At 44.0% G+C, this 107260-nt stretch overlaps 1 protein-coding gene across 1 annotated transcript; it reads right to left on the reverse strand.

Moving 5' to 3' along the window:
- Positions 1–14461: 14461 nt before the first annotated feature.
- LOC137412662 (syntaxin-binding protein 6-like) lies at positions 14462–86821 on the reverse strand. The gene is made up of 6 exons (XM_068097950.2): positions 86485–86821; positions 62634–62797; positions 62370–62500; positions 57800–57962; positions 23366–23517; positions 14462–16092 (listed from the first exon to the last, which is right to left on the reverse strand). The coding sequence occupies exons 2-6, from the start codon at positions 62782–62784 to the stop codon at positions 16069–16071; spliced, it is 621 nt and encodes a 206-aa protein (XP_067954051.2). The 5' UTR covers positions 62785–62797; positions 86485–86821; the 3' UTR covers positions 14462–16068.
- Between the last annotated feature and the right edge of the window lie 20439 nt (positions 86822–107260).

Below are 107260 nucleotides of genomic sequence, written 5' to 3' on the forward strand. Positions count from 1 at the left end.
TATACTCGTCGCAAGCGCGTCCCGCGAAGAGCACCTACACCATCTCCGCACGCTCTTCGAACGTCTGGGCCAGCACGGCCTGATCGTGAACCCCGCCAAGTGCCGGTTCGGTGTCGCCGAAATCGACTTTTTGGGGCACCGCGTCACCAGGCACGGGGCCGTCCCCCTACCGGCCAAGGTGGAGGCGATGAAAGGGTTTCCGCGCCCCCGCACGATCAGGGGGCTCCAGGAGTTCCTGGGCATGGTAAACTTTTACCACCGTTTCCTGCCCCGCATCGCCCAGCTCCTGCGCCCCGTGCACGAGGCCCTCCGGGGGAAGCCGGGCAAAGGTGACGTCACCTGGACCGAGCAGATGGACGCGGCGTTCGTGGGCGCGAAGCTCACCTTGGCTAACGCCACCATGCTCGCGCACCTGGCGCTCGATGCACCGATCGCCCTCACCACCGATGCCTCGGACTACGCGGTGGGTGCGGTGCACGAGCAATGGGTGCATGGAGCTTGGCAACCGCTGGCGTTCTTCAGCCGGCAGCTTCGCCCGCCCGAACGCCGGTACAGTACCTTCGACCGCGAGTTGCTCGGGCTCCACCGGGCGGTCAGGCACTTCCGCCATCTGCTCGAGGGCCGTGCGTTCACGGCCTTCGTCGACCACAAGCCACTGGTGTTCGCGATGGGCAAGGTCGCCGAGCCGTGGTCGGCCCGGCAGCAGCATCACCTCTCGGCCGTGTCCGAATACACGACGGACATCTGGCACGTCGTGGGGAAGGACAACCCGGTGGCGGATTGCCTTTCCCGGTCCGTTGCCCACGCGGTCCACCTCGGCATCGACTATGCCCGGATGGCGGCGGACCAGGCCGCCGACCCCGACGTCCAGGCTTTGCGGACCGCTGTTACGGGCCTCCGCGTCACCGAGGTGCCGTTCAATGGCGCGGGCACGGCCCTCTCGTGCGACGTCTCCCTCGGGCGGCCTCGCCCCATCGTGCCCGCGGGCTGGCAGCGCCGGATTTTCGACTCCATCCACGGCCTGTCCCACCCGGGCATGAGGGCCTCCCAGAGGTTGATCGCCGACAAGTTTGTCTGGCATGGCCTCCGGAAGGCCGTCCGCGGCTGGGCCAGGACGTGCCTCGCGTGCCAGCGCGTGAAGGTGCACCGACACACCCAGGCCCCATTGGCCCCGTTTGCGGTGCCGGAATGTCAGTTTGACCACGTTCACGTGGACCTGGTGGGACCTCTGCCCCCCTCGCGGCGTTTCACCCACGTCCTGACCATGATGGACCGCACCACCCGGTGGCCGGAGGCCGTGCCTTTGGCGTTAACGACGGCGGCGGACGTCGCGCAGGCGTTCATCGCCACCTGGGTCGCCCGGTTCGGCGCCCCCTCGGACATCTCGTCCGACCGTGGCCCCCAGTTCACCTCGGAGCTCTGGGGGGTGGTCGCGCGGGGGCTCGGGGTCCAGCTGCACCGCACCACGGCCTACCACCCCCAGGCTAACGGCCTGTGCGAGTGGTTCCACCGCTCGTTGAAGGCCGTGCTCCGGGCCACCCTCCGTGACGGCGGCTGGGTCGACAGGCTCCCCTGGGTCCTGCTGGGCCTCCAGATGGCGCCCAAGGAGGACCTGCGCGCATCCGCGGCGGAGTTGGTCTTTAGACAACCGCTGCGGGTGCAGGGCGAATTCCTCCCCGACCCCACGGCACCTTGGTCCGCGGCGCAGGAGTGCTCCGCGCTGCAGGAGACCGCCCGGAGGTTCGCCCCGGTGCCGATGGCGCACCACGGGCACCCACCCACGCACGTCGCCCCGGAGCTTCGCACCGCGGAGTATGTCTTCGTCCGGCACGACGCCCACCGGACACCACTGCGGCCCCCGTACGACGGGCCTTTCCGCGTGCTGGAGACCGGGGTGAAATACTTCACCTTGGACATCGGCGGTACTCCCAACCGTGTCTCGGTGGATCGACTCAAGCCGGCCCACCTCGACGTGGACCACCCACCGCCGGTGGCTCGGCCCCCGCGTCGGGGCCGCCCCCCGGTGGGCGGACCCCCGGCACCACCCAGCACCGCCGGCACGCCGCCCCCCGGTCCGGCACCCATCCCGCGTACAGCCGGCGGCATCCCAGCTGGCATCCCTGCACCCCGCACGCCGCCAGAGGGCGCTTCGGCCGGGTCATCCGTTTGCCCCGCAAAATGGCCCTCCAGGTGCGCGGGAATTCTGGAGGGGCGCGTGTGGCGGACACGAAAGCCCACTGGCGTGGTGACATAATTCCACGCACCAAGTGGGCGGCGGCCACGCCCGAGGGGTAGGCGTGGCCTCAGGATATACACTGGGCGCGCAGCCCGGAGCGCGCCAGTGCTACAGTGACCTCTTGTCAATAAAGACACTTTTGTTTAACCGCGTTGTCCGCTTCCTCCTTGGTAGCAAGTCGCGCGCGTAGCACCGCGCTTCAATACTTAGTATTGATTATCAGGGGTAACATGGCACCTTTGTCTGTTCAGCAATCAGATTGATCATCAGCAAGGAGATTTGCAGGATGTTTTTGGAGAGAACGGTGAAGAGGTAGTTCTGTACAGGTATCCTCCTGGCCAAATTCTAAATGAATACCCTGATGTGTGCAGGCAAGACCAGCAGGCGCACAGCAGGCCGGAATGGTAATGAATTCCTGGCCTAGCAAACACTCACTAAATACGCCGCAGGATAACGCCTGCGTTTTGAGCCGGTCCCCAAACTGAGCAGTACATTGAACTGGAAGGAATGAGATAGCTCATTCACAGCACCAAAGAGAGCACAGGCACTGAATCTCAACAATGACTATGCAATGGTGGCCTGGTGCTGTGTGTAGCATCACGATGCTGCCCTAAACTAGATGGCATTCATAGAATACTTACCCTGTGCAGTCAACTTGGTGTGAGCCAACTCTTCTGTTTTTGAACATTTTTTTTTGATTCAATATGGCTGCCAGACCACGTGAGCGATGACATCATACATTTATATTCTCTAATATAATTGTTGCATAGATCATGCTCAATAAATTTCGAACTGATCAGACTAAGCGTTGTCCCTGTCGAATTATGACGTCATAATTATGGCACCAATGACGTCATTGTTAACACCTATTCCCCATATGGAGTTATTTACAATGAGCCATGTTTCAATTTTTTCCCATAGAGCGGTTTTGGAGATATAGAAGTGCAACGTTTTTCGGTTTTTCCAAGATGGCGCCTGTAACACATGGTCTATGACGTCATGATTATCATTAAAATATTCTAAAGGAGGAGGAGCTCCTATGGTGAAAATTTCGTGTCCATCAGACCAACAGTTGTTGAAATTTTAAAAATAATGATTGGATGGATAAGTGTTGTATTTGTCGAATTATGACGCCATAACGAAGGCACTGATGACATCATCATTAACATATCTTATTCCCCATGGGGAGTAGTTGACAATGAGCCTGGTCTCAATTTTTTTGCATGGAGTGGTTTCAGAGATATAGAGGTGTGAAGTTTTTCCAAGATGGCACCTGTACCACGTGACCTATGACCTCATAATAATCATTAAAATATTATACAGGAGGAGGCCCTCCTATGGTGAAAATTTCGTGTCAATCGGACCAAGAATTGCAGAGAAAAAAATTCATACTGATCAAATCAAGCGTTGTACTTGTCGAATTATGACGTCATAATTAAGGTGCTGATGACATCAGCATTAACATATCTTATTCCCCAAGCGGAGTACTTGACAATGAGCCATGTTTCGATTTTCTTTTTTCCATGGAGCGATTTTGGCGATAGAGGTGCAACTTTTTCCGATTTTTCCAAGCTGGCGCCTGTACCACGTGACCCATGACATCATAATTATGATTTTAAAGATTCCACAGGCGGAACCGCTCATATTCTGAAAATTTCGTGCCAATCGGACTAGCAGTTGCAGAGGAAATTTGTTTTTGCATACTGATCAGATCAAGCTTGTACTTGTCGAATTATGACGTCATAATTAAGGCACAGATGACATCATCAACATATCTATTCCCCATGGGGAGTACTTGACAATGAGCCATGTTTCCATTTTTTCCATTGAGCGGTTTGGGAGATATAGAGGTGTAACGTTTTTCCACGATGGCGCCCGTACCACGTGACCTATGACGTCATAATTATGAACACAAAATTTCTACAGGCGGAGGCGCTCCTATGGTAAAATTTCGTGTCAATCGGACCAACGTTTGCCGAGAAAATGAATTTTAAAACTGCAGACACGGCACGCATACGGCACACGTACACAACGGATTGCTTAACCCCGCTTTTCGCTTCGCGAGCGCAGGGTAATAACATTGCTCAACACAGATTTCAAGGGACATGTAGGAAGTAATTGATACAAAAAAGGGTTGCCACCTACATAAACATCACTGTTCGTTGAAAGCATTGAGAAGAAAGCAAATGGTAAAGAAGTGTGAAAATGTCCTCCTGTTTGTATTCCTAGCGGAAGGAAGTTCCTGCTGAGAAACATTTACCATAGATATAACAATTTCAAAACGGATTTTGTGCGCTGTCCTCCAGAGAGCTGAGCTGCAGGTACAAACTACTTGCCTCTGAGTTGTTATAGCTTGGGTTCGTATGTTGACCGAGCTCTCGACTGTTTCCCTGGTGTTCCGCAGGCAGTGATAAACTGGGGGTCTCTTCTGCTGACATTGGCTGGTAGAGTTTAAAGATCACATGATGTCTTTAGTGAAGAGACCCTGGCCAAATTCCAAATTTGAATCAGCTTAAGTTTAAAGTGGGGCCTGCCCTTCTGCCGAAAAAAAAAATTCTTCCTGGCTGACCCCACAAGGTGCGGATAATTGGCACCTTTAAAGAAGCTTCGTCTGTAAATTGTCACCTGTATCATACTGCAAGCTCATTTGGCTTCCTCTATTCATCACCCCTCACAAAGCCCCATGACTAAGAGGGTTGCCACTTCCCTGCCAGTGGACTGCAGAGATCTTTTAAAAGGAGATAGAAGGAAATTAGATGAAGACTCATCTCCATTGCTCTGCATCTTTTCTCAACCGAAAAGCTCAAGATTGGGCAAAAGCTCCCTTCGGGGATGGCTGCCTGCAATCACCCGCTGTCCAAATCATTTTCAAGCTGACGGATCTTTCTTTTGTCCTTATTCTGCACTGCCAAAGCTATTCCTAGTCACCCTGTGGGGTACTTGGAAGGATTGCGATGGTGTTTTATAATCAAGCATCTGACCAACTCAGCAGTAGCCGTTCAAAATCATGGGCAGTTGACAAAGGAGCAGGGAATGGCATATTCGATTACAATACAAAGGAGTGTCTGTCTCGGACTGGTTACCAGCACATCATGTCGAAATTCATGTCCGTGTCTCTCCTTCAATCTTCAAAAACACAATCGCACTCTCCTGCTTGCCATGCCTCTTGGGATAGACGTCCCTCTAGAATCTAGATAATGGGGCGCCAAAGCAAACCCATTGTGTATTTTGTGATCAAAGTTCAACATTTGGCACAGAGATACGCTAATATTGTTGCGCTTCTGCGGACCAGAACCCTCCCAAACAATGGCAACCAACATACAGGTCCCGAGTAAGTTAAGTCTGAAATAAACGTTGAGATCCCCTTCTGTGCAGTGGGTTTCATGGGTTAATATGTGTTGTGTGGGATTAGCTAGGTTTTTCCTCTTTTCTCCTCATTTCCTTCTAAGTAAGTCACAAATAAGTGCGGGCACCAAAACCTAACCTGCACCACTCGAATGCCCCCTTAACAAATTTGCATAAGTGCGCCTGAATAGCAGAACACCACCCTGCATGCCAAACCATAGTTGAAATCACATACCATAACCAAAGTGTTATTCCACTTTAACCATTACCACACTCTCACCACAATATCCAAACTAATGAGGAATGCATACAGGAACATTTATTACAAATTCAATTCATTAAACCATTATACAAGCTCGCCACTCACATCAACCACAGCTCAACCACCATACCACCTCAATCACAATCACAACAGAACCACAGCAGACCCCACCACCACCTTTGGAGTGAAAACAAAGAAAGCGCCTCACTCTGCTCTATATTCTTTTTCCTTATATATGCTTCCGTGTGATAAGTCTGATGGGCGCCCTTGTGATGTTTATATGAGTAAGAAGTATAAGCTAGGTAGATGGGGATAACTCTGCTCTTTGTCCCTGTGTTTTGTTGAATCCCTTGTCCATTATTGATTGCTTTAACATCATTGATTGTTTGTACATTGAAATGCTTTTGTTGCTTTGAGATTTACCATATGCTCTCCCTCACCTCCATCCTTGTAAATAAACCCCATTGTTGTTGTATTGTTCTTCTGATCTGTCTGTACCTGTCCTTTCTTCCATTGGCCTAGTACAGTCCGCATGTAGTGTTATCCTGGGAATTTTTCTACCCAAACTAATTGGCTCCAGTCCATAACCGGTCTGTACTGGCAGTTCGCTCTGCTGCATCCAATTAAGACTTAAAGATCAGTACATACTGACGGCACGAAACCCGGCTGGAAGACCACGTGACCTCCGGGTAACGGTAATTTGATGGAGGATGCTGGTTAACTAATTGGCTTTCGCAGTTTATTACCAAACCACTGGGACGGGGAGTTATCCATGCTTGGTAGCCTCATGCCACCCCGTTGTAGTCGACCCTGAAACCCAAGTTCGTAACAATTGGTGTCAGGAGTGGGATTTTCGGACGTGACCCCGTAGCAATATATATGGAACAGATCTGGATATTGGGGCATTGCAGATTTTGCCCATGATGACCGTGGCAGCGATCTTACAAAATGCCTGCCAATGATATGTTAACTATGAGAAACTGCTTAGATCAGAACAAGTACATGGTTTTGGGGGAGAGGGCTTGGTGGGGGCATAACGAGACAATCATAGGTCCTAGATTGTTATTAATCATTGCTATTCAACCATTGTACTAGATGGGGTTATAAAATGGTTATTTTGGTGACGGTGCAGAAATGTCATTTTCTGTGATAAAAGAACCTCGTTTTATAAATTACATGCTAAAACCACCAAGGCAGTCAGCTGACCTGTCTTGATTACCATGGAGTATAATCAGATGAGGTGGATGAAAATTATCAAAGCAAAGAAAAATGAACCTATTTTGTGCTTACGTTTCTATTAACCCACGTCTAAGTGCAGGCAGTGTGGTGCAGTGCAGCTCAAACAGACCGTCACTGGTCTTGGTCCACCCCCAGCTGGTCTGTGAAGTCACTGCAACCACTGGTGGCCATGTCATAAGATGGTTGGTCAAGATGGTCAAAAGAGACCAAAAAAAAAGAGACCAATGCCAGAGACCAGATCTGTGATGCCCCAATATCCAGATTTGTTCATAATATATTTGTATTCGGACAGGATGTTAGGCTCCATAGCGACTTGGTTGCTGGTGGACTTTAAAGGTCCCACAGTCTCTTTCACCAAGACAAGATGATAGTCACAATCCTGAACAAATTCCAAAATACTGCTCCAACTACTACCGCTAACAAGGCAATGGCAAAACAACTAATGTATTGACTTGCCCAGAAAGTTGCTTTGGCAGTCCTCGGCGCTCGAGAGAAGGGATCCAAATAAATAAATAAACCTCAACATCCACTGAGTTTTCCGCTTGAAATCAATTTCAAATCTCCTCTTTATTGGCAGCAGAAGCATAATAGACTAACTGATGGAAATAATCTTCAATAATAGTACAATGGTTGGGAGGGGAGTAGTCAGGGTAGAGTGAATAATTGCATAGAATTAATTATTCAGAAAGGTTACCAGTACTTCTCTTCATGCATAAAATAATATTTACCAATAAAAGCAGATGTAAGTGTTGCTTCAATATACAAGGTGGTTGTGAAGCTTCCTGCAAATGGTAGTACTACACTCATTCCTTTTCCTATTTAACATTTTCACATGTCTTGCACCAGACTCTATTGACTCACCATTAGCCTATTTTAACAATTAGTTTTGTTGGTTATTTATTCACATTGATGATTTGTGAAGAGGGAAGTTGCAATAGCTTTTTGTGTGCATGTCATCACCCTGCCTACGCATTTACTTTTATTAGTCTTGTATTTTGAACCAAAGTGAGCTCCACTCAGGGCAGTGTAAATATAAGTGGAAGGAGGTAAGGTTGTGTTGTCGTCTTCCCACACCACATGCTGCCCCTTTGAATGGTGGGTCATGACTGTAACCGTTCCAGCTCATTCTTTGTGCAACATGGCTTCGCGACACAAAGGCGAGCTGCAGCCCAATTGCATGCAGGTTCGGTTAAAAGGTAATTGAAAGCAAGACCTTCAACAGGATTCAAGTCATTTACACAGCAAACCAGGTGAGAAAAGGGACTCCAAAGATATGGAAATGGAATTTTGATGACAAAAACATTACCTGCACATTCACAGCAGGTAAATACAATGGCTACGTAAAGTCCATCCAATAATAATACTAGAAAGCATCCACAAATCCACAAAACCCATCAGTGTCTGACTGTCCGCTTTGAACTCAAACTAAACTTGACAAAAAAAGAGCTTAAAAAAAAAAAAAAAGGCAAATTTATTTATTCATTGGCGTTCTCCTTATTCTCACAATAAAAGTTTGTTGAGAATTTGATGACAAAAGCTCAAATGGTGAAAAAATTATGGCCTGGACAGACAGACAGAGAAGCGGTCATAGACAGGTACTTGTGAAATCAGTAGCTGCAACCTTCACCTTTGGACCTCAAAACTATAGGCTTCTAGCTTTTGATTGGTCAATTCAGTGATCCAGCATGCAAATTATGTTCAAATTCCAAGTCAAACGAATGAAAATTAATGATTTTGTGACCTTGACCTTTCACCCAATTATTAATTGCTCTCCATATTCTCATAAAGATTGTTGAAAATGTGATGATAAAATCTCAAACTGTACGAGATATCTGTGATCACAAGGCGATCGATCGCCGAGGGCAAACCTCCCCCGGACAGGGGAATCTTAGCCTTGTGATTGCATGTGACTTACCCTTGGCCCACGATACAATGATGGCCATATATCTTGGGCCACCATAATCACCTACTTAACATTTATGGATAGAGTGTAAATTAAGAAAACTAACAACGGTATGATTTTTTTTTTTTTTTTTTTCTATACTGAATCGAGGCTCGTGAAAGAGCTGACAACCGCGAGGGAAAGACAAAGACAGCACATGTGGACCACGAGGGAAAGACAGCACATGGGGACCATGAGGGAAAGACAGCACATGGGGACCACGAGGGAAAGACAGCACATGTGGACCGCGAGGGAAAGACAGCACATGGGGACCACGAGGGAAAGACAGTACAGGGGGACCACGAGGGAAAGACAGCACATGGGGACCGCGAGGGAAAGACAGCACATGGGGACCGCGAGGGAAAGACAGCACATGGGGACCGCGAGGGAAAGACAGCACATGGAGACCGCGAGGGAAAGACAGTACAGGGGGACCGTGAGGGAAAGACAGCACATGGGGACCGCGAGGGAAAGACAGCACATGGGGACCACGAGGGGAAGACAGCACATGGGGACCGCGAGGGAAAGACAGCACATGGGGACCATGAGGGAAAGACAGCACATGGGGACCGCGAGGGAAAGACAGCACATGGGGACCGCGAGGGGACCGCAGCACACAGCACATGGGGACAGCACATGGGGACCGTGAGGGAAAGACAGCACATGGGGACCACGAGGGAAAGACAGCACAGGGGGACCACGAGGGAAAGACAGCACATGGGGACCGCGAGGGAAAGACAGTACAGGGGGACCACGAGGGAAAGACAGCACATGGGCACCGCGAGGGAAAGACAGTACAGGGGGACCACGAGGGAAAGACAGCACATGAGGACCGCGAGGGAAAGACAGTTACTTATCCAATCTCAACCAAACTTGACAGGATGATGAAGGGTTACATAATGAAGGTTGTAGTACATTCATTTGCCCCCCTCCCCAAGGAGGGCTTTCTTCCCCGAGCGGGTTTTCCCCGCCATTGCCATCAATGGGGTTGCATGTTGAGGTGTGCAGATTATTTGGATGCCCAAATGAAAAGGCAAAATATCAGAAATTGAAGACTTTTTTTTAAATTCTAAACGATTTGCATAAACATCTGTTAAATCATATCACACGCAAATCATCAAAATATAAACAGTATTTGTAGATTTTCAATAAAAGCCACATCACTGTTCATATCGGTAAATATTATTCCATCGTGTTTGGAAAAACCGGAAAATTGGGTGAAAATGAAAAACAATATAGCCTATTTTACTCCTGGAGGTCCCAGGATAACCCACCCAAAATTTCGTTGCGATCGGTTCAGCCGCTTTTGCGGTACCTGGGAACAGATGGACATTTGGTGAATTATAGTAAGATGTCTCCCCATCTACAATCTATCCATACAACTGAACATCATGAAAATGTTATTATTCAAGTAATAATTATTCAAGTTATTCGGAGGAACATTATGCAAGTTATGATCAAAAATATGTTTTTGTTAATTAGGTCACAATCTGAAAAGGCACGTCAAGGTCACAAATCAAATATCAGGTGCACATCAGTGCAGGTACGCTATTATGATGCAAAAACATCTAGGTAGGCAAAGTAATCTGAAATTCCGCATTGGCAAAATTTAGCGATGACATGAAAATGAAAAACGCGTTTTTTTTTTGTTTTTTTTAAATATCTCCAGTTGACCTTGACCTTTAACTGAGGGGTAAGCTGTAAATTACCGGTAAATGCGACTTGATGTGGGCTATCTGGAGGGCAGTTTCATTTCAATCGGACAAACGTTAGTCAAGTTATGGTGAACTAGAACGGCACTCTTCGATTGATATGCCTCCGCCCACATTATTACATCATTACAATAAATACTTGTATCAAGTTTGATTTAAATCCATTGAGCTGTTCTTAAGTCATCACATTTCTACCTGACATGACCTCTGACCTTGGGACCCCAAAATCTAATCAGTTGATCTTTAAATCATTATACATACTCGTACCAAGTTTGAATAAAATCACTTCAGCCGTTCTCAAGTTAGACATATTACAGATTTTGACCTTTGACCTCTTGACCCCAAAATCGAATGAGTTAATCTTTACATCATTCTACATAAGTGTACCAAATTTGGTCAGAATCCCATCACTGGTTCACAAGTTATCGCGTTAACAGTATTTTTACCCAATATGACCTCTGACCCTTGACCTCGTGACCCCAAAATGTAATCAGTTCATCTTTACCTCATTATACATACCTGCACCAAATTTGACCAAGATCCCTCCAGCCGTTCTCAAGTTATCATGGTAACGAAAACCTATCACGGACGGACGGACGGAGAGCCGGATGGGCAACCTGAAAACAATGCCTCTGGCGACTTCGTCGGCGGAGGCATAAACATGTTAAAATGTCTACAATTGGGTCATCAGTTAAAAAAATTAGGTCAAGGTCAAAATAATTCGCAACCTCAGATACTTTTGAATTCCCATTACTGATGCAAATTGTCATTCCGAAAGTCCTGGCTGGATCCGTGATGTAGCTCGGAATTTGGCAGAAAAAAAAGTGAAAAACCTAAATGGTGGTTTAATACTCCAGGGGTGCAAGACTTTGACCTTTAACCCAGAGAGGTATGATGTAAATTATGCTTGTATGCGGCTTGCTGCTTTCTGGAGGACAATTTCTTTCTGATCAGACAAACTTTAGTCAAGTTATGGTGAAAAATGTTAGTCTATAATTAGGTCATGACTGTAAAAATTAAGTCAACCCTGCATAATTTGTATTCGTGTTATTGATGCAAAATTTCATTCCGTATGTCCCAGCCGGCTCCAAGATGCACCTCGGAAATTTGATCGTTTGGACGTTATGAGTGTTGAGAGTGCAAGGAGGAGAAGAAGAAATAAAAAAATCTAAATGGTGGTTTGGTACTCCTAGGGGTCTAAGAATCTCTGTGGTACCATTAGAAATCGGGGGCGCTAATTGTAGAAACAAACCCGAGAACAGCAATAAGCCTTCCCCTTTGCTATAGGGAGAGGCCTAAAAAATTTATGAGACAGACAGACACAGAGTAGGGGAAGGCCACCAAATATGTCACAAACAAATGTGCAAAACAATTACCAAAGAAAAACTACAAAGAAAACATATCTCACCCCGAGAAACAAAATCAAAGCCATAAACCAACTTACAATATTAGTGTTCCAGTACAGCTGCAGAATAATAAACTCACCACAATCAGAAATCAACCAACTAGATCTCAAAACAAGGAAACTCCTCACTATCCACTGAATGTTCAACAAAAATCAATGCATCCCGAGAATGTGCATGCCGAGACGAGGCGGTGGTGGCGGCCTGATGGAACTCAATCAAGTGCACAGAATGACAACTGTACGACTGGCTGTGTATTGAAAAGTTCAGACTACCGAACCCAATTTGTATGCCAACACAAAGATCAACCAGAAAAAGTATCCCAAACTCACCTGGCAAATAATTTGCAGGAATAGGTGTGAATACAGGGTTAAAAAAAAGAAGAAGTGGACTATTTCAACATTTTGTTGTAGATAAATTACAAAAGGGAGCAAGTTCATTGATGCATTGATGGAAAGCATACACCATGCCATTATAAAATCACTCATACTGCTTGTAGTTGACATTTTCAATGTGTGCTCCGCCTCTGTTCAAACAGGCTTTGATCCTCACTCCGAAATTCTCCACAACTCGTCTGCACGTGGCTGGAGTGGAAGCCTGACGGTAGTGCTCCACCTCCTGATTCAGGACAGCCAGGGTTCGAGGTTTGTTGGCATAAACTTGACCTTTGGCAGCACCCCAAAAAAAAAAAAAAATCCAATGGATTCAAATCCAGGGAGTGGGAAGCCCACTCATGTACTGTGATGGACCCTACCTAAATTAACCATCTCAGATGGTGTATGTAGTTGCTTAGCAACCGTGTGCCGCTGAGTTATCTGTGGCTCGTCCGCTTCAGGGTCATCGGCGAAAAAGTGGGTTCGAGAAACTCCCCTCGCGAACTACACCCCTCTGAACCCGCAACAATATATTCACAGCTTGGAGGTGGATGAATCGCCATCCTTCACCAAAATGGAGGTGGATACTTCGAGAGTCTTGGGAGGACTTGGTTTCACCTTCTGAAACCCGAATTACAAAGTGCTTGTATTTATCATTCGTGGCTCATGGAAGAGTAAGGACATAGGATAAAAAGGCAATGTAGTGACAGAGGGACAACAGGTAGAAACAAGCTGTGGAATGATTCCAGGAAGAGAGGAGCGCTGTCCCATTTGAACATGAACAAAATATTTAATGGCATATGTGAGAAGAGGCCTTTTTGTGGTAGCATAGTCATGAAGAATCAAAAGATCAATCATGCATAAAAGAATGGTCCTGTACCAACAAGTACAGATGTCATTATACGTACTTTTCCATGTAGTTTCCAGCTCATGTCACTCCCTTTCCATTGTGCGTGAGCATCCTGTCGCCTTTAGAAGAGAAGGTTGAAATATTTTGTTCACGTTGCAACCGTGTGCCACTGAGTTACATCTTGAAAACAAGGATATACAAGGACCTTTGGTGCAGGAGGAAGCCATTCAGGCCATCACGCCTGCGCTACACCAACACAAGATACCATCACGCATCCCAAACTACCAACAAGTGCTCCTACCAATATCCCTACACCTCATACCCTTATATCTCCAATGTATCCAAGTACCTATCCAATTCCAATTTAAATCTATTTACTCCATGCCACTACCTTGGGAGACCATTCCATGCATTAACAACTGACTGAAAGACCACTGCCTTATTACTGTCCGACCTCTTCCTGTTCACTTTCAGTCTAAGACCCCTGCTCCGATCACCGTCTATTCTGCTGAACAACTATTCTCTTGACATCTTTCATTATCTTAAACATCTGAATCAAATATTCCTCGAACCGCCTCCTTTCTGATGTACTGTATAAAGTTCTGCATCCTTCAGCTGCTTCTCATAGCTTCGTCTCGCTATTCCTGGAATCTACGTATTATCCCTATGCTATACCCTATGGCAGCCATGTTCCTGGCCTTACACTTTTTAACTCCCCTATTAGACCCTGTGAATGCAGTAATGTAGGAAGACTGGATATTTAAATCAAGTATAATAAGATGTGGATGTGATGGGCAAATTAAACTTGATGTAGATAAATTGATATAAAACACCTAAAGCGATGGAGATACAACACAGACATGACTGCTAACATGTCCTACATTTGTACATTCCCATTGAATAAATTTGCAAAGTTTCAGTAGAAATGGGTTCCGCTGATGGGTTTCCCCATCTTAAGCCTTGGCTCGTGATCTCACATTTAAATCCCAAGCAGCATTAGTGCACCGACTGCTCCCAACATCTCTGTTCCACGTGCGATTCACGTCCAAGTCCCACCATGAGGGCGAGATCAATGAAAAAGGAGGAGCCACAGTACAATATTAATCACGCCGGTTTTATTTCACAGCAGGTTCAAAGAAGAAGAAAATTACAACGCGGGCCTCCAAAGACACAGGGGGGTACACAGTTTTCCACAACACAGGAAAAAAATAATTAAAAAAAAAAGTAAAAAGACAACAATTAAATAAACTGACATCGCCCCACATGAAAGACAGCAGAATGGGATCAGGTGACACAGGGCAACACCACACTTGAGTGTTCTTAGAAGGCCACCTGTCCGAGCTCTTTCCAAAAGCACCTACAAATTGCCAGTGTTCCAAATTAGTTATTTAAGTGTTTCCATTTAGCAGAGGTCAGGAAAGCTTTGGCGAAAGCCACGCAGAGCCATCTGGCAGCTGATGTGTGCTGGTTTATAGTTCAACAGCTTTAAGCTCAATGAAGCAGGAAGGAAGAGATGGATCCCACCGAGCTTTTCTTCACCAGGGAATATTACAGGGGAATATTTACTGATGAGGAGCACACCACCCTAGCCGTACCTTCATCATAATTTGAACACAAAAGACAGAGATATAATACAGCATCAAAGAGAACGAGATGCAAGTTGAGAGGGCCATGCAGGAGAACCTGACGGAAAGTGGAATTGGAAAACTCCACAAAGGACAACAAAGGTAAAGGTCTACGAAATTTCTGGATTTATAGCTGGAAGAAAAAGAGCGAGCACCAGATGAAAATAACGAGGGAAGGTGGTGGTGGGGGACCCACCAACCATGGTTTATATGGAATTCCATTGCACACATAAATGGAGCTCTTTCGCTTGTGAAAACTACAAAATGCAAACAAACAAAACATCAAATAAGGTGCAAATTAGGTGTTTGTCCCTCTCATCATACCCAGCTCTATTTCTGCACATGCTGGCGACTGCACTGAAAATACCAACTTGCCTCAAGCCATCCCAAGTACAGGTGGTAACGAGTTTTCAAAGGCAGAGAGAATCTTGAGAAATCCCCTGCAGGGCACCCGGGGAAGTGATAAGGCCTTTCATCCTGATGCTTCATCATTAATGAGTTTCGATAAGCTTGGGAAAAGGCCAGGAGCTGGATAGAGGAAGAAAACTTCTCGTTGTACAACAACAGACATCATCAACTACATAGGCGATCAGGTGTCTTGTCCATTTTAGGAACCCGAACAGCATATCCAAATTTTGAGCCGAATGCAAATGACGTCGTTCTTAAAAAACAAAATGGATATCTCAAGATTGCTTTTTTTATTATGACAATGGCAAACTGTAGAAGGGTTACAAAAACCCATGTCTTTTCGGATTGCCAAAAACAAACCCCGGCACAGAGTTTTGATTAAAAACTGGTACGGTCGTTGGTGAGACCGTTCCCTGCAAATCCCAGGTAGGAATTTAGGAATAAACTCCTTAGTGTTTCCTATTACCGTTTGAAAGTGATGGAGTGTCATTGGCTTTCAACCCTCAGGTTTATGCCGGTGGAGGTTACCAAATTGAAGAATCGCAATGCAAAAGAAAGCACTTGCACACATGAACATATACCACTACTGTATTAACAATTAGGCATCCCACCCAAAACAACACAAGCCAGGTCGACGAGGGTCTCCGGGGACTTCAGAGCTTGAGGAATCCTTCAATTCCGGTGCATTTCGGCAAGCTGTTCAGGGAGGGGAGATCCAAGGTTGGGTAAAGGAAACAGGAAAAGATATGTCAGAGTGAAAAGACTTTCCGTTTTTGTTGAAAAGTAAATGTTTGTATCGAAGTGCATGGAAATATAATAAAAAAGACAAGCACAATAAGAGGAAACAGGTTTTTTTGTTTGTTTGTTTAATTTTTTTTGTATACAGGATCGAGCCTGGTGAAAGAGCTAACATTTATCACACAAAAAAAATCAGACACACAAAACATATAATAAAGGTAGCGGGTGACAAGATGGGGAGAGAAGGGGAAGCACAAAAACACATTTGAGAGCATGGACATCGGGAGATCTGTGGGAGGGCTAAGGGGAGGAGGCGTGTGAAGGGGGGTAGGGGTGGGAGAAGTAAAAGGTAAAAGTAGAAGTAAAAAAAAGAAAAGAAAAAAAAAAGAGGTAAAAGTATAAGTATAAGTATAAGTAAAAGTAAAAAAAGTAAAAGTAAAAGTAAAAGTAAAGTAAAGTAGTAAAGTAAAGTAGTAAAGTAGGAAAGTATTAAAGTAAAGTAAAAAAGTAAAAGCAAAAGTATAAGCAAAAAAGTAAAAGTAAGTAAAGAAAAAAAGAAAAAGTAAAAAGTAAAAGTAAGTAAAAGTAAAAAAGTAAAAGTAAGTAAAGTAAAAAATAAAAAAGTAATAAAGTAAAAGTAAGTAAAGCAAAGAGTAAAAAGTAAAAGTAAAAGTAAAAGTAAGTAAAAAAAGAAGGTGGGTTTTGCATATTATTGTAAACATCAACAAATGGCAAGCAGCTCCCCATCGTATATGGCATTAAAATGGATTATAATGGCACCACGTCCCATCAAGGACAGCAGTCCTGCAACCCCTTCAGGATTCAGGATTTGTCAGCCCGGTCCATCATCCTTTAACTAACGAGGTTGTCTGGCACCATGCTTTTGAAGCAGCAAACGTGCTTGATGATTTTAATGATCGCCGACTAAAATGTTATCCACTGACATTTTTGAGAATACATGCTCTTCAAAAGAAAGTTTATTAAATTATTTATTTCAGACATACAGGGTGGGCCACTTTAATATTCCCGTTTTTTTTTCTTCTTATATACACATAGTCGAGGCTCATGGATGAGCGAGGACGCAGACAGATCAGGACACAACATAACAAAGGGGACAGCAGAAGAAAGGGGAAACGATAATAGCAGGTGCGGAGGGTGAAGGTAGGCAGAGACGGACAAACAAGGGATGCAGGAAACGATGAGGGCTAAGTGAGAATGTGAGGGGTGAACAAGATGGATACAAAACCAGCAACCCTACCTTATTATTCAGAAAACAAACTGATGTACATGGATAATGTGCAACATGTATGGGTGGGTACTTTAACACATTACATGATATTAAAATAACTAGAAGGGCACTCGGTAGAGCACAAACCTCCGCCAGGCTGAACAGTTTATGTTTTGTATCCACAGATAGGCCGGATCTGGATTCGGACCTGAACCAAAATCTAATCGGCTTGTTGTTGCCACCTAACCAACTCGTCCATCAGGTTTAGTCATAACTCGTCTATAACTGTTTAAAATATCATGTTATATATTGCTTTTCACCCGATCTCTCAATGGTGAAGAATCACTTAAAAATTAAATAATTGTCGTATCCGAATCCATATCCAGATATTCACCAAAATCGAATCAATTCGTCCTCGTCACACACCCAATCTATCCACCAAGTTTCGTCCAAATCCGTCCACAACTTTGAGATTACTTGTTCACAGACAAACAAACAAACAGACAGGGGTGAAAACATAACCTCCATCCCCCTTCAGTGGCGGAGGTAATCATCGACATTACTCCATTTGTTGAAATTCCTGAACTTTAATTGCAGGAACTAGTGATCCAAATGTAGTAATCCACAGGTCTGGTTACACTAACGTCCTAGAATAACAATACCCCAGGAGAACATATATAAAAATGAAAGTATCAAAAAAAACCTCATGCCAATGCTGCTGAGAGGGAGAAATAGAGTTTGGTACACAGTGGCACAAATAATGGACCATTCAATATATTACTGGCCTGTAATAACTTCTTCCCTCCATATGTGACAAATTGCTACTTTGTCTTCGTTATTTGAACAGTTGTAACCATTGCCTCGAGTTTGACAATGAATCCCATAACATGGGTCAAGAAACCTCTGCCCCCAATCCTCACGCCTTTCCTTCCACGAACAGTACAAACTGATCCAGAATCAAATTTATTTTCACTTCAACCTATTTCTTATCCATTCCTTGCTATCTATCCAACAAAGTCGAAATTGTTGCTGGGATGAAGGCTGCACCGTTTACTAGAAAAAGAGCGTCGCATGCACGCCATTTTCAACAAGAGTTAGAATTGCGTTGCAATACAGTGCGTCAGAAAGTATTCACACCCCTTGACTTTTTCAAATTTTGTTGTGTTACAGCCTGAACTTAAAATGGATCAAATTGAGATTTTTCTTTCACGGATCTACACATAATACCTCATAATGTCAAAGTGAAAACATGTTTTTAGAGTTTTTTTTCAAAATTATTGAAAATTAAATACAGAAATATCCAATTTACATATGTATTCAGTCCCCTGAGTCAATACTTCAATACTTCAAATCTTTCCACAGATTATCAATGGAATTAAAGTCTGGGCGTTGGCTGGGCCATTCAAGGACTTTCACGTTCTTGTTCTGAAGCCATTCTCGTGTTGCTTTGGCTGTATACTTGGGGTCATTGTCCTGTTGGAACCTAAATCTTCACCGCAGTCCAAGGTATTTTGCACTCTGAAGCAGGTTCTCCTTCAGGATTTTCCTGTATTTGGCTTCATTCCTTCTTCCCTCCATAATTGCACATCTCTGTCAATGCTGCTGAAAAGCATCCCCATGGCATGATGCTACCACCACCATGTTTCATGGTAGAGATGTTGTTAGATGGGTGATGAGCTGTGCTCGGTTTCCGTCAGATGTAGCAGTTTGCATTCAGGCCAGAGTTCCATTTTCCTCTCACCAGACCACATAATCTTTTGCTTCACGCTCTCAGTCTTTCACATGCATTTTTGAAAACTCCAGATGTGCTGTCATCTGCCTTTTTCTCAGGAGTGGCTCCGATCTGGCCACTATCCCATTAAGCCTAGATTTGTGAAGTGCTGCAGAGATTGTTGTCCTTCCGGAAGGTTCTCCAATCTCAGTTAAGCACTCCTGCAGCTCTGTCAGAGTGATCATTGGGTTCTTGTTCAAGGTCCAAGTTAAAGGTCTTGACCAAGGTCCTTCTTGCCCGGTTGCTCAGTTTGGTCGGACGGAGTCTGGGTAGTTCCATATTCCTTCCATTTCCTAAGGATGGAGCTCACTGTGCTTTTGGGAACTTTCAACACTCTAGAAATTGTTTTATACCCTTCCCCAGATCTATGCATCCTCACAATTCCATCTCGGAGTTCTACGGACAGTTCCTTGGACTTCATGGTAGAGTTTCTGCTCCGACATTCACTGTCAACTGTGGGACCTTAAATAGAAAGGTGTGTTTCTTTATAAATCATGTCCGATCAATTGAATTGGCCTCAGGTTGTCTCCAATCAAGTTGTAGAGACATCTCAAGGATGATCAAAGGAAATTGGATGTATCTGAGCTCAATTTATAAAGTCATAGCAAAAGGGTTGAATACTTATTGACTCAAGATATTTCTGCTTTTCATATCCAATTATTTCATAAATATTTCAAAAAACAAATTCTACTTTGACATTGTGGGGGATTGTGTGTCGATCAGTGACAAAAAAAATCTCAATTTAATCCATTTAAAATTCAGGCTGTAATACAACAAAGTGTGAAAAAGTCAAGGGGTTTGAATACTTTCCGAAGGCACTGTATTTGAAAGCCAAAGTGAAATACATTGCTCAAAATTAATAAGGTGAAAAATGTGTGTTCTCCTGCTTTGAGAAAAACACAGCTATACAATGACACCAAGAGTCATTTTGAGTGGTTTCATGTGCAAAAAAGGTGTTGAGGGGTTTTGTCATGTGATCCAATTTGTTGGAAGCAAATATATCAATGACTGCTGGTGTCAAAATCTCACCCTTCTAAGTAATGAGTGAAGGTGAATATTTTATGACAAAGCACCATCTCACCACCAACAACACCCTCAGATCATCCCCAATCGAACCAAAACGATGATCTTTTCTACCCTAGTTAAACCACCCCTTCCCCACTCCCCAATCACTCCTTCCAAATTTCCAGTCTCCTTCTGCATCCATCTTGTCCCTCCCTTGCATCCACTCCTGCCCTCATTCATCGTCCAAGTCTCCCTCGATCTTGGCCTTCAACTCGGCTGTTGGTTGTTCCCCCCCTCTCAGCTGTTCCTTTTGGCCTGTTGTATCCTGATAAACCTTTTGCTGTTCGGCTCAATCAACTTCATTCAGAAAATTGTGAACCAGTATAAAATGTGTCCCTACTGAATGCTATGACTGGAAAAGACAGTCATCAACCGTACCATCATCCTAAACCACAAATAGTGATAAAAGCGCATTTTGAATTGATCAAAAAAGACAAAAACAAATAGGAATAATTGCAAACCCTGTTAATTATGCAAGCGCCTTGCCAAGAGTTCACGCACAAAACGAAATGTTTAAATTCCCAATGACCAGGACAACAATCCTTTCAGAAATCTCGAGTTGAATGGCAAGATAATGCAAGGTTTTGATAAATCATTCAAGTTTAAAAGGTCCAAGAATGTTATCAAAAGTTAAAGAATTATAGCAATTTGCGATTGAAAAATAACATTCAAGAGGGCTTTCAACATTTACAACAACCTATTCAGGACCAGGTAACAGTTGAAAGGCGAGAGAAAGCAGAGGATGAATAATAGGACTGCAGTAGGGATACAAGATCTCTTGCCCACAGGTGACTTGATATGTTGTGCGATGGAGAAAATAATACAACTCAACCTTTTTGGGGTATTTCTGCAAGGATGCAACTTTTTGAAGGTTGTCTCCTCCAAAACCACCGATTCGTAGCCAGAGGCAGATGGTTTCAGAAATGGAAGAATTCCGTCTCGAGGGATTTTGTAAACCCCACTCAAGAATACAAACGACGTGATTAAACAGAGACCAATTTCAGTCAAGTCGTTTTTTCCTTTTTTAGTGAGATATCGCCCACCACAAACAAAGCCTTTCAGGCAACTCGAGGTGGGGGCCACACAAAGGAAAGTATAGATATTAGACAGAAAGGAGGAATCTATTGACATTCCTCGTGAATTGAGGAAGGTTGGGATAGAGGGGAAAGCAGGGTGCAGGTAAACTGTTCCAGAGTGATGCCGTGCAGGGAAAAACAAACTCGAAGAATACCTCATAGTCTTACTCCTTGAGGCAGATGCAGTGTATGGATGGGAAGAAACTGCCAAACGTGTAGAGCGACAAAGTATGCTCAGGTGGAACAACCTGTGATATACCCACAGGGCACATTTCGTGGTAATATCTGCAGAAAAGGCTCAAGGAAGCAACAGAGCGGTGGACTGAGAGAGGTTCCACAGATGATGCCAACTCCTGTCCCACTAGAATGGCAGCACGTCACTGGATTCTGTCAAGAGTAGATACAGTAGGTGGCAGGCCGGAGCACCAGTCCAAATATGGCAATGATACTCCATGACAGGATGTATAGTGGCCTTGTATAGATAGATGGAGCATAGCAACTTGAGAAAGGTATCGCCGAGCTCGAAATAAGCAGACTAGGTGCTGGGAGGGTCTTTTAGCTATACCAGAGGTGTACTTTGCCCAGCTGAGGTTTGAGCTGATATCCAATATCCAAGCAGACGGATAACAGGGAGTACCTGCAAAGGTGAATAATCCATCGACAGGGTCGGAAAACAAGGTGATGTTGAACTAGACAGACAATAAGTGAGTCTTTTTTGGTTCAAAGTAACAAACCACTCTTTTCCTCAGTTCATCACACTCTCTCGGTCCTGATTGAGAGTGGTACTCACATGGTCATGGGTAAGAGGAGACAAGGTTCTTGGGTAGGTAGTATATGTGGGGGCAGCGATCAGCCCCCGGTCCCCCTTGACCCCAAGAAGAACCCCTGGAGGCATTTGGAGATTTATTATAGAAATTATTAATTAACGTGCACGGAATATTTTCAGGTCCATGCGCCAAGACGACAGCTCCCGGCGCACGGCAGCATGACCCACATTAGCAAGAAGCAGGTCGTGATGCGTACAATGCATAAGGAAGCGCCTCGAGGCCATCCACCGAAAATCTTAGAGTTCTCACCGTCAAGCCGGTTATTGTACATGGTTCCCCCCACGTCCCCCTACCCTCATCCCATACTGGGGGATCAAAGAGGTGGTCCAGACAGTGAGGACCCTGAGTGGGGGGCAAGGCCACAGGGAGGACATAATATTTCATTTTTAGGGTGCAAGGAATCCAATGTGCCGACCTTGGCGGCGATAGATCTCCTAGGGAGGTCTTCTGGCGGGAAGTGGAATTATCATGTATGGTCTTAGACTGCCCACAGGGCACATTAAGAGGTTTGGGAAGGTATGGCGGGGGGGCCAATACTCAGTATTCTAATGTAGAAGGTGGGGATATTTGGGTGCCCTTAATCATTGCCACGACATATACAGTGATGAGTCATCTGCATAAATGCTTCATGAAGAAATAATACAATCAGGCAGATCATTGATATATATATATATATATATATATATATATATATATATATATATATATATATATATATATATATATACATATACATATATATATATATATATATATATATATATATATATATATATATATATATATATACATATATACATATATATATATATATATATATATATATATATATATATATATATATATATATATATAATAACAATATAAGACCCAACACAGACCCCTGAGGAACACCAGCATTCGTATTATGGACAGGAGGTGACTGTCCCTCATGTACCACGGAGATTTGATTATTTGCAAGGAAGTCAGAGATTGTATTGAGCATTTTTCCAGAAATGCCACACAATGTTTTTTTGGTTTTTTTTCTGGCCATAACCTGCAGCAAGTTTTTAACCTGTACCCTTCAGAGTGATCAGGCTCAAGTTGTCGAGGCAAAAGTACTAAGCCATGGTACGAGGGCAAAGAGCTACCCTCATGATATAATTCTATGTATACAAATGTCATAACAGGCAGGACAGCCTGCTTAATATTCATCCGAAGACCAGTGTGATCCATGATATTTGGAGGATCGACTGCTGTAGAACATGGAAATGATTATTCCAACCTTGTGCGCTGTACGGCTGAAGTTATGAGCACTCAGTTCCATCTCCTGGGTATTGCGCTCCACCGTACCCAGCATCGCCCCACGCTCATCCAGGGCTCTCCGTGCATCGCTGATCGAATTGCCCACCCCAACAGTTGCAGGCAAGACTGTTCCTGCAGTGAGAAAAGTATTGAGCATAAATACAATAATCAATTGTTCAACAATATTCACATTGCGAAACACAAAAAAAAAGAAAAAGAAATGCAGTAATTATTTTTCTTGTTCTTGCCTATAGCTATTATGAAAGGTCCGAACTCACAAATTATACGTTGTTTCAATTATAAAATGTCTTTTGCCGTTTGAATAAATAAATAAATCAAGACTCGGCTCATTTGCAAATTCAGGGAGAACAGTGGCAAGAGATATTCACAGGCAGAAAGATAATTGCTGATTTAAAAAAAATGTTTTAAAGTTTCACATAAAAGTCAACCTGATGTAGAATATAGAATGATCGTTTTAAGGCCATTTTTCCCTGCTGGAGCAGGGGTTAGCCTTGCGGGTCCCATGACAATCATGGTTCCCTGTTTGAGGCAATGTTTTTATGGCCGGATGCCTTTCCTGACACCAACCCTTGGTCGCCTCTTACGATGCGCAGGGATACGGTGTACCTATTCTAAACCGGGGTACACATCAGGATCATTCATCCCAGCAAGCTGGTACTCACTTTGCCGACCTCGGAAGGATGACAGGCTGAGTCAACCCCCCTGGCGTTAATTCAGCGATCGACTGGGATTCGAACCCAGGATCCTAGGATGCCAAGCCGGCACCCTAACCGCTAAGCCAACACCAGGCTCTAAAAATCAACCTGATGAAAATGGCAAACATGTTTGAGCCAAATAAAGGCTACCACCTGCCATGTACAATTAACTCACATAGTAAAAATAAACACATAAATAATTCTCTCAGATTTCAGGTCAAGTCGATTACTGTTATACATTTTTTTGGACCACAAAATATAAACAAACAAATAAAAACTTCCCATAAAAGAAATGAAAGGATTGAAACCAAAACAAATACAGCTGACATGGAGAAGGGGGATGTGGTTGGGGATCACCATGATAGAACCATCATACAGCCAAAACTGGGTAATTATGTTATATTTGATGTCCGCTCTCCCATTGGTGTGTTTGAGGTGTCAGCGGGTCACAAGCCGGAAGCAAGTTCAGTCTTTCATTAATGGTATAACTTTCAAGTTCATTGAATTTGTTAATTCTATTCCATATGCTGAGGCTACAAGTCTGGCTGGCTTTTCCTGTTTGGAAAAAATGAAAAGTCCAGGAAGGCCCTTGGAGAAGTATCCTGGAGGTTGCGAATTAATCGCATTCAGATTGCCAGTTACCTCTGCCAACAAAGGCGGACGGAGGTTATGTCTTAACCCCGTCTGTTTATGAACAGCATATCTCAAAGTTATGTGCGGATTCCAACGAAACTTTGTGGGCAGGTTGGGTGTGTAACAAAGATGAATAGATTCGATTTTGGTGAAGATCTGAAACCGGATAGTACAATTCTTTAATCTTATAGTAATTCTTCACCATTGAGAGATGGGGCCAAAAACGATATATAGCATGATATTTCAAAAAGTTCTGGATGGATGACAAAACTTGGTGGATAAGTTGGTTCGGAAACAAGAACAAGCCGATTCGCTCTTGGTTCAAGTTATCAGATCCGGCCTATGAGTGGGGTACAAAACGTAAACTGTTCAGCCTGGCAGAGGTATGCACTCGATGGGACTTGTCATTCAGTCTTGGTGGGGCAGGCCATGGCGACAATACGGAACTTTCAAAATGACATACGAATGCCAATGAGACCTTTCGCGGTTGCGCTGTGTGTGCCTTTACAGCGACTCGCTACTGTGGGCATGGGCACTTTTAACCTGCCACAAAATCTGAAAGTGAAATAATCTTGCAATAATTTTCAACAACTGAATGAAAGTGGCAATTTCAAAATACGAGTAGTTAACCATAATTGTTGTGTTCCTGAATGCAAATTGGACTCACGGAAAATATAGGAAATATGAGAAATATCCGTGGATGCGAGGTGTCAAGTTCCTACCATTTCCTGTTGAAGTAAGTGACACGCACACATGCACACCTCCTTTTAGCAATAGATGCAAAAATCTCAAAATTTGTGACCCCGGAACCGAGTAATAGATTTATAACAGCTCTCATAGCCCAGGTATGCCCTTCCTATCAGTGTTGAGAAGAACCCAAATCATATACGGTGTCTCCTGCAAGGACGTCTACCTGGTACAGCTCATTCCTACATAAATAATAGCTGGCACAAGCTGTGTGTATTTACATGTCATGAAGATGTCCTTTGTGAAAGAGTTGGTTACCATTATTTTGTTGGTAATGACGCACAGAATAGTCTTTCCAATTGCAGACATCCATTCAATAAATCACCAAGCTCAGCATGTTCACATGAGCTCACACTTGTGCAGAGGGTTTGGGTAGAACATGCTCGTCCATGGTATAGGCCTTGCACCGGCCCACACGATTGGGAATTTTTGCAGCAAGTACAGCTGCAAGATGTCAGCCCTTTGGGTGAGCTGAGAAAGTCCACCAACTTGTTCATTGTGCAGAGGCACACCCCTTTCTCACAAGTACTTTTCAAAGAATTTTGGGCCTTTTCGAAGCTCTGTGAGCCATTATGGCGACGAATCCTTACCTCGCACACACGATATACGTCAGCATGCCACAATCAACATGCCTGCAATGGGGTTCTGTACATGCAATGCCAAGCATTCCAGGGTGGATTCCGTCATTTTGAAAGTCCTGTATAGCCGGAGGGCCATTCACACCAAAATGTGTGTGGTTAATGGTGGAATATTACATACAGCCCAACAACCATTGTTGCCAGACGTACAATAATTATATTGTAAGAAGAACCACCTTTAGAGGCCATTTTTCCCCGCATGGCAGGGGTTGCCTTTTTTGGGCACCGTGGTCCCCTTTTTTTGGAGCAATGTTTTATGGCTGGATGCCCTTCCTGCCGCCAACCCTGTTAGCGGCCTCTTGCGACACACAGGGAATTACCAGTGAACTGGTACTCAATTTGCCGCCCTCGGAAGGATGACAGGCTGAGTCAACCACCCTGGTGTTAATTCAGCGATCGACCGGTATTCGAACCCAGGATCCTAGGATCCCAAGCCGGCACCCTAACCGCTATGCCAACACCAGGCTCCAATAATTATAATGTATAAATATGCTAATTATCGCAGGCGTGACAACACATGCACAGAATTCAGGAACTTTGCCCTATCCGTAAAGCTTGCAGGCACGCACTGTTTGTCGTCATCGAAGCGTGGCAGACATTAAAGGTCACTGTGGACAGGTTCACACTTTACGACGGAGGATTCTGCTGTTCAAAGCCACGGTCGTAGTTGGCGGTCTGCACAACATGGGTCTTGTGCACAGGTATAGTATCATGCAGGAGGATCACACCTTCGGTCAACGTCCCAAGTGGCATTTATCCTTGATGACCCGCCAAAATTTTGCCTAATGCCTGTGGAAGAGTCTCCTGTGATTGTTGCTTTGTGAGGCATTTAGTCAATCAACTGGATTTCCTTAACAACACAGAGAAGAGGCCACAATCTTGCCAGCTGAGGGTTAGGTGCAAGATATTTTGGGTGACGGCGATCTCTTGGGCATCAAAATTTTCTATATTCCATAGACTCAGATTTGGTTTCAGGATCCGTAGTGAAGCCAGTTAATCAACAGTTATGAACCAAATGATAATGTTGTGCCAGCCAGGATCTGTGTTGAATAGCTTGAGAAACTTGCAACATAATGCCAGCCATTGCTGTTGATCGTGAGTGCTGACGTTTTGGAGAACCCATGTTTCTGACACACAAGACAAGTCAGTGTTGATGGATAATGGTGAGGATGCTGCCTTGAGAAATTCCAAGTGATATGGATATTTATTTCAGCTACTTTAATGCGGAGATCCTCGATGATTAATGCCTCGATCTGGCCCACAACTTGTGGGTGGGTAACACGTGCCAGCTATCCTGACCTGGTGTTTACCTTTAAAGGGACTAGTGTCTAAGTTGAAAGTCAGCTAGCCATTTTGGCTACCTGTACAATATAGGTTGGACCTTTTAAATAAATTATGCTCACCTTCACTCTTTCATTCCTCTTTTTTCCTGCCTCTGGAACAAACTCCCACACTCTCTTCAATCCCAATCCTCCATCCAGGTCTTCAAAACAGCTGTTCCACCACCATTTCTTTTCTACCCCCATCAAAAATCTTGATCTTTTCTACCCCCGTTAGTACACCCCAAATCCACCTCTTTCAATCTCCGACTTCATTCCTGAAATTCCTAGTAGTGTTCATTTGTTTTATACTGTGAACCCCCCCCCCCCACCCCCCCCAAGCCTTCTCTATTCCACAAATCCCCCAATGTCCCTGTTCTCTACTGTTGTTGTGTTTCTCTCTCTCTCCCTCTTGTCTCCCGCTCTCTTTATCATACGTTTTATGTGTCCGTTTATGTTTTTTGTGTTTAATGTGTCAGTTCTTACAGGAGCCTCGATTGTGTATTCAAAAATAATATGTAAAAAATTGCCACCATGCATTCTGTTTTTTTGTGCAGTTGGCACCTCTTTGCATACAGATTTGATGATGCCTCAATAACCACCTTTAGAGGCCATTTTTCCCCGCAAGCGGGGGTTGGCCTTTTTCGGGAACCGTGGTTGTTGTTGTTTTTTGGTCCCCTTTTTGAAGCAACGTTTTACGGCCGGATGCCCTTCCTGACGCCAACCCTTTTTGCCGCCTTTAGCGACAAACAGGGAATTACCAGTGAACTGGTACTCAATTAGCCGACCTCGGAAGGATGACAGGCTGAGTCAACCCCCCTGGCGTTAATTCAGCGATCGACCGGGATTCGAACCCAGGATCCTGGGATCCTAAGCCGGCACCCTAGCCGCTAGCCCAACACCAGGGTGATGATGCCTCAATGCCCAATAGTAACAAGTTCCCTTACTGTAAGACAGAGCAAACTTGTGGATTAAAATTCAAAAGAATCATCAGATTAATAGATCAAAGGACATGTGGAGCAAAAGTACAAGAAATTTTAGAATTATCAAAAAGAACCAAAACATTTTTTGGGAGGAAATTTTTTTGATCACAAGGTCTGAAAATTTTTCACCTTGAGCAACTGGAACCAAACCCACATCAGTGAGGGCAACAAAACAAAAGACTTCGCCAACTCTTTTGAAAACCCAGGGCGAAATGAAAATAGTACAAATCCATCTCCGCAAGAACTATTCTCTGGAAGGCAAAAATAGCAGCCCCCCAGTTTATAGAAGGATCAGTTCAATGCATCCACTATTTTACTGTCAAAGGAGCAAACGTATCCATTAACTTTATAATTATTTGGCTCAAGATGGAAATTTTAAACATGAGATTATGCAAAGTAAATTATTTTACAGAAGTTTATGCGCGAACGTCCCATGGGTGTGCATGTCGGTGCGAGGCGGAGAGAAGAACAGATTTACTTTTTCAATGCATGAGGAATTTCAGCTGCTGTACAACCAATGATTGATTCACATTTTATTTATTCATGCATCACGAGCGAACAGCTGAACCCTCGCCAACTCGGGGGATCCATGATGGATAAGACAACCTAGCTATAAAAAGAACAAAAGAAAACGAGGCAAAAGGCAGCCAAATGTCAACTTAAGGATCAGGAAATGACAAACATAAGCAAAAATAAATAAAATAACTAAAATATTTCAAGAGTCGTCAAATAAGGAACGAAAAGAATGGAAACCAGGGCATTGTAGTAAAGGCACACGAAAAAAGAGCTTCAAGTAACGACATCGCACCAAGGGAAAGATTGTCAGTTCAAAAGGAAAAAAATAATAATTTGGTGACGAAGAGAATGGCAGGTGCCTCGAGAAATTTGGGACCAAGCAAAAGAGACTATATAAGGCTTCGTCTTCTCAAGTCGGCTCTACGGCAGAACTCAGATGACTGATCCTTAGCTTGCATTCTGGAGATGAAAGAACACTTTTCTTCTTCTCCTCCTCCTCCTCCTCCTCCTCCTCCTCTTCCCTTTTTAAGGGGTGAGGTCTGAACTCTGAAGGTACCAAAATTCTGCCCTTCCTTGACCACAATATTCCTCCACTCCCCTCTGTCCTTAGCCAACTCGCTCCACTCTCCGACCACCCCCACCTTTCTGATATCCCTCTTCACACAATCCTCCCATCTCAACTGCAGTCTACCTCTTTTCCTCCTGCATTGTTCCCTGAACATATCCGCTTTCTTTGTCATTCTTTCTTCCTCCATCCACACCAAATGTCCAGCCCATCTCAGCCGGAATTTCACCAATCTCCCCGTCAAGCTCATCTGCACACCAATCTCGTCCCTCAGTTCATCTATTCTCCTTATATCCATCCTCTTCACTTCCACAATCCTCCTGACCCACTTGTTCTCACAAACCTGCAGCCTCTGTGGTTGTCTCTCGTCAGTGCTACAGTCTCCAAACTATAAAGATAGGCCAGTGTTACACAAGACATCAGAACCTTTCCTTTCAATCTCCTTCAACTCTTTGCTCTGCTAATGATAAAATAAAAACGTGTGTATACACATTATATTATAATTTTTTTAAAGATAGAAAGGTGCTTCCAAACAAAGTAAAACTAGATCTACTCTGGAAATTTGAGCAAATAATCAATAGCAGACACGGTCTCAGGCTGGATTTTGGGAAAACCATATAGTCCAGGTGCTGAACCATTGCTGCAGTGAAGGCAAATGTAGTTTTGGTTGCCCAGCCTGCCTGCTCATTTTATCATGGACAACCTTGCGTTCAAGGACCGTTGTTGCTTTGGAGTTGGGTCATCAGGTAGTTTTTGATGTTTTACCACATCCTCCTTATTCATTACTGCCCAACCCTTGTCTGCTGGTGCAAAGATCAATTTTTCCTGTTTTTCAGACTTTTCATAGCCTTCGGCTTTGTTACCGAAAGATTAGGTTTGGGTTTGTTCATGTGCAAATAAAATATAAATACACACACCACACACACGGTGTTGCTGGGTAATGCCAAGTCACATGAAGATGGAGGGAGAGGATAGAGAGGGTGGGGGGGGGGGGTAGGTGAGAGAGAGGAGAGGAGAGAGAGAGAGAGGAGAGGGGGGTGAGAGAGAGAGGAGAGGGGGGTGAGAGAAGAGAGAGGAGAGAGGAGAGAGGAGAGAGAGAGGAGAGAGAGAGAGGAGAGAGAGAGAGGAGAGAGAGTGAGGAGAGAGAGTGAGGAGAGAGAGTGAGGAGAGAGAGTGAGGAGAGAGGGAGGAGAGAGAGAGGAGAGAGAGAGGAGAGAGAGAGGAGAGAGAGAGGAGAGAGAGAGGAGAGAGAGAGGAGAGAGAGAGAGGAGAGAGAGAGAGGAGAGAGAGAGGAGAGAGAGAGGAGAGAGAGAGAGGAGAGAGAGAGGAGAGAGAGAGAGAGAAGAGAGAGAGGAGAGAGAGAGAGAGAGGAGAGAGGAGAGGAGAGAGGAGAGAGGAGAGGGGGGTGAGAGAAGAGAGAGGAGAGAGGAGAGGGGGGTGAGAGAAGAGAGAGGAGAGAGGAGAGAGAGAGGAGAGAGAGAGAGGAGAGAGAGTGAGGAGAGAGAGTGAGGAGAGAGAGTGAGGAGAGAGGGAGGAGAGAGAGAGGAGAGAGAGAGGAGAGAGAGAGGAGAGAGAGAGGAGAGAGAGAGGAGAGAGAGAGAGAGAGAGAGAGAGGAGAGAGAGAGAGGAGAGAGAGAGGAGAGAGAGAGAGAGAGGAGAGAGGAGAGGAGAGAGGAGAGGAGAGAGGAGAGGAGAGAGGAGAGGAGAGAGGAGAGGAGAGAGGAGAGGAGAGAGGAGAGGATAGAGGAGAGAGAGAGAGAGAGAGAGAGAAGGGGGGAGGTGAAGGCGACGGGATGGGAAGGGAAGGAGAAGGGAGGGAGAGGGGCAGTGGGGAAGGGGGGTTGGAAAGGAAGGGAGGGGGATGGAAAGGGCAAGAGAGTGAAGGGGAGGGGAAGGGGAGGAAAGGGAGGTGAAGAGATAGAAGAGGGAAAGGAGGAGGGTGAGGGGGGAGGGGAGGGGAATGGAAGGCAGCATGAGCAAAAGAGAAAGGAAGGCAAGGGAAGTGGAAGGGAAGGCAGTGCGAGGAGAGTGGAATGGAAAGCAGTTTTAAGTGATGGGAAAGTGAAGGCAGCGCTCGGAGAGGGGAAGTAAAGGCTGCACGAGACGTGCCCTTTTTGCTAATCCTTTATAAACCACTTTCCACGCTGCCTGATCATAAGCGATGGAACGGTTCCGGTGGCTGAGGGTATCACTGAAACTACACTACTCTCAACGCCTCTGAGGAAGAGAACTAATTTGCTCTCAAAATGTTAGGCTTGTAATAAATTTGGATTAATGAACAGGATTAAATAATAAAATTTATATATGTGGGAAAATTATATGCCCAGACCAGGAATCGAACCCAGGTCCTCTGGAAAACCATACCATTTCCCACACCCACACATATATCAATTTAATTATTTAATCCTGTTCATTAATATAATTGCTTCACTACACCCCCAGTGATGTTCAAAATAGAGGACATGGATTTGTCCCCTCATTGGAGGAAGACCCTCTCATTTTCAGGCCGTTGGTGCTCCTATGGTTGGCAGAGATTGCCCCGGAAGCATTGACGGAAAGAGAGTGGCAATCATATGTGTGGGTTCGATTCCCGGTCTGGGGATGTAATTCTCCCACATATATCAATTTAAATTTAAATTATTTTACTGCTCAGTGTGCTATTTCTTTATTTTACCAATATATATACAATATATAGATATAAATACACACACATATGTATACATTTACATATACTAGCAAGGTATGCATGCTAGACACAAGAGGAAAGTCGAAAGCAAACAAACAATGCAGAAACGGCGAACGCTAAACGATGAACCGATAAATTCCACGTTCTTGTGCCACCTTCAGTCGAACGTCAGACATTGACAGCAGGTTTGTGAAGGACCCGGACAAAAAACGTACCCAGTCTGAATGTTGCTATATCCGGTCAATGGTGAAACTGCAAATGGGAAATTCGTGAATGTCACGGATTGAAACCCTTACGTCATTTCCTCATTCTGCTTTAAACTCAATACCTCTACTTTTATTGCATCAATATAACAAAATACAATGTTAAATAACAATTGTATTGAGATATTATCAAATCAGCGAATCGTCGTCATCTTGTTCACTTCCGGATCGGCAGCAGTTCCACAACGATAATATTTCAAAATAATAATTTAATTGAGGAATTTATGAAACCTCCCAACGACCTTACAATCCCGGCTGGGACCACAAAACGTTTCACATAAGATTTGGAGGGGCTCACCCCAAAACTGATTGAGTAGTTTGGGGATGGACTGATGGACAAACACTCATGTTTTATAATACAAATACAGAATGAACACCCTAACTTGACGAGGCAGCAAGGCACAGATCGAGTCTCACCAGAGCAGTTGCTGCAAGCCCTGTTAGCAATAAGTGTCGCCTGCCACGTGGACACATCGTCTCTGCCCTACTCATCACAAGTCACGAGGTTTGCAGTCAGGAATAGTTAAACTAACCAAAACAAGTACATTATCCTCCAGCAGATACATTCAAAGTGCACTGCCCTCATGCCAAATAAATAGATATCCTCCAGCGCGGCATTGCCGGGGCGCCTCAAGCGCCCCGGCGATGCCGCCGTGCAGCTCAGACTGTATTTGGAGGGAGAGATGTACAGTAATTGATTGATTAATTGCATAATTAAAATCAATAAATAGTGATCATAAAATATTTTCTTAATCAATTGGCTAATAGCATGCCTAAACCACCAGTGCTTCATCCAAAGCTGTAACTTTTGAAAATTAATGAAACAAGTCATGAATCTAAAAAATTAAAAAATTGATTAATCAATAAATAATTAATCAATAAATTAATAAATCAAAAATATCCTTTATAGCCACATCACTTGGTCACTGCCGTGTCCAAATATCAGCTTCCTAGGTCAAAAGGTGCCTGAGATATTGCCCAGATGAGAATGAAAATAAATAAATAGTAATCATAAAATAATTAAATAATTAATCAATCAGCTAATATAATACCTAAACCACCACCGTTTCATCCGAATATAATTTAAAAAAAATTAAGTTAGTGATCGAATAATTAAATGATTAATCGATCAATTGATTAATCAATAAATCAAATAGCCTTTACAGCCAAATCACGGTCATTGTCATGTCCAAATTATCAGCTTCCTCGCTCAAAAGGTACCAGAGATAATGCCCAGAAAAGAAAGGAAATAAATAAGTACTTAATTAATCGATTATAATTAAGTAACGAATCAATTAATTGACGAATCAAAACACAAAAAATACGGTTTTGCCAAAGCACTTGCTCACTCTTGTGCTGGAATTTCAGCTTCCTAGTGCAATGGATGGCTGAGATATCGCCTGTGCAATCAAACAAACAAACAAGAAAATGAAAAATAAAAATAAAAAAATCACTCAGAGCGTGATTGACGAGGCAGCAAGGCACAGATTGAGTCTCACCAGAGCAGTTGCTGCACGACCTGTTAGCAATAAGTGTCGCCTGCCACGTGGACACATCGTCTCTGCCCTACTCATCACAAGTCAGGAGGTTTGCAGTCAGGAATATTTAAATTAACCAAACCAAGTACATTATCCTCCAGCAGATACATTCAAAGTACACCGCCCTCATGCCAAATAAATAAATAGCCTGCTCGGTGTGCTATCATAGAGCTCAATCACTCATAGAGCTCAATCACTCATAGAGCTTGGCAGAAAAAAAAAACAAAGTAGAATGACACTCGGTATAGCATCCTTTTGACCTCACAAATAATTGGTGGTTGAATTATGTGACCTGATATGCAAATAGTCTTCAAATTAAGTTAATCGGATGAAAAGTGTAAATTTTATAAATTTGGCCTATGTTGTCCTTTTGGCCTATGTTAACCTCAAAAATAGTTGGTGGTTGAATTCAGTTAGCTGATATGCAAATCCTATTCAGATTTCAAGTCAAATGGATGAAGATTGAGGATTTTAGAAATTTGAAATGGTTGTTGACCTTTGGCCTATGTTGATCTTTCGGCCTATTTTGATCTCAAAAATAGTTGGTGATTGAATTCAGTTTGCTGATATGAAAATCCGATTCAAATTTTAAGTCAATCGAATGAAAATTGAGGATTTTAGAAATCTGGACTATGTCGACCGTTTGGCCTATGTTGACCTCAAAAATAGTTGCGGGTTGAATTCAGTGAATAGATATGCAAATAGTCTTCAAATTTTAAGTTAATCGGATGAAAATTGAGGATTTTAGAAATTTGAAAAGGTTGTTGACCTTTTAGCCTATGTAGACCTTTTGGCCTACGTTGATATCCAAACGAGTTGGTGGTTGAATTCATTTCGCTGATATGTGAATCATATTCAAATTTCAAATCAATCGAATGAAAATTGAGGATTTTAGAAATTTGAAAAAGAGTGGTTGACCTTTCCCCTATGTTGACCTTGTGATCTGTTGACATAAAAACAGTTGTTGGTTGAATTCAGTTAACTGATATGAAAATCCTATTCAAATTTCAAGTCAATCGGATGAAAATTGAGGATTTTAGAAGTTTGAAAAAAATTGGTTGACCTTTGGCCTATGTTGACCTTTAGACGTCAAAAATTAATAGGAGTTTGTCGAACTACGACTGTACCATTTGGTGAAGTTTCGTGAAGATCGGTTTAAAATTGTGACCTGCAGACAAGTACAAGTGAGTGGAGAGACAAAGAAACACACAAACAAACCGGAGTGATCAACATACTTTTTTTGGTTTGCATAACAAATTTTTTTTCCCCATTTTTTGCATTTGGTCTTTGCATTTTTTTTGCATTTTTTCTGGTTTGCACTTTTGTTTTTTTGAAAAAGCGATCAACATACATATGTGATCAACATACATAAATAATTTTTTTTTGCCAAGTAACAAGAAAAATAAACAAGAAACCTGAGTGAAAACTGAGTACTCCCTTTCAACGCGCGTCATTTCCGGGCCCCCTTCGGTGCCCGGCAATAACCTCATGCAGTGCCTGGAAATGCCATAGGAAATGAGCGGTGTACAAAAAAACATGCTGACCCTATGACATGACAGACATAATGTTCATAAATTATACCAAAACATCACCTCCAAACTAGGAGGCATCATTTTTTTTTCGATTAATATAATAAAAATTCCTCCACCACATCTGGGTTTGCTTGGAATGCATTGTGTCACCCAAGTCATTAGCGCATATACAAATAAGGGGATTCAAAAATATCAGTCATCAGTTGAGAGATTCATTTTCAGTTGACACAATAGCAACCTTTCATGTGTTCGCAAAGAAAGAAATAAAAACCCCACGGCAACATACTTTAGTTGTTTATGCTCTCGGCGTCAGAAAGGCCACATGGTTAAACGTGGATGTCAACCACCTCATTTCTAGGCAATCTTCAGATGTCACACAGCATTGGCTGACAGGCTGACCCAGGATGTAGCCAGCTTGCTTTGCAAGAGGGAGCTTCCCCATTGTCAACAAGCCGAGCAAAATGCGAGAAGATAATTGATCATGATGGTGTTCAAAGCAGTCCCTTATCAAGGCATACGAAATAAATCAAGACATTTTACTGCTGATCACAGCAAGTCAACTACAACTTATTTTACAAGATTATGTGCAGATATAAAAAGTACTCCCCCCATGCTCTTCTAGCCAAAGAAAGCTGTATAAAGCAACCATGAAAAGTTACACAAGGTGAGCCCTTCGCTGTTTCAAACTCTACCAAAGTTCCTCTACAGCTGCAAACCATTCACAAGTACATAAATGAAAACATACAGTGCATTCAGAAAGTATTCAGACCCCTTCACTTTTTTCACATTTTGTTATGTTGCAGCCTTATGCTGAAATCGTTTAAATTCATTTTTCCCCTCATCAATCTCCGCTCAATACCCCATAATGACAAAGAGAAAACAGGATTTTAGAAAGTTTTGCAAGTTTATTAAAAAGAAAAAAACTGAAATATCACATTGCCATAAGTATTCAGACCCTTTGCTATGAGCCTATGACACTTGAAATTTAGCTCAGGTGCCTCCCATTTCTCTTGATCATCTTTGAGATGTTTCTACACCTTGATTGGAGTCCATCTGTGGTAAATTCAATTGATTGGACATGATTTGGAAAGGCACACACCTGTCTATACAAGGTCTCAGCTGACAATGCATATCAGAGCAAAAACCAAGCCACGAGGACGAAGGAACTGCCTGCAGAGCTCAGAGACGGGATTGTGTCGAGGAACAGATCTGGGGAAGCCTACAAAAAAAATTCTGCTGCATTGAAGGTTCCCAAGGGCACAGTGGCCTCCATAATTCTAAATGGAAGAAGTTTGGAACAACCAGGACTCTTCCTAGAGCTGGCCGCCCGGCCAAATTGAGCAATCGGGGGAGAAGGGCTTTCGTAAGATGGTGACCAAGAACCCGATGATCACTGACTGAGCTCCAGAGATCCTGTGTGGAGATGGGAGAAACTTCCAGAAGGACAACCATCACTGCACCACTCCTCCGATCTGGGCTTTATGGCAGATTGGCCAGACGTAAGCCTCTCCTCAGTGAAAGACACATGAAAGCCCACTTGGAGTTTGCAAAAAAGCACCTAAAGGACTCAGACTGTGAGAAACAAGATTCTGTGGTCTGATGAAACAAACATTGAACTGTTTGGCTTCCGTCTGTCCACTCTGCCATAAAGCCCAGATCGGTGGAGTGTTGCAGTAATGGTTGTCCTTCTGGACAGCTCAGCCAGAGTGACCATCGGGTTCTTGGTCACCTCTCTTACCAAGGCCCTTCTCCCCCGATTGCTCAGTTTGGCCAGGTGGCCAGCTCTAGGAAGAGTCCTGGTTGTTCCAAACTTCTTCCATTTAAGAATTATGGAAGCCACTGTGCTCTTGGGAACCTTCAATGCAGCAGAATTGTTTTGTAGGCTTCCCCAGATCTGTGTCTCAACACAATCCTGTCTCTGAGCTCTGCAGGCAGTTCCTTCGACCTCATGGCTTGGTTTTTGCTCTGATATGCATTGTCAGCTGTGAGACCTTATATAGACAGGTGTGTGCCTTTCCAAATCATGTCCAATCAATTGAATTTACCACAGGTGGACTCAAATCAAGGTGTAGACACATCTCAAAGATGATCAAGAGAAATGGGAGGCACCTGAGCTAAATTTCAAGTGTCATAGTAAAGGGTATGAATACTTACGTCAATGTGATATTTCACTTTTTTCTTTTTAATAAATTTGTAAAACTTTCTAAAATCCTGTTTTCTCTTCTTTTTTTTATATACAGCATCGAGGCTCGTGAAAGAGCTAACATTTATCAAATAAAAATATCAAACAGACACACAAAACATATAATAAGGAGAGTGGTAGACAATATGGGGAGAGAAGGGGAAGCACACAATCACAACATTTGAGAGCAGGGACATCAGGAGATCTGTGGGAGGGAGAGGGCTTGGGGGAGTAGGTGGTAGGAAAGGGGGGAGGGGGTGGTGGGAGAAGTATAAAACACAAGGACACTGCAAGGACTTCCAGGAAAGAAGTTGGTATTTCAAAAAAAAAGTGGATCTGCGGTGAAATTAGCGGGGGTAGAAAAGGTTAAGGTTTTGGATGGGGGAAGATAAGAGATGGTGGTGAACAGCTGTTTTAAGGACCTGGAGGGAGGAGTGGGATTGGAGAGTGAGGGAGTTTGTTCTAGAGATGGGAGTAAAGAGGAATGAAGGAGTGAAGGTGAGCAGAGTGTCTTGATTTTGGCAGTTTAACCATAAGAGGGTTGCTGGCAGATCTTGTGCGACCTGTAGGAATATTTGGGGGACAGAGCCCAGAGAGAGCTGGGGGAGCAAGGCCGGCGAGGAGTCGGTAGAAGACAGAAAGACCACCAACCTGCCTGCGGTGAGTGAGTGAAAGGCCCTCGGAGTTAACTTCAGCGTGGGAGACTTCATTGGAGGAGCTCTTTCTCATTTTGCGGTATTGAGTGTAGATTGATGAGGGAAAAAATGAATTTAAACGATTACAGCATAAGGCTGCAACATAACAAAATGTGAAAAAAGTGAAGGGGCCTGAATACTTTCTGAATGCACTGTACATAAGAATTCCAATGCTACATGCTACCCCCACCTCCCCTCACCCCTTCTAGCCCCCCCCCCCCACCCTCTGCCACGGGACCCATTTAATCACTTATGATCAGACAGTTTGGAAAATGGTTCATAAAGGATTATAAACGTATGTAATACAAGATTGTCACAAAAGTAAGTAACAAAAGAAAAAGTAAGTCACAAAAGTAAATAACAAAAGAAAAAGTTACGTCTAGCACGCAAAAGCAAATAGTCAGTCAACTTGTCACAATACATGCACGCACGCACACGCACACCTCAGTCATTCCGGGAAAAGGAGATAAGATTAATATACAGATAAGTGAAGCAGGTGGGGTGTGGTGTCTACCCCGGCCTCACACATACGTGGTAGTCAACAAGGTGTGTGGTGTAGGTGAGTGAGAGGTGCATGCGGGTGAGTGTGCATCCGGAAGAGGACTGTTGTTGACTGTTGATACCCTGCAAAACCAAGGCGAGTCAATGATGTGCATGCGATGGTAGGTGCAAGGATGCAAGGTGTGTAAGACGTGCAGGGAGAGAAGTTAGCTCTGTGGAGACTCACTGTTGAATCTCTTGATGCTCGAGGGTTTGTGGTTGCATTTTACAGTCAGCAAAGGAGGTAATGTCAGCGATGAGGTGGTAACCTGCCGGGAAGCCTGCATGTCATTCTGCTGTGTTCCCCAGGCATTGGCGTGGTTCACCTCAAACTCTCCACTTGATCACTACACCACTTGATTTTGAACTCTCAAATTCAAGCACCACTTCAGTCACCAACTCTACTCCCAGAGCAACTCCACTCAACTCATTTAGACTCTGCCAGGTATTTTATGGACACGGCTTCTGTCTTCTTTCACGTCCATCTTTTGCAATCCAGCCACTCTGATCCAGTTATTTTGATTGGCTGATGCCTTGGAGGCAATGGAAGGACCGGGCAGTGCATCTGACGTTAGTAGTGTAATAATGTTGCTTCTGGGACACCTCCGTTTAACATGGGAAATCCCTATCTAATGTCATTTACCCCCTTGTCTTTTTCAAAAATCATAAACACCTCTATTTCTCCCACCCTCATCTTTATGAACCTTTTGTCTGTAGTACCTATCCTTAATGTTGTTCATTAGACCACTCAAACACTACAAATATTTGTTTTCTCTTATAGACCTATCATCCTTCTTCTACATATAATCTGGCAGATTAATCTTTGACCCACTCAAACATTGACCCATTCACTTCCATATTAATTCTTTCCCTCCCTCATTGCCCCTAAAGACCTCTATTTCTCTCACCCTGTTCTTTACGAACCTTCTAACCTTTTGACATGCTATCCTTATTCATTAGACCACTTAAACACCTGTGATCCTTCTGACCTTATGAACCTTTTAACCTTTTACTCTTAATATCATCTGGTGAATATAACCCACTCAAACAACGACCCTACAAATATTTGTTTATGCGTGGGAAATAATTTAATTCTCTTGCCACTCTCTTCACCATCTAATATATTAACAAAAAATATGTTTGAGTTTGGTTCTTTATTAAGATATTTTAACTGAGCTAAGATAAAATGGTAAACCTCCCTCAATGTTCTTGTTTGAGCACCTCCAGTGCCACATACCATTTTAAAATTAAAGTATATATTTTCCTGACAACCATCAAAGTTTTCCGTCCACTCAAAAATATTTCCATCTTTTTTACCCAATTCACCGGTATTTAAATTAATTCTCTTATTTGTTTTGTGAATTTTTTTACCAGTTGCCTTTTCAATTATACCTATTTGATATTTTTCACATTCATTATGTTTTCCATTTATATACCAAGGTTGATTACACCTCCACTCTTTAGTCTGGTTGATACTTGGTTCTATCATTTATATAATAGTAAAAAAGGCGGCGGTAGCCCGTTAAAATCCCCAACCCCCCCCCCCCCCCTTTTTAACTTATCACTTATATATATCTTATCACTTATATATATCTTATCACTTATGTATATCTTATCACTTATATATATCTTATCACTTATATATATATCTTATCACTTATATACTTATATAACCATAAGGGAGACTATCAATTCCATTTTCTAAAATAAACCTCTTATCATCAAAAGCCCCCAATGCTTTCTTATTTATCTCTTCTGAATATAATTGATGTTTATAACTTCTTATTCCATTAATCTTTCTAAACTCTTCTTTCTTTGTTGTTAAACAGTTATAATAATCCTTAAAGTTTATTGTTTCTTTAATAACATTTTTCTTTACACCTTTTAACTTCTTATCAGTCTTTTCAACGTTATTCACAATGTATTTATAAGCATAAGCCTTTGACCTCAATCCCACAAATTCACTCATAACATTTCCTCCTAATTCATCCTTGAACTTTCCAATCACCTTTTTATTTTTAGAAGAGAACAACTCACTCTCTGGACTGTAATTACTCGTGTCATAGATATTAATGTCTCTTTTCATGTCTGAATAAACATCGTTGGTATTAATTTTCAAAATAAAACTATCTGTATCCATATAAAGTAGATTAACATCATTTTGATATTTCTTCCTCAAGTTATTATAAAAGTAATCATACATTAATGACTTTGATAAATCAAGAATTGTTGTTCCAATATAAATAGGTTTGTTCATTTCAATACTCTCTTTAATCAAATGGATCGCACAAAAGTTCTCAGTAAAGACCTCAGCTCGAGTAAAACTCGGTCTATTAATTAATTTTGATGCTTGTTCCCAAGATGTTGATAGTCTGATATTTTGTCTTTTCCTCACATTCTCCATAGTCTTACCAAAGACCGCATTATTCATCAATTTATAAAAGTCTTTCTCAAAATCTGTTTTTGACTCTGTTCTTCTTTGTGTATTAAAATCAATGTACCCCTTTAACCAATGACTTTGATTGAACTTTAGAACCCTATGGATCTTCTCTACTCTTAGACCTTTTGATAAATATTGTCGCAAATTTCTTTGGTGTAGAACATAATTTTTCTTGTTATATAATGTAGTAAGTAATTTTTCTGTTGATTCACCTATATCAAACGATCGTTGATAATCACTCAACCATTCTTTCTTTGGACTTTCTTTCTCACAAGCAAATGGGAGATCTTTGTGTAGGTTATGGAGTTCCTCTGGATATTTTAAATCAATTTCAAAATAATAACCAACTTTTTCTTCATCCAATTCTTTTTGTGTAGAGATACATACATCTTGTAAAACGTTTTTGTAGTCTTTTTCCTTTACCCATCTAAGTTTTCCATAAGGAAGAGCCTGAGACATTGCCCAGCCATACAGGTTGTTCGCGTCATAGTACATCAAGTAAGAACTCTCTTTCGTTGGATCATAATTTGGAAGATATTTGTTATTTGCTTTTGCGTATCTACTCGAGCAGACTTGTGAAATTCCACCTCTTTTTGCCTTTTCAATCATCAAAAGCATATCAACATCGGTTATCAAATCCAAATCTTGTTTTGTCATTTTCAACATCGCACTCCAGGCCAATCCAGGTGCTGTGTAGTAGTGAGCAGGATCCAATCCATATCCAGTGCGACAAACAGATCTAAAGGCTTCAAATACATCGGCCAATAAAAGCACATCAGTTTTGAGATACAAATCGTGATACTCGCCAAGATTCTTGATGTTATATTTTTCCCAAACATTTTGTGCGTGTACATAATCTTTATCAGATATATGACTATTATTTAATTTGTTATAGAAATTTTCTTTTGAAGGAAGTTGTGTTTCATTGAATCTCTCAAATGAGTCCATATAGTCATAGGGGTAAATTCCCTTTTGTGTTAGAAAATCTTTATCTAAAAAATACTCTGAAAGACATGGAAACTCTTTTAGATTTTGAACCAAGTTAACCAATGGACTTGCCATGAATTTAAATGTATCAAGAAATCTGATATGAGTAATAGGAGATGTGTGAATTGTTTTTGTGAATGAAATGTATTTCTGATCCGTGTTTGGAATTGCTGAGATACTTCCAGAAGTCTTTGAGAGTTCCTTGATAAATAGATGTGTATCATAATGAGCGTTGTTATGAAGAAAGACAGGAATGAAAGAGGGGAGTTGATAATTAATATTACAACTTTGATGAGCCGGACCTCTATATTTACCAGTGAGATGACAATGGTCTCTAACCTTTAGACCTTTACCAATTTTCTCCTCACAAATATGACAGACATTGTTTTTTATAAATTCCCTTTTTTCTTTACTTGTTAAGGACATTGGTTTATTGGTTTCTCTCATTATCTTGGTTAATCGAACACAGTCTTTTTCTAGTCGTTTCACAAACTCCTCTGGGGTATTTGAGCCTCTATACATCTCTAACTTGTTATATTTATCACCAACGGATGATTTGATATAATAACAAAAACCACAAGGAGTATGTTTTTGATATTTATTTGTGTATGATTCTTTTGGATCTTGAGAAGCAGTATCAATTTTTTCTAAAATACTTTCAAAATCAGCATATATAACAAATGGATGTTTGATCTTTTTATTTTCATCTTTGAATGTGATCTTTGAGCCTTCTTTAGGCATATTGATTACCGTTGATTTATGTTCGCCACAATAATTTGAATGTTTATCTAATCTTTCTTGTGAATTGAAGAAGTTAAGACAACGCAAACAAATATATATTTTATTTGTTCTCTTACAGACTTGTGGTTTTATTAATTTAGCAATATCTTTGATGTATGTATAATGTGAATTTTCGTCTGAATTAAAATATAGAAGATTAATATGAGTTTGTTTACAATTGTCAGAAAGCTTTAAAACCTGAATGTTGTTTGTTTCTGTTAGACCATAAACATTAACTGATAAATTATTCATCTTTTCAAATTTAGGAATATCATTTAAAGTCATCGGAAACTTTAGATCTTTCGTATTTAATGTATTCTCATATTTTTTATAATGAGATACTCTTTCATCATGAAAATGTGGAGGATGTAAGTGTGCTAAAATAGACCAGAGAAAACATTTATTGTCTTTATTTTTGATATTGATAACTGCTTTTCTATTTTTGATAACACTGGGTAAATCAATGTAAGAAGAAGCTTTTAGAGGATCTGATTTAAGAATATGAATGTCTATGTAAATAATTTTTCCTATATTGAATCCACTTCCTACGATTGAATTATCCACATCTTGCTCTTGTTTAATAAGTTCATCATAGACTCCTGATGTTTTAAAATCTTGATATGAAGATATAAAGTGTGGCTCAGTTCTCATGTATGGTGCATCTATAACTCCTTCATCCTTTGTCATTTCTAATTTTACTCCCATATAAAATTTAAGTGGTTTCATTTCCTTTAGTGTTTTTTCAATCAACGTTTGAACAGCAGGTTTAACTATTTCTACAGCATCAACTATAGACTCTGGTTCAGGAGGTTTGAAGTTAAAGACTCTTATTTTAATATGTCCTTTGAATGCTCCATCAGAGTTTTTAGTTGTGATAAAATTTGATAAATGTAGATTTGTTTTAAGATGTATTTTGAAGCCTTTCTTGAGGATATTTTTATTACATGTAGAACAGTGTTTTGTTTCAGGTGGAAGAGGGGAAAGTTTGTTTAAAATGTTGTATGTATGTTTTGCGGTGAGAATATGTTGTTTATAATATTTTACTTCCTTCTCGCAAGTATCACAATAAACCATATTTATAGCGTGAGAAAACGTGGTGTTTTATATATATCACTGTGCTTAAAATAAAACACTTTTGAGCTTTACAGCTCCGTTTTATATATATCACTGTGCTTAAACTAAAACACTTTTTCACTCAGAATCATCTAAGTCATAACTATCACATGAATACTCAGAATCATACTCAGAGTCATCAATAAAGCTACTCTCATAACTATCATTTGAGCACAAACTATTAGTATCATAACTATCATCTGTGTTCAATGAAATACTATCATCACCATCAGCCAAGTTCAATGAAATACTATCATCACTATCGTCCGAGTTCAATGAAATAGTAAAATCTTCACTGCTGTATTGACTCATATTTAATTAGCAAGAAAAATATTCCCATCAATATCTATATACTTTCTTTCATTAACAGATTCAATCTCTACAATTTTTATATCAAAAGTTATCTTTAAATAATCTCTAACTATCATAGAACGAAATGACATTTCACCAGAAATATTAACATCATTCATTTTACTTAGATCTACACCCTTTGGATTATTAAAGAAAATACAAATGTCTCCTCTAGAATTATTAATGGTCTTATCATTCTTTTTCAAAGTATCGTGGTCAATCACTTTTTCAAGCTTTGAATAAATTGCCAGGAGTAGAGGAGAAACTTTTGTTAGATTTACTTTAATGGATGTCTTTCCAGGTATAGTTAGAGCTCTTCCTTTAAATGAAATAGAGGGGCTCATGTTATTTTCCATAACTGGTTTTACCCAAAAATTTCCATATTTATCTTTGTTCAATTTAACATCTTTGACATATTTTTCTATATCTTCCACCGAAGTAGAGATTGATTGAAATTTGTCTTTTGTGCTTTGAAACATTGTATTTATTAATGAATAAACTTGCGTTTAGTTTAAGTAAAAATTTACCACATAAATATGATAAGTTCTGAAGGATATTTAGAATTTCCAGACTCTCCATATGATAAATTAGAGAATTGTCCGGCTTGTGATAGAGTGGGGCTTAATGATGAGGATTCATATAAACAATGTTTATTCTGTGATTATATTCTAATTAATGATAATAAGAAATATAAAAAAACATATAACTCTTTTAAATTAGAACCAAAAATGAATTACTTTACAAGATTAATAAGAGAGATGAATGTTAAGCATTATGGTGATAATACACCATTTCTTACAAGGAAAGAGACTCTTTGTATTGAGGAAATGTATAAGGGTTTAATTATATTTATTATTCAAAATAATTTTAATGGAAATGTTAATACAAGATACTACATAAATAAAATAATGAATTATTTTGAAATTAAACCAGAACTCAGGATAAAATATAGAGTTTCTAAAATAGCTCAAAAAAAGTTGGATGACTTGTTTTCCAAATATATAAATGAATGATTTTTTACCCGTTTGGGAAAATAAGATAAAATTTAATAACCATAAAAACATTCCAAATTCATTGAGATGTCTAATAGTTGGTTCAAGCGGATGTGGGAAAACCTGTTTACTTTTAAAGATGCTCCTTGGTCCTAATTTTTTAGATTATGATAATTTAATAATTTTTACAAAGTCAAGTTTTCAACCCGAGTATCAACTACTCTCACAGGGTTTTAATGCAGGTCTTAAAAAGGAAGACATTATCGGTTTATTTAAACTTCAAAACAAACTGAATGATTATAATATTGAAGATATAATACAATTATTTTGTGATACACAGAAATCAAAATCGAAACCCATAACTTGTATTCTCAGTGATAATACGGATGATATACCTTCACCTCAAGATTTAGATAAATCAAAAAAGAACCTCGTCATCTTTGATGATTGTGTTAATGAGAGAAACCAAACAGTAATGGATAGCTACTATACAAGAGGGAGACATTCTTCTTGTAATTGTATATATCTTAGTCAATCATATTTTCAACTCCCTCGACGCTCAATAAGAAACAATGCCAATACTTTTATTTTATTTAAGTTAAATTCAATAGATGTAAATAATTTTTGGAGAGATAATTGCTCTACGTTATGTAGTAAAAAAGAATTTGAAAATTATATGAAACACACGATTGGAAAATATAAATATATTGTTGTGAAACAAGATGAGATACTAAATGATATTTTTCAATAAATAAATACAGAAAATGAATACTGAAGAAAGAGAAAGAAAGTTTAAGGAACATCAACAATTAGTTTCAAAAGTTGTTAAACAACAGGAAGAGATAAAGAAGAAACGGAGACAGAAACTAACTGGTGAAGAAGCCTTTGAAAGAAAACAAGAGAAATTCTTTAAACCACTTTTGAAAACTCAACACTCACCTACAGTACCCACGGTAGAATTTACTCCGAAAAAACTTCAAATGCTCAAAGATTTTAGTCAGATAACAAAACAAGAACTTGGTGAATTAGAATATGATGACGAGGGATTATTTCGGAAACTTGAGGAGGTAAATCAACCCCCTAATTATGTTGTGGAAGCTCTTCAAAACAATGAATATTCGGCGGGTTCAAAAACCAGAGCAGGTCTCATTCCAACAGAAGAACCAGCAGTGTTTCATCTTGTGGAAGAAAAGGTATTGATATTTAATGATGAATTGATGTTCTTGAGTTCTACTCAACCAAATGTTAAATTAACTCCAAGATTAATGTTTCTTCTAACAAACCCCGGATTCAGCGGTTCAAAATATTTTGAGGAACCACTTGATATGGAAAGAGAGGAAGATAGGGTATATATTGAGTTGCTAAATGCACTTGATTATGGAGTTTCTGTTGCTGGTAAAAGTAAGAAGAATGAGAAGGAGAAACATATTATTGATGCTTTAAGTAAGCTTGGTTCGGGTGTTAGTTTTCTTCCAAATGACCCATCACAATTAGTTAATAGGCTATTATTGTTGTTAGGTAGTAAGAAGGCTGGAAACAACAATTGTTTTAATGAATCCTCAGCCATTTTAGATCAGTTGATGAACATGAAAATAATTAATAAATGTCAATACAAAGATATTTTATTAGATATTAAATAAGATGAGAAGCACAATTCTTAGTTTTAATTTCACAACGAGCGATTACACAGCTTCATTCCCTTACCCACTACAACTTGACCCCCTTACCTCATATGAGGCATCTTTGTTGTCAATGGAAACTTACAATACCCTTTTTAATATCACAGAGAAAAACAACAAGTTTAGTTATAATCCAGGAAGTGGATATAAAACTATAACCGTTTCACCTGGAGCTTACGAGATTTCTCAAATATCTTCAGAAGTCTCTCGCCTTATGAAAGAAAAAGGTGATGAACCAAAAAATATTGTAATAGATATTCAAAAACACACTTCAAAATCAACTATTAAACTTAAAAATAATTATAAAGTTGATTTCACGATTGAAAATTCGTTTAGAGAGCTATTGGGTTTCTCTTCAAAAAAGATTGAAAATAACGGGACGTTTTACAGTGATAATGTTATCCAAATATCCTCCGGTATAAATTCAGTATTAATTCATTGTGATTTGATTGATGGTGCTTATAACGATGGAATAAGAACAAATACAATATTTTCATTCAGTGCATACTCAACCCCGATTGGTTATAAATTTAATATGGAACCAAAAAATCTTGTCTATTTACCTGTGTCAGGAAAAACCATATACAGAGTAAATTTTAGGATAACCGACCAAGATAATCGTATGATATCCTTTAATGATGAAATTATATCCATCAGAATTCACCTACGTGAAGTTTTTCAATAAATAAATAATGGTTATTGTGAGAAAACACGAGTTGGGAAAATATAAAATAATTACAGGGGAGGGCATGTTCCTTTCACCAGACTATACAAGGTATGTGGGTAGAGGATACTATAAACCTAAGAGACAACGAGGTGTAGGTCATCAATTTCGAAATAAAGGAGATGGGATAATTGATACTCTAATGGGTATTGGTTCAACCATCCTTAAACATAAAGACCTAATTGGTTCAACTGCTTCTGCCGTGGGCTCCGTTGCGGGTGCTATAAAGAGTATAAAAGATGCTCAAAAGGAGTCTCATAAATTACAAGCAATCAAAGAAATAAAAAAAGGTAAAACTCAACTATCTTCACAAGAACGACAAAAAATCATTAAAATACTTGGGTCAGGGTTTCAACAATTTTAATGCTATATAAATACAAGTATGGAAGCGATTGATAGTATCTATGATTTGGATGATACGATTATCATTTCAAACTCCACTAAAAAGGAAGACTATTTTAAGGTAAATGCTATAACAGGAACAGACTGGAATTCAAACGGAACAAAAAGTTTTGAAATAAATAATCAACAAACTTACTTGAATATAGCTGATAGTTTCTTGCTGTGTAAATTTAAATTCACTAAGGCTGCGAATAATACTAATGCTACACTCGTAAATGATTTCTTCTGGAAAATGTTTGACAGTGTCCGCCTGTATATTGGAACACAAGAGGTTGAAGCGGTTGATTATGTCTCTGCTACATCTGAAATGATGAAATTTACACTATATTCGTTTAGTGATAGAATGGGTAAGGGAGCTGTTGAGGGTTTTATTCCCGATATGTCAACGGGTACAAACGCAGACCCTGGTTATAGTCAAAGGAAGTCAATGTATAATGATGACGCAAAAGCTGAGAATAGTTTTACCGTAGCAGTACCTCTGAAAGGTATATTTGGATTTTGTGATTATGATAAAGTTTTGTATGGGCTTAAAATTAGATTTCAACTACAAAGGAATGATAATGTAAATAGATTGCTTTTTGGGGATGAAAATGCTTTTGGAGAAAATAATAAATTTGTTATTAATGATTTGTGTTGGTATATCAGTGAATATACTCCTAATCTTAAAACGGAAGAGATGTTAAATAGAAGACTTAACTCAAAGAAACCGCTAAATGTATCATACCTTAAAAGAAGATGTCAACACGTTAAACTGGAACACACTACCTACACTTGGAATTTAGGTGTTCTTCAAGGAAAGCCACGATACCTCTGGCTCATTTTTAAAAAACCAGATGGAGAGGACGGTACTAATAAGAATAATGCCCTGAGTGATAATGCAAAGGTGAAACAACTTCGGGTTTCTCTTGATGGCACATTTTATCCGCGAGATAGATTGGAAATTGATTGGGAAAAAAATGATTATGCGGAAGCCTACAAGTCCTACCAAAAGGTGTGTGAAAGTAATGGTAATAATGATCCTATTTTGGATATGGTTGCGTTTCAAAAACTTTATACAATCTACGCAATTGACCTGAGTTCTCAAAAGGAAACTATAAAGTCTAATCGAGTGGATACTTCTCTATACATTGAAAGAGGGGAGAGTGAAGAGGTTAATGCATATTGTTTGCTTTTGGAGGAAACAGAATTACAGATTAATACAGATAATGGTGTTATGATTAATATCACATAGGTTTTTTCTCATAAATAAATGGTTGGGGTATATGTTAATCAAATCAATCTTAATAAATTAACATCTTGTATTCAAAATCAAAAGCCTTGTATTATTAATGTTAATACAATTCAAAGAAAAGGAGCTGTAAGAATTGATGTTTTACTCACACACACACAAGTAAAAACACTAAATGATGTTGGATCACTTAAAATTAAAATGACGAAACCTATGTTAAAGAAATATTCAATAGACGAGTCAAGAGGAGGATTTCTCCCGTTTCTAATTCCTTTATTTGCTGGTTTAAGTGCGGCGGGAGCATTGACTGGTGGTATTTCAGCAGCGGTAAAAACTGCTAACGAAAGGAAGGCACAACTAAAAGCTCAAAAAGAATTGGAAAGACATAACAAGGAGTTGGAGAAACAAATTAGTGGAAGTGGTGTAATTGTAGATTTTGCTCAAAAACTTGAAAGTCTACCTGATAAAGCTAGATTGTTGGTTGGAGATATGCTTTCCTCTATCGCTCAAGCGGGTGTTAAACTAACTAAACGGGGTAATGGATTGTATCTTTCTCATAAATAAATGGATAAATGGTTTAAACAATTTGGAAAGAATACAACGTCAAATATAGAACTAGCTAAGTATTGTAAAACACTAAAAATTGATAATGTGGTTATTTGTATGAGAGATGAATTAACACATATAAATAAGAATACAAAGAATATTATTATGAATTTAGACACACAGAATGGTTCTCATTGGGTTTGTATTCATAATAGTCAGGATAAATATTATTTTGATAGTTATGGTATGCCACCACCTGTTGAAGTAATACAATTCTTACAGAATGGTGTTTATCAAACATTCCAAGTTCAAGAAATTAATTCTAAATGTTGTGGCCAATTATGTTTATATGTATTATTTCAACTCAACAATAATGAAAATTTTTATGATATCATTTTTTATCTAATATAAATGACCTATGTTGGAAAAGATGGTTCTATCTTTGGAAAATCCTCTCAGGATATTGATTTATCAAATTATTATACAAAGGCACAGGCTGAACGACAAAAATATAGTGTAAGTAAAAATATTAATATGAAGAATACTTATAAATTAATCAATTATCCAAACCCTACAGATGCGAATGACTTGATTAGATTCAGTGATTTATCACAATATATATCTTTAAAGAAAACAGCACGTTTTGTGAAACAAGTAAAATTTACAACCACAACACCTGGTTATACTGACCATACACCTTTCCTCATTGAATTTAACTACCTGCTTACAATTAAATTTTATAAAGAAGGACATTTAGTTAATATGCGAATTAATAAATGGGGGTATGATATGCCTGATTTAGGGTATAATTGGTCTTTTTCAATAAACATAGAAGACCTACATGATTTAAATCAGTCTCGTAAAGAAGAATATTATCCACTTGGTGAAGATAAGGATTTATGTGGAAGTACAATTAGTAAACAACAAATACGTGATTTTAAGAAAATAAAAATATATGATAGTATAGCGATGGTTCGCATGACAAAGAAGGAAGGTAATGAGATAAGGATAGAAAGCCGAGGAATACAAACCGATTTGGTAGTGGGAAGATGGGGTGGTATTACCTGTCATAATATTAATCTCACATATATTTCTGATACATAAATGGCAGGAAGAAGACTACAAGAGAATTATAATTTTTGTATTCAAGGATACCTACAAGAAAAGGGTGCTCGGTATTACATACCTTATGATTTGGAGCATATACATGGGAATTTTGTCATAAAAAACTGGCCTTATACTGATATTGTTAAACCCACAAATAGAGACTTGTTTAAAATATTAAATAAAAATGAACTTCTCAAAGTTATGAAATATAAAACTCTTTTAGAAATCGTCAACAAATCTTATTGGTATCCTATTATGAGAAAAATAATTATAGATACAAGAATATCTCAAAATCCAGATGAGTATATGTATAATATTCTTTGGGGTTCAAACTCAAGGGTAGCAAGGGATGAGGAAGGAGTTGAAGAAGAGAAGGAGGAAAGAGAGAAAAAGGAGAAGGAGGAAAGGGAGAGGGAGGAGAAGGAGGAGAGGGAGAAAAAGGAGGAGAAGGAGGAGAGGGAGAAAAAGGAGAAGGAGAAAAGGGAGAAGGAGGAAAGGGAGAAAAGGGAGAAAAAGGAGAAGGAGGAGAGGGAGAAAATGGAGGAGGAGGAGAGGGAGCAAAGAGAGAGGGAGGAAAAATATAAAAAGATGGAAATCACTGAGATTCATAAAAGATTGAGTGTATTAAAGCAAATAAATCAATCTCAACGCACAGAAGAGGAAATTAAAGAATTAACAACTCTTATGAAGATAATGGTTTCAAAAATAAGAACGTCAATGTCTTCAATTTCAGGGAGGAGATTTAAACGAGAAAGTGGTGAAGAAGAAGAAGAAGAAGAAGAAGGAAAAGATTATGTGATTGATGATGTTGGTGTCATTGACTTTAGTTAGTTTTTATTTGTAAATAAATGGAGGAGAGAGTGAAGGCATTCCTTAGGATTCTTTATGTTTTAAAAATAAAGATTGAAATGTATATGTTGAAAACCAAAAAGGTTTTGATACTCTGTCGGAATTTTTCTGATAAATAAATATGAGTTATTGTCTCAAATGTAAAAAGAAAACTAAATCTAAAAATATCTCTTATGTTAAAGCTAAAAATAATAGAGTTTATCAAAAAGGAATATGTCAAGTATGTGGCTCTAAAAAGTGCCAATTCATCTCTCCTAAAAGAGGAGGAGACATACAAAAGTTTCTGTCAGGAAGTAAATTTACAACAACTGGAATTCCAGGGGAATTACACCTTCCAGGGTATTCTTTCTGTGGTCCAGGAACAAACTTGGATAAAAGATTAGATGAGGCTGACAATCCTAAACCTTGGTCTAAACCTACAAATAGGGTTGACGAAGTGTGTATGAAGCATGATATTGCTTATGGGAAAACCACTACGTTGACTGAAAAACATAAAGCCGACAGCGAAATGTTGTATAATTTGTCTTTGATACAAAATCCAACGTTGAGAGAGAAAGTTGATAGGTTTATTGTGAGAAATTTGATAAATGCTAAATTGAAACTTGGTCTTGGTTATTCCTCAAAAAACTATTAGGCTCTAATGATGTCATCAAGACTGAGGAGCTTTTGGCTGAAGAATTACACAAACCTATAATCACAAAGTTTAAAAGAAGGAAGGTTTATTCTAAATACACCGACCACATATGGTCCGCTGATTTAATTGAATTGAATAATGACAGGGGATACAGGTATGCTTTAACCGTTATTGATTTGAGGAGTAGATTTGCCTGGGTTGTCCCTTTAAAAAATAAAAGGGGTGATACTTTAATGTTAGCCTTTAAGCTAATATTTGATCGGGATAAAAGGAAACCAAAGAAGTTATGGACTGATGAGGGAACAGAGTTCTATAACAAAATATTCATGAAATTTCTTAAGGGGAAGGGTATTAAATTATACAGCACCTTTAATGAAGGAAAAGCAGTTGTTATTGAGCGTTTTAATCGTACTTTGAAAGAGAGACTATATAAAAAATTCACACAACTCGGTTCTCAAAAATGGGTGTATTTAATTCAGGATATTGTAGATGATTACAACAATGCAGTTCATTCATCAACAAAATCAAAACCATCAGAAACATTTACAAAATTAGAATATGAAAAGGAGATTAATTTGAGAAAGCCCAAGTTCAAAGTTGGTGATATGGTAAGGATATACAAATGGAAAAGCCATTTTGAGAAAGGTTATACACAAAAATGGACTCGTGAATTATTTAAAATCATTGATGTAATGGATACAGTCCCTTGGACCTACAAATTATATGATTTAAATGAAGAAGAAATCTTGGGTTCATTTTACTCACAAGAATTACAAAAAACACAAGTAAGCAGATAATACCCTTGAAAATAATAAATAAATAAATAAAATGTAATGGGGATACGTTTTTATATCTGTGAACCCCAAACACAGAATCCCACAACTTTTTAGTTGGGGCTTAACTTTTGTGTGTGTATAATGGGGATACGTTTTTAAATCTGTGAACCCCAAACACAGAATCCCACAACTTTTTAGTTGGGGCTTAACTTTTGTGTGTGTATAATGGGGATACGTTTTTAAATCTGTGAACCCCAAACACAGAATCCCACAACTTTTTAGTTGGGGCTTAACTTTTGTGTGTGTATAATGGGGATACGTTTTTAAATCTGTGAACCCCAAACACAGAATCCCACAACTTTTTAGTTGGGGCTTAACTTTTGTGTGTGTATAATGAGGATACGTTTTTAAATCTGTGAACCCCAAACACAGAATCCCACAACTTTTTAGTTGGGGCTTAACTTTTGTGTGTGTGTGTATGTGTGAGTGAGTCATAATAATATACAAACCCTAACCCAACCCCAACCCTAACCCAACCCCATCCCTAACCCAAACCCATCCCTAACCCAACCCCATCCCTAACCCAACCCCATCCCTAACCCAACCCCATCCCTAACCCAACCCCATCCCTAACCCAACCCCATCCCTAACCCAACCCCATCCCTAACCCAACCCTAACCCTAACCCTCACATTCAAAATCCCAACCCTAACCCAACCCCATCCCTAACCCAACCCCATCCCTAACCCAACCCCATCCCTAACCCAACCCCATCCCTAACCCAACCCCATCCCTAACCCAACCCCAACCCTAACCCTCACATTCAAAATCCCAACCCTAACCCAACCCCATCCCTAACCCAACCCCATCCCTAACCCAACCCCATCCCTAACCCAACCCATCCCTAACCCTCACATTCAAAATCCCAACCCTAACCCAATCCCATCCCTAACCCAACCCCAACCCTCACATTCAAAATCCCACCCAAACCCTAACATAATCTTTTTTTTATTCTTTTTTTAAAATATGTATTTCATTTTTTTTTTTTTCCTCTTCTTCCAATTCTGTCTTTCAAGGCTTTCAAGTTTGAAGAAGTAGAAATGGGAAGAAAGAATTTTCCAGCATTTTCTTCCTCGAACTTTCTTGATATTGCTTAAATCAAGCGTCATTAAACAAAGAACATTGTTCATTGCTTTAGAATCCAAAGAGTCTCCAAGATGGACCCCACAGGTAGAGTCTCCAAAATAAAACCAACTTTCCAAGTTCCCAAGGTATAACCACATTCCTGTTGAGCCTCCAAGATAGGTATCACATTCCGAGTCATCAAAACAAAACCCCCATTCCGAGTCTCCAAAAATATAACCATCTTTCCAAGTCCCCAAGGTAGAACCACAATTTTCAGAAATATTGGGGGTTTCCGTGATAAGTCTCACATAGTATAACTGCGGACCATCAGGGAAAACTTCCCTTTCCCAATTTTTTAGGGTTTCTATGATGTGTCTCACATAGTATAACTGCGGACCATCAGGGAGAACTCCCCTTTCCCAATTTTTTAGGGTTTCTATGATGTGTCTCACATAGTATAACTACGGACCATCAGGGAGAACTCTCCTTGCCCAATTTTTTAGGGTTTCTATGATGTGTCTCACATAGTATAACTGCGGACCATCAGGGAGAACTCTCCTTGCCCAATTTTTTAGGGTTTCTATGATGTGTCTCACATAGTATAACTGCGGACCATCAGGGAGAACTCTCCTTGCCCAATTTTTTAGGGTTTCTATGATGTGTCTCACATAGTATAACTGCGGACCATCAGGGAGAACTCCCCTTTCCCAATTTTCAGAAATTTGTGGGTCTCCAATGTATGACTTGTATTCTGGCTCATCAAGGTAGAACTTGTTCAGTGGGTTTTGTTTTGATAACTCACAACAAGTATCATCATGGTAAAACTCTTTTTCAGGATTTTGTGGATCTCCAAGGTATAACTCTTTGGCTGGGTCATCAAGGTAGAACTCGTTCTGGGTGTCTTGGTTGTTCAAAATGTCTTCAAACAAAAAAATAACTTCATCCCAAGTTGTGTTAAAAGCAGAATTTTCATTTCGTATCTCAGATACAATTTCCTGTGAAAGAAAATAACAATGTATTAATTTAATACAATATTTTTATTTGTATAAATCAAGCTCTATGAATATTAAAATAAACTTTGTTAACTCTTACATGAGTCTCATCTAAAAAAAAAAAAAAAAAAAAAAAATTAAATAAATAAATAAATAAATAAACAAACTTACCTCCATTGATAAGAGGTTCGAGTCCAGTTCATCAATCTGAAGGTTGAGTTCTACACAGGTAGTAGGACTCCAAGGAATAGCAAAGTTATCCCATTCCATTTCGGCATAGGAGTCCATTCTCAAGTGAAGCAGAAAGCGTGTTTGAAAAAGCCTGTGTGGTCGGTGCCTTTTATAAGAAGGGCTGGGTGTGTGTCATTTCCTGTGGAAATTCCCTGGGCGTGTCTTAACTGGAAATGATGTGATGGAAATTCCCTGAAAATGATGTAATGTTTTACCTGGAAATGATACAATGCTGAAGAGTTTATAAAGTGGGTGGGACTTAGCAAAAGTGGGCGGAGCTTAGCAAAGGGGGCGGGACATAGCAAAAAGTGGGCGTGGCTTAAAAAGTGGGCGGGACCTATTAAAAAGTGGGCGTGGCTTAACAAACGTGGGCGGGGCTTAGTAGAAAGGTGGGCGTGGCTTAACAAAAAGTGGGCGTGGATTACCAAAAAGTGGACGGAGCTTAACAAAAAGTGGGCAGAGCCTACCAAAAAGTGTGTGGCACTGGAGGCGCTCAAACAAGAACATTGAGGGAGGTTTACCATTTTATCTTAGCTCAGTTAAAATATCTTAATAAAGAACCAAACTCAAACATATTTTTTGTTAATATATTAGATGGTGAAGAGAGTGGCAAGAGAATTAAATTATTTCCCACGCATAAACAAATATTTGTAGGGTCGTTGTTTGAGTGGGTTATATTCACCAGATGATATTAAGAGTAAAAGGTTAAAAGGTTCATAAGGTCAGAAGGATCACAGGTGTTTAAGTGGTCTAATGAATAAGGATAGCATGTCAAAAGGTTAGAAGGTTCGTAAAGAACAGGGTGAGAGAAATAGAGGTCTTTAGGGGCAATGAGGGAGGGAAAGAATTAATATGGAAGTGAATGGGTCAATGTTTGAGTGGGTCAAAGATTAATCTGCCAGATGATATGTAGAAGAAGGATGATAGGTCTATAAGAGAAAACAAATATTTGTAGTGTTTGAGTGGTCTAATGAACAACATTAAGGATAGGTACTACAGACAAAAGGTTCATAAAGATGAGGGTGGGAGAAATAGAGGTGTTTATGATTTTTGAAAAAGACAAGGGGGTAAATGACATTAGATAGGGATTTCCCATGTTAAACGGAGGTGTCCCAGAAGCAACATTATTACACTACTGACGTTTATGTGAATGACAAACTGTGCCTGAATTTGCTGCGCTAAAGACGGTGCCATGTTAGATGCATAACATTGAAGCGTTGCTGGATTTGTGTGGTTCGTGGCATGGTTTGTGGAATGAATGTCGTACGTGGTAAAGTGTTTAGAACAAGTGTTTGAGAATGAAATTTGAGAATGAGGAAAAACAATGGGATAGTTCCAATTACACTCACAATGCATCTTTCCCTTCCTCCGATATGAGGGGGAGAGGTAATTTAGGTCGATAAAATACTAGAAATAACTAAACTAGGGCTCCCTTATGTATTGTATGTGTCTCTTGGGGTCTCTTAAAACCGTGCTAATACTTCGCTGTGAGGAGGCAGGGGATTTGGATCTGGAGGGGGAGTGGGAAGGAGAGGTGCAGCTGAAGTTGAATAAGTCGAAGATGAAGCAGTGGGAAAAGACGACTTTATCCCTCATCCACTAGCACATTTGAAAAAGCCGTTCCGCAAATCCGATTTAATTTACACAACAAATTTCTCAACAAACATCTAAAAAGAAACATCACATACAATGAACCTAAAGGATATCGGAAACAGTGACGTGTACACATGCTGGAATTGGCTTGCATCACGTTGGCGGAGTTAAGTAGTGATAGAACGTGTCGCTCACAAGTACTGAACATTTGGTCATACATTGGAGGCCACTTTAGCATTGAAAACAACAGGCCTATACCAGAAACAATGTCTATCCGAGCAACGGCAGCAATCACTGAGAATTAGGAACGTACCGGTGAGACAGTGAGGGGGGCAGTTCACAAAACTGGGTACAGGAGAGCTGTAGCGTTGGCAGGTATGGTAAAGGATTTGCAGAAAGGTGTCTTTCTCAGCAGAAGAGCTTGCACTCCATTGGTCATGGCATTCATCAAATATGAGGTCAAATTCGGCAGAGTGCTGCGTGTAATAACATAGGAATCAATGCGAATTTGCTGCGACAAAGAAAATTCCAAGTAAAAAAAAAATAGTGCATTACTTAAAAAACCTGCCTTAGATCAATATAAAAAGTAAACGGAGAAATAAATATATATATAAAAAAAAAAAATGAAGATGGGTCTGACAGGATAGGCACAGGCAGCACCCTTACCTCTGAGCTGTCTTGTCTGGATCCAATTTCTGACCAAATTATGAGGTCTGATTGGTGCTTCCAAGGAAGGTGAAAATGAATGAATGAATGATCGTTTTAAGGCCATTTTCCCCGCTACAACGGGGGTTAGCCTTGCGGGCCCCATGACAATCATGGTTCCCTGTTTGAGGCAATGTTTTATGGCCGGATGCCCTTCCTGACGCCAACCCTTGGTCGCCTCTTACAATGCGCAGGGATACGGTGCACCTATTCTAAACTGGGGTACACACCAGGATCATTCATCCCAGCAAGCTGGTACTCGATTTGCCGACCTCGGAAGCATGACAGGCTGAGTCAACCCCCCTGGCGTTAATTCAGCGATCGATCGGGATTCGAAACCAGGATCCTAGGATCCCAAGCCGGCACCCTAACCGCTAAGCCAACACCAACAAGGAAGGTGTTGCATCATAAAGTGTCTCATCCTTTGGATCGGGATTACGCTGGGTATTTCGACTTCTAGCATTAGTTGGTGGATGTTAGATTTAATGGTGTCTTTCGTGAAGAGTCGGCAGGTTATCACCGGCAACTTGGACAAATCACGAAATCCTATCACCATTAGCTATACGGCAAAGCCTGGCCACCTGGTTTCGTGAAAGACTTGCAACAAAAATTTTCCCCGGTAGACCAAAGAAGGTGGGAATAATTGGGGACATTCATGTAGTAATAGTGCTCAGAATAATCGTCGTCACGACAAATTTCTCAAGAATGGTAAAATTACAAACCGTTCACGTTTTCATTTATTATTTGTCATTTTATTTTTCTTTGATATTATTTTAGAAATCCTACAAATCGACATTATTGTAGTTACAAAGCTATATGCATATTGTTTTGTGAACGAGGGAGAGCAGGGAGGGTCCATATATAAAATGTTTTAAGAATAGCTTGCTCAGGTTGCTCAGGTAGGTTAGATTTACACTTTTAGCAGGGACTTACCAGAGCTAAGTTGTATATTGTAAAAATGTGCACCGAGGGGGTGATGATTGCAAATCGTAGGAAAGTCTAGAGTAAGTTGCATATGTTCAACCTTCTGTACAGGCAATGCCAGGTGGGGGATTTGTGGCACGTGGCACAAAGGGACGTGGAAAGCGCTATGCGCTTCGAGTGAAATGGATATCAACACTGGCCGCTTTGGCCAAGGACTGTAGGCCAGGACGGTGTAGTGAGATGTGGCGCCTTAGAAAGGGGTGGAGCGGATTGGTGCCGCCACCCACTATCAGCAAGCAGCCAGTGACAAAGAGCCACCATGAACAAAAAAAAAGTGGAACGTTCTGCGAGGTGTTATTGTGAGAGGACACAAGCCCCGCAGCCTCCTGGGGCCAGTGGAGCTGCCTCGCCTCTGTCTCCTCATCGCCTTCGTCCCATACCACACCAGCAGACAAGATGCCATTTCCATAGACAAGTCAAGCATTTGTTACATATCTATGTGAATTAATATTCAGATCTTTGCTTATCCGTGTGTAGTATATTAAGGGTTGTTGTGATTGGAGGGGCAGGAGCCCTTCTGAACCAGTGGCCGGAAACGGAAGTGACCGGAAACGGAAGAGGAAACGACACGAGGAAAAAAGGACAGGTATTCTTTTTGATCTTCCTCGCCCCGCTCGAACCAAAGGTGGCATCGACCTTGCGCTGCGTGACAAAGCGGCGTTCCGAAGCCCGTCTGGCGAGAGGAGGTACCGGGACGTGTACCGACCCGGTGGAGACGTCAAGTTGACGTGGAGCCGTGCATCGACCCCGCGTCTGGTACCGTTCGCAGCCCCGTCTAAAAAGGCGCGTCCGAGTCGCAGGTTGGGGCCTAGCACGCCTGGCAAGTGGCGTGGGGCTTTTGGCTTGCTTTACCGCACCCGCTTCGCGTAGCCCCGAGAGGCTGCAGCCGCGGGGCCTGGTACGATACCTGCCCGGTGGAGACGTCCACCCGGGGTTCGTTCAACCGCCCGAGTGCGGCGACGCCGACTACCATCTTGGTCAGGAGGGGCCCAGAGACATTGTGCGGGACCGAGACCAAAAGGGTGTCGTGAGTACTCACCGGGACACACGTATATAAGATGGCCATCTTATTCATAGGGAATTGATTGTCCTTGAAAGATTGTTGATGGTTGTGTATTGTTGATTGCTCGGGGAAAATCTCCGTGGTTGTGTCATTGAAATTGTTGGGTATCATTACCCTTGGGAAATATATTCTTGAACATCAGTGTCTCTTGGGGTGGAATTCATAGGTATTGCGTTGCGAAAGCGCATCTATATAATACTACTTTCTGGCGAAGGTCCTCTCACGGTCCGGGGGTCACCGAGACCAGGTAGTCACCGAGGGGACCACGTAACACATTGCCATAGACAAGTCAAGAGAATGGACAAGATAGTGAACGTCCATGAAATGGCAGATCTCACGGGCCTTTACTCGTTAGCAGGGAAGAGATTAGGATAGCAACCTCCCATGCTCCAGACGTCACTCTGACCTCTGAGCTGACGAGCCAGGAGCCAGGCACAATGTTCATCCAGGCCAATATTCCAGAAATTAAAGGGAAAAAATGAATGAAAAATCAAGCGAAAATGAGAGACTTGAAGAACAATTTGAGGGCATAGATGGAAAAAAAACAAAGACAATCTAGGAACAAATGAGAGACATGAAGGGGAAAAAAAATGAAAGAATTGGAAAATAAATTTGGATGTAAAGGGTGCACAAATGAATGGAAAAAATAATAATAGGGGCATAAATTAAAAGTGGAATGGAGGATTGGTATGGAGAGAAAATTTAGAAGGAAAGGAACTCTCCAGGAATGTCGAAATGTCCTGGACAGACATCACAATGGTGTTGATGTCGCCCTGCTCCAGAAGAAACAGACAGACTATCCATGAGATGAGGCAGTTATAGGGTTTAGTGGGGAGGACGAACTTAGAAGCCCCTGCAGTTTGAGAAGCAACTGCCATGGTCTGCAGGACGGTGCTGGAATGATTGGAGTCTCGTGGATATCGAAGATAACCAGAACGGAAGAGCACCAGGCATCACAACATGCTTTACGATAAACTAAAGGTTGACAAACCTGGTATAACTCATACGGAACCAATGCACCACTGTATGGCACCAATGAAATATGGATTGTGAAATGTGATGGGAAAGTGCAGTCAAGCACATCAAATCAATAGTTAATTGAATGCAGAGATTTGTAAATTCATTGTCTCCTGGCGCATTGGATATTATTTCATTCATTGCAATCTCTGGCCTTGGTATCGCTGTCTCCACAAGCAAGAACAAGACTTTCTCTGGTACCAGGTTTCAATATTTCGTCGTGAGTGGCACGGACAGACGGTACATCAAGCCCTGCTTTAACCAAGCTTGCAGATTTCGGGAAACATGGAAGTTCGTCCGCTTTTGAAATAGACCAAGGAATGAAGCATATTTTACATTGAATTGTGGGGGCTGAAGCACAGTTACTGCAGTTGAGAACCCCATAGGCCTATGCTACACCTGATAGCCAAGCACGTTGCTTGCTACTCACTACCGTGTGAGAAATAACTGTATGCGCACAGCCCACACATTCTTTGTGCGATCTGGTATGGTAATCCCTCTAAAAAGAAGGGAAATGTATTTTCCGATTATTAAATACGTTGTTAAATCTCACGTTGTTTATGCTTCTCCGTTGTAGTGTGAAATACGTGAAAATTGATGTAGCTCAAAAATTTGGCCTTTAATAGTACCTTGGTGCACACTTTAAATACTACTTCTGCCCTAATTATTCTCACGTTCTCATCGAGTCAGCCGGGAAAAACTTTTGTCCCCAGTCTTTCCCAAAGCAGCCGGCCAGGCCCGGAGTCTGATCGAAGGTAATTTAGGCAAGCATTTGGAATTTATTCAGGGTGCCAGGAACATCTCACCTTTTCACTAAAGACACCAATGCTTCAACGTCTACCAAGGACCAGGTTTGGCAGATGCTTAACGTCCTTCTGATGGAGTGCTTAGAGATTCAAACCCAGGTTAGACAGCTGAAAGGGAAGAATGCATACCTCCAAGGTATTCTGCTGGTCCATTGGTATGCACAAAACCCTACCCCCCCCCCCCCCCCCCAGATGCCAAGACAAAGAATGCAATTTGTGAAAGCAAACCGATTATGAACAGGGGACCACCAACTCCAATGCTTAAAATGCATGTATAGGGCACAATGATCACAACTCAAATCGATTACCCCAGCAACACTGATGCCATCCACTCGATGAATCTGTGCCAGGGTCCACCGTGACCGTTGAACAAAGCCTCCGGAGCTGTCAAATTGTTTCACCTTTGTGATGAATCCTTTTTGAGGCTTATCATTGGTCACTGTGCAGAAAACAAACAAACAAAAAAACAGCAGACAAAAGAACGAAAACAGAAAAAGTGAAAATTCAAAGACGGAGAAAATCGAGCAAAAAAATAAAAGAAACGAAAAATTAAAAATATATATATCACTGACCAGATACACACAAATACGTGGTATATCGACCCGATCCTCCAGCTGGCAGAAACGGAATCTTCTTTGGTGTTCGCCGTTGTACGAGTGCCGCAGTCAGCATCCTCTCATTCGAGCCAAATACCTCCCTGGCAATGTTCAACTTGGTTCCCATGGTAACAATAATCCTGTCACATGTCAGGCATGTTTGGATTGCTTGTTAAACCGCACATTTTGCTGCACAAAAGCTGATCTCTCTGCCTACAACAAAAACAAATCTGTCAATATTAATCAGTTTGGGTGAAAACAGACTTGCCAAGCAAAATTGAATATTTGTGTACAAATCTTTCATTCTTTATGATTCAATAGCTGTGTGCAAGATTTCTGTCACTAAAATATTACAACAAAAAATGGTTTTGATCATCAGTGGTAAGCACACACAAACACAACCTGCAATTTCAATGGGAAGTTGACAAAGGAGTGCTTGTTCCTTGACACCTAATGCAGTCTTCCTCGGTATTTATTACCTCCACCACCAAAGGCGGATGGAGGTTTTAGTTTCAGCCCTGCCTGTCTCTTTGTCTGTGTACAATATCTCAAAAAGTTGTGGACGGATTCGGAACGAAACTCGGTGGACCAGTTGGGTATGAGACAAGGACGAGTTTATCCAATTTTGGTGAGGATCCAAGAATATTTTGAGTGATTCTTCACAATTTAGTGATGGAGCTAAACCCGATATATATATATATATATATATATATATATATATATATATATATATATATATATATAGTTATGTTTGTGGGGTAGTGATATGTAGTCAAGTAGATTTGTGTAGGTATCATGCTCCGGATTCCGGGTAAAAACCATCACCATGTAATAAGTTCTGTTTAGCCGAATGTCGGAGTATGGTGTATTTTCGTCCCCGTCACGAGGGGGCGGGGCATGTTAACTAGCTTAGCGGATAAGTATAAATTATCCCTTGTATGTCTTACCCTATGTGATTTATACTTTGGCTCTTTTGGCACTGCACCACAGACACCAGTGAGGAAATGCCCATTTATTGCACTAAATAATAACCATAAAACCAACTGGAAGCCAGTTCTGAGCATGGCCATTTGGACGCACCAGCTACATCGCCACGGAAGACAGGCAGGCCGAAGACATGCCCCGAGTTGATTGACCAACAGGGAGTTGACCAACAGGAAGGCCGGGGTAAGAAGGGACTCGTGATTGGCCAGGGCGGAGCAAGAAGCTACCCGCCAATTGGTAGAGGGAAGGCCGAAGAGGAAGCAGAGTGCCGATTGGCAAGGGCCACCGATGATGTCAGAGGCGAGCAAGAAGCGGCACGCTGATTGGTGGAGAAGCGCTGATAACGTCACGACCCCGACGATAAAAGATTGAGGACCGACATTTTCTCTCTTGCGCTCTTGCCCTTCGCCTTCACGCTTTGATCTTGCCCTTGACGACCTCTTGCCTTTTGTTATTCATGCCTTCATTTTGCCCTTCCTCGCCTCTCACATCTTCCTCTGTCCCTCGACGTTCCTGCCTCTCGCTCACCCCTGGTCTTCCACACTCTTGTTGACACCATCCTTTGGCGTGCGAGGAGAACGGAGGCCTGACTTTGTGTGCGCGCCCCAAGCGACGAGCAGTTTCCCGCCAACACCGGAGCCGCGTCAAGACTGTGCGCTGGGGCCTGGATGATTGCTGACGAGGCACCGATTTCAGTTGAGTGCCACAATTGAATTACACACCATTATTTTCCAGTTCCTTTATTCCCCATTTGTCCGTGTTATAAGTCTGGTGTGAAGGATCCCATCGGACTTTAGTTTACTTTAGTGTTTCTTGTGTTTCTTTAGCATCGGACTTGTGTTTCTTGTTATCGGCATTTCTTTTAATAAATCCTTCGTTATTTTCTGTACATTCTAAACCCGGTTTTGTGTGTTACTTTTCAGCAGGTTGAAGACTGCCCGGCGGGATCGCTCAGGTAAGCGCTTCAGCTTCCTTCCCTTTCTTTCCTCCCGCGCTATATAGTAAAGTCCACAATTGAACTGAATGCTTCTGAGTAAAAGCTCGCTATTGGCCATTTGTGATCCGTGCTCCATGTATATATATATATATATATATATATATATATATATATATATATATCTATATATATCTATATATATCTATATATATATATTGTTACGGACACGACTTATTAAGATGTTATGCTGGGCCGAGCGGAATGGCCGCCGTGTTCGCACAAGTTACCCGATTATACTCGAACATTGACTAAGTCGCGCTATGCTAAATCAATGATGGAAAGGACACAACGGCTGGATTAAATGACACGACACCAGGGGTCCAGTTCTCAAGACCTCCGGAGGAGGTTATAATATTGCGGAAGGTTAGATTACAAAGACAAGAGAGACAGCATAGAAAGGTGGGCACTTAAACACGGTCTTATCTTAGCCCCGACAGACGACAGATAAACGGGACAAGACTGACTCACACGGGCATTGATGGCAAGGAAGGGCAGGTCGTCGATGGTCAGCACAAGGTGCACTCTTGGCTCAGGGACAGGATAGCGCGGCCCAAAAGATGCAGGGAGGTCTCTCAGCGCTCGGAGGTCGCGACTGGTTCTTCTTCGTGGCTGAGGCGCATCTCACGTCACGTCCGGTAAGTCGCTGCGTATATCCGGCGGGGAGTGACACGCCCTCGGCTCGTTAGCTCCGCCCCAGATGGAATCGGCCCGTTGCTTCTTATTGGGTGCGGGGGTTACCGGGCTCCGCCCTTGACGAGGAGCTGACAGCCAGCCCCTTCGTGGTAACCCCGTGGGCGCACATGGCAATGGCGGCTAACCAAGCCGGTGTGAGGACGCACACTCCCCGCACCGCGGCCGCGCCGCCCCCGCTGTGGTTGTAGTTGTTGTTGTTGTTATTGTTTCATGAGGAAGATGGGAGGAGGTATGGGGAGGTCCTAAACTCACTACTGGTGCCATACAATCACATTCTGGTGCAACGAAGAGTCAGAACTAATGGAAACGAGTCCTTAACTGACATAGACTAAGAATAACTAGCAAGATGTCCGAAAGTTGTCTACGTGAGATGCGGTGGACCTGGGCACGACATTTAATGGGGGAAGAAGGGGAAGGTCGGTTCTACAGAGTGTTATTTACAGGCAATGGGACTAGGGAATGGGGGATTGGGGATAGTTGGGGGGTATTGGGGAAATAGGGGAATATTTACAAGCGGATATGGATGGAGGCCAAATCCCATATCCGCAACAATATATATATATATATATATATACAATATATATATATATATACAATATATATATATATATATACAATATATATATATATATACAATATATAGTATATATATATACAATATATATATATATATACAATATATATATATATATACAATATATATATATATATACAATATATATATATATATACAATATATATATATATATATATATATATATATATATATATATATATATATATATATATATATATATATATATATATATATGTGTGTATGTATGTATAATTATATATGTATATATATATATATATATATATAATTATATATGTGTATATAATTATATTGCTGCGGTTTTGAGATTGGTACAGTAAAGGTTAATAAAGGTTAAAGGTTTGCCCCCCATAGTTAGTCACACGAGCAACATATAGGCCCATTTGTAGTATAGTTATGTCTTAGTATGTGTAAGAATAGGCCATTTCCCCTCTTAGTACCTGTGTTGTGTAAAGACAGGAGAATAGGCCCTACAATCATTTTGCTCCGACCTCCATTCTACCTCTATGGGCGCAATCCAGCCCGCGTCCCATTTGGCTGTCCACTAGTCAAGTTAACACGAGGCAGGGCCTCGAAAGGTGAGGGAGGGTCGAGCTCGGCGCGGCAGCAGTGGGGACAGTAAGAATGAACCAGCCAATCGGAGCGCGAGCAGCGTGGCGTCACAGGGCGTGGTTGGGACATTCGATCGGGCTAAGGGTGTGGCAATAAAACCCTCTGTGTGAAGCCCCCACCTCAGTCCAGTTATGGGAGAGGCACTGGTGAGTCGTGGAGTCCAGTTATGGGAGAGGCGCTCGTGAGTTGAGCAGAGTTGCGCGCAGACCAGAGTTACGGGAGAGGTGCGCTGAAGTGACTTCTGAGTACGGAGAAAGGAGACGTGCTTGACGGGAATCACCCATGCTGAATTAACTTTGTTACGTGGAATACGTGGGCGCAGACAGGGCGTTGATAACTCACGCGGTTCGGCCAAAGCGAGTGAACGCGGCTGAGTAACCGCCAGCCACGCAAAGTCCGCCCTCTACCGTTCGCCCTGAGATTACCCGCTTTGTTCGAGTGACACGATACGAGTCCCTGCCTTCGCCTACCTTCATCTTCGTGGGACGTGCCGGGGACCGTGGAGAGTGAGACGGAGCCAATCCTGTACGACCACCGCGGCGCTGGTGAACATCATCCTGCCCATCAGCAATCCCTGTGTGAGTGTGTGTGTCAGACGGGCCCGTTTGTCCTGGGGTATTAAGAGTAAGACTGTTTAAGGATTTCCCTGTGTCTCTTCGTCCTGAGCTGTAAATACGTGCAATCATAATTAAACCAATTTGTTCTTCCTTTTCTTTCCAATTCGATCGCCTTTGTGATTTCTCCATTGACTAAGCGTGGTACGAATAACATCGCTCCAATCGGGTCTCGTAATTATAAATAGCGCGGATCACGTGCACACAAACCGCTTGGCGTATCACCATCACACATGGTTCGTGCGAGGCCAATTCCCTCGCTTCCAGGGCAGCGCTAGTACTTAGGTAACAGCGAATTTGGTCCTGAAACCCTATTTAGCGCTGTCCGGAAGGGACGTAATAGGTCTCGGTTCGCGCCAGGTCCGTAAAGAAAAGGGGATTAATCCCCCCTTGATAAGGGGAGAAGGCCGGCGACAGATCCGCAACAATATATATATACACACACACACATCATGATATCTCAAAAGGTTGTGGACAAGTTACGACAAGACTTGGTGCATGAGTTGGTTAGGTGACGAGAACAAGCCGATTAGATTTTAGTTCGGGTACGGATCTGGCCTATCAGTGGGATAGAAAACGTAAACTGTTCAGCTTGGCAGAGGTATGCGGCTATGCGCTCTACCGAGTGCCGTTCTAGTTATACATGCAAAGTTGCTTTTCATGATTTGTAAATTTTACAAACAGGATCTAGTTCCATATTTTCACAATATAGATTTATGGTTTGACGCATGATCATACACGAGCAAAACTGTGTGGCTAAAATACGCAATTTGAATAGGGTTTTACAGATGTGGAAAAACAACAACAAATGAGCATCTGTATAATGAGTACCTTTAGCCCCACAATGGTAAAGAAAGTAGTAACTTCCAATTTAAATGTTCTGAAAAACGAAATATTATAACAAGCCATTCATGCACGTTTACACAGTTATCTTTTAATGTATGCAAGATTCCTAGATAAAATTAAACTTTCACATTTTCCATTTTGCTACACTACAGCATGATGCACACTTTATGACTTCAATATTATCTGAAATGTTTTATCCTTGGAGAAATAAAATCAAAAGCACAACCATAATGAGCCATTCCAGTCCTCTCAAACATTCTATGAACTGGATCAATGAATCGTTAAGCAATTTCAGTGAATCAAACCTCCTGCAGACAATGTCACAAGGGCATTTGTGGAGCATGTGCTCCACCACAAGGATGGTACGTGAAGCGCTAATAAAACTAGCATCACACAAACACCATAGATACAAATGATTGAAGAGATGGAATTCTCAGAGGTGGACATGACTGTGCCCTGGCACATCTTTGATCAGCCTTGGGCCTTGGGATACTTGCCTCTCGAAACACCGTGCCGTTAGGACAAGCAAACCGAACAACTATAGCTTTGGCATACCTGGTTACCTGAGCCAGCCTAAAATTAAACAATGTAAGCCCAGTTTGTGGGTTGGTCTAATGGCATTCCCATTTGAATCTCCGATGTCAAATGCTTTTTTTCCAAAATGTTTGCCCATAGTCTACAAATGTCCTTCATGTCAAAGTACAGGTTTGTCTCATGTCTTTGTCCTGCATGTGGTACATGTCCAAGCTCCACAATAAGCTTTTGATCAATATAAAGAAAACATAAGACTCCCACAAGAGAACCCCAATTCAAACAAGAATTCAAAGTTTCCTGTTGTTGCACTTTCAGCATGGATTTTCAAGGAATGTCTGATTCTGCAATAGCAAAAAGACAAGAAGCACTTCCATAGCACAAGCACAACTTTTTAGAGGACTGGCATTTGAAGGGGCTAGACTTGACACACACACACACACACACACACACACACACACACACACACACACACACACACACACACACACACACACACACACACACACACACACACACACACACACACACACACACACACACACACACACACACACACCTTGAACCCACCCCCCCCCCCTTTCTTCCCACTCCAAGTCCTCAACCCCAATTCCCATTTCCAAGTCCTCAATCCCCCTTTCTCAAGTCCAACCCGTTCTGTCCCCCATCCCCACTCCAACTCTTTGTCCTCCACTCCCTCTTTCTTCAAGTCCCCAACCACAGGTCCGCAGCTCCCCCCTTTTTTATTTAAGTCCTCAAACACCACCCTTCACAACCCGAAGTCCACATAATATTAAGTCACCAACTGTGAAGACTATGAAGGTTTCTCAGTGAAGGAAATTGATGATAAGGAAATTATTCGTTGAACATGGAATTGAGGCTGAATAATTTGGGTTATATTAATGTTACTTCTGGTAGTTGTGCAAATCAACAATTCAAATTATACACCGCCCGTGAAACTTTGTGCTTCCTCTCACACAAGGCATTGTCAGAGGTCGTTCTGCCTCACATGGGCATGAAAAGGAAATGGACTCATTCGTAAAGAGACCCAGACCCCGTTTGTAAGGGATTTAGTTCCCAATGGAATGTGGAATATTTATGAAGTTGGGTATGGTGTGAATGTCCTTCGACAGCAGAATCGTCACTATCTGGGAAAACTGCTAAGGTTTCTCAGTGTAGTAAATTGATGCAAAGGTAATTATATGTTGACAGAATTGACTGAATAGTTTGTGGTTAAATAGAACCGTTTGATCTTAAAACTAACTGGGGTCCATTGTCTGATGCAATTTCATGTAGCAAGCCGTGGATGGGAAATACAGTTGTTAGGCCTCTAGTGATGGACTGGGTAGAGGTGAATGGCAGGATAATGGCTTCTGGCCATCAGGAACATTCGTCGACAATGGCGAGGATGTATTTACCAGTGGGGGAAATGGACAGCAAATGTCAACATGTATGACTTCCCACAGATTGATTGGCACCTTCATCAGCCAAACAGTTCAATCTTGGTTTCATCAGACCACAGAATCTTGTTTCTCACAGTCGGAGAGTCCTTTCGGTGCTTTTTTGAAAACACCAAACGGGCTTTCCTGTGTCTTTCACTGAGGAGAGGCTTCCGTCTGGCCACTCTGCCATAAAGCCCAGATCGGTGGAGTGTTGCAGTGATGGTTGTCCTTCTGGAAGTTTCTCCCATCTCCACACAGGATCTCTGGAGCTCAGCCAGAGTGAACATCAGGTTATTGTTCACCTCTCTTACCAAGGCCCTTCTCCCCCGGTTGTTCAGTTTGGCCGGGCGGCCAGCTCTAGGAAGAGTCCTCGTTGTTTCAAACTTCTTCCATTTAAGAATTATGGAGGCCACTGTGCTCTTGGGAACCTTCAATGCAGCAGAAATGTTTTTGTAGGCTTCCCCAGATCTGTGCCTCGACACAATCCTGTCTCTGAGCTCTGCAGGTAGTTCCTTCGACCTCATGGCTTGGTTTTTGCTCTGATATGCATTAATCAGCTGTGAGACCTTATATAGACTGGTGTGTGCCTTTCCAAATCATGTCCAATCAATTGAATTTACCACAGCTGGACTCCAATCAAGGTGTAGAAACATCTCAAAGATGATCAAGAGAAATGGGAGGCACCTGAGCTAAATTTCAAGTGTCATAGCAAAGGGTCTGAATACTTATGTAAATGTGATATTTCTGTTTTTTCTTTTTAATAAATTTGCAAAACTTTCTAAAATCCAGTTTTCTCTTTGTCATTATGGGGTATTGAGTGGAGATTGATGAGGGAAAAAATGAATTTAAACGATTTCAGCATAAGGCTGCAACCTAACAAAATGTGAAAAAAGTGAAGGGGTCTGAATACTTTCTGAATGCACTGTACACAGTTGAGAAAATGATTAAGAGATAAATTAGGTAGTTATTTCAAAATTAATGTTATGATATACAAGCAGTCTTGTCGCAACCCGCTTAGCGACTGCCACCATGCACATGGAAAACACCAATCACCCTAAACCCCTCGTCTGTATTTTTCCCTTTTATTTCTTTATTTAGTGACAATCTTTTCCCCATTGTGCATCATTACCTCACGTGTTTACAAGGCAAATGGCGTAACCACATGTGTTACCTTTGAATCACTACAAGGCATATTATTATACGTCCGTGTGTTATGTCCATTGGGGTGGTATGGTTGGCAAGACGTTAGGGCCGTGATTGTTTAAGGAGTCGAAGAGGTGAAAATCACAGTGGCCAGAGGGGACAGTTCAGTACTGAGTATTCAGAGTGGTTAGAGTGCCCTTGAGTACAAAGTAGGTACTCTCAATTCCACCCAATGAGTGCCGGCCGCTTGTAGGGATAGGAAAGAGTAATTGGCATTTGAGAGGAAGCAATTGAGTCCCAAATTGTTAGACATGAGTGAATTCCTCGGTCGGCCACACTTTCTGCCAGTGAGAACCAGATAAGGCCAAGCCACATCGGCCCTTCATGTTTTTAGGTCCACAATCCTTTCCTCCCAGAGAAGGGTGAGATTTTTAGTCGGCCTTCCCCCTGCTGCAAGACCTGCCATCATGGGCATCCACAGGCAGCCATAAACATCAAGCTCCCAGACTGAAAGAGCACACTGCATCCAGTCAAATTAATGCTGCCACCATTGCTATCCAAATAAAGCTTTTGTTGCTGGCCTGTCCTTTTTATCTCCTGACTGATGCCCATGAACAGTTTTGCTGCCACAGACCATTCTTTACGGCTGCCCTCATTAACATTTTCCACCCCCCACCTACTCCATGGAAACCAGATTTACAGACAAATCGCCTGTTGCCCGTGTATTTTGGACATCAGGTCAAAATTTTGGGGGGTTTCTGGGTAACATGCTCCTCAATGAATGGGGTAATTTTTTTTTTCCTGTAAATGTTTAAAGAGTGGATATGTATAGAGCCAGTGGTTTTCCATTTTAACCCCCCCTCCCAGCCCCCCTCCCCCAAAATCCCATTAAAAAGGTACATTTTAACACTATAACGATGTACATGTCGGCTCACCGCCAAAGGAGAACCAAAGACATGGCATTATTTTTCATGGACAATTATTTTTGGCAATTTTGTCTGCATTGATTTTCACCATAAAAAAAAAAAAGACATAGTCTAACAACAGCGTAGTCAGGCTTGGATCTGCCGAGGGGAGGATCTGCTGTCCCCCTGTCATGTGACCAGATCCTCAGCTTTGATTGGTGGACGTTTGTGAGGGGAATACATAATACACACACTGGACGGACAGACAAACTGTTCCAGACAGCATTGCTCCAAGGGTTACACCATAAAAATATGGCTGCCAAACCACGTGACAGATGACGGACGGATGACGGCATCAATTTTTTTTTCTCAACCAATTTATCCCTAGATCACGGTCAAGAATTTTCAAACTAATCGGATAAGGTGTTCTACTTGTCGATTTATAACGTCATAATTAAGGCACCTATGACATCATCATTAACAAATGTTATTCCCCATGGAGAGTACTTTACAATGAGCCACCTTTCAATTTTTTCCATGGAGCGGTTTCGGAGATATAGAGGTGCAAAGTTTTACGTGACTTGTGACATCATAATTATCATTAAAAATTATACAGGGTTCCTGTGCGGTTCCTATGCGGAGAATTTTGTGTCAATGAGACCAATGGTTGCAGAGAAAACCAATTTCAAATGGAATAAACCTGCAAAATGACAGCGGAGGGACATACATACATACACACGCTGTTCCAGATGGCATTGCCCTATGGACTGTGCTGTAAAAATCAAGTTTATCCAAAGGTGCACGCATTCACATGGAAAAAAAACACTTTATACGAGCAATTGTACTTTCTGGGAATATTTTCACCGAACTTTCAACAAAGTGGGCCGACTTACAAATCCAATTTCATCTTGAACAGTCTCTCCAGAGATTGTTAGATGGAATTTTATTCAGTATTTAGTGCCCGCAATCAAGATGGCGAGTAATTCCAACGCTCGTCCGAAGCAGCTGTGATTGATGGGAGTGGAGTATTGACAACTGTGGTATACACGGGCATTCCTTGAGCGTCAAATTGGGGTGGAGGGGTTGGGGGGAGGGTGTTTAACTACTTTTCCTTAGTACGCTGCAGGAACTTTTAACTTTTGGAGAATCATACTCACAAAAAACCAAGTTTAATGGACATTTTAGTTGTAATTCGGCCCAATCTGGACTTTTTTTCTTCTCCAACTGACTACATTCCATTTATCTCAGTGTCAGATTTCCATTTCAATTCACCGATTCCAGAAACTAACAAAATCACGACAGGACATTAAAAAAAACCAAAAAAAACTTTAAAACCAGGTTGGCAAGATTTTCGAGTTACTGGAAACTCAGCATTTTTTATGCCATCGTATGTACACATACATGTAGTGTTTGATTAAAAAAAAAAAGTGGTAAACACCTATTCCTCGTTTTGTGAGTGAGCAGAAGCTCGGCTGTTCAATAGCAGTAGATATCTATATAAGAATATTATTTCATCAAAATGTGATACACGCGATGGTTTCATCCAGAAAATGTGGCTTTCCTTGAGGGTGTGATAGCCATCATTCAGAGTGCCTGATGGATAACACAATGTGGGAGATGTTTTGAAATGAACATCACATCTCCATATTTGCTCTAATCTTTGGGGACACTGGATCAACAGCATACCAGTCGACTGTATTTTAATCTAATCCTCGTCAAATACATGCATATTCCCTCCATCTAGATTCAAATATCTGGCTTGCTCTCGCTCTGCTCAAGCAGGATGTCTTGCAAATCAGTGCTGTTGTTAACACACCTATTTCGGCTGAGAACACCTTCTTTGCACCTAATCCGAGAAGCATTCAGCATCATGCAAGGTACCGACTCGTACTTTAAACTGCAATTTCTGCCTCAGAATTACATTTACCACCAAGTCCAGCAAAATAAATAAATAAATACGGCACAAACATAAATAGTGCAGTAGATATAAAGCTGTTTGTTTTCACATTTAAACATGCACAGCTATACACTTGCATTAGTATTACATTGATCAAAGGAACATAGGCACAAATCATACGCAGGACAAGAATAGGGGATCTTGGTGTAATTTTTGTATTCATTACAAGGACGTGAGTAGACAATAGATAGACTTAGCAGTATTTGGGATTTTAACCTGCGATTCCTGGAAAGGCCAATCCAGAATAGTGCATCATACTTTGTGAAAGCCTCCTAACTAAATCTTTAGCAGTCCTAACTGTTCCCATCTAATGTAGTTGTGCCAGGGAAAGTTTTGACTTAATTCTTCATACAACAGGCTGGCCAGGCCTGACATCAAACTACAAATGCAGGAATTTGTTCAGCGCGCCAGTGACGACTTGCCTACTCTTCAAAATAGACACCAATACATTTAAAGTTCACCAATGAGCATTGTTGACAAACAGCTTCACCGCATTCTGACGGACCACACACAGCCCTATGTGTCACCCAGCCTGCCAAACACCAGGATTACAGTCTAGGCTGGTTGGGATGAAAGCGTGTTGAAAATGGCAGGCAAGATGGTGCAAAGACAAGTGTGCATACCTCCAAGCTATCCTTCACGTAACTATGACAATTGGTGTGCATTTGAAACTCCCAAAACCAGATGCTGCTCCTCCTGAAAACTTCTCTCAAATGTGTGTGTGTGTATGTATGTATATATATATATATATATATATATATATATATATATATATATATATATATATATATATATATATATATATATATATATATATATATATATATATGTATATATATATATATATATATATATATATACACATGTATATATATATATATATATATATATATATATATATATATATATATATATATATATATATATATATATATATATATATCTACGGTTTTGAGATTTGTACAGTTAACTCAATAAAGGTTAAAGGTTAAAGGTTTGCCCCCCATATTTAGTCACACGAGCAACATGTAGCCTCATTTGTAGTATAGTTATGTCTTAGTATATGTGAGAGTAGGCCCCTTCCAGTGTTAATCCTGCGTTGTGTAAAGACAGGAGGATAGGCCCTACTTCTACAAACCATTCCACGTCCATAGGCTCGATCCATTGCGGCTAAAAAGCCCTGGTTGTGTTGGGCGCGAGTTAACACAAGGTAGGCCTCGGAAGGTGGAGGAGGGTTGAGGTCGGCGCAGCGGCGAGGCGATGATGGTAAGAATGAGCCACCAATCAGGGCTCACAGCGTGTGGCTGCAGCACAGCGTCACAGGACGTGGTTGGGACATTCGATCGGGCTAAGGGCGTGGCAATAAAACCCTTTGCGCGAAGCCCCCACCGCAGTTGCGCGCTCGTCAAGTTATGGGAGAGGTGTGCTGAAAGAAGTTCCGAGTTCTGAGAAGGGAGATGCGCTTGAAGAGGATCACTCGCACTGTATGAACTTGGTTACGAGGAATACGTGGGCGCAGCCAGCGCGGTTATAACTTGCGTGGTTCAGCCAAAGCGAGTGAACGCGGCTGAATAACCGCCAGCCACGCAAAGTCCGCCCTCTACCGTTCGCCCCGAGATTACCCGTTTTGTTCGAGCGACACGATACGAGTTCTTGCCTTCGCCTACCTCCATCTCCGCGGGATGTGCCGGGGACCGTGGAGAGCCGGACGGGGCCGAGCCTGGACAACCACCGCAGCGCTGGAGAACATCATCCTGCCCATCTGCAATCCCCGTGTGAGTGTGTCAGACGGGCCCGTTTGTCCTTGGGTTTTAAGAATTAAGACTGTCTAAGTCTTAGACTTAGAAGACAAGCTTCCCTGTCTCTTCATCCTGAGCTGTACATACGTGCATAATAATTAAATCTATTTGTTCTTCCTTTTCTTCTGAATTTGATCGTCTTTGTGATTTCTCCATTGACTAAGCGTGGCACGGGTAAAACCGCTTGAATCGGGTTCCACTATCTATAACGGCGTGGATCACGTATACGCAAACCGCTCGGCGTATCACCATCACACGTGGTTCGTGCGAGGCTTATTTCCTCGCTTCCAGGGCAGCGCCTAGTACTTAGCGAATTTGGTCCCGAAACCCTATTTGGCGCTGTCTGGAAGGGACGTAATAGGTCTCGGGTCACGCCAGGCTAGTAAAGACAAGGGGATTAATCCCCCCTTGATAAGGGGAGAAGGCCGGCGACAGATCCACAACAATATCTTCTATATATATATAAAAGAAAGTTTTTGTTTGTTTGTCTGTCTGCACGCGCTAATCTCCTGAACGTTGAAAGATAGGAGGAAACCTCTGACACAAAAAATGTCGGGACGTGCCCCGGGTAGGATTTTAGGCTACGTGGCGAGGCCGGTCGAGGCCGCCTCGGCCGGGCTGGACCCATTTTGCAATTAAAAGCTGAGCTGAATTATCGTAGTCAATCTTCTAGGGCCACGAGTAAAAGCTGAATTATAGTAGTAAATTCATTCAAAAATAACCAAAAATGTCGGGACGGGCCCCGGGAAGGTTATAGGCTAGGTGGTGAGGCCGGTTTATGCTGCCTCGGCCGGGCTGGGCCAATTTCGCAATTAAAAGCTGAGCTGAATTATAGTAGTCAATCTTCTACAGCCACGAGTAAAAGCTGAATTATAGTAGTAAAATCATTCATAAAGAACCCGGGCAACGCCGGGTGCTTTCGGCTAGTATATATATATATATATATATATATATATATATTATATATATATATATATATATAAATTCAAGAAACAGAGGTTAAAACATGGAGGAACAGATTACAGAAGGGTGAGAGACCAACATACCAAAAATGGAGCAGTGGAGAACCGGCAAAAAAGGGACAGTGAATATGGCAAGGACCAAACAGACAGGAAACGTGACAAGTAAGAACACATGGAGATAACCAAGGAAGAGGGCATAAGCTGATGAAAAAAAAATAATAATAATAAAAGCTGACAATCAAATGTGGAAAAGTGCAGGTGAGCTAGAGCAGTGATGGTGAGAAAGGAAGAGATCTGGAACGTCACAAGATGGCAATAGGTCACCATTTTAAAGGTGTGGGAGGAAGAACACCACGTTAAAATCTGAAGCAATTTCACAGTTGGGAAGGACCAAACAGTCAGCCTAGATGTGGGGAGGTTAATTATATATGGATTGAATGGGTAAGGGGAAAGGTGGGGCAAAACCAGATACGAGGCAGCAGAAAACCATGAGATAACCAGGCCGTCGGTGGTGGAAGAGGATCAGATCTTGGACCTTAGCTTCTTGCCAGTCATTCTAATAACCAGAGCCTTGCATTCCGCTGCTTCTCAGGGCACAAGGTGAGATCTGGTGGTACTCATCAACAAAGGAGGCCCTGCAGATGAAGGTCTTGTATACTATTATGAGCCAAGAGTGGCCAAGCCGTCACTTGGCCCTACAAATTATTCCGACACTCCCTCCTAATCCTGCAATTCAAGCTTAAATATATGATCAGCCCAGGAAAGGTCATGGCAGATTTTGTCCAAGAAGCCCCAAAATCTACAGCTCTGCCAGAAGAATGCAGAGGCAATTTTGGAGACTAGCCATGCAGTCTTTTTATGAAGACAGAGTGAATGTATAGAATACGGAGGCATTGAATGCCATCGCTTCGAATTTTCTCTATAATTGGCAGACATATATATGCTGCTGAAGTCTGCCTGCTGTTTGTGCGATAGATTTTCCAGCATAAACTGGCATTCTTAGCCTAAATATTATCCCCAGACACAAAGAGATCTTTTATACAAACCAGGAACAGGATAGGTCCCAAGGCACTGCCATGAGGAACAACAAACTCGAAGGCAAAGGCAGGAGAGAGGACACAAAAGAATCACAGATTACTTATGAGCACAAATAAAACTAGCCAGGCAAAGAGAAGCCCCCGGATGCTCATGGCAAACACTTATTGACCAAATGGATCCCAGATGGTGTCAAATGCTTGGGAGATATCCAGAGGGTCTCCTCAACCCTCTTGCTTTATGGTCTGAGCAGCAAGCCATTGCAAATAAAGAAAAATGAGGACTGGCAGGATAGCCTAGAGGCATGCACACATGCTTCTGAGACATCGTCTAGATTTTGAGGCTCGACCCTGCTATAAACTGCCATCCTGGTATTTCACAGACAGGACGATACATCAATGTGCTCACAGTTGTTTTTTTTGGATGGACATCTAACAGGCTGATCCATCTGCTAGCATTAGTTGGTGGATGTTAAGGTTCCCACACTCCTTCACGAAGAGTGCGCGAGTTATCGCCGGTACCTTTGATAAATTCCAAATTCCTGCCTACAAGGTAGCAAGTAGTCTGGTCTTCTTGGAGGTTCCTCGGCACAAGGTTATGTTGCTTGCTATTGTAGAGTATGGTTGCGGACAAAAACTTTAACACAGTAAACAAATTGACCAGGTAGTTTACAAATTTAATGTGAAAGGCTTTGTTTGGACACAAATGGAAACCAATTCAAAAGTAGAAGGAGCATATCTGTTGTGGTGTGATAAAGATGGAAGTCAAACTGACAATTGAAGAAGAGGTTGGGATTGACATCTGTCAAGATAGACTCCATTATTCCTCCTTCCGCGGACAATTGAAGAAGAGGTTGGGATTGACATCTGTCAAGATAGACTCCATTACTTTGATGACTATTGGAAGAAGGCAAATGTTCTGTAGTTCAGATGGAGAGTTTTTGCACCTTTCTTACAGATAGAAATAACATCAGTCACCTTCCATAGTGAGTTTAGAAGGATCTCCAGTACACTGGTGTCCTGAGGAACATAATACATCAAGGTTGTCCAGATACTATTCCACAACTCCACCTTTGCACATGACAAGCTCACTTGCTCCAAGAAGTAGACTTATATGGAGAGAGAGACAGAAATTACGAACCTGAATATCGCAAGTTGGGTTTGCCAAGATTAAGCAACCCCAGTAAAATTGAGAAACAAGACCGAAAGTCTAACAGCGGCGTAGCCGGGCTTGTAATATATTATAAACCACAAACCCACATGATTAGCATTTTAAACAGTTGCCTAATGCTGTTTATAGCGTCAAACAAAGACATTTGGGGGAATCTCAACATCCGTGAGGTAAGTTTTACTTACAGAACTGAGGGAAGATCTACCATAATCTATATGCCCCACAAGGATTGAGTTAATAATATGCTATCAAAAAACCGAGGCGAATTCGTTACTTCTGCGGTTGTTAGTACCGTACACCACTTATCATTGATCCATGAACCATACACCGCTTCGATCCATTAACTTTGTATTCACGACATTGGGATTAAAGTGTCATTGTCATATATACTATATTTATATTATTATTACGAAAACGATACTACTGAAACGATACACTACTGTATTAAGAAACCTGGGCTTAATTTGTCCGAAGCAGTCCGAAGGTGAGGCATGAAGCCTAAGGCCTATACGTACAGTTTGTTGGAAGAGATGCAACGCTGATGCTTTCGATATTTGATGGTCATTTTAACAATTGGTTCGTTTGTGTTTCACACTGAATGAAAAACGTAGGAGTAGAGCATGGCGATTGTGATATATGACAGGTTCGATGATATGTTCGGCCTGAACAAAATTGGAATAAAAATGCTGGAGTGTGGAGACTGGAGAGTCAGCCGCCATAATGACAGACGTAATCTCGTCACCCTGTCATGTGACCAGATCCTCAGCTCTGATTGGTATACGTTTGAGGGGACATACGGTTGCACAAACACCGTTCTAGTCGGCTTTGCCCTATGGGCTACGCCGTAAAAATCCAGGCTTTGAAAGAACATTCCCATGGGTGTGGATGGACCCAGATAAAGGAATAGATCAAGCAAATGTATCTGCTTAATGCGAGACTGTAATCCCCATTGGCTGCAGTCATTTTTGAACGCTCAGGTGCATCCTTAACGCATGTACACATCACCAATATAAAATGTGAATGTTGATTTGCGCATCCATATCACAAATCCCTGTACGGTCAAAAATTGCAACAAAGTTTATCCTCAGCAATGACATCTATGATGGCTGCATATCACGTTCCTGGCTTGCAGATCAGAGATGAGACATCTCCTTTCTCAGGTGTGAATATACTGAGCAGCAGCAAGGTGTAGATGATACTTGCTCAATGGGGAAAAAACCTATTATTCACAAAAGCCACAAAAAATTGCTGGTCCTTAACTGTAGATGGAAGTTGTCAAGAAGCAGCAGCAGCAGCAGCAGCAGCAGCAGCTTCGCAACATGGAGAATACAAAATACTACAAAATATCATATTCAATACATTTATATAATTAAATTGATATATTTGGAAAAATTACATGCCCAGACCAGGAATCAAACCCAGGTACGGTTTTCCAGAGGACCCGAGTTTGATTCCTGGTCTGGGCATGTAATTTTCCCACATATATCAATTTAATTATTTAATCCTGTTCATTCATCCAATTGATTGACCACGTTCTGGTGTGCGATAGAGAAGCAGATGGAACACGTGAAAGATGAGGAAGTTTTTGTGGTAGGAGGAGACCTAAATGGACATGTGGGAAGGAGTATAGACGGTTTTGAGGGAGTTCATGGGGGTTACGGATATGGTGTGAGGACTGGAGAAGGTGAAAGAATTTTGGAGTTTGCTGATGGAGCTGGTTTGTTGATTTGTAATACTCAGTTCCAGAAAGGGGATAATAAGCTTGTTACATACACGTCAGGTGGGTCGATGACAACCGTTGACTACCTGATGGTTCGTAGGCAAGATTGGGGGCACCGCCGGGACACAAAGGTGATCCCGGGGGAGGAGGCTGTTTCACAGCACCAATTGGTTGTCTGCGACATAAGGGTGAAAGGTATGAGGAGAGCTCGGCAGGTGAAGTACCAACCGAGAATAAAGGTGTGGAGGTTGAAAAAGGTTACAGTGAGGGAGGCATTAAAAGAGAGGCTGAGTATGGTAGAGGATGATGTGGTTGAGATGGTGGTTGAGCTTGAAAGTGGTTGGATGTCACTGAAATATAGTCTGTGGGAGCCGTTAGTGAGGTATGTGGATGGACAAAAGGACCACCGAGGCAGTCGGAAACATGGTGGTGGGATGATGAAGTTGGAAAGAGGCTTGACGAGAAGAGGAAGAAGGTGAAGGGTACGGGGACAGAAGAGGCAGGGCATGAAAGTTCTAAGGCAGCCAAGAAGGCTGCAAAGAAAGAGGTAGCAAAGGCCTAGGAGGCATATTGGAAAACGTTGGGAGAACGCTTGGATTCGAAGAGGGCCAGAAAGCGGTATTCAGGATTGCAAAGCAGATAGCGAAAGAGTTGCAATGTGATGGGGGTGAGTTGCTTGAAGGATGAAGTGGGACAAATCGTTGTGGACCCAGATGGAATTAAAGGAATATGGAAGAGATATATGGAAATGCTATTGAATGCAGAGAATGAATGGGACGGCAACATAGAGAGTAACCCAGTTTTAGGACCGGCAGAGAAGATAACTGAGAAGGAAGTTGAGGAAGCGATAGAAGCAATGAAGAGTAGAAAAACGGGAGAGCCGACGGGAGTTGTGGAAGATATGTTGAAGGCAGCGGGAAGTTGGGGTGTGTAGAGAATGACAGAGATCTGTAATCTGGTGGTGAAAGAAGGCCGCATTTCAGTGGATTGGGAACCGAATACCGTCGTCCCTCTATACAAGGGGAAAGGTGACCCTCTGGACTGTGGCTCGTATAGAGCGATAAAGTTATTGGAGCATGGAATGAAGGAATTGGAAAGGGTGTTGGAGAGGAGGATAAGGAAGAAAGTGAAGATCGACGAAATGCAGTTTGGATTTATGCCAGGAAGAGGAACTACAGACGCACTTTTTATTGTAAGGCAGTTGCAGGAGAAGTACATGGAGAAGAGGAAAAAGTAGTTTCTTGGGTTTGTTGATCTGGAGAAAGCATCCGATAGGGTTTCCGATAGGGTTTCACAGGAAGTAGTGTCATGGGCATTGAGGAAGTTAGGAGTGGAGGAATGGTTGATCAGAGTAGTGATGGCAATGTACGAGAGAGCGCGCACAGCTAGCTGTAAGGACGAAGGACGGGAACAGTGGTGAGTTTGAGGTGAAGGTGGGAGTGCATCAGGGGTCGGTAAAAAGTCCACTAATATTTGTAGCTGTGATGGAGGTGCTGGCTCGGAACAAAGGAGGGTTTACCGTGGGAGTTGTTGTTGTATGCAGATGATCTGGTGTTGATTGGGGGAGAGTATGGATGGACTGAAGGAGAAGATGAACAAGTGGAAGAAATGTATGGAGGCAAAAGTTCTGAAGGTGTATATTGGAAAGACGAAGGTGATGGCAAGTGGTAAAGCATGTGGTGAGGTGGAAAGAACTGGGAAGTGGCAGTGTGCTATGTACGGGAAGGGTGTCTGAGTGAACTTCATTCAATGTACAATGTGCGCTGAGTGGGTTCATCGAAAATGTAGTGGTCAGAGGGTCATTAACCAATGTGGCAGCTACATTCACGTGTAAGGTGTGCACAGAGGGAGCTGCAGATGGAGGAAATGTTGAGTGGGATCTTGGAGACGGAGTGAAGCTGGAAGGTGTGAAAACATTTTGCTACCTAGGACACTTGCTGAATGGAGAAGGTGGATCAGACTCGGCAACGTTGCTAGAGTGAGATGTGCATGGAAGAAGTTTCTGGAACTGAGCGAGTGGCGTGCTGACGAGGAGGGGAGTGTCGTTGACGCTGAAGGGAAAGGTGTATGCTGCATGTGTGAGAAGTGTTATGATTTATGGGAGCGAGACATGGGTAATTAACGTAGAGCAGCAACGAAGGCTGGAAAGGCAAATGGTTCGGTGGATGTGCGGAAGACAAATGATGAATTGCGAAAGATGATGGGAATAGAGCCTGTGATGAATGCTGTGAAGAGAAACAGGTTGAGCTGGTTTGGCCATGTGTTGAGGAAGGATGAAAGTGACTGGTTGAGAAGCGTGATGGAAATGAATGTAGAAGGAAGTAGAGGACAGGGAAGACTGAGAAAGACTTGGCTCAAGGTGGCGGAAGATCAATTAATTGATTAATTACTTCATTATTATCGATTAATTAAGTACTTATTTATTTCCTTTCTTTTCTGGGCAATATCTCAGGCACCTTTTGAGCTAGGAAGCTGATATTTGTACACGACAATAACCAAGCGATTTGACTGTAAATTCTATATTTTATTTATTGATCAATCAATCAATTAATTATTTCTTCTTTTCGATTAATGACTTATTTAATTAATTTTCAAAAAGTTACAGCTTCGGATAAAACACTGGTGGTTGAGATATGCTGTTAGCCAATTGATTAATTATTTTAGAATTGTTGTTTATTGATTTTAATTATGCAATTAAATCAATCAATTATTGCACACCTCTCCCTCCAAATACAGTCTCTATGTGCCGCGCGCTGGAGGACGTTATATATTTATTTGGCATGGGGGTGGTTTTATCAACTTTGAATGCATCTGTACTTGTGTTTCATTTTTCTGCTCTCATTAAGATTTAAGCTCATATATCAAGCAGTTGGCTTGTGACTTGTAGCTCAGGCGCTGCACATTATACTGCACTCGTTAAAGGACGTTTGATTCCTGCAGCTTGAGCAATGGTGCTTTTAAATTTATCAACTTCCTTTCATCGATTACTGTCCATCACCTCAGTACAAACTGCAGTATACTGGTCTAATTCTGCCTTCTGGTTTGACACTGTGATGTTGCACAAAACATCACAGATGGCTCTGGAAAATGTAGCCTACGAGACACGCAATAGTGCCATTTTAAAAGCTCGATTTCAGGTAAACGTTAACACGGCAAAGCAATAATCCGATAAAACAAAACCGTTTGTGGCTCATCGGTGTTAAGCACCCAATATTTTTCTTCGAGGGTTCTTGAGCACCAACGTAGTTGGCAATAAATGATGGTGGCAATAAATGGAGTTTGTGACAAAGATGACATCCTCCGAGAGAAACGTTTCTGTTCGGCATACAATGTCGGGAGCTGCCTCAGTAAGCCAAAGAGGAAGTATTGGTATTATTCGAAAAGGGATCTTCAATATTGATGGACCACACAGGGAGAGGGGTGGATGAGATGGGAGGAGCGGGGCTACAGGACGTGTCGTGGGGTCGTTGGCAACAGGGGTCTGTTAGGGAGAGGTGTTTGACAGGAATAGTAACAGGAGATGAAGAATAAACAAGAATGACCGCACTGTGGTCACAACCTGTGAAGGAGCGGGGCTACAGGACGTGTCGTGGGGTCGTTGGCAACAGGGGTCTGTTAGGGAGAGGTGTTTGACAGGAATAGTAACAGGAGATGAAGAATAAACAAGAATGACCGCACTGTGGTCACAACCTGTGACAAAATCCGGTAACGGGCCCATTGGGAAACACGCTTTTAAGGCACTCTTAAAAGATGAACAGCACGATTGGGAAACACATTTAATGTGCTATTAACCCTTTGAGTATGGGATTTTTTTTATTTTATAAAAATACCCCCGGTACGAGATTAATTTGGCATTTTGGTAAGGGAATGCAACCACGTACTGACTATCTATTTATAGGTATAGTCGATGACGTGTAGTAACGTCATCCATACACAAAACTTTTTCGCAGGTTGCGGCACTGGACGTCATCCGTACTCAAAGGGTTAAAAAGATTAACTCAACACCTGTCATCCATGTCACCCTCCCCACAGTTATATCAGAACAAACCGATTCATCACACAGTCATGGGTTTCTTAACCACAATATAGGGCCATTCAAAAATGACGTAATGCTTTTTTTCCCTTTTTTTTTCTTTTTTTTATAATTTGGGCAACGTTATGCAACGCAACGCAAGGAAAAGGAGTTTGGAAGCTGTGAAGATGATACGAACAAGAGCGAGAATTGCTTTGCAATACATGCACCTTTACTTTTTAACAAACTTTAAAATTGACAAAACACCCTGAAACTCGAACTTGTTCTGCAACTTATCATAATAAAGTTTCAAAATTTCAAAATCAAGACTCTCTGCTCATCTTCACTCTTTCATTCCTCTTTTCTCCTGCCTCTGGAACAAACTCCCTCATGCTCTTCAATCCTACTCCTCCCTCCAGTTCTTTAAAACAGCTGTTCACCACCATCTGTTGTCTTCCCCCATCCAAAACCTTGATCTTTTCCAACCCTGTTCTACCCCCGTTAATACACCCCAAATCCACCTCTTTCAATCTCCAACTTCATTCCTGAAATTCCTAGTAGTGTCAATTTGCGTTATACCGTGTACCCCTCCACCTCCCCCCCCCCCCCAGCCCACTCCCTTCCACAGGTCTCCCGATGTCCCTGTTCTCTGTTGTGCTTGTGTGCTTCCCTCTCTCTCCCCATCTTGTCTCTCCCTCCCTTTATTGTTTTATGTGTCCGTTTATGTTTTTTGTGTTTTCTGTGCTAGCTCTTACACGAGCCTCAATCTTGTATACAAAAAAAAAAAAAGAAAAAAAAAAAAGGCTTGTGCTAAGTTTGAGTCGAATATGTTACAGGGTATGGGGGAAAAGTCTGAAAAAAACCACAAGTGGGACGGAGGTGATGGGGAAGGTACGGTGGGTACAGTGGGTACAGAGAGGGATGGGTTTGGGACACAAGATTTAGAGGCAAACACAGAGTTGAGCATTTAAGGGACGTAGAGCATCCTCCATTCTCCAAAATCACATCCTCCATTGGATGGATGGATGGATGGACAGACGTAGAGCAAACCTATAGTCCCCCCCAGGTAGGGGACTAATAAAGGGAGGAAAATACATCTCGGATAAAATAGGAGTTCTGTATTTGGTGTACATAATATGTGGATGGGTCCTTCAAATTGATTGTTAAATAGCTATATGCAAAGGTAACACAGCACACCTTGAGAAAGGATAGGCCACTGTAGTAGCATCACACAAGCGTTTTATGACTCCAGATACAGTATATAATCGTTTGTTTATGAGAAGCAACATTAGCGAGGATATCGAAAGAGCAAATTCATCGTAATCGTGTTTAAAAGGACCATATCCACATCCGTTAGCCATAACAAGCGAATATAGCCAACATATGGCACTATTGGGAACAAAGTCGTTGGAACAGCAATGACAGAAAGACCGTGGCCATTCTGAGTAAATGGATCTCCATGGTCAGGGATGAGGATAAAATGACGTCATAGACGATGGAATTCATGGTTTCTCTGTCCACGTTACATCTACCCAGAGCGTCACACTGTCCAAATGGATAAACTCGTTCAACCGATCAGTCGTCGTTTTGCAACTCATGATGGAATATACATATACTAACCACGGAAATATGGGAAAAGATAGGTTTGTAAAGTTGGGAAAACCTTTCGAAAGCGCGAAACTTGGAGATTCCAGTTAGCGACGCGTAAACGCCGATCGCAGGCTCGAGCAATCGATGTGGAACGAGCGATTACACACGTGGTGACTGAAAGTGAACGAAGTCATTGACATTAAACAACCGGATAACTCACCCAAGTGCGGCCACTTAAAAAGTTCGTTTAACCACGAGGGGAACTGAAGGCGTTTCCACGACGACAAGGTGTCCGTGAGGATGTGCTGGCTCCGGTGCTCGCAGGCGATCCAAACAGCGCTGGATAAATATGTAAAGTTGGAAGTTTTTGTTTTCGTTGTGATGTAGGGAGGACGAAACTCTATCCGTTAAAAGTTGTTGGTGAGCTGTAAACCCCGCCCCTTAAAGGTTGTGAAAAAATCTGTACACCCCGCCCCTTAAAGGCTGTTGGAGTGCTGTTAACCCCGCCCCTTAAAAGCTGTGAAAAAATCTGTACACCCCGCCCCTTAAAGGCTGTCAGAGCTGTAAACCTCGCCCCTTAAAAGCAGTCAGTGCTATTAACCCCGCCCCTTAAAAGCTGTCAGAGCTGTAAACCCCGCCCCTTAAAAGCTGTCGGTGCTATTAACCCCGCCCCTTAAAAGCTGTCAGAGCTGTAAACCCCGCCCCTTAAAAGCTGTTGGAGTGCTGTAAACCCCGCCCCTTAAAAGCTGTCAGTGCTATTAACCCCGCCCCTTAAAAGCTGTCAAGGATGTTGGAGTGCTGTAAACCCCGTCCCTTAAATGCTGTGAAAAACCTGTAATCCCCGTCCCCTTATTGGCTGTCGGAGAGCTATTAACCCCGCCCCTTAAAGGCACCACCAGGTGAGGAATGTAGTGTTCAGTTACAGAGCGAAAGGCAGGTTATTGGTTCACGAGTTATCAAACAGAGTGACCACTATATTCGTCATGGGTGTCTGTCTGTCTTTCTGCCCGCAGCATAACTACCCGATGATATCATCAGATATTGATGAAACTTTGGTGGAAGGTTGATATTCCAAAATATTCATTCCAAATGAATTAATCTATTCATTCCAAAAAAATTTTTCCATCTCTTACAGTTACAGTGCCTCTTTCATACATTCCCTGAACTCTCCAGAACTCCACCCATCCTTCAGCGTCCTCAACCGTATTTTTGACTCGAAGGTCGCAATAAACTCATTTTGCAATAAATGTTCGTTTCCCATCAATCGCACATTTTTCAAAATCCAATCTCACCCCTCCCCTCCAAATCTTCCCCATCACCCCTTCCCTCCAAAACTTCCCCATCACCCCTTCCCTCAAAAACTTCCCCATCACCCCTCCCCTCCAAATCTTCCCCATCACCCCTCCCCTCCAAATCTTCCCCATCACCCCTTCCCTCCAAAACTTCCCCATCACCCCTTCCCTCAAAAACTTCCCCATCACCCCTCCCCTTCAAAACTTGCCCATCACCCCTCCCCTCCAAATCCACCCCCTTGCCCCTCCCCTCCAAATCTTCCCCATCACCCATCTCTTTCAAATATTCCCCCTTGCCCCTCCCCTCCAAATCTTCCCCATCACCCCTCCCCTCCAAATCTTCCCCATCACCCCTTCCCTCCAAAACTTCCCCATCACCCCTTCCCTCAAAAACTTCCCCATCACCCCTCCCCTTCAAAACTTGCCCATCACCCCTCCCCTCCAAATCCACCCCCTTGCCCCTCCCCTCCAAATCTTCCCCATCACCCATCTCTTTCAAATATTCCCCCTTGCCCCTCCCCTCCAAATCTTCCCCATCACCCATCCCTTTCAAATCTTCCCCCTTGCCCCTCCCCTCCAAATCTTCCCCATCACCCATCCCTTTCAAATCTCCCCCCTTGCCCCTTCCCTCCTAAACTCCCCCCACACCCCTCCCCTCCGAGACCCTCCCTCACTCCTCCCCTCCTAGACTCCCCTCTCACCCATCCTCCTCAAAGCATCCTCCCCGCTTCTTCCCCCTTCCAACTTTCACCTTCATCTCCCTCAACCTTCTGCCTCACTCTTACCCCTCCTCAAAAAACACCTCACTGCCCCTCACCCAATCACCATCAAACCTTTTGTCCACCCCATTCTTCCCTTTCTCCAAGCTATTCTGAAATCTCTGACACACCTTCAACAGCCCTCCCTACCTCTTCCTCCTCTTCCACATCTTACCCTACCGCTCCCCCCCCCCCCCTGTTCTGTATCCGATGCTCCCCCTTCCTCTTCTTTAACAGTATGGACCTCAAACATCCGGGGCCTTCGCTCAAACTTGACTGATCTCTCCATACAGGTTGCTTCTGACAAACCAGATGTGATCTGCTTAACAGAAACTTTCCTCCTTCATGATGTCTCTGATTCCTTGGTATCTCTCCCAGGTTACTCCCTCCTCCGGTATGATAGACCTGAGCCTCGTCCTGCAGGGGGGGTTGCTATCTTTATAAAAAACTCTCTTCCTCACTCGCTCTGCACTGCCCTCTCTCCACCTCACCCCCAGGAATACCTTTGGCTACGGCTTCCCCTTCGCTCCCACCTTTTGTTCATATGTGTGTTGTACCGTCCACCAAACAGTGATGACTCCATCTACATCTCGCTGTCTGATAACATGGACCAACTTCTATCTACCCATCCCAACTCTCTCTTCCTCATATGTGGTGATTTCAATTGTCACCATGCCAGTTGGTTGGGTGTGGGTACCTCTCTCACCAGCCATGGCTCTTCAGCAAAGGACTTCTGTGACTCACTGGGACTGACACAATCTGTCAATTTCCCAACCCGGATCTCAGTCAACGGAGCATCTTCTCTTCTGGACTTGGTTATGACTAACTTCCCTGAAAATGTCTGCTGCTCTTCATCTGCTCAAATCGGCTCATCTGATCATGTGCTTGTTAAAGTGGCCATCTCTCTGACCATTTTCAGAGAGCCTCCTCAGCATCGACGAGTCTGGCATTTCACTCAGGCCAACTGGCACGGTCTTCCAGCAGCCATCAATCATATGGACTGGTCTCCCATCTCTACCGCCTCTGACATCAACTCATCCTGGGAATTCTTCCAAAGTAAATTGCTCTCTCTCATGCACAGATATATCCCATCTCATATTCAGTTGTCATACCCTTCCTCCCGTCCATGGTACACGGAATCTTGTGGTGAGGCTGTTGTCCAGAAACAATTTGCTTTCGTCTCCTGGAAAGCAAATCCAACGGAAGGAAATCTCATTTCCTTTCACAAAGCCCGAAACAAGTGTGTGTCCACCCTCAGGAGAGCCAGGAAACAATATCTCTCCGTTCTCAGGACAGAACTCTCTTATCTGTCTCCCTCTTCCAAATCCTGGTGGCGTCTGGTCAAATCTGTTTCTGGTGTTTGTTCCCCCTCCATCCCCTCCCTCACCTCAAATGGCCACACGGCTGACTCCGCACGTGAAAAAGCTGAATGCCTCAACTCTGTGTTTGCCTCTAAATCTTGTGTCCCAAACCCATCCCTCTCTGTACCCACCATACCCAGTCATATGCAGCTGCTCCTGGACTCTGTGTCCTTTCCTCCTGACAAGGTGGAAAAGTTTCTGTCAACCCTCGACTCTGATTCTGCAACTGGACCTGACGGCATCAGCCCACGGGTCCTAAAATCTTGTTCTTCCGCTCTTTCACTCCCTCTCTCTGTTCTCTTCACCCTCTCTTTTGCTCAAGGTCATCTGCCATCTGCTTGGAAATCTGCCAACATCACCGCTTTGCACAAAAAAGGTGCAAAAACAGATCCCAGCAACTGCAGACCAATCAGCCTTCTCCCAATTATCAGCAAAGTCATGGAATCCATCATTGCTTCAGATATGAAATCTTTCCTCTTCTCCAATGGCTTGATCTCTGATCATCAATTTGGTTTCAGACCTGGTCACTCTACTCTGGACATGCTGCTTCTGCTTTCTCAACAATGGATGGAGGTCCTCAATGCCAAACAGGAAATTAGAGCTGTCTCCCTTGACATATCACGTGCGTTCGATACGGTCTGGCACCCCGCTCTGCTCACCAAACTCTCCTCTGTTGGTATCCATGGAAATCTCCACGCATGTGTTACATATCTATGTGAATTAATATTCAGATCTTTGCTTATCCGTGTGTAGTATATTAAGGGTTGTTGTGATTGGAGGGTCAGGAGCCCTTCTGAACAAGTGGCCGGAAACGGAAGTGACCGGAAACGGAAGAGAAAACGACACGAGGGAAAAGGACGAGTATTCTTCTGGTTCTTCCTTGCCCCGCTCGGACGAAAGGTGGCCTCGACCTTGCGCTGCGTGGCAAAGCGGCGTTCCGAAGCCCGTCTGGCAAGAGGAGTGCGGGGCCTGGTACGATACCGACCCGGTGGAGACGTCAAGTTGACGTGGGGCCGTGCATCGACCCCGCGTCTGGTACCGTTCGCGGCCCCGTCTAAAAGACGCGTATGAGTCGCAGGTTGGGGCCTAGCACGCCTGGCAAGTGGCGTGGGGCTTTTGGCTTGCTTTACCGCGCCCGCTCCGCGTAGCCACGAGAGGCTGCAGCCGCGGGGCCTGGTACGATACCTGCCCGGTGGAGACGTCCACCCGGGGTTCGTTCAACCGCCCGAGTGCGGCGACGCCGACTATCATCTTGGTCAGGAGGGGCCCAGAGACATTGTGCGGGACCGAGACCAAAAGGGTGTCGTGAGTACTCACCGGGACACACGTATATAAGATGGCCATCTTACTCATAGGGAATTGATTGTCATTGAAATCTTGTTGATGGTTGTGTATTGTTGATTGCTCGGGGAAAATCTCCGTGGTTGTGTCATTGAAATTGTATGGTATCATTACCATTGGGAAATATATTCTTGAACATCAGTGTCTCGTGGGTGGAATTCATAGGGATTGCGTTGCGAAAGCGCACCTATATAATACTATTTTCTGGCGAAGGTCCTCTCACGGTCCGGGGGTCACCGAGACCAGGTAGTCACCGAGGGGACCACGTAACAGAATTGGGGGCTCGTCCAAATTACGATTCGCAATTGGGTCTACGTCCGGGATTTAAAATTGTATAAAATAATAAAATAAGAATTTTTTATTAATTAAAATTTATTAATTAATTATTAATTGGTAAAAATTTTTGAGAAATTGGGGTAAAGTCTTGGGTGAAGGTTAACAGGTGTTAACGATAGGCACCATGGCGTTTGTGGCACAGAACTTTGGGGTAACCCCGAGTGAGGCACAGTTCCGAGCGTTGCTAAAGTCGGACCTCTTGAAATTGGCCAAACATTTTAACTTGGAGGTCCGAACTAATTTGAGGAAGGCAGAGTTGCAGGCCACGGTGATACAATCTATGGTGGGATTAGGAACATGGGACGAGTTAGCCTGGGAGTGGCTACCCGAAGAACCAGAAGACGTGGAGCTCCGGAAACTGGAGTTGCAATTACGGAGCCAGGAACGGATCAAAGAAGAAGAAAGGAAAGCAGAAGAGAGGAGGGAAGAGAAACAAGCAGAGGAAAGGAGAGTGGAACGAGAACTCCAGGAAAGGTTAAAAGAAGAAGAAAGGAAAGCAGAAAAGGAAAGAGCAGAAGAAGAAAGGAAAGCAGAAGAGAGGAGAGAAGAGAAACAAGCAGAGGAAAGGAGAGTGGAACGAGAACTCCAGGAAAGGTTAGCAGAAGAAGAAAGGAAAGCAGAAGAGAGGAGAGAAGAGAAACAAGCAGAGGAAAGGAGAGTGGAACGAGAACTCCAGGAAAGGTTAGAAGGGAGAAAAGCAGAGGAGAGAAAAGCGGAAAGGGAATTAAAGGAACGTGACATGGAGCTTCAGCAAGAAATCAAATTCAAGGAGCTGGAGTTAATGAGAGAACGGGGAGAGGCACCACCCTTGCTGACGGGGTCGACACCTAACCAGAGAACCTGGGATGTGGGCAGACATGTGAGGCTGGTTCCACCGTTCAGTGAAAAGGAAGTCGCGAAATTTTTTCCACACTTTGAGAAAGTGGCTCGACAATTAAATTGGCCGGAGGAGGCCTGGACCATACTCGTGCAAAGTGTGCTGGTGGGGAAAGCTCAGGAAATTTATTCGGCGCTACCAATGGACCAATGTGCAGATTATGAGGTACTGAAGAAGCACATCCTCAAAGCCTATGAGTTGGTTCAGGAAGCTTACAGGCAAAAATTCAGGAATGCCAGGAAGAGGGAGAGTGAGACCCATGTGGAGTTTGCCAGAGTGAAAGAAAACATGTTTGATCGGTGGTGTGAGTCAAAAGGAGTCGGGAAAGACTTCGAAACATTGCGGGACTTGATCCTGGTGGAGGAATTCCAGCAGTGTGTCCACGAGGACATCAAAGTGTACCTGCAGGAAAAGAAAGTACCAAAGTTGTGGGACGCAGCCACCATGGCAGATGATTATGCCTTAACCCACCGAATAGGGGTCCATGAACCTACCTCCTCGCCTAGATCTCCGCAGGGGAGGTGGGGAACAGCAGGTGCGGAGAACGACAATACATGGCGGCGGCCTCGAGAGGATGAGGGGGACAACGCGGATACCCCACCTGTTCGAAGTCAGAGGGCTGTGGGCCCAAGACCAACTTATTTTTCAGGGGGCCCGAGGCAGACCACGAGTTTTTCCTCCGGGCCTACTTGCGCGTTTTGCAAGAAACCTGGACACTTGATGTCCAGTTGTTACCTCATGAAAAGGGACAACCCAGAGCGGAGTCCGACTATTACCACTCCGAATGCGATGGCTAGCGTAAGAAATCGCCATCAAAAGGGTTACCAACCATTTATTTCAGAGGGGTTTGTGTCACGGGATGGAGCCTCGACTAACCGGAAACCGGTTAGGATATTGAGGGACACAGGGGCACATCAATCTTTAATGCTTGAAGGCATTTTGCCATGGTCCGAGGAGACGGCAACGGGGGATAGTGTTCGTTTACAGGGGATTGGGGGCGGTGTTAGTGCTCCCCTTCATGTCATCCATTTGGAGTCCGATTTGGTGTCAGGACCGGTCACCGTCGGTTTACAAGCCACGCTTCCTGTAGAGGGTGTATCTGTGGTTATCGGGAATGATTTGGCCGGGGGTCAAGTTTATGGTAACCTGAGGGTTGGTCAAGAGCCCAGCAGGGAAAATAACACCACACCAGCTCGGGATGGCGACAAAAGTGCCAAGTTATTTGTAGGGGGACTGAACTTCAAAACAGAGGAAGAAGTTCTGACCTCTGTCTTCAACAGATATGGGCCGCTGGTGGACGTGCGGTTGGTAAGAGACTGGGAAACGCAACAGTCCAGAGGGTTCGGCTTTGTCACGTTTGCCAGCACCAAAGACGCCAGAGAGGCAGAGAAGAATTGGAATGGCAAGGATTTGGAGGGTCGGACCATAACAGTAGGGAAGGCATTTCGTAGGCGTCGAGAGGTCTACAGGAGAGGACAACTGGGCGGTAGTTTTGGTGGTGGCCGCAATCAATATTATTATGGAGGCTCCCTGAGTTACGGCAGCTCCCGAAGGAAGGATTGGCAAAGTAGTGGCCGAGAAGGAGACCGCTATTCGTGGGACTACAGGGACAAGGGGTCCCACCATAATTATTAGGGAAGTTCTGAGAAGTTGAAGCACTGAATGCGGCGGAGCCGCTGAGCCAAGATTCCTACACGGATTAACCGTGAACGCCGTTCCTAAAGGCGTCCATATAGGGAACTTCCTGCACGGACTAACCGTGAACTTCACGTTCCTAAAGGCATCCATGTAGTGAATACTCGGCTTGGCCTCCCGAAAAAAGTGCTATCGAGTTGCGTAACTTTGGATCTTTGATCAACCCCTTAACCTTCATTCACAAGAAGCTGACGGTCAAAGTCAGAGGGTCATGAGAGGGAGTTTGATTTGGCAGGGACAATGTCGTTGCTGGTGTTTAGTCCAGAGGGAGTAATCTGGGGGTTTTGTGAGAGTTTGTTGCTTTAATTTTGAGTTGGGATAATTGTTGCCCAGGGGAACTGAGGATTTGGGGGTTGAGTTATCTGGTTTATTTATCCAAGTTGGCCGGCAACGAAAGTTTTCGCTGGGGTCAAACTTTCTTTCTTGAAGGGGGGGAGTGTTACATATCTATGTGAATTAATATTCAGATCTTTGCTTATCCGTGTGTAGTATATTAAGGGTTGTTGTGATTGGAGGGTCAGGAGCCCTTCTGAACAAGTGGTCGGAAACGGAAGTGACCGGAAACGGAAGAGAAAACGACACGAGGGAAAAGGACGAGTATTCTTCTGGTTCTTCCTTGCCCCGCTCGGACGAAAGGTGGCCTCGACCTTGCGCTGCGTGGCAAAGCGGCGTTCCGAAGCCCGTCTGGCAAGAGGAGTGCGGGGCCTGGTACGATACCGACCCGGTGGAGACGTCAAGTTGACGTGGGGCCGTGCATCGACCCCGCGTCTGGTACCGTTCGCGGCCCCGTCTAAAAGACGCGTATGAGTCGCAGGTTGGGGCCTAGCACGCCTGGCAAGTGGCGTGGGGCTTTTGGCTTGCTTTACCGCGCCCGCTCCGCGTAGCCACGAGAGGCTGCAGCCGCGGGGCCTGGTACGATACCTGCCCGGTGGAGACGTCCACCCGGGGTTCGTTCAACCGCCCGAGTGCGGCGACGCCGACTATCATCTTGGTCAGGAGGGGCCCAGAGACATTGTGCGGGACCGAGACCAAAAGGGTGTCGTGAGTACTCACCGGGACACACGTATATAAGATGGCCATCTTACTCATAGGGAATTGATTGTCATTGAAATCTTGTTGATGGTTGTGTATTGTTGATTGCTCGGGGAAAATCTCCGTGGTTGTGTCATTGAAATTGTATGGTATCATTACCATTGGGAAATATATTCTTGAACATCAGTGTCTCGTGGGTGGAATTCATAGGGATTGCGTTGCGAAAGCGCACCTATATAATACTATTTTCTGGCGAAGGTCCTCTCACGGTCCGGGGGTCACCGAGACCAGGTAGTCACCGAGGGGACCACGTAACACATGGCTGGCGGACTTCCTCTCTTGTCATAGTCAACGTGTGGCCCTGAATGGGTTTCTCTCATCTCCTCTTCCTGTTCAGGCTGGAGTTCCCCAAGGCAGTGTTCTGGGCCCTGTGCTTTTTCTGGTCTTCATCAATGATCTCTCTGACTCTCTTGAAAATCCTCTCTATCTCTTTGCTGATGACTCTACTCTCTGTCGCTCCATTCTTCATCCCTCAGATCGGCAGTCTGCAGCCTCCTCACTCTCTGCAGACCTGGACAAAATCACAGACTGGGCAAACAAGTGGAACATGTCTTTCAATCCTGACAAATCTCACACTCTTACGATGTCTCTCCGAAAAGACCGACTGGACAACCCTCCCATCCACTTTCTGAATAATCCTCTCCAAGAAGTTCTGTCACTCAAGCTTTTGTGTCTCACTATCTGCCATGATCTTTCCTGGGAAAACCACATTTCAAATCTGGCCTCCAAAGCCAGTCGCCGACTGGGCATCCTCCGTCGTGCGAAGTCCTTCCTTGGCACACCTGAGCTCCTCACCACATACAAGGCTTTCATCCGCAGCTCAATGGAATACTGCTCTCCCCTCTGGGCTGGTGCTCCTGCCTCACACCTAGCTCGTCTTCACGCTGTTGAAACCAAAGCATTCAGAATCATTGGAATCTCCCGCGATGAAGCTAACTCCAAGGGCCTCTCACTCACTCACCGCAGGCAGGTTGGTGTTCTTTCCGTCTTCTACCGACTCCTCTCTGGCCTTGCCCCCCCCCCCCCCCAGCTCTCTCTGGGCTCTGTCCCGCAAATATTCCTACAGGTCGCACAAGATCTGCCTGCAACCCTCTTATGGTTAAACTGCCAAAATCAAGACTCTCTGCTCACCTTCACTCCTCTTTTCTCCCACCTCTGGAACAAACTCCCTCACTCTCTTCAATCCCACTCCACCCTCCAGGTCTTTAAAACAGCTGTTCACCACCATCTCTTATCTTCCCCCATCCAAAACCTTGATTTTTTCTATCCCCGCTAATTTCACCCCAATTCCACTTTTTTGAAATACCAACTTCTGTCCTGGACGTCCTTGGTGTCCTTGTGTTTTATACTTCTCCCACCCCAAATCCCCCACCCCCTTCCCACGCCTCCTCCCCCCAAGCCCACTCCCTCCCACACATCTCCCTGCTCTTAAATGTTGTGTGCTCTCAAGTGTTTGTGTGCTTCCCCTTCTCTTGTCTTCCGCTCCCTCTTTTTATATATTTTGTTTGTCTGGTTGATTTGTTTGTGAAGTAAATGTCAGCTCTTTCACGAGCCTCGATTCAGTATACAAAAAATAAAAAAAAATAAAAAATAATATATATACATACATATATATATATATATATATATATATATATATATATATATATATATATATATATATATATATCATGATCGAGTTGTGTCCTGCCTAGAGTGGGCGTATTGCGCCCATTGTGGGCGGAGCCATGCCCGAAAGAGATGTCTTTTTAGGGGGTAATCGAGTTCAAGCTACATCTTCTCCGAGGGAGTTGGTGGAATCTGACAGGGGTTTCGGTATTTGGTTCGGCCAATGTCATGTGTCTAGCCCCACGGAGCTCGATTTTTCATTTTCGCCCCAAGGTCAAGGTCACAAGGTCACAAAATTTAGAAAAGTCGATTTTTGATGGTTTTATTACATTGTTCGCTTCCTCATCGGGTGAAATGTCGAACATGATCTTATATTATCACATACATCATGAAATGCAAGGTTTCCAACAAATTTCAGAATCTTCGACCTTTGACCTTTGAAGGAGGTCACAAAGGTCAAATTTTCAAGGTTGTCGGAATCGAACCGAATTTTCGGTATTGTGTAGCTAACTAACCTCATAACTGATTAATTATACATTATTTCCTATCTCATTTCAAGGTCAGTAACCTTCGTTTTGACATTTCCGGGCCAGCACCACACACAATTACGTACAGCTGGCTCTTAAAGGCCTGCGCACGCAGCGCATTGGGGCCCTTTGTAAATAGGCATGTACACCGAATGTCGTGGGCCGACACCTGCCACGTGGGCCCCAGACCCCCCAGTCCGGGCCTGTTTCGGTTATAGTCCGTCCTTTGTCATTGAATACTGCTCACTCGTGAACCATCGTCTTCTGACTTGTTGGACCTAAAATCAATTGGTCAATTTTCAAATGAGCTTCAGGTGTCCACAAGCACTGTAAATGTGAACTTTTTAAAGTCTCTTATTACTAAAGATAAATCTGTTATCTCCTGCATATAAATAGTGGGTTCTATTTCAATAATATGAAAATACGCATTGCGTAGAGTGAGAGCTTCGTCGACAATGGTCAGTCGATCGAGTACGCAGCCCTCGCAAAATAAGGATCGCTTTTTTATATTGTTTAGTTGAAAGATGTGAGCTACGTGGTGGTGTCGACTCCAAAGGTAATTACAGTGTATTCAGGATTGTTTCCTGTCATTGCATAACGGAAATTAAGCCTTAATAATAATAGTAATACATTTATTTTATATAGCGCTTTTCAAGAAGCCCAAAGGCACTTTGACAGAAAACAGGTGCAAAAAGACAAAAATCAATAGGTAAATAATCAAAGCAAAAGGAAGGAGAAGGAGAAGAGATAGTCAGGGGTTAAATGCTGTGGGTTAAATGTTGAATGCAGTGTTGAACAGGTGGGTCTTGAGTGATGTTTTGAATGTGGTGAGTGTAGTGAAATCGTATTCGTATTAATGCTGAACCCAGGTGATGCTCACTGCTCGCTGACACCGCTAGGGGTGCGGCTATAAGACCCGATGCGGCCGGTGCTCAGGGGACTTCTCCTGTGACATGTTACACCTAGTAGACTCGCTAACGGTACGCCTGCATAGAATATTAAGCTTGCTTGCATTGAATGTTATGGGATTGACCTATGTGATGCCAAACCTTATTCCTATTGCATTTCCTGTATTTACAGAATGATGTCAAAGGTCTTAATGGAATTAAACCAACAGATGGACTAAAGTTGTGGACTCGATTGGTTTTCCACAACACTTAATTCCATTAAAGATCTACGGACATGGCTGGCAACAAGACGCTGTTGGTCACACAATTCTGCGCCGACCCGCAAGCCTCGGATGGGGGATTGCAACTGAAGCACTGGCTGAAAACTTTGGAGAACCATTTCGCTGAGCCTGAGACCGAGCCAACGGCTGCCGCGAAGCTAGCAACGCTGCACTCGAAAGTTCGCGACAAGGTGTACAACAGTATTGCACGATGTGCGACGGACGACCTCGCTATTGAGGAGCTCAAGCGATTGTACATAAAGGAAAAGAGCCCGGTGTATGCTCGGCATCTGCTATTATCACGACGCCAGCAACCCAACGAGCCGATGGATCACTATGCCCAGGAGCTCCGGCAACTCCTGCTGGACAGCACCTGGGAGCCACGGACTCCCGAGCAGGCTCAGGATGACCTTCTCCTAGACGCTTTCGTCGCCGGAGTCTCCTCTCAGGACCTAAGGCTCAAACTCCTGGAGAAGACCGACCTGACCTTCACGGCGGCACTCGAGCAAGGAAAGGTACACACTGAAGCGCGGTTGCAGTCGAACGCCTATGATCGCACGCGCCTCTTGGCGGGAACCTCGCTACACGCACGGCCGGAGAGTGCTACCGCCGAGGGAGCGGAACTGCTCGCGGAACTCCAGGATGCTCCGGAGGAGGATCCGGTCCTGATGGCTGCTGCTACGACCAGACCAAAGGCCGTACGCGGAGCCGCATGCTACTTCTGTGGGGGGCAACGACATCTCCGGACAGTGTGTCCGGCTCGGGACGCCATATGCCATCTGTGCTCGCAAAAGGGGCACTACGCAAAAGTGTGCCGGAAAACCGCATGCGGCTCGCGGCCGCGCGCGACCTTGAATGGGCTCATTGCAGAGCCCACAAGCCGAGCTCGGAACACGGCGCCTTACGTGCCCGAGGGGTAGGCGTGGCCTCATGATATACACCGGGCGCGCAGCCCGGAGCGCGCCAGTGTTACAGTGAGCTCCTGAAATAAAGACGCTTATAAGTTACCGCTTGTCCGTTTCCTCCTTGCTCGCAAGCAGCGCGCGTAACGCCGCGCATTACTGGTGACCCCCTTGACGTTGGATCTGCCGGAGCGATCCTTCCACACGCGACGCCATTGCCATGGCCAACTTCATCAAACTTCCCGAATTTTGGGAGGCTCAGGCCGAAGTCTGGTTCGTCCAGGCCGAAGCCCAATTTCAGCTTCGGCGCCTCACCGGCGATGACACGCGCTATTGCCACGTCGTCGCCTCCCTCGGGCCCGGCACGGCCGCTCGAGTTGTGTCCGTCCTTCGCCACCCACCGGACGGCCACAAGTACGAGGCACTCAAGCGGCTACTCCTAGCCACGTTCGGCCTCACGGACGACGCACGGGCCGACCGCCTCCTGGATCTCCCCGAGCTCGGTGACACGCGCCCGTCGGTCCGAATGGACCATATGCTGTCACTGTTGGGCGACGAAGCCCCCGTTTCTCTATTCCGGGCGCTTTTCCGTCACCAACTTCCAGCGCAGGTTCGCCTCGCGTTGGCCGGGACCGGGCTAACGGAACCCCGAGCATTGGCAGCCGAGGCGGACAAGTACTTCGCCGCTTCGGACACGCGGGCGAGAGTCGGCGTGGCCGTCACGGCCCTCGTGGTTGATGCTGCTGATGCTGCTGCTGATGCTGCTGATCCACAGCATCAGCTTATACAGCATACGCAGCATGCTGATACGCACCTCGTGAACGCCGCCACGCCACGCCCACCGCCGCGGCGAAAACCGCCACCGCGGGGAAACCCGCCAACTCCACCGGCCTGGCGGAGCCAGCCGCGCTCCTCCAGCTCCACCACCTGGTGCTGGTTCCACGCCAAGTTCGGCCATGAAGCTCGGCAGTGTCATCCGCCATGCTCCTTCAACAGGTCGGGAAACGCCTGGGCCGGCGCTCAATAGTGGCGATGAGCGCCGGCCGTTCGAGCAGCCTGCTGTTCATAACGGACACCTTCTCCGGGCGCCGTTACCTGTGCAACACGGGAGCGCAGGTGAGTGTCGTTCCCGCCGGCACGTCAGACAAGCACGCCGCGGGTGGGGGCCCCGCGCTGCTTGCCGCGAACGGGACGCCCATCCGTACGTACGGAAAACGCTGCCTCTCTCTGCGGTTCGGAGGGCAGGTTTTCCGATGGACGTTCGTCACCGCCGACGTGCCCATGGCACTGCTTGGCGCGGACTTCCTGTGCGCTAATGGGCTCCTGGTCGACGTCAAGCGCAGACGTCTTGTCCAGGCCGAGACGTTCAGCTCGCTCGCTTGTGCGTTGCCCAGCTCAACGAGCGGCTTGCCAAGCGGCTTGCCGAACGGTTCGGTTCCGGCCACGTTGGTCTGTACGCTTCCGGCAGCGGACGCATTCACCCGCCTCCTCGCCGGCTTCCCGGCCCTCACGCGGCCCACCTTCTCGGCGGGGGCCGTCAAGCACGGGGTGGCCCATCACATCCCCACCGTCGGGCCACCGGTCTACGCCCGGGCACGCCGCCTCGAGCCGACGAAGCTGGCGGTGGCAAAAGCGGCGTTCGCTACCCTGGAGCGACTCGGCATCGTTCGGCGCTCAGAGAGTGCTTGGGCATCGCCGCTGCACATCGTGCCGAAGCCCGGCGGGGGATGGCGACCGTGCGGGGACTATCGCCGTCTCAATGACGCCACGACTCCCGACCGCTACCCCGTCCCCCACATTCAGGACTTTTCCGCCCGTTTGGCGAGCATGTCCTTCTTCTCGAAGGTGGACCTCATACGCGGCTACCATCAGGTCCCCGTCAGGCCGGAGGACGTCCCGAAGACGGCGGTCATCACGCCATTCGGACTCTTCGAGTTCCTGCGCATGCCCTTCGGTCTGAAGAATGCGGCTCAGGCGTTCCAGCGACTGATGGACAGCGTCCTGTGTGACTTGGATTTTGTCTACGTCTACCTGGACGATATCCTCGTCGCCAGCGCGTCCCGCGAAGAGCACCTACGCCACCTCCGCACGCTCTTCGAACGCCTGGGCCAGCATGGCCCGATTGTGAACCCCGCAAAGTGCTGGTTTGGCGCCACCATAATCGATTTTCTGGGGCACCGTGTCACCAGGCACGGAGCCGTCCCCCTGCCGGCCAAGGTGGAGGCGGTGAAGGGGTTTCCGCGCCCCCGCACGATCAGATGGCTGCAGGAGTTCCTGGGCATGGTGAACTTTTACCATCGGTTCCTGCCCCGTATCGCCCAGCTCCTGCGCCCCCTGCACGAAGCTCTCCGAGGTAAGCCGGGCAAAGGCGACGTTACCTGGACCGAGCAGATGGACACGGAGTTCACGGGCGCGAAGCTCGCCTTGGCTAACGCCACCATGCTCGCGCACCCGGCGCCCGATGCACCGATCGCCCTCACCACCGATGCCTCGGACTACGCGGTGGGCGCGGTGCACGAGCAATGGGTACGTGGAGCTTGGCAACCGCTGGCGTTCTTTAGCCGGCAGCTTCGCCCGCCCGAACGCCGTTACAGTACCTTCGACCGCGAGTTGCTCGGGCTTCACTTGGCGGTCAGGCACTTCCGCCATCTGCTCGAGGGCCGTGTGTTCACTGCCTTCGTCGACCACAAGCCGCTGATCTTCGCGATGGGCAAGGTCACCGAGCCGTGGTCGGTCCGGCAGCAGCGTCACCTCTCGGCCGTGTCCGAGTACACGACGGACATCCAGCACGTCGCGGGGAAGGACAACCCGGTGGCGGATTGCCTTTCCCGGGCCGTCGCCCACGCAGTCCACCTCGGCATCGACTATGCCCGGATGGCAGCGGACCAGGCCGCTGACCCCGACGTCCAGGCCTTGCGGACCGCCGTCATGGGCCTCCGCATCACCGAGATGGCGTTCGACGGCGCGGGCGCCGCCCTCTTGTGCGACGTCTCCCTCGGGCGTCCTCGCCCCATCGTGCCCGCGGGCTGGCAGCGCCAGGTGTTTGACGCCATCCACGGCCTGTCCCATCCGGGCGCGAGGGCCTCCCAAAGGCTGATCGCCAACAAGTTCGTCTGGCATGGCCTCCGGAAGGCCGTCCGCAGCTGGGCCAGGACGTGCCTCGCGTGCCAGCGCGCCAAGGTGCACCGGCACACCCAGGCCCCGTTGGCCCCGTTCACGGTGCCGGAACGCCGGTTTGACCACGACCACGTGGACCTGGTGGGACCTCTGCCCCCCTCGCGGGGTTTCACCTACGTCCTCACCATGGTGGACCGCACCACCCGGTGGCCGGAGGCCGTGCCCTTGGCGTCGACAACGGCGGCCGATGTCGCGCAGGCTTTCATCGCCACCTGGGTCGCCCGGTTCGGCGCCCCCTCAGACATCTCGTCCGACCGCGGCCCCCAGTTCACCTCAGAGCTCTGGGGGGCGGTCGCACAGGGGCTCGGGGTCCGGCTGCACCGAACCACGGCCTACCACCCCCAGGCTAACGGCCTGTGTGAGCGATTTCACCGCTCATTGAAGGCCGCACTCCGGGCCACCCTCCGCGACGGCGGCTGGGTCGACAGGCTCCCCTGGGTCCTGCTGGGCCTCCGGACGGCGCCCAAGGAGGACCTGCGCGCATCCGCGGCGGATTTGGTCTTCGGGCAACCGCTGCGGGTGCCGGGTGAGTTCCTCCCCGACTCCACGGCACCATGGTCCGCGGCACAGCAGCGCTCCGCTCTGCAAGAGACCGCCCAGAGGTTCGCCCCGGTGCCAACGGCATGCCACGGGCACCCACCGATGCACGTCGCCCCGGAGCTTCGCACGGCGGAGTACGTCTTCGTCCGCCACGATGCCCACCGGACACCACTGCGGCCCCCGTACGACGGGCCTTTCCGCGTGCTGGAGACCGGGGCGAAGCACTTCACCCTGGACATCGGCGGTACTCCTGACCGCGTTTCGGTAGACCGCCTCAAGCCGGCCCACCTCGACGTGGACCATCCACCACCAGTGGCCCGACCCCCACGTCGGGGCCGCCCCCCTGCGGGCGGACCCCCGGCACCGCCCAGCCCCGCCGCCCCCCGGTCCTGCACCCATCCCAGGGGCAGCCAGGGGCATCCCACCTGGCATCCCTGCACCCCGGACGCCGCCGATCGCCAGGGGGCGCTTCGGCCGGGTCATTCGTCTGCCCCGCAAACTGGCCCTCCAGGTGCGCGGGAATTCTGGGGGGGCGCGTGTGGCGGACACAAAAGCCCACTGGCATGGTGACATCATTCCGCGCACCAAGTGGGCGGTGGCCACGCCCAAGGGGTAGGCGTGGCCTCATGATATACGCCGGGCGCGCAGCCCGGAGCGCGCCAGTGTTAGTGAGCTCCTGAAATAAAGACGCTTATAAGTTACCGCTTGTCCGTTTCCTCCTTGCTCGCAAGCAGCGCGCGTAACGCCGCGCTTTAACATGAAATTTTGTTCCCAAGGGAATGGGGAATGACCGTGAAATTTTGAATGGATTTACATATACATACAATTGCCATAGAGGATCGCTTACGAAACTCTCTATTAAAAATCTTAAGATATATGAACCACTTCATGAGGTACCACCAGCTACACTACCTTAGTCACTACACCCAACAAATTAAAACACAGCAAGGCCAAGAGATGAAGTAAACATTAAAAACAATACCTATTAGAATTAAATAAAAACAACATCAGAGAATGTGGGATTCTAGTGTATATAAAACGTTTGACGTCACCGGAAATATATATATCGCCATACTGCGAATAAGATCACGTGAGCAAGATGGCGGATCATGGAAGAGACATTTGAAATGACAACATGAAATTTTGTTCCCAAGGGAATGGGGAATGACAGTGAAATTTTGAATGGATTTACATATCTATCTATAATTCCACTAATCTCTGTGTGTATGTTTGTTTGTATGTTTGTATGTTTGTATGTTTGTATGTTTGTATGTTTGTCTGTGACCGCTGTTTCTCGACAACTACCGGTCCGATATACTTGAAACTTGCCAGGTATATTGCTGGGGACCCGAGGATGTGCCTTTTCAAGGTTTTAAATTAATCGCAGAAGTAGTTACCGAGCTATGTCCAAAAAACGATTCAACCAATCAGAGAGCAGCGAGCTATCACGTGTGCCGAACGTGGCGAACAGACTCTGCCTCGGATGGCACATTTGAGAGCGTATTCATTTATTTCCCGTCGGCAAACTATGTTGCCGTTAAACTATGTTTTAAAACTAATTAAAACTAATTTGCGATTCATCGTAACTGCGATTTGCGACCTTCCGGACAGTCAAATGAGGACGTCACTTCCGGACTTACGTAGCGGCTAGCGGGCGCCATTTGGAGGAGCTGGGAGGACTCAGTCGTGATAGAGTGAGCCTGAGTGAGTATATCAAGACAAGAACAAGATCTAGAAGGAGGTATGTACGGTGCGATTCATATAATATATTGTTTAGTTATCGTCGATGAGGAATTTGGGGGCCCGATTAACTGCAGCGCCATCCGAGCTGCGGCGTCGGGACGATACATTCATTGTACGGTAACATCACGCACTTACGGGCACGTCCTATATATATAGTACGGGCATGCCCTAGTACATGCAATTGCCATAGAGGTTCGCTTACGAAGCTCTCCATAATAAAACTAGCAGAAGTACCCGGCGTTGCCGGGCGGGGGAGAGGAGGGGAGGGGAGGGGGGGGAGGGGGGGAGGAGGGGGAGGAGCGGAGGGGAGGGGGGGGAGGAGGGGAGGGGAGGGGGGGGAGGGGAGGGGAGGGGGGGGAGGAGGGGAGGGGAGGGGGGGAGGAGGGGAGGGGAGGGGGGGAGGAGGGGGGGGGAGGAGGGGAGGGGAGGGGGGGGAGGAGGGGGGGGAGGAGGGGAGGGGAGGAGGGGAGGGGAGGGGGGGAGGAGGGGAGGGGAGGGGAGGGGGGGAGGAGGGGAGGGGAGGGGAGGGGGGGAGGAGGGGAGGGGAGGGGGGGGGAGGAGGGGAGGGGAGGGGATGGGGGGGAGGAGGGGAGGGGAGGAGGGGAGGGGAGGGGGGGAGGAGTGGAGGGGAAGGGGAGCAGGGGAAGGGGAGCAGTCAGAAGTGGAGGCTCTTTTACAGAGAATTTATATCTTAAAGGGGAGAGGAGAGGAGGGAGGGAAGGGGTGGGGGAAGGGAAGGGGAGGGGAGAAGGGGGAGGAGGGGAGGGGAAGGGGATGAGGAAAGGAGGGAAGGATGGGGAGGGGAGGAAGGGAAGGGGAGGAAGGGAAGGGGAGGAAGGGAAGGGGAGGAAGGGGAGGGGAGGAAGGGGAGGGGAGGGGAGGGGGGGGGCAGGCAGGAGAGGAAGGGGAGTGGCTCACGTTTCTGAGTGAATGTGGCTCACGTTTGAGTTAAGTCTGATGCCAATCAGGAAGAAGAAGAAGCCATACTACCAAATTCGTACACCTCCGGAATTTTTGATTTATTTGTATTCAAATATCTGGTAATTGTTTTGTATTTATTTATGCGAATGTGTACTTGTATATAACTGCCATTCATTTAAAAAGGCCTCGGCACTATCGAGCGATTTTTTTATTATTATTATTATTTTTTAAATTATTATTATTATTTTTTAACTCCAAAAAAACGAACTTTTTTTTATTCCATTTTGTTAAAGGCCTAAAACACTCCCATGCACTCATTGATGAGCCTCTGAAAGTTTGATGAAGATCCGTTCAGCCATCTTTGAATAAAACGCAGACACACACAGACAACTCGTGTTTATATATACTAGGACGTGCCCGTACGTGGGTGCCCGTTCCTTGCCAAAAAAAAAAAAAAAAATGTCTTCGCCCATGCATGCATGGGCGTGCCCATGGGCCCATGGGCGTGCCCGTAAGTGCGTGATGTGACCGTACAATGAATGTATCGTCCCGACGCCGCAGCTCGGATGGCGCTGCAGTTAATCGGGCCTGTATCGGCAGAGTTATTATAAACGTGTACTACAATCGATCGTACCTTACAACAATCAACACAGATTGCAACGTCAAATAAATGAATACGCTCTCAAATGTGCCGTCCGAGGCAGCGTCTGCTCGCCACGTTCAGCATCAGTACGTCGTCACTATGACTATCCGTAAGTCCGGAAGTGACGTCCTCATTTGACTGTCCGGAAGGTCGCATATCGCAGTTACGATGAATCGCAAATTAGTTTTAATTAGTTTTAAAACCTAGTTTAACGCCAACATAGCGCCAACATAGTTTGCCAACGTGAAATAAATGAATACGCTCTCAAATGTGCCGTCCGAGGCAGAGTCTGTTCGCCACGTTCGGCACACGTGATAGCTCGCTGCTCTCTGATTGTTTGAATCGTTTTTTGGACATCGCTCGGTAACTACTTCTCCGATTAATATGAAACCTTGAAAAGGCACATCCTCAGGTCCCCAGCAATATATCTGGCAAGTTTCAAGTATATCGGACCCGTGGTTGTCGAGAAACAGCGGTCACAGACACACACACATACACACACACATACACACAGAGATTACTGGAATTATAGATAGATAAATATAAATCGGGATTTTAATTTAATTCAAAAATTGATCCAGATGTGGAGCTATGCTCGCACGATAAAGCCAGACAAAATGGACGACACCAGGAACGAAGTTTCACTGAGCTATTTATTTTAGCTCAACTCAAAAGCACTGAATAGCCCGTTCCCGTTAACACGGGCGGCAGTTTATATCAAAAGTTCACCACACAAAAGCACGCCTCTCAGGCGGGGCGTGGTATGCAAATAAGTCAGCCACGCCTCTCAACGGGGCGTGGTATGCAAATCGAGAGTCCGCACGGGCAAGGCAAGTCCGGACACGTCCGGGCGAGTCTGGGCAAGTAACCGCCCGCCGGTTACGTCATCGGCCGGTGCAAGGTGATTGTGTCATGCTTCCGGTAACCGCTACACAGATGTCTATTCTCTTTCAAACATTCAAACCGACAGAGGTAGTTATTTATCACAGCATCTGAAGAATTTTCATCCTTTTAC

The sequence above is a fragment of the Myxine glutinosa genome, chromosome 5 (genome assembly GCF_964187855.1).
Source record: "Myxine glutinosa chromosome 5, kmMyxGlut1.1, whole genome shotgun sequence".
Lineage (NCBI taxonomy): Eukaryota > Metazoa > Chordata > Myxini > Myxiniformes > Myxinidae > Myxine > Myxine glutinosa.

Bases quoted from the DNA above. Each gene is read 5' to 3' on its own strand.
- LOC137412662 (XM_068097950.2), bottom strand. From the start codon at position 62,784: ATGGGAACCAAGTTGAACATTGCCAGGGAGGTATTTGGCTCGAATGAG. The intron at 57,963-62,369 runs GTAATCGATTTG...TATTACACGCAG, and splicing joins ATGGCATCAGTGTTGCTGGG to CACTCTGCCGAATTTGACCT. The intron at 23,518-57,799 runs GTACGTTCCTAA...TTCTCACTGCAG, and splicing joins CCCCCCTCACTGTCTCACCG to GAACAGTCTTGCCTGCAACT.